Source organism: Pygocentrus nattereri, chromosome 24 (assembly GCF_015220715.1).
Source record: "Pygocentrus nattereri isolate fPygNat1 chromosome 24, fPygNat1.pri, whole genome shotgun sequence".
Taxonomy (NCBI): domain Eukaryota; kingdom Metazoa; phylum Chordata; class Actinopteri; order Characiformes; family Serrasalmidae; genus Pygocentrus; species Pygocentrus nattereri.
The window spans coordinates 24,350,872-24,494,553 of NC_051234.1; the positions used below are offsets into that span (position 1 = coordinate 24,350,872).

Here is a 143,682-nt window from a genome sequence, read left to right on the forward strand (position 1 = left end):
GTTGAAGGCATAATAAATGATGAGGTGGTCTCTGACTTTTGTGGGTACTGTACAACAACTGCCTTCACCAGTAGAATTCAAGAATTCATGACGAACAACTTTTTAAAGAGCGTACGAGCTCGGGACTGAACGGTATGTTAGTACATTGGTTGAAATATCGGGGCTCCCTTTTATATGAGGCTGATTGTGTGTCTTCAGCTGATGGTTTGTCACGCTGTGGATGACTGAGCATCTGCTCCATACACTAATTACTCATTACATTAGTTCTAGTATGAATCTTCGTCACCAGCTGATGTCAGCCCAAAGAGTGCAGCACTGCCTGCTGGGACAGAAGGAGCACGGAGGGAGTTGCTGACCTCTCTGAGCTGTGGGGGGGGGAGAGTGAATCAAGATTGCAGTCTCGTATATTGAGTCTCAAAAGGGTCATAAAGAGGCAGCCTATTTAAATAACTGCTTTTTTCCATTTATTTTTACTACACTTTCCTTTTTTCCTATTTTCTGGCTACTTTTATGGTTCTTCCCAGAATGTCCTTCAAGAAAAAAGGAGGAGGCTTTTGCTTACATATCACTGACAGATCAAAACCTCATAAATCATAACCACCTATATATGGTGATACAGAGACATTTTTATTTAAAGTGAAATTTCTACATAAGTAAATCATTAAGATGTGAACAAAGCCATTCAGAGAGGTTTTGAAACTTACCAAGTCAGAATTGTCATTGGGTGACTGTCTGTGTCTGTCTGTCTGCTCTGCGATGGACTGGCGACCTGTCCAGGGTGTATCCTGCCTTTCGCCCGAAGACTGCTGGGATAGGCTCCAGCACCCCCCCACGACACTGACGGAGAAGCGGCTTAGAAAATGGATGGATGGATGGATGGATGGATGAAATGTTTATAAACCAATGCCTCAAACCTGACATTTTCTCAAAGTTTTAAGAAATGTATTTGGAATAAAAATATTTTTATTCATAGTGGTGAGAGACAGGGAGGGAGTTAGGTAGTACCAATACTGGATTAACAGATATAATCAATATTAAACTTAAAACTATATTTGCACTCTAGACATGACAATTCCTTGTTTCTATTATTACTATGGTAAAAACAAATGTGAGTCTCTTTACAGTACAGTGATTGAACATCTCAAGGATTGAATTAGCTGCCTTTACATTGCGTGACTATTTCTTGATGAATAGGCCAATAAAATTGGTTTAAATGAGAATAAAAAATTGTTAACACTGTGTTAACACATTTGGTAAATTTAAAGCAGCACTATGTAAGATTTGGGGATTTGGAGACCTCTCTGGCAGAAATGCATAATTGCACACAACATGCAGAAGAACATTCTGTAACATGGGCTGTGCTATCGCCCCCTATCGCAAGTGGGTGAATCTGATGTTTGTGAGTGCATTGAAAGAGAACTCAAAGATAACTCAGTTTAAACTTGCTGAAGAGCGTTTTTTCCAAGCATGTGAGTGAATGTCCGCTAGTGTCATCATATCTTCACTAGTACAACATTGATTCTGCATTTGAGACCGAAACATTGAGACAGACCTTACCTTTGAATCTGTGTGTGTCATGGTAATAACATGGTCTGTGAAATTCAAGCCAGCAATGTCTTTTTTTCTCTTAACTCATTAATGTTGCTTCTTTCAATATTAACAAAACAAACTTACATAGTGCAGCTTTTATAATGTTACTGTTTACCACTACATATACATACTTTTGCTCCAAGTCACCTTTTATCATTTATCACTATAATGTCACTAACTGAACAAAACCTTTGATCAAGATTTTTGTTGTTGTTTTTTAACATAATGTGAAAATACCAGTTGTACTTTGTGTAAAACGTTAATGATGAATGGACCAGAAGAAGTGGTCCAGAATTACTTTCATTAAAACTCTTATTGCATTAACTTACATTAAAAGTTAAGAACATTTTTCCTTCTCTTGTTCAGTTACTATTTTGTAGATACTCTGACCAGTCCAATACTGATCTCATGCTTTAACTTTACAGAGCCAATCCACTTAGACCAACTATTCCAGTCAATCAATTGTATTTACATCTATTGCCCCACTCAGCCATCTACTTTTTCCCTTGGAGACAGGCACTAACTGGCTTCTACAGTCGCATGGACGACTGATCTGTCTAAAGCATTGCGTGTGAAATATTCACTATGGGGTGCTAATCTTTCAGGAATGCAATATGAACCCATACTTAATATCCCAGAGGTGAATTATGTGAAAAGATGATATGGGTCTATTATCAACTGGGCCTTTGAATGATGGAACCAAGAAAGACATTTGGACTTAACATGGCTCATAGATCTGAATGCAGGAGTTCTTTAATGGATGCCTGTTACCTCCTCTTAAGGTTCTCTTAATCTCACCTCGCTTCAACGTACACTTTAATCCAATCAGAAAAGAGGCAGTGCTCGTTTACCCAGAAGGCTTCAGGGGCCTCTCATCCATCCTGCGTGGGGTCAGTCTTGGTCAGTTCGTCTCTCTCCCTGTATGTCTCGCAGTGTCGTTTTTCACAGCCTGATAATGATTCCCCTATGTCTCCTCAGAGACCCGTATCCAAGAGAATGGAAAGAGAAAGGTGGTGAAACACAGCGGGACAATATGTCATTGGAATTTTCTCTCTGTCAATACTCATAGATCAATAACTTTGATTGTTACATTGGTGACGTTTCAACAGCGCAAGGGCTTCATTTCATGGCTTCTGGAAGCCGATAGTGTTCACAACTACTTTTCTCTTTTTTATTTTTGCCTTTTGTCCTGCATATTGAATAAAAAATGTTAGTACATTGTGGAACAGACTTCAGAACATGCAGTCAAACAGGAGTAGCGAATGTGTTTCTCAAGTCAAAGGTCAGGGGTCAAGGGTCAAAGTGGTTCCTGGTCAAGAGGCACCGCTGCAGTCCTTCCTTTCACCTGCCTCTTTAATTTGCTCTCTTTAATTCCCCAGATGCTCACAGCTTTCTAATGATATTTGAACATTTATCACTGTCAGTGTCAGAGTAATAAATGTGTCCCAAAACAATGTAAATGCCTGTAAACTCAAAGAGCCCATTGTGTACAATATTACTTTTCTTAAATATTTTTGTTCCTTTTATAACGCTTGTGCATTATTATACGCCAAAAGCATGAATTCAAAAATCATCATTTATTTTTACATGATCATTTTCCAACCTTTTTTTATGCCTGAGAATTAAATAGACTGTTTTGTTACACTGCTTTTAAGACTGATATGTAAATGACCTCTGTTTTGACTGGCTGCCCTGTAAAGCATGTCAGGCTGCAACACTCCTTATAACTTCACTGTGAATGGCAGTAATACTTTACAAATTTCAGCAGCATCTGAGGGTGGGAAGTGCATTAGAATTAGAAGTATTAGAATTTCCCATTACACCTTAAATGATGTAGCTGTTACATACATGCATTTGTACAAATGCCAGAATGTAACTGCTGCTCTATTTAAGGTGGAACCTAAAATTTGAACAAAAAGCTGGTGGAAGCCAACTACTGCCTAAATGAAATTTAAGTCAAGTCAAAGTATACTTATATAACACTTTTTACAACAGGCGTTCGTGCAAAGCAACTTTACAGAAACATATAATGGCAGCAGTGTCAAGGAAAAACTCCCTAAGAGCAAGAAAAATCTCCAGAAGAGGAAGAAACCTTGAGAAGAGCCAAGACTCAAAAGGAAAACCCAACCACCCCTGGTCAACATCGGATAGCAAAAGGTTTTAAATTCAGACATGAAATAACATTTAGCACTGTTTAGAAAGCAATAGAGAATATAGATTTATCTATATATTGTACAGTTTTGATTTGCACAATAAATGTAGGTTTAGCTTTGGTTGTTATTTTCTTGTCCATGAATAATAAGCCAAAGTACAAAAAGCATCTAAAATAAGTCTAAAATTAATGTACTTAAAGTAATTCAAATTCATTATATATACATACCATTATATGTACTAAAACTGCCAGAGACGCTAATCAAACCATGATATAAATTTTAGGCCACACCACTCGCTGCTATGAAGGCGGTTCCCTTCCAGTTTTAAAAATCATACAGAAAATTTCTACAAAGACTATTGAAACATAGTTCAACTGAGGGACCTCCAAAACATGATTCTTCCATCACATCACTCCAACGATCCCCTTTTTGGCCCACTTATGATGATCCTACGTATGCCAACATGAGAATGATGATGAACATGAAACATGATTATAGACAAAAGGAGCTTGATGATGAATGTACAGACTGGACCCCACTGTCCTGGCCTGCAGCATCAGCATGCCCCTTTCCCTTGGCCCAGTTAAGGCCCGCTTTCTGCAAGCTGGCCTGTTCCTGGCCACCGGCAGCGTCCTCGACTGCTGCTTTTTTCTGATTACCCAACATTTCTTTTCTTTTTTCTGCTGCCAGTGCTTCCTGCCAGATCGCTTTAATATCCCTCCTGATGACTGTTCCTATAATAATGCAGTTGCCTTTTTTATCGATAATGTGTCACAGAATCCCTCTTTGTCGTTATTGAACAGCGCACGGAACAGAATGACATTTACCGTGGGGAAATAAGGGATCGATAGCCAACAGCAAATTAAGTAATAGCATTTTTGTGTCGATGCATAATACAGGTTGGTTAACAGCGCCCGGATCAGCATGGCTTCACATCATAGCGTGAGCAGATCAATCCAAACACAAAGGCGGCGTCTCTCTTGGACTACATAATTGGCTGGCTTACAAAAGGAAGTGTGAATGGACAATATCAAAGACCTCCACAGACATTCAGTTCATGTTGTGGCAGTCTAGGAGCAGGATCTTTAGGAAAGAACTGGAAATTGCTGGATCACCTATGTCATAATATGCTGTAAGAACGATAACATGTGCACAAACATGTCTTTTTCTCTCAGATATTACACTTGTGAGAAAACTTAGTTCATACATATAAAAATAGCAACACAGTTAATTATTACATTTCATTCTCAGAAAATGTTACTCGTTGAAATGTGCACGAGTTAAAAAGAATGAGGTTAAAATAAAAACCTGCTGAAACCCATGATTTCATTTCCTGCATGAACCTAGTTCAGTAGATCTAGTATATCAAATGTAGCATAGTATAGTACTGCATAGATATCTGCTCATCCTGTGTTTCTTCTGACATCAAGGGTATGAGGATGCTACCCATTTACTAAAATCCTGTGGTTGAGATGTAAACAAAGTCATTTAGAGTGTTTAGTTACAAAAAAGGTCATTGGATAAAACCTTACTGATGCAATGTTTACAATACAATTATAGGCATTTTATTTATTATTTATTATCCAACATGACTGGTGAACCTATACATGTCATCTAAGTTTCTATATGTAATGCTGGTCATGGTAAAACTGAAAAATCTGAAAAAGAAAAAACACATTTACAACACCCCACATGAAGCTTATCTTAAAACTACTGTAATACAGTACATCAGGCCTCAGGCAGTGTATTCATAACCATCATAATTATTGAATAACACTTTGGATGCCTGGTTCCTATCACCACCACTGTGAACAATTCTGACTCTCAGTTCTGTTTTTCTCTAGAACAGAGCATCATGTCACACCACTCAGAATGGCCTTCTTTATGTCTTAACAAATGAATTAGCTAGAAATTATGAAAAACTGGTAGTTCCTGTTTAATAGGGTGCTTACCCCCCTTTTCTGCAGAAACAGCCTCTACACTTCTGAGAAGGTTTTCTACTAGATGTTGGAACATTGCTGGAAGGATTAGTCAGGAGCGTTAGTCACGTACTGCTATTGTAAGACTAATACTTTAATCACAATCACCACTCCAACTCATCCCAAACTCGATTCCTAAAGAAAAGACACAGTTCCACTGCTTCACATCCCAATCCTGGGGGGCTTTATACCCCTCTGTTTACTTATAGCTTTGGGAGCATAAAAAACACCAGAATGTTTACTGAATTTGATATTTGAACCAAAGGTAGGCCTGAGCCAGAAAAAGATTCCAGCTTGATAGTTTTGCATAAAACAAAAACAAACAACAACAACAACAAAAAAAAAAACGCTAAAACAAAAGTTCACAAATTGCTTTACTAAGGGCAAAAAATTGACCAACTAAAAATGTATTCATGTCAAGGCGCCACACATTTTGTGCCTACGCTTCATTTATTAGCCTGCAAATCCCTCTCAAATGTGTTTGTGGGCGGTCGAGTCATGCGCCTGATTATCGGGCTTCAGTTAAACACATAGATGAGTGTTAAGCTCAATAAAACAGGCCGTGCTGCAAGCCATGTCTTCCACTATTATCAGGGATCGTGTCTCTGCGAGGCTCCTGGGTAGATGTATGTTTAGAGTCCCCACAAACTCTAACAACAGCACATAATAAACAAACAAGCACCCAAACAAGACCTGAAACATGAGATCAAATAATAGTTTATACTCATGTTTATGTGAACTTGGAGGAAAAAAGATCTGTTTCTTGTTTGTTTTGTAAAAAGGCCTTATTCATGTGCAAAGTTTATAATTTCTCCTTTTTCTTTAATATACTATAAATAAAACAGTTTGATGTAGTATGTAAATATGGCCAAAGTTATCAAACTTGCTAGTCACTACCCAGTCCTTCCAGTCCTGTTGCACAGCCTGTTCCAAAACCATGGATATTATTATGGTACTGACCCCCCTAAGAGCCTTCACTTTTCCAGGAAGGCATTCCACAAGATTTTGGAGTGAGTCTGTAAGAAATTCCAGCATTCTGTCAAAAGAGTATTTGTGAGGTCAGGCACTTATTTTGGAAAAGTCATTCTAGTTCATCCCAAACAGTGGGGTTGAGGTCAGGGCTCTGTGCAGGCTGCTGGAGTTTCTCCTCACCGAACTTGACAAACCATGCCTTTATGAACTACTTTGAGCACAGGGGCACAGTCATGGTGGAGCAGAAAAGAGCCTTCCCCAAACTGTTGCCACAAAGTTGGAAGTGTACAATTGTCTAAAATGTCTTTGTACTGCAGCTTTAACATGACCTTCAATGGAACTAAGAGCCCAAACCTTGACAAACAGGTTTAGAGCATTATTTCCTCTCCACCAAACTTTACTGTTGACAAAATGTACAGTGGGGAAAAAAAGTATTTAGTCAGTCACCAATTGTGCAAGTTCTCCCACTTAAAAAGATGAGAGAGGCCTGTAACTGACATTATAGTTAGACCTCAACTATGAGAGACAAAATGAGGAAAAAAAATTCAGAAAATCACATTGTCTGATTTTTAAAGAATTTATTTGTAAATAATGGTGGAAAATAAGTATTTGGTCACCTACAAACAAGCAAGATTTCTGGCTGTCACTGACCTGTAACTTGTTCTTTAAGAGGCTTCTTTGTCCTCCACTCATTACCTGTATTAATGGCACCTGTTTGACCTCATTATCTGTATAAAAGACACCTGCCCACAACCTCAAACAGTCACACTCCAAACTCTACTATGGTGGAGACCAAGGAGCTGTCGAAGGACACCAGAAACAAGATTGTAGACCTGCACCAGGCTGGGAAGACTGAATCTGCAATAGGCAAGCTGCTTGGTGTGAAGAAATCTACTGTGGGAGCAATAATCAGAAAATGGAAGACCTACAAGACCACTGCTAATCTCCCTCGATCAGGGGCTCCATGCAAGATCTCAACCCGTTGGGTCAAAATGATCATAAGAGCGGTGAGCAGAAATCCCAGAACCACACGGGGGGACCTAGTGAATGACCTGCAGAAAGCTGGGACGTTACAAAGGCTACTGTCAGTAACACACTATGCCACCAGGGACTCAGATCTTGCAGTGCCAGATGGGCGCTTCAAACTTCAGACGAGCGCGTCTAAAGTTTGCAAGAGAGCATTTGGATGTTCCGGAAGAGTATTGGGAGAATGTCATATGGTCAGATGAAACCAAAGTATAACTGTTTGGTACAAACACAACTCGTCGTATTTGGAGAAGAGTGAATGCTGAGTTGCATCCAAAGAACACCATACCAACTGTGAAGCATGGGGGTGGCAACATCATGCTTTGGGGCTGTTTCTCTGCAAAGGGACCAGGACGACTGGTCTGTGTACATGAAAGAATGAATGGGGCCATGAATTGTGAGATTTTGAGTGCAAACCTTCTTCCATCTGCAAGGGCATTGAAGATGAAACGTGGCTGAGTCTTTCAGCATGACAATGATCCCAAGCACACTATCAGGGCAACAAAAGAGTGGCTTCGTAAGAAGCATTTCAAGGTCCTGGAGTGGCCTAGCCAGTCGCCAGATCTCAACCCAATAAAAAACCTTTGGAGGGAGTTGAAAGTCCGTGTTGCCCGCCGACAGCCCCAAAACATCACTGCTCTGCATGGAGGAATAGGCCAACATACCAGCAGCGGTGTGTGCCAACCTTGTAAGGACTTACAGAAAACATTTGACCTCTGTCATTGCTAACAAAGAGTATATAACAAAGTATTGAGATGAACTTTTTGTTATTGACCAAATACTCATTTTCCACCATTATTTGTAAATACATTCTTTAAAAATCAGACAATGTGATTTTCTAAATTTTTTTCCTCATTTTGTCTCTCATAGTTGAGGTCTACCTATGATGTCAATTACAGGCCTCTCATCTTTTTAAGTGGGAGAACTTGCATAATTGGTGATTGACTAAATACTTTTTTTCCCCACTGTATACTGGTAGATAGTGTTTTCCTGGTATTTGCCAAACACAGATGAAGCTCCTGATACATGGTTCTTGTGTTTATGTTGCTTCCAGAGGCGGTTGGGAAGTCTGTAGTAGATGACATAACAGAGGAAAGGTTATTTTTATGTGCTACATGCTTCAGCCCCACTCAGTGTCTTTTGCTTCGAGATTGAGCTGTTATTGCTCCTAGCTGCTTCCATTTCACAATAATAGCACTGACGGTTGGCTAGGGCAGATCTAACAAAGCAGAAATTTCACAAACTGGCATTTGGTAAAAGTGCCATTCTGTGACAATACAACATTTAAAGTCACTGAGCACTTCAGTACAACTCATCCCACTGCCAGTGTTTGTCTATTGGGATTGCATGCTTGAGTCTATCCACCTGTTAGGAATAAGTCACTGCTGTCAGAACAAAACCTTGAATCTCCAAAATGGTAACTTCACAGGAGAAGGAATAAATATACTTCACTTTTAACGTAAGTCAGTGAAACCAGACGTTTTTCCAAGTCATTTGGTTTATTTCTTTTGGTCAATTCTTCATGAAATTTACACACAATGTAAAGGATAACAGGTATTTCCAAATTGTGTCAAAAAGTGAAAAATGTAAAAAATGGACAAGGTTTTCTTCCGACAGCAGTGAAGTGTGACAGAAACACCTGAACTCAATCATTAGGAGGGGTGGTCACATAACGTACCTGCCTCTTTGGCCTATCACAGTTTACATTAATTCACACAGAATATACGAGAAGTGTTTCAGCCTGGATCGCTTTTTGAACAATGCTCAATACAAGGCAGAAATTTACATAAATCAGAAATAATCACAGTAACAACAACAACAATAATAATAATAATAATAATAATAATTATTATTATTATTATTAATATTATTATTATTATTATACATTATACTTATATAGCACTTTTCAAGAACTCAAAGATGCTTACAGGTTTTCAAAATACAGAACAGTAAAGACAAACATGAGAACACGAAGCACAGTCATTACATTACAAACAAAAACATAGCAGGACTTGGCAAAAGGGCTGGTTTAAGACTGAGAACAGTTTTGAGCAATAGAAAAAGATAGGTTTTAAGTTTAGATTTAAAAGTAGAGACAGAGTTAGCCTGTTGAATATTTAAGGGAAGAGAGTTCCAGATTTGGGGAGCCAGAGAAGATGTTGAAGGATGGGTGTAATACACTGATGTGCACGGGTGAGAGTGAGGAGGCGAGCTGCAAAGTTCTGTACCATCTGGAGTTTGCATAAATGGGAGGAGTTAATACCAGCAAGTAGAGAGTTACAATAGTCCAGGCAACTGGAAATGAATGCATAATGAATAAGGGTTTCTGCAGCAGACTAACAGAGTGACGATCAAATTTTTGCAATGTTACGGAGATGGAAAAAAGAGGTTTTAACTACAGACTTGATGTGTGCACTGAATGAAAGAGTTAAGAAGGGGACAGAGTAACAAAAGCAGCTGGTTTGTAAGTGATAAAGAGAGGCTAGGTTAATAAAAGGTCTTAAATTCATAAATTATGAATGTTTTTGGCACATAAAGGCATGAGAATGTTATTATCAGACCTCAGGGGCCAAAATAAAATATATGAAGGTCTAGGATGTTGCCCCTTTAAGTAGTCTTGTGGATTTATCACAATTACAAAATAAGAAATTTTAGACATATTGCCTAGATTTTAGTGAAATTTGCCAAGGTATCATTTGTTGGAGTTTAGACAGTTGCATCATTAGGAAGCTCAGAAAAATGTGGGTCCAGAGTTCCAGAAACATTACCTGCCTCTGTTTGTACACATTTAATTGCTTCTTTTATAATCTTTATATATGCAATGGAGTGTGCTGAGTATTTGAGCCCCCTTGTGTCTTACATCTAGGTGGCACGGTGGCACAGTGGGTGGCCTCACAATGAGAATGATCTGGGTTTGATTCCCTGGCTGGGAATTTCTGTGTGGAGTGTCTGTGTGGGTTTCCTCTGGGTGCCAATTAGAGATACTTAATTGGCCCTAGGTGTGAATGTATGTGTCTGCCTTGTGATGGACTGGTGGCGTGTCCAGGGTGTTTCCTGCCTTGCACCCAGTGACTGCTGGGATAGGGTTAGGGTTAGGGTTCACCCCATGTCTGCGTGGGTTTCCTCCGGGTTCTCTGGTTTCCTCCCAGTCCAAACACAATTGGACTTGCTAAATTGCCCCTGTGAGTGACTGTCTGCCTGCGACCTGTCCAGGGTGTATCCTGCTGGGCTCCAGCACCGCGACCCTGAGGGAGAAGCGGCTTAGAAAAATGAATGAATGAAATGAACCGTTTCGTTAATCTGAGTGAAACCCAGCATCGCTAGTTATCTGAGGAAACGTCTCGAGGGCAAAAACTGCTAGAACACGACCTCGCGACGCCACTTCCCGCGCTTTTTAGTTAACGCTCCCTTTGACGACGCGTCTTCAGTTTGGACTCGCGTCACTGAGGGCTGTCATTACCGCACACGACCCCCTCCAGCCTCAGCGGATCAGGAGAGGAGGGGAGAGGTGGGGAAGGGGGGGAAACCGTGCCAACCGCAGAAACCGACAGCGCAAGAGCGCGCCAGTACACGGGTGAGCGGCAGGAAGCGGTTGGCGCGCTTTTCCTCAGAACGTTCACTGTGGGGAAAACGCAGCGAGGCGCGAGGATGCGCGCGGACTGCCCGGCGCTCGAGCTCCTGTGTGTTTTCGCCGTGCTGGTCTCAGGCAGCCGCGGCGCGCGAGTCGTGAGCGGTGAGTTTTGATCCTTTAAAGATGATCATTTTTAATAACGGGTTGTAGCGGCAACGTAAGAAATAAGCGGTACATTAAAGCGCCCGGCTGAACTCCAGCTGCGTGATGTGTTAGCTGACTAATTGCTCCACTTCAGTATCAGAGTTTATGATTTTTTAATTCACAAACAGCGTCGTCTGTGTACGCGGTGTAAAATACAGAGACAGAGCAGAGAACAAAGATCACCAAGATGCGGAAAACACACAGCACTCTGCACGATACAGCCTTTTAACCCGTTATAGTCCATTTTTTACTTTTTTGACATTGCCGGAGCACAAAACTGAACATCTTTTTTTTTTTCAAATTACTCAAATCTTTCGACTAGAAATTGAGTTTTTATATTCATTTCAGTCTGTTGGTCAGCTCTATTGATTTTTAGCTAAACAATAGATCATACAAATCTGAGTGTTCATAAAAGTAGAAAAAATTACATGCAATTAAAAATATTCAAATGGATAATATTAAACAACATCTAACCTATAATTATCTTTAGACCAATCAGGAGAACTGTGTTGTTTTTCCTTATTATGTGTAAGTGTATTAAATCTATCTTTTTTCCATGATTGCTCTTAATACTTTCAGTGTCTATTCTGAGTCCTTAATTTTGTGATAGATAGATAGATAGAAGTGAGAGCCATCTATCTATCTATCTATCTATCTATCTATCTATCTATCTATCTATCTATCTATCTATCTATCTATCTATCTATCTATCTATCTATCAAGCCCCAGCCGTCTGGTGAAGAGCACTAGTCCGGTCTTTCTGGTGGACTACACGAAGCTGAATTTGCTTGAATGGTCTGAGGGGGACAGAGTGAGGGTGCCAGACTGCACATCTGAGATAAAAAAAAAAAACAAAAAGAGGATGAAGGAGAACAATAGAGGAGAAGGGTTTGGGAAGAAGAACGGAGGAGAAATGTTGCCTTTTCAGCAGGACTGGGTTGGGGAGAGAGTTTGAAGGTCTTAATCTGGGATGGAGGAGGAAGCAGGATCACTGTCTCTAGATTCATGGAGGAAGAAGAGGAAGTTGTTTGGAAAATCGCTGAGTCCGGATCTCCCCCGGTTAGCCCCCAGCCCATTACTGTCCTTAAAGTGATGATAGTGCAGATCTAGACCAGGCAATTATTTAAAGTACCTCCTGGGCAGTGAGCTAATGTTATTATTAGACTTTTAACAGACTGTGTATTAATCACAGATATCGTCCTCAGCACTGAGCACTGCCATATCCACAGTGTTTTACAAGACTGATCCCCTCGGTTTACGATTCCACCCCAAATTCAGCCTCTCAGTTTTACTTTCCACGGCTTTTGCTCAGCAGCCTAAACATTTTTGAGTGCATGCTTTGGACTTGGATGTATACCCATTAACTAGTATAGAGCCTTTACATTATATATATATATATATATATACATATGTATGTATGTATATTACTATATATTGTTATATACATCCTATAACCCCTTTTGGATCATTATTCTTAAGCTAAAAAGTAGTGCTTCTCTCTGTATACGCTCATGTTAACAAGACTTCATGAAGGGAGGAAAAAGGTATCTTTTGGAAAATGTCAGGGGTTAAAGTAGCTGGTCAGATGAGTCCTAGTTGAGTAGTAGATTTTTTGTGTGATATATTTGAGGCATGCGCTTGATTATAATACATTTGATGTGTTCTTGTCTTTAATAAACATGATGGTTGGTGGATGAAAGCCAAAATTGAAGGGTAATAAATCTAGTGTTGGGTGCATAATGCAGTGCATTTGCTATATTGCTGGGGGTGTCTACAATAACCCATACAATGTCAACAATGCACTTGGTACCCGTTATTGTGTATTGTAATAGCATGTAAAAGGCAGACCACTAAAATTCCAAAATACACATTATTTGTTGTTGTTCTGTTATTATTTCCATAAGAGACACCAACTGTACCACGGTGACAGAGCTGTGTTATTCCTTCAACATTTGTTAAGACATTGTTCAGTATTTTTGAGTCTAATGTTTGCTACACCACTTCCACAGACATTTATTTCTATATTTAGTAAAGAACAGAAAACTCAGGAATAAAGCTTTTGTCTCTCTTTTGTGAGTAAAGCAGAGAACTGGTCTGGACTCTCTGTAGGTCAGACGGTGTGTGAGGGTGGCCCTGAGCAGCCATGCTATAAGATTGCCTACTTCAGAGACATGGCGAGCCGCGTGGCCTTTGGGGAGGCTCTGCGGGCGTGCGAGGTGGACGGCGGCTCATTGTTGAGTGTGGAGAGTGCAGCGGAGCAGAAGCACATTGAGAGTCTGCTGCAGAAGCTCAGTGGTTCCTCCACAGGCAGTGTTCCAGGCACAGGACCCTCCATCGCTGATGGAGATTTCTGGATCGGCCTCACCCGCACTGACAGCGACAGCCCCCAGGAGCATGGGAGCTTCACCTCCTGCCCTGACCTCTACAGATGGACAGATGGCAGCGTCTCACAGTTCAGGTATGTTTATGAATCATTGAATATAAATTAAAAAAAAATATTATATATATATATATATATATATATATATATATATATATATATATATATATGTATAATATTTTTAAATAATGGCAGATGGCCTAATAGCTGTAAATAATTAAGACATAAATTAACATACAACACCAAAAAAACATCATACTAACACCCTGATCAGTGTATTTACATGCCTATAACATTACACAAGGCTATTATAAAAAATAATATTTTAAAGTCTTGGTATTCATAAAAAATGAATGGTAAATTTCAGGCTTTCTCAGTAAACTATGAATATAAGCTTAAATCAAGACTGGAGCAACTCAATTGAAGACATTAATGACCAGGGCCAAAGTAATGGCAGAACAAGTGAGTGATATGGGAGGGTGCTAGCTTTAAAAATGATCCAATAAGGGCACTATAAACTACTTGAACTGTTCTGTGGCTGTATTGATAGCATGACTGTAGCGATTTTCAGTGATGCCATATGAAAGGAAAGCCCTGAATTATTCAGAGAGCGCAGGGCCTGGGAAAATGGCTGGAAATGGTGGGCGTCTGGTGTGCGTTTATCTCAAAAGGCTTGAGATTCTAGTCTTACCCCTTTCACCATTTCATTGCTGTAAGCTTCAACCCTCTGTTGGTCTCATAGGAACTGGTATTATGATGAGCCATCATGTGGAGGAGAGGCTTGTGTAGTCATGTACCATCAGCCCACTGCTCTCCACGGCCTGGGAGGAGCATACCTTTATCAGTGGAACGATGACAGGTGCAACATGAAGCACAATTTCATCTGCAAGTATGAGCCAGGTACAGTAACACAGGTTGTGCAATATATTCTCAAAAATTCATACTGAACCGGCACAAACTGGAGCAAACAGCATATTTATATTGTCCAAAAAAACATGCATCTCCAAAATAGTAACTTTACAGCAGAAGGCAAAAAACATGCTTCACTTTTTTTTGTAAATAAAGGTAAAGAGGTTTTATACCAAGTAATTTTGTAGCATTTCTATTGGTCCATTCATCATGGAATTTTCACACAATGTAAAGAACAATAACACACACTGGTGCAATACATACAGTGCATCCGGAAAGTATTCACAGCGCTTCACTTTTTCCACATTTTGTTTTGTTACAGCCTTATTCCAAATTGAATTAAATTAATCTTTTTCCTCTAAATTCTACACAAAATACCCCATTGTGACCATGTGAAAAATGTTTTCTCGAGAGTTTTGAAAATTTATTAAAATTAAAAAACAAAGAAATCATATTTACATAAGTATTCACAGCCTTTGCTTAATACTTTGTAGAACCACCTTTGGCAGCAACTACAGCCTCAAGTCTTTTTGAATATGATGCCACAAGCTTGGCACACCTATCTTTAGGCAGTTTTGCCCATTCTTCTTTGCAGTACCTCTGAAGCTCCATCAGGTTGGATGGGAGACGTCTGTGCACAGCCATTTTCAGATCTCTCCAGAGATGTTCAATCGGATTCAAGTCTGGGCTCTGGCTGGGCCACTCCAGGACATTCACAGAGTGGTCCTGAAGCCACTGCTTTGAGATCTTGGCTGTGTGCTTCGGATCGTTGTCCTGCTGAAAAATGAACCGTCGCCCCAGTCTGAGGTCAAGAGCGCTCTGGAGCAGGTTTTTATCCAGGATGTCTCTGTACATTGCGGCATTCATCTTTCCCTCTATCCTGACTAGTCTGCCAGTTCCTGCTGCTGAGAAACATCCCCATAGCATGATGCTGCCACCACCATGCTTGACTGTAGGGATGGTATTGGCCTCGTGATGAGCAGTGCCTGGTTTCCTCCAAACATGACGCCTGGCATTCACACCAAAGAGTTCAATCTTTGTCTCATCAGACCAGAGAATTTTGTTTCTCATGGTCTGAGAGTCCTTCAGGTGCCTTTTTGCAAATTCCAGACGGGCTGCCTTGTGCCTTTTACTAAGGAGTGGCTTTCGCCTGGCCACTCTGCCATACAGGCCTGATTGGTGGATTGCTGCAGAGATGGTTGTCCTTCTGCAAGGTTCTCCTCTCTCCACGGAGGAACGCTGGAGCTCTGACAGAGTGATCATTGGGTTCTTGGTCACCTCCCTGACCAAGGCCCTTCTCCCCCGATCGCTCAATTTAGACGGCCGGCCAGCTCTAGGAAGAGTCCTGGTGGTTCCGAACTTCTTCCATTTACGAATGATGGAGGCCACTGTGCTCATTGGGACCTTCAACGCAGCAGTAATTTTTCTGTATCCTTCCCCAGATTTGTGCCTCGAGACAATTTTGTCTCGGAGGTCTACAGACAATTCCTTTGACTTCATGCTTGGTGTTTGCGCTCTGACATGCAGTCAACTGTGGGACCTTATATAGACAGGTGTGTGCCTTTCCAAATCATGTCCAATCAACCACAGGTGGACTCCATTTAAGCTGTAGAAACATCTCAAGGATGATCAGTGGAAACAGGATGCACCTGAGCTCAATTTTGAGCTTCATGGCAAAGGCTGTGAATACTTATGTAAATATGATTTCTTTGTTTTTTAATTTTAATACATTTTCAAAACTCTCGAGAAAACTTTTTTCACATGGTCACAATGGGGTATTTTGTGTAGAATTTTGAGGAAAAAGATTAATATAATTAAATTTGGAATAAGGCTGTAACAAAACAAAATGTGGAAAAAGTGAAGCGCTGTGAATACTTTCCGGATGCACTGTACTGCACAAAAACACACGTGAAAAACAGTCCAGCGGGGCTGGGAAGGCTACTCTAAAAAAGCATTCTTTTACTGACTGATTACCTATTAAAATGCATTTGTAACCTAATATGAAGGATTACAATATTAAAGTAATGTAATCTGACTACTTTCTGTTCCATTTGAATTACTTTCTATTTAAGCTGAATAATTAAATAAACAATTTCAACAAGAGTTTAACACAAGGCAAACACAAAAACTGCCCTGTTCTATGAAACAATAATAGATTATAGGTGACTTAAGTATTGTGCCTCACAATAACGGTCATATTTATCGAAATGGCCAAATCTAAGTGGAGCAATGTATGCAAGTAGTTAAAACAAAAAGCTGACAAATCGTATAGTATAATTTATTTGGGTTTAGACACTAAAAAGGTGCTTCAGAAATCAGGAATCAAACATGAGTATAACAGGAACAAAAATTAAAAATTGTAGTACACTAACACTAAAACTCAAGGAAACAAGTAATCACTGTAGAATGACTCGGTTCAAATGTAATATAGTTAAAAACTATATTGCTCTTCTGGGATTTTGCCTTATTTATTTTCAATCTGGTAGAATTCTTCTTTTGAGACCTTCATCAGCAACAAATACTGGCTCCTAAGGTTTCATACTGGTGTGCTGTGCTGGGTTGATCGTAATTTGTAGAAGCTCCTTCAGCTTTCAGTGGATTCAGCAGCCCAAAGAAATGAATGTGATTTCCCATGAAAGCTAAGTGGGAGCTGACCATCTTTGTTGTAAATAGTGATTATTTACACAAATTAACATTTTGCACCATCATTCAAAACCTACTGGAGAAAGAAAGCATACATGCGAAAATGAAAATAACTTTGCTGTTCATGAGTCTTTGCTTTCTACTCATGTTTTAAAACTTGTTAATTAATGTTAGCTTCAGCTAATATGAGAAGTTAATGTTCCCAATTTTTTAATTTAAATCTAGTTCAATTTTAGGATTTTATGTAGCAACAAATGAGAATAAAAGAGTTTACGCTCTGTTTACTGTAAAATCTGGATACTGAAAATAAGGGTAAACAATTGATTTAAATATCTTTGTTAAACACTGCAGATCTTAGTTCTCCCTATCAAAATAAAACACTGGCTGAATGAAACACCATGAACTGCTGCTGGGAAGGGGGATTATTTAGAAATCTCTCCTGGCAGCAGGACCCTCCTCTCTTGCTTCTTCCCCAAATTAAAAACTCTTAAAATCTCCATGATTCATGTGACATGTTTATTCTTAAAAACATTACCATTTCTATAATGCACCTGTAATCTGATTACTTTCTTTCTTTACTGTAACAGAATACAGTTAGGGGTTATTTTGTATCATGATTACATAATGTTACTACATGTGTTACTTCTCAACCCTGTACAAAAAAAACAACACCACATACTGTAACAACACATACAGGAAAATACACTGAAAATATAATAGAACAATGCATACTGTAATAACACAAACAACATGTCCAAGAAAAACACATTCTGCAAATGTATATTAGGCCCACGCATAATGGAATAACGTACTGAAACAACATATGCTACAACACATTGTGAAACAAAACACTCTGAATACATTGCACTGAAATTGCGCAACTTACTTGAATGCGCACTCATGTTCATGCTGGTATGTCGGTGTTAAATGTTATCATCATCCGTAATGCAGAGAGCCATCTGGTGAAAGCACATGGAGACAGGCCTGGAGGTCGTGATGCAGGTGAAGCAGATGGCAAATCTCTTATTATCTGATTTATGTCTGATGTGTAAACATGCATATTTACACCAATTTTCATGCTGCTCTGCTGGCAGGCCTACCAGATCTTTCAACAGAACATGAAGAAGAGAACAAAACACCTGCTGTTAATGAGGATGAACGCTTTCATGTCATGGTGGCAGGACCCTCAAGTAATACCAATGCTAACTTGTCTAAAATATAAGATTTTTATTCAGATATGTGATTCCACTGTATGAATACATATTTTTTATGTTGTAGGTATGCTGCTGATTTATGTTATCATACCTACCATTCCTCTACTGCTGTTGATCCTTGTGGCCTCAGGGACCTGCTGCTTCCAGATGCTGAGCAAGAGGTGATAGCATGCGTACAACAACCACAGTTATTCATTTAGCGCATGTTCTAGTCCAGGGCCAATCACAACACAGTTGATGCTAAACTAGTACAAAATAATCAGGGAATCTGCAAAGTTTAATGAATCATATATGCAACAGCCATAGCATAGGTTAATTTAGTTAAATAAATATTATTGTAGACCATGAGTACAAAAATATGTACATACAGTTTTTTTAAATGAGCAAATGTTAAGCCTGGAAGATTGCAGTGCTTAAAGAACTGAGAGCACACTTGTGGTTAGGGTTAGGATTAAGGTCTGAAGTTTTCATTTAAAGCAACAGAGACTGATGACAAAGCTAATTTTGCTAAAAATGTATGAAAGAGCCCAGACAGCAAGAAGACAGCAGGCCACTGTTGGCCCACTGATAGGAAGGCTGGTGGCCCAAGGGCTTTTTGCTCAGTGTTCACTTGGAGGCTCACTGATGCTTAAGTAAAGTATTAGACAAAAGCCCAATTTTTATTGCTCATTTTCACAGTCCAATTTCCTTCTTTTCCTTCTATTCTTTCATAATAATATCAATATCATGAATAAAGACGGTTATACAGTTGTAACCAATCTAGCACACCATAACCAACATTTTCAACAATATCATTTTATATTAGGCCAAGTCATTCATTTTTTTCTCTCATTTGTATATGATATTTGTCTTTTCCAAAATACAAGGCTAAAACTGAGGAGATTATAAACTATTTAGACCTTGTATGCAGGACAGTAATCTGGGTGGTCCAATGATGGACCAGCAGTGGCATACAGTCAGCAAGGTTCGGACAGATATTCTTACCATCTGGGAGCACAGCCGCCAGTTAACATTATGCAAATAGAGTAAAGCTAACTGTTTGCCTCTACCTTCCATTTAATGTTAGCTAGCGTGTTTGGTCAGCTGAGTCTTTTAAGGGTCACTTTTCTTTCCAAGCATGCTTATAAGTGACCAAACATGCTAACATGGCTAACAATATATGGAAGCTTTTAGTTACCATTTGGCCTGACTCCATTAGCATTTTGGGTCAAGCCAATCTTTTGAGGGACAGTTTCATTCAATCACTGAGGGGCACAAATACTAAAGCACTGAGATTTTATCTTATATGCATAGTTAGATCTTGCAGAAGGACATGCTAAACAACTGGAGGTAAAAAGTACCTGAAAACTCCACGTCATCCTACAGCAACTGTACTCATCTCAACAGTAATCACAAACTCGATATGAATACTGCTGCACATTAGACCATTAGCATAAGGCTAAAGTGCTAACAACACTGCCCTAGGCAGGCACTAATGGCATCTATGCTATTTCCTGACCAATCAGTGGTAGTGGAGTGTGACAGGAACTTCCCTTCGTTCCCTTTATTCCAGACTAAAGCTTTTTTTAATTTAATGGAATTTGTTTGTTTGGTACACTGCTTACTCAGTAATAATCACAGAGCTTATGAAAGCATTATTAGAGGATACGTTTAGCTTAGCGGTGGCGGTTTCTGTCTACTGTTGTTTGTCACTGTAAGGGCTTGGCCTGCTGCTGCCTTACATTGCACTGGCAATACACACAGAGAATTTAACTCATGCTTCACTTCTCATCAGTGTCCTGACCAGCAGACATCAGGCAAATGCTGAAGCAAGCACTGTCCCTCTCACCAGTGTATGAAACTACACAGCCTGGTCCAGCCCCCCTTAGCGCCAAGACTTCTGCTTGGCAGGGCAATACGAAGTGCTTTATTTATGTAATTCATTATGTTTATTAGGCCCCCACTCCCTCAGAGTGATGGCTTTTTAACATATTTTCAATCACTCAGCCAGACTGGGCATCCTTAGACAATGCATTTAATCACTGCCACTAACTGGCTTCACTCTGGGCAGTAAAAGGCTTCCTGGAGCATGTTCAAGTCCTCAGGGTAAACACCCTTTGCTCTAAGCAGCTGTAATGCTTCTGTTTTACAATGTCTGCCATTATCAAGACTCAACATAATCTGAGAGAATTAAAGTGACAAGTAGATTTGAATCCGCAGTTCAGCGAAGTGTCATTTTGTGTACAGACAAAAGCGCAGGCAAAAGGCTTTAATGATGCGACATCTGATTTCATTGAATTTGTCTGTACAACACTTTATAACGCTGCTATTCCTACAAATCAGTCATATGCAAAAGTTTGAACACACTCTGTCAAATCACACCTTAACACACCTTCTGCAGGGAACCTACTTAAATATGATACTTTATTTTTTGCAAATTTTAGTGCATAGTCCCTATTTTGCTGAGATACATTATAAAGCAAATACAAAACATAAAAGGAGACCACATTTTTTTCCCTGTTCAGACATGAACACTAACATTACTGTTATACCAATAATATTTTTTATGCCTCTCCGCGTTATACTCGCCCAAATTTAAATAGCTATGAATAAGAGCATCAGCTAATAATGTAAGTGTAATGTTTACATATTTGGTGAAAGCCTGAACATTATTAAAAGTAGTACTAACAAGTACTAACAACTTGCACCAGCACTGGATGGCTAAATGGTTAAAAAAGAACTGTCTGTGAACAGGAGATAATATGTGACGTTATCTATAAATAAAAGACTGATGCCATTACCTACGTTTGCTAATGTTAGCTAGATTACCTGGTGGGAACAATCTCTTGGACTTTCGGTAGGATTCTGTATGGTTATTGTGTTGACCAGTATGATTTGACAGCTTTTGCACACTAAATGTTATCGTTATTGATAATACAGCTCAACACACTTAAGTAATTAGCCTCTTTCTGCAGGCTCTCTAGTGGCCATTCCACTGGTAGAACAGAAATCCATAAATTTTCTCCATATCTCTATGACCAGATTATATAATGTAATGTTGTCACTCTCCGTTGAGCTGCTAGCGAGCAACGAGGGGTGAAACAGTCATGCCAGCTACAACAGGAATACAGTGAAACTTGTGTTTGCTATCTGATGGCTGTTGTCACATCGAACTGTGCAGCACGCAGAATCTATTTTGATTCTCCTCCTCATGAAAATGACAGCAGAGTCATACAGTGACATCACATTAGGAAGATGAATGGAAACTGCCATATAGTGCCAGAAAAAAAACTTAAGCAAATTAAATTTAGAAGGCAAATGCAGTTTGAGGCAAGTGTGATGATGCGGGCATGCAGATTGCACAATGCTAATTGCTGGGGTATAAGCTTCCATTACTTGTTAGCTACATTAGCTTCGTAGCTGCAGTGCAAAACTAAAGCAGCAGAATTCAAGCACCAAATATGTCATAGCAGATGCGCTACATTTGGAACAATATTGTGGCGTCGGCATAGATTAAAATGCGGGAAACATTGCGTATTAAAGGCACATGCGTTTCTACTCCATGGCAGATGGTAACTTAAATTACCCCACAGTCCAGCACAGAACAGCACATGCATCACATAGACACACCTTAGACTAACAGCTTATTTACACTTTAACGTCTCTCCTTACCGCAGGCGCAGCACTCCCGAGAGCCTGTGCTCATGACCGCTCTGCATGGCCGTGCCTCCCGTGCTTCCACAGCAGCATGGCCTAGTAGTGGGAACCTACAATATTATTAATGCAATAATAAAAACCATACAGAAATTAGGCCACAGATAAAAAAAAATAATAAAAAATAATAATGTTACATATTTTGATCTCTCTTACCTTTTTGTGTACAGAAAACCACGGACCAAAACGAGTGTGAATCAATCAACACTCTGGATCTCAAAGACGCCAAAGTCAGACAGCGCGATGGAGGTCTAAAAAAGAGAAAACTCACATCTTCCCATATTGAAAGGGAGCCCTGCTGTGGCCCACCCAGACGGTCTATACGGTCTACATTCTTGTTTGTCCAGTTGTAAGTTGTATGTGGTCTTCTAACGCAAGGTGATATGCATCTCAGTGTAAACACTTTGGTACACTTCACTCTTCTGCAATCTTTTTCCAAGAAAGCCCTTGCTCTTTTGGGCCAAAATGAACCTTTGTTGATTATTTAAATGATTTCAGTTTCTTTTTTTTCACCCCAAAACATCTTAATAGAACTTGCATTCCTTCAGTCTCCTCCTCTCACTCTCCTCTCCATCAGAGAGAGTGATCAGTGCAGTCAGTTGCAGAGGGGAGGCCACCAGTAATTGGCTCCAAAACACAGAGCGATTAAGTTACTGTAATTAAGACAAGTGCGAATGGGACTCACATAAAAAGAGGACTGCAGAGTCCCAGCTGACACTAAATTGAGTAAAAATGATTGAAGACTGCAACAAAATGAATTAAGCAGTGACAAAATGGCAAAAAGAAAATCCCCAGAGAACAAAACAAAGTCTTTAATCGGAAAAAAATAAGTTGACATTTTAGAAAATAGAGCAGAGTTAGATCAATCGCTCTAGAACTGGGTTCCAGACCTCTTTCCACACAAGCTCCATCACCTTTAAAAAAACACAGCTATTCTCATTGATGCAGGACTGTTTCATTACCTTCAAGTAAACAGAACCACTATTAGAATGGACTTGTGCCATTACATTAGTTCTGCCTAAGTGAACATGTGGATATTTTTATATGATCTGTTTCATGTGCTGCCAAACCCACATTTCATATCACTATTATATATGCAGTTTTAGCATGTAATGCCATTTTTATTATGACATAGTTAGTAATATTTATCACAGTACTCATGACCATTAAAAACTGCATATATAAAACCGACAAATCCCTGTGATTTGAAAAGTATGTCATATAAAATGGGATAAACTGCATCGTATTAATGTGTTGATTCAAATTTGTGCTAGTAATCTGCTTGTAAATGAAGGTAAACACGGTTCATAAGAGTGGATGTATTGTATGTGTGTGTTTGAACTGGAGAAGTTGTACAGGTTTGTTTCTTTTTTAAAATATTTTTGGGACAGTTGCAAAAATGAAATAAAGGGATAATTGTGAAGAGTGTGGCTCTAAAATGGTATTATATATGGCAGTATTGCATCTGTCAGTGAGAGTGTACAATACAGTGAAAAAATCAGTGTTGAATAATGACAAATCTATTAGCGTTCAATTTGTCCACACTTCACTTTTGTGCACATACTGCAACTTTAACTCCTCCATCCTTTGAAGCTTAAAAGCAACCAGTTACAGCTGAGTCATCCCAACAAAATTGTTCCCAAAGGAGTCACTGACATTCTGTTCCCCTTCAAAGAGACACTAACATTCAGCCAAACAACTACCCAAACTCACCTCAGCTGCCTTTACATTTCTTTCTCCTGTACATGTAATATGGCAAAAGGAGATATTTCTGATGAGATTAGATATAAAGTAATCAAACAGCCTAAAATCAAAGGAAAATAAAAAGAAAAAATTAAGTGGGAAAATAAATGATGTAGAGAATGATGCTGTATGTCTCCTTCAGATAAAGGCATCTTTTAGTCGTGAGAAGATAACTAGGAGTCTGAAAGGATGGCTAGCTGGCAAGAAGTGGTTGCTGAGAAAAGGAAATAGTCAAGAAAGAAGAAAACTTGTCTTAGAACACCAAAACCAAGTAAGGTTTTCTCGACTGATGCCCAAATTTGTCACTGGGATTATTTGGATTGAAATTAAGACTAAAATTTGGAGGTGTGGAAAAGTATCCCTGCAGATTTTTTTTGAAAAACTGAAACCAAGTTTCCTCAAAAAAGAAGGGAAGCTGTAATAAAGGCAAAGAGTGGGCATAATATCTTACTTATTTGTAGTTGTTAAGGCTTGTGTGTAATTTTCTGTAAAATATCTGTTCTGCTTTTTTTTCTCAATTGTATTTCCAATCAAAATAACCAGGTGGGGGTGGGAGTTTGGGGAAGATTAAATAAACAAAGAATGGTCTCTGACTTTTGCACAGTCATGTATATTAATGGGAAAAGTATTGATTTTAGTAACCATTTGTAACAATAGATCATTCCTCCCCAACTGATGTTCAGTTTCATAGGAAAATGGAGAGGTAAAAGGAAGCCATATGTCTGTCCGACTAAATTTGACTATAATAAGTGTATGTACTACAAATGACACATTACAGCCTTCATATTTTACATTTATTTTTTGTCAATTTGCCACTAGTGTATATTCTCATTTTTTCATGCTTTGCCAGATTGTAGTGTCTGCAGAGACAGAGACACATCTCAGCCTGATTAATGAAAATGTCTACAGATACATAAACATAGAGACCACTTGGACCAAATGTTTTCTGGTAGTGCAGATGATGAGCACATGCAGAAGCTAAGAGAAAGATGAGTGTAGCCATGGACGCATTAAAAAAATGTCTTGGATTGGAATGTGCCTCAGCCTGGCCTCCAATTAGTAACAGCACACACTCTAAAATACACTGCATTCCAGAGTCTATGAAACTAATCAGTTCACTGCTCCTGTCACGTCACAGTCCTAATTACTGACAGAACTGCAATCACAACTGCAAGGCTCAGGGTGGCATTAATTACAGAAACAAATCTTTCCCCTGTTTGGAGAGAGAAGCCGATTAAAAACATGAAACAAACAGCTCTCAGGCACGGCTCACCCAGCTCTGTATGAATACAAGAATCTCGGAAGGTGCAGTTCACACCAGTTCTCTCTGCAGTTCTAAAAGAATATGGACTAAATTTTTGCTTTGCTCTACCAGTATGTCTGTTTGACATGATGGGGACTGTGAATGACTACGCTGCAGATGATATGCACCTACATAATACTTTATATGGCCAAAAGTATGTGGACATCTGTCCATCACACCTAGTGAATTCCAACTATCCATTCATTAAAACCTATTTCATGAAGTCCCTGATGCACAGTTCTTAAGCCTGCTTCCAGTGGGAGTTTGGAACTCTGTAGTAATTGATGCAACATAGGAGAGGCAGTTATGTGCTTTGTACTTCAGCCCATGGCAACCTCTCTCTGTGAGTTTGTGTGGTCTACTGCTTAATGACTGAGCTGTTGTTGCACCCTGACACTTCCATTTTATAATAACAGCACTTACAGTTGACAAAGGCAGATCTAGCATGGTAAAATGTCTTGAACTGACTTGAGTCATCCTATGACGATGCCATATTTAAAGTCACTGAGCTCTTCGCTCTTCAGTACAATCCATTCTACTGCCACTGCTATTGAGATTGGAGGGCTATGTGCTTGATTTTATACAGCTGTTAGCAATGAGTGTGGCTAATACATCTGAATTGATGAAGGGTGTCCACATATTTTTGGTTACAAAGTAGTGTATTTAAAGATTTGAAGACCCCAAGTGAGAAGTCTGTGTACATTATGTAGGCTTCCACATTATGGAATAATGGCTAATTCTCATTATGAGCTTGCTGAAATAACATTACAAGAAAATTTCATTTCCAAGAGCAAGAACAATTTTTTTGTGATTTTCTTTGGTGAAAATTATGTTATGTAATATTGCAGCATACTTAAAATGCATGGTTACAATTACAGACTTTCAAAGCAGTGAAAAAGCTTTATTAAAACTTCACACAAAAAGGTGGAAGGTTACTTCATAATAATCAATACATTTTATTTTTAATTGCAGCAGTTAATCTTTAAAAATCAGTTAAGAATTAAGATGTCATGATTTTTTCCACAGGCTGAACACTTTAGCAAATCACAACTTCTAATCGCAATCTTCCGTCCAGCGTTTCATCTTCGTGCCATCGCAGTACTTATCCCAGGTTTCCCTGTAGGCACACATCTCAACATTAATGCATATTCTTCTCAAAATTGCATCACATTTTTTTTATATCGTGTTCAGTTATGTAGTATATACATATAATATGTATTTGTATATACAAATAAATTTGTAATTACACTAGTGTTTAAAAGGTTGGAAACTTTTCATAATAAAGGATTATTTTATATTTTTTATATTTTAACATGGATTTAAATACTGAAAGATGTTTTCATCTGTATTCTTTTGCATGCAAAAGTTCATTTGGCAAATTATATTTATTGATAGGAGTTTTCGTCAAATCATCTGCCTTGAGATGTGACGCTCACTTTGAAATTTAATGCACTGTAGATTGTTTTAGAATAATCAGCTCTGTTCATCATTCTGAATATGCCTTACACAACTTTTAAACATATTTATTTTACAGCCTTCCAGCAATTATTTATAATCATATAAACCTCTGAAGCTGAACAGGAACAGTATATACATTTATCTGCCACCACACTGCCATAAGACAATGATTCCAAACTTTGAACATGAGTGTAAATGCATACATAACTTTCAAAAATATTTTACATATTTAAATAGAAATCAGCTGTCATATCTAGTGAGCACTTACCATGATTTCAGTCCCTCCTGCTTGACAATTTTTTTTGCACACTCAATAGAGGCCTTCAGGTCTTCATTAAGCAGATCTAACAGCCGAAAAACGTATTCATTCTTATACACACCAATAGAAAGCTGATGCATGCTTTTATTGCATAAACTCTGGTTAGCATGATCCATCTTTTTCTACACACTGTATTCATTAGCAGTGAAGTGTATAACAAGAAGACTTAAGATTGCTTTGACAGCAAAGTGAAAACTTCATTACCTCCGCAGAAGACCTTGCACAGGTTCTTTCCACCTACGGTGCCATCATTACACCACTTGTAACTGTTGATTTGGAAGATACCATAGTCCTTTCCTATGTTATCACTGTCCCGCACTTTATGGGTCTTCCATTTGGTCTCCCAGTATGCCATGCACACGTCTACAGTAGGAAGACAGGGTGAAGTTAGAAGAGTGATAAAAACTAACTAGAGTATATGGAAACATATTTATATAACCTTTTACAAAACCTAGCTCTAACCTACTACAAACTTTAGCTCAAGTAAATAGAACCCAAGCAATAACAAACACAAGACTTAATCTTTTACAAACCGTAGCTTCACATTTTACAATTCTATTGCAATCCTAGCACTAACATATTACAAATCACAGAAGTGTTTTTCCAAAGTAAAGAAAAAAGCAAAGGAAATCCACACATTGTTTTAAAAAATATATTTTTTAATATTGGCAAGTTCTTCCACCATTGCCGTTATTTAACAACCTGGGCTTTTCAACCAACAGTTAAAAAGATCTCTTTCTAAAATTTGATTAGCTGAGCCACATTTACACATATCAGTTGGATTCTATATCAGTGCAGTATTAACAGTAGGTTTTATCATTCTACATTTTGACATTGTTTTTTGTTCCTCTATAACTGTACAAAAATCACTGTAACGCATGCTTGTGAATAGGTTGAAGCAAACTTCTCTTGTTAAAGGAACTGAATGGTTCACTGAAACATCAATTTCACACTTTTTTCTCTTCACCTCAGATGTAGCTGATCAGCCAAGGCATGTTTGGTGTCCAAGGTTTTCTTCTTTAGATACGTCTAAAAATGTAACATGTTATTGCACCTTGTAGCTCCAGTGCAAAACTAAAGAAACAAACTTCAAACACAAAGCCTGTCTTGGCTGATCACCTGCCTTTGGGTTAAGGAGAAAATAGTGTAAATGAAAATTTTCAAACATTCCTTTAACACAAGTTGAAGCCATCACCTAAAGAGCACAGAGCTGAGCAAAGAGTAACATCAGAGGTAAAAGCAGACCTATACTCACAGTTTCCAAGTGAAAATCCCTCAAAGCCATCCAGTCCCTGGGCCTTGAACAGGCGGACGACCTCACAGCGGCTCAGTTTACGAGACTCGCACACCGCCAGAAACAGCATGCAAAACACAATCACCAGCCTCATGGTGAAGAATTTACTGCTGCTGGTCAAAGAGACTTCACCCCAGGATCTACTGGAGATCACTATGAGTTGACCACCCTACGGTGGAGCCATTTATAGAAGGATCTCAGGATTTGTGTTGAAATTCCATTTTACGCCAATGTTTTCAGTTTTAATTTCTCAACCGTGATTGCTGTGAAAGCTAGTCAGTTTGGTGTGCAAGGAGAGGATTTCCACACTATTGGACAACAGTAGCAGAAATTGAGAAACCTATGCGAGGCGCAGGAAGAAAATCACAATGCATCTTCTGTAAATGTGTTTTTATTTAAGGGGTTATTATTCAATGGCTATATAAAAACAAATCAGCTGAACACAGTTAATCAAACTTTACTAAACCACCTTCATCATAGGGGCTATTGAAATGCTTTTTACATCCAATAGTGACACTAACTGGCTTGTGTGTCGGTTACATTGGGGCACCTTGTTGTGAAAACCAAACTGTTCATAATGCAACTGAAACTGTCAGTGAAGGAAAAAAAACCTGTCAATTAAGAAATGGACCCAACGGCTAAAAAGGGGAAGCAATGAGCTCAACAAGTATTACTGTGACTGCTTGATGTTTATACACCACTTTAGGTAGCACAAGATTCAGGGAGGTTTGAAATGCTGTACTATGAGGACGGCTCCCTAATCTCTTAGACTCTGATAATATTACATGCTGTAAAAAGACACAATATGTAGTTTCACAAAACAAAACCATGAAAACAGAATGAACTGTCAAGTTACACTGAAAAAACATGTTCAGCATGAAACATGAATAATGTATTAAATGTAATAGTTTAAACACTTCATGAATCTTCCATTTTTGTGGGATACAACTTCTTAACAAATGAGACAAAAAACTTTAAACATGTTACTACAAAAATGGTGACAAAACAAGGTGATCAAATCAAGAATTGTGGTTGAAAATTGTTCAGCTATGAATGGCTCTATTTAAACAGCAGAGAATAACAAAACATTGTTGTGCTTGATTTATATTCATACACAGGGTACAAAGTCTGTGCCGACCAGTGAAATGCTTCTATTTTGCATTCTATTTATGGACTACTTTCTATAGTCAATCAAAAGAATAGAATTGATTCCATTCTAATTTAACAGTAGAATCTTTTTAATTTTAACATGAATTCTAGAATTTCTTAGGATTTGGTATGTCCCTTTTGCTTTCATAACAGTGTGTGTTCAAGCTGACATGAACTCAACACAAATGCCACAAATTGTTTCAGTTTGACCTGTAAACAGTAAACTTTATTACATTTTTCCTGTTTTCTTTGTTTCAATTTTGCATGAAGAAAATGTAAAAAAATACTTAAAATGAAAAAAAATCACAGATTTTCATCGTGGTCTCAGACTTTTGGACCCAACTATATATAATTAATACAATATATAACTTGTGTACATATTGTGGTAAGCAAAAGTTTGAGTAACCCTGTCCAAATGAAAATAGGTTAACATATCCTCTACAGAGAACAAGTATTTTTCTGCATGTTCTACAAAGTTAAATTCAGCAAATATACAGCAATTGTGCATTAAAATGTGCAGAAGTGTAAGGGATGTGTGCTTATTTTCTCAATAATTTATATAATTGCACACAACTATGTACCAAGATACAAGCAAGCAAGCATATACACTTAAATATATATGCAAACTGCCTGTCAAACACTTCAGTATATTATGGTTTTCCTTGTTAGACGTTGCCTCTCTGTGACTCCTGCAGTAGCTGTCTGAACAGCGTCCCCTGCTGGATGAGAATGGAAGGAGAGTCAAATTCCACAGCATGACCAGCGTCCAGCACCAGCACTCTATGGACATAAGAGGAAAGTAATATATAAAGGGTTTAATATCTGACATTTTTTTAACGTTCTTAGTGGAGTTTCTTAGTCTTCAGCAATACTCACCTGTCTGTGTGCATGACACTGTTTGGATTCTGACTCAGCCACAGAACAGTGCATTCTGGGAGTAGTGTAAGGACTAGCTGCTGAAGGAGATGTTCTGATTCTGAATCACCTGAAAGAGGAGCCTCCTCCACTAGCAGCAATCTGGCCTTCCCCAACAGAGCCCTGACCAGACACAGGAGCCTCTTTTGTCCACTGCTAAAAAAGCTAAAAGCAGAGATCAGACAACTTTATTTCAAATTACAATCTTCATTTACTGCTTATACTGGCAGAGCCAAAGCTCAAGTAAATTTTCATAAGATTAAAATTACTTTAAAATAGCTTTTAATTAAAACAGTAGGATGAATTTGTGTTTCTTAATTGTTCTTTGATTTTGATGTTGGTGCATATATATTTCATTCTTGAATCTTAATTCTTATGCATATTTTTACTCTTTTTGATTGTTCTCATATTATTTTGTCTATTTATTTACATCATTATTCACCGCTGTATATGTAAAGCAATATTTTAAGGGACAAAAAGAGCTACATCAGTAGAGTTTTGAGTTCTCACATCAATCACTTATTTAAGGCCAGTTTTAACTTGGTATTGCAACAGACATTTATCTTCACATCTAGGTATCTCATACATTCTCCAGAACGACTAAAGCACCTGTTGGTGCCAGTATCTACCTGTGAGCGGTGGAGCTGGGCTGTATGGGGTGCAGCAGCTGGCCCTGCAGCTGCTGTGCCTTTTCCTTTAGCTGGCAAAGCTCCAAAACCTGCCACACCTCGGCGTCAGAGCACCATGCAAAAGGGTCCATATTAGCCCTCAGAGATCCAGAGAACAGCACAGGCACCTAGGACACAATTACCACCTAATAAGGGGGATGCCCATCACTGGCATTGCCCTGTTTAAGTTAAAAGCAGAGCTGCACACAACATGCAAACATTCTTTCCACCACACCCCTGGGAAGTCATTCTGTTGCCTGTCAACACACCTTCGCCTGCAGTCTTGTATCAGAACATGCTGGATCTGCCAAACAGTGAACACACCTTTTCTGTGTGATCTGTGCACATTTGCATGGCATGGCCGTCACAAGAAATGCACAACAGCTTGTTAATCGTTATTGTGATACTAGCTTTGGAATATCACAAAAGGTTGCAAAATACAAAAAATAATAATAATAAACAAATTGTAGGCTACATTTATTCCAGGACTAGATCAGATTCAAGCATTTTCTGCTAACATCAGCCCTAAACCAATACCTGGTATCGGATAGGTGCCATCTCTAGTTTTTAGTATACTGTAATGTGTAGCAATATGCAGTAATTTAATAACCATGCTGGTATTCCATCCATATCGTGCAGGCCTAGTTGACTGACCTGAGGGATTAGGTGCAGGTGACTGCGCAGGGTGTGGAGTCCCACGCTGGCTATATTGACTCCATCAATAAGAACAGCTCCACAACTGGCCTCCACTGCTCTGAACAGACAGCTTATCAAACTGTCAGTCTCAGGCTTTTCTCTGCTTACAACGCCTACCTACCAAACAAATATTACATATATGACATATATGTAACATATACAGAAAGTGCAAAAGACATACTGCATGCATATATATATATATATATATATATATATATATATATATATATATATATATATATATATATACACACACACACACACACACATTTCTGTCATTTTTTTTAGTTTTTCACCTAGTGGGAAGGAAATCGGTTTTAATTAGCTGAGCTAAAGCTTAAAGCAGAGCAAAGTAAGTCTGCGCTCTCATTGATATTTTAGCCTATACTAGGACATCAGCACACACTGAGACATACTGGACATTAAATGTCTCCCAAGGTGGTTTGACTTTGTTGACAGGATAAAATATCTCTTCTTAACATTTGGGTTGGGACTCCTGACCTGACCTGGCAGAGGGAGCCAGTTGGATTTCTCGCTCATCCAGTTTTTGTTATATGCCACCAGAGTCTGTCCAGGCATTGCACCTTCCCACTTCCAAATTCTACCTTTTATGTTCCGTCAACATTTACGTTATAAATTAAAATTTAGAAAAATCATTCACGTCTGCATTGCGATGCATCTAAAAATCAAGTGTATGTATGTATGTATGTATGTACGTACGTACGTACGTACGTACGTACGTACGTACGTACGTACGTATGTATGTATGTATATACACACACACACGGTTGGACCCCTTTTGCCTTCAGAACTGCCTTAATTCTTATGGCATACTTTCAACAAGGTGTTGGAAACGTTCCTCAGATATTTTGGTTGGTTATTTGAGTTACTGTTGCCTTTCTATCATCTCGAACCAGTCTGCCCATTCTCCTCTGACCTCTCACATCAACAAGGCATTTTTGTCCACACAACTGCTGCTCACTGGATATTTTCTCTTTTTCGGACCGTTCTCTGTAAACACTAGAGATGGTTGAGCATGAAAATCCCAGTAGATCAGCAGTTTCTGAAATACTCAGACCAGCCCGACTGGCACCAACAACCACGCCACGTTCAAAGTCACTTAAATCACCTTTCTTCCCCGTTCTGTTGCTCGGTCTGCACTTCAGCAAGTTGTCTTGACCATCTCTACATGACTAAATGCATTGAGTTGCAGCCATGTGATTGGCTGATTAGCTATTTGCATTAACAAGCAACTGAACCTAATAAAGTGGCCAGTGTGTGTGTGTACATATATATATATACACACACACACACACACACACACACACACACACACACACACACACACACAATCATCTCTACACTTACAGATACTCTCTTGTACATACAGACACACATACCCCCCTTTACCTTCTCTCCTTTACAAATACTGAAGCTAAGTCCTCTGAATGCTGGTGAGATGGCACCTTCTTCCGTTCCGTAATGTATAAACTCAAGCTCTCCTTTTTGGGGCCAGCCAGGTGGGGCTCTGCAGCCTCCGGTCCATTCAGCCTGACAGGAAATGACATATTACATAACGCCAGTGATCCAGACTTCAATTCCTCATAACTATTGCTTACACAGTAGTTTCATACTGCTTTAATGAACAGTGTATAGTAGGGTTAAAAATTTTACAATAAACCTGCAGTTTAAGAGGTTTTCTATTTAGAATCATTCATTCAAACCTTTTGGCTGACATTTCTATATGAGACTGTCATTGGATGGAGACAAATGAAAATCAGAATCACTTTTTTTTGCCAAAATATGTTATACATACAAGGGATTTGTCTTGGTGAGTGCACACATGCATGACATGTAACACATCCTACAGACAAGCACACAGATTACCAACAAGTATTGAATATCTACACATATGCAGGTCTGAGATGACATAAGAATAACTGTAATATGTTTAATATGAAAATATGGACAATTGTTCATTTAAATGATGCCAGTTATGTCTAAGGATGATTACTTTAGGGTAAAGGAGCCATTACTATTCTAGTTTCATTTGACAGGTCTTCTGAGAAAATGCACATCTAGTGTTAAATCCATTACCTCTTTCTCCAATTTGGAGTAAACACAGATTCTCTGTACCATCTGCACATTCTTTGCAGTTTCTGCAGAAGTTTCAGTAAACCGGTGCATCGCTTCTCTCACCTGTAAGAATAATCTTATTACGATCATCAGCAAAAATCCATCCATCTGATTCACAACAAAATCATGTTGTTATATCATATTGAGTCCATCAAGACGTGTGGATTTTAATATTTTGAAACTTTTTAATTCATATCATATCTTCTTCTCTTCTTTTACTAAAGTACTAAACCCCAAAAGTTAGTAATGTAGACTCAAATGTATGATACAGAATGCAAATATAATTATATAAAGTCATTATATATCTATCTATACATTATTATCGTTATTAAGTATGTTTTTAAATACATATGTAATTACACTTAAACAGCATAACAAAATGATAATACTTCTAGGCTTTTAAGTGTTATATAACAGTGTCATAGGCCTGGACAGAAAGACTTTAAGCAGAGTTTATTCAAACAAGAGTTGAACTCACATTAAAACCATAAGCCAGAGCCAAAGCTATGATGCCAGCGTCCAGGGAATCCGTACTATCCAGCAAGGCCAGACTGATGAGGAATAAACTAATTGTATAAACAATGTCCAGTCTCAGCAAAGCCCACCTGCACAGTTCACAGGCCAGATGGAAGATAAGAAGTTAGCAGGATGGATTCCAAAGTAACCCTCTAGTGGACAATTATGGTCACAGCAAAAATCTGAGAATTATGTGTCTTTAACTGTGTGTGTGGAACTTGCACTACATGTGGAAAATCCCACATACTGACCTTTCCAGATCAATGCTTTTGTGTTGTACTTGTAGGTTTTGTCTGTCTTGAAGCAAGTGGTTTAGGCAGAGTTCTTCACGCATGTGGGGTGAGACTGAACGTCTGCTGTGCTGTTTCACACACACCGGAGAGAGAGATGAGTGTTATATTACAGAAGAGCATGTGAAAGTGGGAGCAGATTAGCTCAATGTCTAATAATATTAATCTTATTATTCTCAGACAAAGCATTTTATTGGAAAAGAACCATTTAGATTATAGAATTTGTTTGACATGGAGGACGCTTAAGCTTACCAGGACAGTGAGAAAAAGGAAAGTCAGAGGACATAGCGTCAAGCTGAAGACAGGAATGATATAGGTAATCAGCAGTATGCTGGCCATTATCTGCAGAAGACAACTTCCCCAGGTGTGTAGCTGTTCAGGTAGATGCTCTTCAATCACATACATGTTCTGAACCAACACAGTCATAAAGTAAACTTTAATGCACTTCTATTGTATCTAAACATCTCTGTCCCATGCTTACAACAAATATGCCCTTTTTTCTTGAAAAAAATGTTAAAATTCTATAGAGTGAGATTGAGTTAAATATTAATATTGTCAAATACTTTTGTAACTGAATGTAACTGAATAAGTTGATCTATAACCTTATATTTATATAAAAATATACATATAAACTGTAATGTGGATGGATGTGGTTGTTTTAAATTGAAACTAGTTTATTTTCTCTTTTATAGTTTTGGTCCCACATCACTAGAAAAGGCTGCATTCAGCCACCCCAAAGAATTAAAGAGAGGTATCGCAAAAACTTGAAATGCCTGCTATGATACGCAGTAATATGCAAGTCATGCATGGCGATTTTAGAGGTTAAGTAACAGCTCGGTCATTACTTAAAAACTCTGACAGCCTTCAAGACAGCACTGGAGAACTTCCCATTTTTAAATATATCTATATAATGTTATGTTTGTGTGTTTTGGAAGGTTCAACTTTCAAGAAGATGATTTCTGATGATTTGTAGAAATTTCTGTGAAAAACTGATAGAAGGACTGTGTTCTTCAGTATAATTTCTCTGGACCTCCATGCTGTCTCTCACCTGAGTGAAAGTGCGTAGTAAGTGTGGTGGGTCAATTGTCAGGTGCACACTTAAAGGCAGGTGAAGGACACTGGAGAGCAGCTCACATTGCAAAGACTGAGAGGCCCTGAGAGAGCCACAGTTCAGACAATACGCTGCCCAGCACACCAGCAAGGCTGAAAAACACATATAAACACACACACACAATGAGTCCATGTTTACCACAAAGACTTCTTAACCTGAATGGCCTTTCATAGTTTACATTTCTCTGCATAAACACAGCATATTCAAGCAAAGAGATGATAATGAAGTCCTTCGATAGTGGAGCAGATCTCTGAAAAAATGTTCTTCTTCTTCTTCTTATTATTATTAAGAAATGTGTTGTTTTTTTACAGACACAATACAAGAGACAATACAGCACACATTTTTTTAAAAGGACACAATATAGGACATCCACACAGAAGAGGTTATTTACATATATCTGTCTTAAAAGGACAGTAATAAAATATGGTTTAATTCTAAGGGACAAAAAGAGGTAGGAAAATGTTCATGTAAAAATAAATTATGACTGGTTTTGGTACATAAAATCACTTCAAACACTATAAGTGGACCTCAAGGAAAAAGATAAAATACAGGAAAATGTAGAATATAGGCCCTTTATGTACATTTAGTACAGTATTGGCCACATACATATTATTACAACTGATTAGAATTATTTATAACATTCAAAAATTGATGCAGTTAAATTGGGACATTTAGATTCGTTTTACATTCCTAAATATTATAGTTATTATGTTCATTAACAAACCCTGCAAAAGTCCAAGCAGAGTGCAGACAGATAGCCGTGAATTTCGGAGCTCCTTCCACTCCTCCAGCCCCTGCACCTCCTTCGCCTCTGCCGTCCACACAAACAGCAGTCCATCCTGAGCCACACATACAATGCACACACCCAGCTGTGCCAGCATGGTCAGAATTACCCAGTGAAAACCAAAAGCCCTCAGATACTGCCCGAGTGCTCCTGCAATGCCCTGTGGGACAGCATTAATGCAAGAATTACCCTGGGCTTCAGTCAGCTTGATGAAAAACATAATCTTATAAACAGTTATCATTTATACTCACTTTATAGGCTGGCAATTGCTCCAGTTCCCTTTCAGTTTCATGATGATTCTTGTTATTACATCTGTGAAATTACATGTGTTTAATTATTGAATATATCTGTCAACTTAACATGGTAGCATTTTTTAAAACAATGTGTGTCAAAACTGTGTACAGTACTCAGAGGCAGACTCAGAGAAAATTAAAAGCCCAAAGCATGTCTAATGCTCTTAAATTCAGTAATATTGCATTTTGGATTAAAACTATTGTAATTCTGCATTGCTGACTGCCTACAGCATGCCAAGACGCTAACCCTCAAAGCATATAAACGGTATAACCCTGGCCTCTCTCTAATCAAAATCACACACACACACACACACACACACACACACACGCACACACACGCACACACACGCACACACACGCACACACACGCACACGCACAACCACACACGCACACGCACAACCACACACACAAACACAAATATACACTCTTCTGAAAAAATGCCAGAGATTATGCTGCCTGGGATCCCCATGACATCTCAGGAGGCTGCAGGTTAGTGATAGCAGGCAGGAAGGCCATGCTATCCCAGTATTTAAGTTATGAGAATACTTAAATGAATCACAGTGGTTTTAGCTACTGAACCAAAAGACTACATTCTCTTGAAAGCGTGCACACATACCCAAACCCTAATACTTACATTATTTTCAAAGATCTTTTTGTTTTCTTTAAAAAGTAAAATACTACTTTTAATCACTACTTAAAATACTTCGTATAGCCACACCCCTGCATTTTAGAGCAGGCTGTGAGACTGTGGCGATGTCCTTCATGGTCATATGGTGAGCAATTTGATTCCATTACTTTGAAGTAAATTTGCCCAAAAGTCCAAAAATCAGTGTAACATTAAGAACTGTCACTACTGAAATGCACGTTTTCTACAATTAATTTAACGTTTCTGTGTTTTAATGAAAAATGTGATCATTTTATGCATCTACATTTTTCAAACTCTACACTTTTCAAAGCTCTGTTTGCTAGTTATGTCTTTGGTAGAGTTTCTGAGTTAAGGTAAAAATTTTAATTGTCACTAGTGCAACAGTTTTGGTAGTCTTACGATTGTTTTATTAGTGACAAAATGAAATGTTTAATTGTTTATTTTATTAAGATTATTGAACTCTGAGTTTGAAGCAATTCAGTAGAACGATCCACGTATGTAAATAAGCTAATAACAGCATAACCCAAATGTCTGCATCTACAGAAAAAAATTATTTTCAATTTGATATTTAATCCAATATTATCTCAAATATTCTATATACTATGAGAAAATAATTCTTGGAGACTTCTATATTATTACATAAGAAAAGCTCAAGACATGTTTCTTTTCAATAATCAGACCGAAATATATTTTTTTGTATTATTACCACTGTTATTAGTGTTATCATATTATTATCATCACTTTTATTTATAATTTTGGATGGATGGAAGGTAATGAAAGGATCTTTTGGCCCACTCATCTTTGCAGAATTGTTGTAATTTAGCCACATTGGAGGGTTTCCGAGCATGAACCGCCTTTTTAAGGTCATGCCACAGCTTCTCAAACGAAGGTCAGGTCAGGACTTTTACTAGGCCACTCCAAAGTCTTAATTTTGTTTTTCTTAAGCCATTTAGAGTTGGACTTGCTGGTGTGTTTTGGATCATTGTCCTGCTGCAGAACCCAAGTGTGCTTCAGCTTGAGGTCAAGAACAGATGGCCAGACATTCTCCTTCAGGTTTTTTTTGGTAGACAACAGAATTCATGGTTCCATTTACCACAGCAAGTCTTCCAGGTTCTGAAGCAGCAAAACAGCCCCAGACCAACACACTACCACCACCATATTTTACTGTTGGTATGATGTTCCTTTTCTGAAATGCTGTGCTACTTCTACGCCAGATGGAATGGGACATAAACCTTCCAAAAAGTTAAACTTTTGTGTCGAGAGAAAGAGTATTCTCCCAAAAATCTGGGGGATCATCAAGATGTTTTCTGGCAAAACTGAGAAGAGCCTTTATGTTCTTTTTGCTCAGCAGTGGTTTTCGTCTTGGCACTCTGCCATGCAGGCCAATTTTTCCCAGCCTCTTTCTTATGGTGGAGTCATGAACACTTTACCTTAACTGAGGCAAGTGAGGCCTGCAGTTCTTTGGATGTTGTTATGGGGTCTTTTGTGACCTCCTGGATGGGTCGTTGCAGTGCTCTTGGGGTAATTTTGGTTGGCCAGCCACTCCTGGGAAGGTTCACCACTGTCCCATGTTTTCAGCATTTGTGGATAATGGCTCTCACTGTGGTTCGCTGGAGTCCCAAAGCTTTAGAAATGGCTTTATAACCTTTTCCAGATTGATAGATCTCAATTACTTTGTTTCTCATTTGTTCCTGAATTTCTTTGGATCGTAGCATGATGTCTAGCTTTGCAGGATCTTTTGGTCTACTTCACTTTGTCAGGCAGATCCTATTTAAGTGATTTCTTGATTGAGAACAGGTGTGGCTGTAATCAGGCCTGGGTGTGGCTAGGGAAATTGAACTCTTGAGCTTTCCAAAGATGTGATAAACCACAATAAATTTATGTTTAACGTTTTAATTAATGTTTTCTTTTGTCCTTAATAATAAAGACCTTCATTTATAAACTGCATTTAGTGTTTACTTGTGTTATCTTTGTCTAATATTTAAATTTGTCTGATGATCTGAAACATTTAAGTGTGACAAACATGCAAATGAATAAAATAAGAAATCAGAAAGGGAGCAAATACTTTTGCACCACTGTATGTTATTATTAACCAATATTACAGCTTAAAATAAGAACTTTCAAATACAGTCTTAACAGCTTGTTTCTTCTGACTATTGCAGAGAGATGAATTTCACTGACATGCAAAAACGCTAACCACAAACTGCTGTTTGTTGCAGGTAGGTTCCCTTCATACTTCATACCTGCCACAATGCTGCGGGAACCTGCTGGGTGAATCTGCATAATATCAGAAAAGAGAAACTTAACTGTATTTATTCTGATACTGTTGCAGACACTATCAAATGTATTTTATCAATAATATTTTAATCACTGTCTGTATATTTGTCTGTATATATACACCTTGTGAAGGGTGTGGGTGACAATTTTTAATGTCCAGATTCTCAGCGATCAAGAATTCTTCCAGACGACAGAAAGACTGCTTTGTCTGGGCAAGTAAAATGTAAAGCAAGCATTAGAGCAATTAAACCTGAATGAATCATTTAGTGGGCATATATTGGAATTGAATTCAGGAGAAGATTTTAGGAGATTTAAGTATACTGTCTTAAACTGAGTGTGTTACCTGTTTTAACAGAGTGGAGAATGTGTGGAGTTTCAGAAACAGAGGCAGCAGTAGTCTAAAGAGACAGAGGCACATGAACACCTGCAAGGGCGTCAGTACATTCCCATCATCCATCAGAACAAAGGCACCCAAGCTACACAGACACACCTGCATAGAGAGAAGATTGCATCTTAGCATGTCTACATTACATCTCTATGTAAATAATTATAATAGACTAGAGCCATACAATTATTTCATTTCTTTAAAACATAGTGAAAAATGGCAATGAGCTACATAAAGAGGACATCTGAGACAGACTCAAATTTGATGTGACTTTCCAAAAGGCTGCTACTATTTATTATACATCACAATGGATTATAATACCATTCAAAAAAAATTCAAATGAAAAAAGTTCAGTTTGCATTTTTTTTCTATTGTCTATATATTGTCCACTACTATGAATGAGTGAGTGGCAGAGTAAGTTACTGAGTGAGTATATATGTGAGTGAGTTGGGGTCCATGGGGTGCTTTGCATCATCATTCTAAACAGTACCAAAATAATCATTCTAAACTGAACCGAATTAGTCAAATCGAACTATAGTGCAAGTAAAGATTTCAGTATGCACTGCACTGCACCATTTCCTAAAGATTCATAACCGAATCAAATTGTATCATGTCAGAGATTCACTCCCCTTGTAAACCCCGTACCCTTAAACATTATCACTTTTGTCTATTTAGCATTTTTGGCATATTTTGCATAAATTCCAATCATTTAGTTTGTTTTTTGCATTTATGCTGTGTAGGGATACAACATTCACAAGGTGTGTGAACCTCTGATTTGACAGAGTTCGCTTCACTTAAATTATCCTTAAGTGCTGGATAATTCAGACAGATTATTTCAGTAGCTGCAGCTGCCAGTTCCTTACCAGATATGGTATGCAAATGCGGCTTAGCATAGAAAAGGACGTAAGATATCCCAGAACTTGAAGTGTCTCCAGTTCCCGCTCCCACGCCTCTGCCACCCTGTACTGGAAGAAAACCTCCCATGCCAGCAGCTTCAGTGCCTACACACACACAGAATACACATACTAAAAACAGCTAACATACAGACATACGGACATCTACATTAAAGCAGTAGATATATCTGACAAAATATTCATTTTAGTTGTGTGATGTGAGTGATCTCAAGATTGAAAAAAGAATTAATAACACCTTAAAAGTAGAAGCCATAATGGGAATTTACCAGTAGGAATCATAAATGTATTACCAGCCCATCACCTTTATCTCATGCAGCATCTCTTTAATGAGGTTTTCACTTGCCTTTCGATTGGTCATCTGATTGCACTGTAATTGAAAAAAGAAAGGGATGATAATCTAGATTAAAGGCAACACAGATTGTGAGATGCAAGGCCTAATTCAACTTCTTAAAAGAGCTACAAGATTAAGTACAGTAGTCTTACTTTATTTGGAAAAACCATCAATTAAAATTTATCCTAATGTTCTCTCTTAAAGTAAGAAACTAAGCCTGATAGACAGATAAAACCTTGCATCTACTCTTTTGGCTTTTTAAAATGTTTTTAAATCATTTGAAAATGGCATCTGCATTATGATTCAAGAATATTTCATGATAAATGAAATGACAGAAATGGCTCAAATTACTTGGAATAAAATCTTTTTACATTAATTTAGATTAAAAGTAAAAAATGTTCATTCCTGTTCCTGTAAAACTGCCATTTCAGAGATACAAGGTTTTGTTCTAACAGCAACAATGTGCATTTTTTGCCAAATTTTCCCCTGTGCGTCTTTCCACTAAAGCAATCTGGGATCTTTTAAGGGTAATCCATAGTTGACTACAGTTTACTTTAAGCCTATTTTTATTGTTTGGCCTTTTAAACCTCTTAAATGGAATTTTATTACACACTTCTTTAACTTAAGGATAACTTGCATGGTAGTTGCTTCAATGAAGTCTTACGATGTAATAAGGCTAAGATTTAATATTTATACCCTAGGCTTATTTCATACCAAGGCTTACTATTCAGTAACTACAGGGACTTCAATGAAAACTGACTGAGTCATTCTCAGGATATTGGGCACACTGCTAAGTGGTTAACAAATGATGACTTGATTAAACATTAAACTAATTGCTGAACAACTTTTTACTACTATTATTGGCAGTGACATTCCTAAAATGAAGTAGTTCTTTTCTCAACTGTTAAAAAAGTGCACATACATTATACAAGTCCACTGCTATGGCTGACCTGTAGCAGTTTGATGCGGCGCTCCAATGAGGAATGAACAGGAGTGAGAAACAGCAGCAGTGCTGGACCAACCAGCATAGCTGGGCCCAGCTCTATCCACAGGATCCCCACACAAAGAACCACTCTCACTGGAAAGGAGATGAGCCATGGAAAATTCACCACCAGCTTTGCTATCTGGTCAACTTCAACCAACATCTGGGACAGCAGTGCAGCGGAGTGTGTCTGATGTGGGGGGCTGTTGGACAGAGACAATGCCTTTCAAGTGTATTGGAAAGGGGGAATGGAGGGAGTTACCAGAAAGATCACAGGTTTGGCATGAGGATGGAAGAAAAGGAGATGAGTAAGAAGAGGAAAGCAAAGAATATTAACATAGGAACATGGGATAGAATACTTTCAGAACAAAGCATTAGAAACTAAAAATAGTGTCCATAACCTTAATACATCAAGCATGTCAAACCAGCGAAGTGTCAAAGTGCTGCCAAAATAATCCTTCTCAGAGCGCAGTTTTTTCAATTACTAAAATCCTGCCCAGACTTGGAGCACATCACAAAAGACTTTGTGCAACAGAGCAGACAATGCCAGAAGTGAACAGGCAGGGGTGGGAAAAATAGAGAGAAAATATACTCAAGCAAAACATGCACCCTGTGTTGAAATTTTACTCAATTACGAGTGGAAGAACATGGTTTAAAACAAAATTAAATGAGTGAGGGCATGTTATTTTTTTAAATATTAATGTAACTTTAAAGCTGAGCATGGGGTGATCACAGCCTACGAAAGACAGCAAATCAGTTTTACCCCTTTTCAACAAGCTCTGTCTGTGCTGTGGTGACTAATGGGTGACGGTTACACAAGCTACAGGCAGTTTCAAGAATGATATGAAATTCCGGAAAAATATAAAATGTGCAGGAACTCAACTGGCAATAGAGTAACGTATATATTAAGAAAAACAAATTTTCTTTGCTTTTTCAAAATAAAAGGGTTTGATGTAGAAAGTAACCCCCCGCGACCCTGAGGGAGAAGCAGCTTAGAAAATGTGTGTGTGTGTGTGTGTGTGTAGAAAGTAGACATTAAAATTTCAAAACACATCATTTGCTCCTAGTTATTTTAATCTATATAAGGAAACTAAGCTGTAAATGAATTATGAAAGCTGCATTGAATTCATTGTTTTTGTGATGCCATGATACCAAAAATATGAGTAAAAAGTAAAAAATGTAAGGAGTATGTTTTCCCCTTGACAACATAATTGAGTCGAAGCACATGTATTCCGTTTCAAAAATACTAAACTCCAGTACAAATCTTTTGAAAATAATACCAAAATATATTAACAAAGTATAATCAATCAAGGATTTTCCAACACTGTGAATAGAGTCTTTAATAATCCACATTCTTCAAATTATTTTAATCAGAGAGACATTACATTTATTTGTATCTAGGTTTAATAATTTCATCCAAATACGGATAACAAACTAATATCTGGAGCATGTCTGCTATATCAACTTGTTAAGTTATTATCAAGCACTTCATGAGGAGTATTAGAGCAGAACAATGCACAGAACAGGATAAGCAAGGACCAATATATGCATTTAAATTACTCAGGAATAAAACAAACAAGCTCACACTACCTGTCTGTACAGGGCGCCAGATAAGGCTGCATGAGCGCTGGCCGCAGTTTTCCTACTCAATCTCTCAAGCAGGTGTTGTGAGACAGTGTAGCAGGAGGCTGACCCCAGAATGACCAGAGCATAGACGTACCCCGGCCACTCAAACACAGGCTGCTTCTCACAGAACAATACTGCCCACCTAAGACCAAAGAACATATAATTAGACTGGTCAGATGCTGATTGTGCATTGCACTTAAATTATTTACAACCAGGGTCATTACATACATTTACATTTATTCATTACGCCACAAGTGTAAACCTATGACATGAACTAAGCACAGACACACATGGTGCAATACCTAAGAGTGAAAAGGCCAAATATGCTGAGAAGGTCAGCTGACAGCCGCAACAGAATGACCTTGAGTAATAATGGACGAAACGTCATCCACAACGTATACAGGAGGGAGAGGCCAGGACTGGATGGAGGAGAGAGGAGTAGGCCTTCTGTCTCGGAGCCTACAGTCTTCTGCAAGGGTCAATTTTACCAAGGCATAAAAAATAGGTCATGAAATAAATATAAAGATTCAGAAAATGTTTCAAGTAATCTCAGACCATTTTTTTCCAAAAAATCTGCAACATGAACAACATCCAGCCATGACATCCGCACATACTACTATCACCTCATAGTTTCTCTGCTGCTTTTTCCATTTTTGCTCAAAGTCCAGATGGTGGATTGAGTGGTCATCACCCCACAGGTCAGTTAGGTGTTGCAGCAGCGTCCTGCGGTCCATGGCTAGCCAAAGGAAATCACTGAAGAACCTCCAAAAGCTTATGGGTAAAGAGCACCTTCAGCACTACATCGAAACAGGGGCACATGTTTAAATTTACTCATACCAACTGAACAACCAGACACAGAGGAAATGTATTACATGGTCTGATTTCTAGTCAATTTAAGGCCACTGGCACTGACAACTTTTAACCTTCTTGGCTATTTAAAATGCTCTTCTTATCTAAATGTGTTAAACAGCGATTTTGCACATGAAAGAGTACAAATGCACAAAGTAGCTTTACAGATTTAGGGAAAATAAATATTGAACATGGTTAAATTAGTTAATGTTAGTCAAAATGTGCATCACAGGAAAAAATTGGGTACAAATGAGCCACTGACAATATCTATGGAAGGCAATTTTTGGCTAAACACACTGAAAAAGGTTCACCCACTTTAGTGCATTACTGTAACTTCAGCCAGAGGAGCCTGAAGACCTCACAATCATTTTCACAGCCTCGTATCCCTCTTTACATTTACTACAGAAGACACATGGCAGTAACTGCAGTTTTACCTCACACCATCGCCTAAATGTAAATGCCTATGGTTTATTCATTTAGAAATAAAGAAAGACTAGATTTGGCTAAACTTGCAGGGGATAAAAGTTTCTTATCTCTTACCTCCTCTCCATCAGACTTGCTCCTTAGAGAGACGCATGTAAGGGGATTTCGTATCCTGGGTGTTTGACAGTCCGGCAGACCAAACAAAAGATCCTGCACAGCTTTCGTGCTACACGGAGTCACATGAGCACATTTAGTGTTTGCTTTCAAACCCTCACGTTTCCAGCTCGTATCCTACATCATATTCAGAGCATCGCTGCTTTTGGACAAAGGAATGAATGACATTTTGGAAAGTAAACCACATTCATATCCAATCAAATGAGGCGTGTGCGGCTCTTGGGCGTCTCAGTGCTGTCATTCAAAGTGGCAGAGCGCCCCTAGTGGAGAGGGCGAAAACAACGGCATATTTAGTCTCTTAACGCTAAAACGCTGTTGTCTTAAAATTGTAAAAGGTTACGATCTAGTTAAATAACTTAAAAGACATATATCACGTCACACAATCAGAAAATAACTTTAAAGAAAATAACAATAAAAAATACTTCTAATAAAAAACATCCAATACACAGCACACTCAATTTATTTTTATATTATTTATTTATTGGAAAACTCCTTACTTTATTAGAACTGTGAGTTCAATGGATTCTGGAGATTTTGCTATGTATCATTTGCTCACCACTTGTTATTATACAATATAGTCTGAATCATCAAGTTAATTCTCAGTTAATTCTCAGTTAGTTCCAAGACTAAAGCTTTCTGACAGAGAACAAAACTGACTAAATGGCCGATGAGTAGCAATCAATTGAGTGATGCCAATTAACACCACATCTGATGCCTTTTTATTCATACAGACAGGAAAAAATGTGATATGTGATTTGCACATGTCAAAAAGATCTTACCACAACCTGCAAAAGTATATATATATGTAGACACATAATTAATACTGTCAAATTCCATAATAAACATACTCAGCACTGCACTACACATTTAAAAGAGAAGGATCTTTAGTAAAGGAAGTTCTGTTTAGAGCCATGAGTTCTATTTCATGTTTAAATGGTTGTTTGCATGATGAAATGGAGAATCTATTTGTTCTAAATAGAATCATCGCCTTAACTAAAAAAAAAAACCTCTGAAGAAACATTTTTTAAATGTGTACTCTTAGACCACAAAAGATTAATTGCCAGAAAAAAAGGAGTTTTAGCAAAACCAGCAAAACCACAAATCAGAAGTATCAACAGCACCTAGCATAAAATCACATGGTACAGCAGGCCTTATCAGCGTGGAGCCTACACCCCTCTGATAGCATTCTGTGGTGAAGTAGTAGGAAACATTGTTGTTGCAGTTCAAATGTTAAAAGCCCACACACACAGACACACACACAGACACACACACACACACACTGAGACAGGTGTTTTTGCAAATTTGTTATGCTAGAGGGTATAGAGTAGTGCATATAATAATAAACAAAAGCATATTTACTTATTGTATAAATTTAAAGCATTATTAACTGAAGACCATTCTATGTACATTTGATTATTAAACGGCGCTTCCGCTGATTTTTCAAAATTTCTGGATATGTCAAAAAAGCCATTCAGATTGTTTTGATGCAAAATGCTCCATTCTAGAGACATTTACTGAATCTGAATTGTTCACAGTGGTGGTGATAAAAATCAGATGTCTGAAGAGTTTAGTGCCTCTAAAAGCTTCCTCACAAAAAATTATAACATGAATCAGTTATGAATACATACACTATCTAATGCCTCAGAGATTATTTCATGGTAGCTTTTAAGTTTCAGCCTAAAATATATTTTCTTTAAAAGAATGGGTGGAGAGGTACACACACAGCGCTGTAGGGACAAATAGTACTCAAAGAAAAACTAGTTTTCGGATTTGCCTCTATTTTACCATAGTCAATATTCATATAAAGAGACCGAGCGATGTCATCATCTCTGCATCATCAACTCATGTTAACTATATACCTTCAGCTCTCTGAAACCTACTATCTCTAGGACCAGGGACATCCAGGGACAGGGATATTTTTTAGAAATGTAATAGATATTATTAATATTGTTAATAGTATAATAAGACAATACAGACACCATCAAATACATACATGAACTCATTAATAACTGTGTTTTTGACTTTTGTCATCCTTGGAGTGGAAGATACATTTTTTATGTCAGTCAAACTAAATTAAATCTGCCAGTCTACTTAAAGAACCTAGACTAGAGATAATAGATTTAGATTTATCCAGTGCTTATATTCATTAAGGCCATGTAGTTACACTATCACCACCACTGTAAAGAAATCTGAGTTGGTAAGTTTCTCTAGATTGCATCATTCTGCATCTATTTTAATGACTTTGTTTTCATCTCAGCAACTAAATTATACATCAGTTAAAAAGGTGGAATATATTTTATGTATTAATAGATCATGACAAGAGACTCCACAGAGAAAAAAATCTTTCTCAAGAATGTCTCAGAGAAATAAAGCAGATCTCAGTATTACATTAATGATCACTGGTTTCTGAATTGTTTCTTCTAAACCACCCTGATTTCAAACTGGACTTAACAGTGTCTAGGAGAAGTATCTGAGATCAAGAAAAAATCTCATTTAGAATATTTCTTTCCTCTGGGTCATTCCACATCTCTAAGACTGATGAGAGATTAAATGACATTCACCTCCAGGCTTTCTTTAAAGTCATCTTGCCAACCTAAGTCAATAAAGAACTGCACAAATAAGAATGATAAGTAGGATTTTACACAAGAGTTCATTTTACATGTTTGCACTCGTTGTATCCTTTTTAACTGTGCATAGGGACTGTGGAAAAACAAACGTATATAGTTCAAAACCCTTAAAAACAACTTGGTAATAATCTTTCCACTCTCGCTAAGAAAAACATGTAATGATGAAGGGCTCAGGTGTAGATGTGCTTTTTTCCAGACACTTCTAACACAGCAGGGTGAGAGTGTGAATCATATGAAGCAGGGGCATCACCTTTTATTAATTATCTTTGTGCACCTTGACTTTTTCTAGATGCGTAGAGACAAAATAAAAGAGAGATTATATAATGTGACATTAAAAGGCCACATGAAGTGCCACGTGACTTAAGTAAACAACCAAATGACTTTCAAATACAACACAATTATTTGACCAGACTGTTGCTCAGATAAACGACATGCTAAATCCCCTGCCGTGCTCTGTGTGAAAAAAGGGTGGTACTTGAAATGTACAGCCAATTTTAACACAGCTTAAAATGCGCAACATAACATAACAAGCTGAGGCTTATTGTTCAACATGACTGAGAGGGTTCGGAACAAAGACAGGGCAGACCGAGATTTTTGTGAGGATGTGAATGAAGACTTTCAATCAGGTAATTCATTTATTTTCCTCAAGGTTTGGCTTTTGAACACTATGAAACCATTGTCATGTATTTGTCTCACCAGGAGAGGGTCAGCCAAAGAGTTCTGGCTTCTGTGGGCTTCTTCTCACGGCTCTCTCTTTTCTTCTCATTCTTGCCACATTCCCAGTCTCTATATGGAGCTGTATGAAGGTAAGAACACTGCAACTATTTGGAGAAAATCTACAGTACTGTATGAAAGACAGAGACCACAATTTCCTTGGTTTCATTTCAAAATCAAAACTGCCTTCAAGTTCTTCATTCTTCAGTATCAGGAAAAAAGCAGAACATACATTTAAAAGAAAGTCTCAACAACTAGTATTTTTCAGTATTTAGTGCATCCACATTTTTGTTTTATTATAGCTTCTATTCTTTTCAGGAGACTCACTTAGAAAGTTCAGTCATAGAAGTTAGTTGCATTTTCTGCATCTCACAATTCAATTCTAGTCCATTTTTTCTTCTTTTCTGTCCATTTTTCTCAGTGAGGGCTTCTTGACAGCCACACACCTATTTAGATCCATAGCGTTGAGTTGTCTTCTCACAGTGGACGGATGGACAGAAACACCTGTGGATTTTTATCTGAAGTACGAGTGAAGCTTGATTTTCTCCTGTCTCTCAAAGATGACATGGGGACATCTGATGTTTATCTGATGGGGACAGTCCCATTTTCTCATTAGCTTTTATATCATTTCATTGAACTCCAGATTTATGCAAGAGGATTTTCTTATATATAATCTTCTCTGAAAAATATTATCATTGCTGTTGAATGTTTTAGTGTAATTTTCTGTTAATTCGATTCTAGCTTTTTTGCCTGGTGCTAAAAATGAATAATTAGAACTTAATTAATAAATGAATGGCCTCTGATTTGTGCAAAGTACTGTATATGCAAAAAAATATGTATTAAATAAAATATATATATTACAGAAGCCAGACTTCAAGACCAAAAATCTGCTGCCTTCAATAAAAATCCATTTTGTTTTTTGGTTTTATGGATTAATTTTGTATTCAAGTGTAACAGTGGATCCTCACATTTCAGTCCACATAACTGTAGAGATATCTGACAGTATTTTGATTGACAGTCATGAGCACATGAACGTACTAATCATCATTTATTCCGCAAATTCTATTTGACTGAAAGATTGTCAAGGAATATGAGAGAGCAGTTATTTTCCGTTTAGGGAGACTCCTGGGTGGAGCCAAGGGGCCTGGTGAGTTACTGTTTCATTAGAAATAAGATCATTTCATCATTCTTGATACATGAATATTTTTAAACTAAATGTTTATAAATTGATACTTTTTAAAGGCATATTCTGGATTCTTCCATGTGTGGACACCTTTCGGAAAGTCGATCTGAGGACGGTATCTTTCAACATTCCCCCACAGGAGTTGAGTTTCTACAGATAAAATAACTTTTTTAAACTTTGCCATCCAGAAATATGGTTCCTGCTCAACTGCCTACTGCTTGTTTTAATAAAAAATAATAAAAAGGTTATGGAGTGCCATCTAGTGGTGAAGATATGTATATTACACTTGGATATTAAACATTACAGTCAATACAAATTAAGTAGAAATAAGAAAATCTGCGTTGGTACTGAAGATCTGATTCTTTGTGTGTAAGTTTTAGATATTCATATATTTCATTACTTGAAATTTTAAATATGGTCCTTGCTCATGCTTCTCTCTACAGGTGCTGACAAAAGACTCGGTAACCATCATGGTAGATGGGGTGGTTTATTATCGAGTTTTTAACCCTACAGTGTCTATAACCAAAGTGGAGGATGCCAATCTGGCAACACAGATGCTGGCACAGACCACCCTCAGAAACATGCTGGGTACCAAGAGCTTGGCGGATATCTTGCGAGACCGTGAGGAGATGGCAGAACAAATGGAGGTGGGGTATGCCACAGAGCTCTTGCAAAACTTTTCCTCAATTACCATATCAGAAACAGTTGTCAGTTAAGATGGATTTCAATGTTCTTGTATCTTTTTGTAAAGCCTGTTTTGGTTTATATCTATATACAGTTAATCCTGTGAACAAATTAACATTTTTAACTTTCTTTTAACTGTTAGGACAATTTTCTTTCAGCAATCATATTATGCACTAAAAAAATTTATGTATCATTTCCACATGAATGAAGTATATTACATCAACACAGTTATTGCCAAATGTAACTGAAAGACAAAAAAGTGTTAATGTAACAAATTTGTATGTAAAAGTCTGGGTGGCAAGTTACGTTTTTGTTGATTTTTTAAGTGAAAATAAGTTAATACATTCTCTACAGAAAACACACTTCTGTACATTGTAATTCCCAACTTACTGTTAATTAGCTAAATTTATCATATTGTAATTTAACATATTACACTTAGTAAATAAATAGAATCTGTAAAGTAAAATTCGCAGAAAATATCCTATTAGGTTGTATCAAGTAGAAAATCTGTAAACTTATTTTCACTTATAAAATCAACAAAACATTTATCAAAGCAACACCTGGGTATGTAAACACTACTGTACCGCACTACATACATTGCAATTCAAAGGTTTAATGTCACATATCACATTAATAACTGCTGTTATTTTATTCAGTTTAAATGTATACAGTCTAGACTGAAACACCACAAAGTATTTTAAGATGCTTTTCAATACAAATATATTTAAAAAAATTTGTGGGGAACCCCAACAAATTATTAAACGATAAATAATACAACATAGCTATTTATCTGTAGCCATTTTTGATTGGCTATCTGGACTGAGATTTGATTACCACTATTTAAACGCAAGGCATTCTAGGCAAAAATTTTAGTCTAACTTGATTCTCACTGTCAAAAAATTCTCAATCACAAAGGAATCATGTCCAGTTCTGTTGATCATTCTGGACACATCTAAAATGCCCATTTTTTGCAGCGTCTTACATTTTAATTGAAACCAATGCACTTGTAGAGTATTAATATTATATAGAATAATTTAATACACATATCTTCAACAAAAACTGTTTTAATATCACTAAAAACTGTTTCTAAATCTTTGAATATATCAATAATATATTTTGTTAAGTCATGTGGAAATTATGTGCAGAATTGAATTAAGCAAACACAATGCATCATTTGACAAATGCACACAGATATCAATACATTTAATAAGAAGAACCTAAACTATAAACATTTTATTTCCTCCATTCATGAATCTAATTTTGTCCGACAGGAAGTCATTTACTCTGCATCTAAGAACTGGGGCATTAAAGTGGAACGGGTAGAGCTAAAGGACGTTAAACTCCCTCACACGTTGCAGAGGGCAATGGCTGCTGAGGCTGAGGCCACCAGAGAGGCTCGGGCCAAGGTGAGTTTTCATGTGTTCTCAGCAAAACGCCCCAATGCACAAACTCTGACAGCACTACTGCAAAGCCTGACAAGTTCAGCCTGATCAGCTTTGCAGCTTTGCGTTGTGTCTAGAGGGCTAGTGAGCTCTCTGATTGGCCAATGACTCGGCACTGCCCCCTGTATGCAGGTGGGTGAGGTGTAAAACCCCCTGAGGCCACCTGCTCATGAGGGTTACACCTGATTTGTACAGGATCACACTGGCTTTACTGTTCCAGACATCCACATACCTGGCAAACAGATGAGCTCATGTGTGTTTACACACCATGCACTGATGACACTTCTTACAGCCATCTGTCAGACATTTACAGTGGGTCATGTAACATATACATACTGTAAGTAATTATATGTATAAAATATAAAGGAAAACAATGCATGACTTACAAAGGCAGCTGAGACCACTACATGAAGCCTCTGAAAGATCATTGTCCTGTATATTATTGGTTCTGTAAGATGAATTCAGTCCATTTAGTGAGCTACACTGTCCAAAACTTTGAAATTACTTTTCATACTAAAGATTTTTGATATTTCATACAAAATGATCATTTATATAATGTTAATTTAAATATTATCTACTAGAATACTTTATTTTACTACTACACAATATATTTTACTACTATATTTTAAGCATTTTATAGACTTTGTTATTAAATGCTAAATAACACACTGTGATTATCAATTTACAATTATTTTTATGTCAAGTTCCCACATTTTAAAGGTATTCTTGATACTACATATCTCTTGCTGTCAGCTCCATTTATCATTCTGGACATTTTGTGTCTTATTTCTTTTTTTCCCCTCTTAATTACTTGAAAGTTGCAGAGAAATTGAATATCATAATCCTTTAACAGGCTAATCTGCAACCACTTGGTTTTAAATAAAAAAAACTGAACCTAAACCTTTGAACAGTAACTCACATGTGTTTGTCTCATACAGGTGATTGCAGCTGAGGGAGAGATGAAAGCATCCTGTGCTCTGAAGGAAGCAGCTAATGTGATGTCCGAGTCTCCAGCTGCTCTGCAGCTGCGGTACCTGCAGACCCTGGGTGAAATCGCCACAGAGAGGAACTCCACTGTGGTTTTCCCCATCCCCATGGACCTCATCAGCACCTTCATGAAGAAGTGAATGAAAAAAAAAATATTTAACTAGACTAGAACACATTGTACATCTAAATAATTTATCACTACAAATAAAGTACCATAAGCATGTATAAATATATAAAAGTGCTTCAGGAAATTTTGATTTCAATATTTTTAATACTGCTATCAGCTGAGGGCTTTTTTGACAGAATATTGCCAAGACTAAATCAATTGAAGTGCATGCTTAGTATCAGTTCAGTCAAGAGAATGCTTAGTATCAGTATATATTGTCTTGTACATATTGTTTGTTCTTTTCTTTTTTCTTTTTAATCAAATATCAAGATAGATCATAGAATGTTTCTTATATGGTATTGTTTGAGATCTTTATTTAATTACTGTACCAGAATGGTTTCAATATTCTGAAATCCACTTCACCAAGATGAAAACAGAATTGTACATAAATTAATAAAAACGTATGTATTTAGCGCATACATAATTCCATTTGTAAAAGGGGGATTTCTGCCTCCTATTATAGATGATTAAGAGTGTGCTTGGACTGTACTGAACTGAGGAGTTCTGCATGGTCAGTTATTAACCTGCTGACCTGTAAGGAGAAATATGGGCTCAATGAGCTGTGTCTCATGGGCCTGATTAATTGGATCTCCTCCATTTGATGTGGTTATTGGAGGACAGTAGAGAAGAGTTACTGTAATCAGTCTGTGATCTCTGCTTAGTAATGCCATTAGGTGTATACTGTGTAAGCATGCAAAAGCAATAATGCCCTCCAAATTTTTAAACTTCATTAGGTTCTTTTTATGAATCATAATATTCACATTTTAGACAGTTCAGACATTTTATTTTACAAAATGAAATACATAATTATATCAGCTGACGTATAAATCTGTAAGCAATATATTAGGGCCAGTTTTTATGCAGGAAGCTTACACTGCACTGATGAGAATGTAGCCACAGTGCCCTACAGTCCTTTTGAATGGTGACAAAACACTGCAGTGCATTTGTATTTTTAAGCTATCTAAGCATATCGCTGGCTGGTTTACAGAAAGGAAGCAAATAATCACTAAGAAAAGGGGGGCACTAATCCAGTGATTATCAATAACTTACATTTCACAACACCACTCTTGTCATTTCATGCCTGCATAGCGGTCTCATGTAATGTGTGACCAGCCATCCTTGTTAAAATGAGCTTACAGAACAAATGATGCTTAAGGGCAATCAGAGGAAGCATGCTATTGTGCTAAGCATCTCTTGCAGATTCTAAAACTTGATTATTCGGTTATGGCCAGTTGCCTCAGTCTTGTAGTATTTTTGTCTCCATGAAACGAAGACTTATGCATACCTAAAATGACACATGCTGAAGGCAGGGTATACTTTAAAAACCCACAGTTCATGCTGTTTAGTTCATGCATGCTATGTATATCCCATCTAAAGCAGCTCTCCCACAAGCTATGCAGACAGAACCCCTCCTAGTCAAAGACTTGGCTTAGATGTGGGAGTGAGAAAGGAGAACAGTAAACTATAGGGTTGCAGGACAGGGAGAGTGTAGCTAGAGATCTACTGTAGAAAACCTGTATAATTAAAGGTACAGTGACAGTAGCCTGAGAGTACATATTCATTTACACTAATTTATTGCAGTACCATAATTTCATTATATTTTTCTTCTAATTTACACAATTGTTTAAGAATTTGGAATCACTGTTCAAAAATTTGGAATCAATGTTTTCAATAATATAAAACCAATCTGGCTGTGGATATCTGCAACAGAAAATTATTATAATATGTAATTAGTAGGAGAGCAAGGTGCAAGAAAAAATTGACAATTGTTAGATTTGCCAAGAATGATAAACAGACCTGTAAAGAGTTCTAGGACGGCTGGTAAAGTTGCAATAAAATTAATATGTAGGATTCAATAGTGCAGATCTAATTTCAAGGCAGATAACTTAATAAAAATCTATCTAAATAGATCATATTATATTTTTATCATTCAATAATGTCTTCTTCACAGAATTCTTGAAATATTGAATAAAATACACACAAATACATGCTGGCAAATAGTCCGTATTATTTAATTCACATTGAATAAATCATTGTATTGTAAATTAACAAAACTTAATACAGCAAATGATTCCACATTTTTTCAATAGTAATTCATCTAGTGTAGGTTTTTAGTGTATTTTTCTAGAAAAAGCCGTCAGCTGGCCTACTGACTAGCCACATTATGCACTGCCCTCAGACTAAGCATGCTCTGATCTCTGAAAACTAGTTTCTTCCCTCCCACAGTCTCCACCCACTTGTCTGCTTTCCTACAAGCGCTCCTCCGGTTGTCACTTGGATGTCTTTGACTCCTTCAGGTGTGCTTTCCTTCTGCTCTTTCTTCCTCCAAGAAGAATGGGTCTCTGGAAGTTCCTGGGGCTTGTGGGTTTCTTCACCCTTTGCAGAGGTAAGAGACAAAATTGGATTCTATTCTGCATCTGAATTAGACATTGCCTTTAGTCCACCATCTAATTATCTTCTGTGGAAACTTTGGGATTCAAAAATAGCAACTTTCTATTTCAATCACTCTTTAAAGACAACAATGTTATGAAACAAGACAAAATGTTCTATTTATACAGCACTTCTCACCAAACTTAAGGTTTCTTTAATAATAGCATTAGCAAAGAAAAAACTGATCTGCAGAACACATTAACCCTATTTGTGATACATGAATGTGAGTCCTGATTTTCAGCGGTGTATCTGTGGCCAGGATCATAAGTACTGCTAACAAAAAGCAGGGCTAATGGAGCAAGTCTAGAGAGGTCAGGGGTCAGGCTTGGGCAGAATGAACATGCTAGGGGAGGGTGATTGGTGTCAATCATATTGCACACTCCTCATCACACCTTACACACTCAACTGAACCCCTGTAATCACCCTAGGCATCTCTGCAGAGTATGGGGTCAGATGGAAGGGGCAAGGAAAGACCATCAAAGGAACATGTGAAGCAGTGGGATGAGCAGCTTTTTTATAGCACCATGATCCAATTGTGCCTCATACGTGCATGCTAATTACAGAGCACAGATCACCTCTAAAGCCTGCAGTTTGCAGCACACTACCCGAGAGCCCGGCATAGCTTACTGTCTGCAAAACAATGTTGAAGCAAGTGACAGGATTTGAGTCCAACCAGACATGATGCAAGCATATGTTTTCTACAGTGGGACGGTGTGAGGCCAAAACAGGTGATCTCTGTTGGGCAGCAGTGACAAAGGTATTAGATAAGCAGAAACTGGGTCGCTAAAGCCAAGGCTTACTTCATTGTGGATCAGTTACTAAACTGGGAAAACAGCGAGATGGAAAGAGAAGTAGCGAGAAGGAAAAACAGAGCCGCTTTGTTGAACTGCTTAGCTCAATGCAATTAAACAATTATGATGCTAACTTTGTGGATTAAAAGGGATCAGAAATGAAACTGTTATTCATTGCATGTTATTCTTGCTTTATTTTATTTTTTATTACTATGATGCTTAAAGACATAACCAGGCACAAAGACTTGGAATGTCTATAATACTAGAAAAAAAGGAAACCACTTTAAATGATTTTTGAATAAAATAGAATGAAAACCAGAGGTTAAGCCATGAAGCATAATTTCTCAGTAAACTGACCAATTTAAGCTACAAATGAAGACTCTCCCACAGGAATATTCCTCCTTTCCCATTGGAACGGTTTGACTTTTGACTTAAAAGGCAATTTCACAGATTTTTCAAAACTTTGCATATTTAAATAATTGAAATACAAACAAAATCATTCAGAGTGATTTGATTTAAAATGCTCCATTCTAGAGAAACTTCCAGAGTCAGAATTGTTCACAGAGGTGGTGATGGGAACCAAGACGTCTGAAGCATTTAATGCCTAGAAAAGCTCCCTCACAGAAAGTTATTTCATTATATGGTTAAGGGTATTCTGCCTGACATCTGAGACATTGACTCACAGTGACACAGGTACCTGTTTTAGGTTGGGGGTGCTGAGATTTTAAACAGCATATGTGTAAAGTGACATGTTTTTTGTGAATTTACATCAAACAGAAAAATAATGAGGCAAGAAGGGACAATATGAACTGACAAACAGGACAGTATGTATCTTATAACCAGTGATGGACAGTAACTAAGTAAATGTAATTTGTTACTGTACTTAAGAAGTTTTTTTTGGTGTATCTGTACTGTGAAGTTTATGCATTTTGGGTGACATTTAACTTTCATTCCACCACATTTCAAAGTCAAATATCTTACTTTTTACTCCACTACATTATGCAAAATCAGTCATTCCTTTTGGCTTATGTGTGCATAAAATGTCAAACTTACTTACAACAAACAAACATACTCATGTCTAATTGTTTCAATGGAAAATGCTTCAATGTAGCAACTGCCAAATAAACATAAATGTACAAAAAAGTTTCTCTCTCACATTTATAAATATACAAACACAAACAGAAAAATGAGCAAATATTCACTGTTAGCAGGTCAAGACAACAAGTGCGACAACTTCTCTGACCTGAACTTTCATGAGACGTTCATCGGAACCAACCTTTATGTGCGTCTGCTCCTCTACACCCGCGCCAACCTGGATTGTGGTCAAGAGCTGCCCCATCATAATTTTACCAAGGAACTCCTGTTCGACGTGAAAAAACCCACCACTTTCGTCATACATGGCTACAGGCCCACTGGTGCCCCACCTATCTGGATTAACCACATTGTACACCTGCTGGCAGCTCAGGTGGACATGAACATCTTGGTAGTAGACTGGAACCGAGGCGCTGCCAACCTCAACTACTTCATCGCAGTGACCAACACACGCCGCACTGCTATCAACATTACAGGCTTCATTGAGAGGATGAGGGTGAGTAATCTGCAAATATATGTTTAAAAAAACTACATACACACACACACACACACATATATATGTGTTGTACATGGTTATATATAGCACCCTTTTGAAAAGGGTTCTGCTATTGTTACAAGCTTGACATCATAACAACAGAAGAACCGTTTTTGGTCCTTTTCAAAAAGATTACACATAGCACCATCTTCAGCACATTCTCCATCAATCTGAAGAACCCTTTCACGATGCAAAAAGAACTCTTTAATCATGCAAAGGGTTCTTTGAGTGTTCATTGTTCTATAGAGAACCATTTTCTTTACGAAAGAACCTTTGAAGAACCATCCTTTTTCAAAAGTGTAAAACACTCAGGAACATGGGTTATTACAAATTACACTACATGAGTGATGATCCACGGCTCAAGCAATTACGTGACAGCACTTTATTGCTTATAATAATTAATGTCTGTCATTTGACAAGGGCTTGGGGGAGATATCTGAGCTGTGAATGAAAAGCCCATACTATGTTGTTCCAGGATGAGGGTGCATCTCTCGAATCAATCCACCTGATAGGGGTCAGCCTGGGGGCACACGTGGCTGGGTTTATAGGAGCAATGCTAGGAGGCAAAATAGGAAGAATCACAGGTGAGAGATCCTAACTAAAATCTGAGCTTCGGAAGTATTTTTACCCCTTAAACTTGTAATGTCAGCATGTCCAGAATTCCCAACTTAGCCTTCCTCAGTCTTATAATTACATATTTTACACATTACTTAATATTCATAGTGGCTGGTGAATAGCATATAGTAAATATTGGATAACACACCTTTAAGACATTTTTATCCTTTAAAATGGACAATATGGACTGCTACTCTTGTCATTTTGTGAATGTGTTGTACTTTTGTTCAGGGTTACACAGTTGCAGAAAGCAGATAAACAAGCAAATCTGAGATTTTTTAACAACTTCATACAATTTGAGGCAAATGTGTGATGGTTTATGAATGCAGTTTGCATAATGCTAATTGACCGGGTGTATGCTCTGATTATTTGATAGCTACATTTGCCTTGCAGTCCTTGTGCTGACCTAAAGTAACCTTTTACACCAAACATGTCTTGGATGATGGGCTACATTTGAGTAACAGGACAGTAAATCATTTTTGCCAAACTACAGCTTTAATAACTAGATGATAATTCTAGAAAAGAATAGGCTGAACCAGTTAAAGGTGCTGAATAGAAATTCTCCATTGAACATCCTTAGGTCTGGACCCAGCAGGCCCAATGTTCGCAGGCGTCCCTCCAGACGAGCGACTTGATCCAACGGATGCCCAATTTGTAGATGTCCTACACACGGACATGAACTGTAAGCACCTAAAACCTAACACAACAAGATAATCTGGGCTCAGTTTCTTCTAAGCATTGTACCATAATTGGTCATTGTCACTGAAGTGCAAATTATCTGTCAACTTTCTCTATCTGATGACAGTCTTTATGTTGCAATGCCTTTGAGAAGCACAATCCCATTGCAAACAGCAACCACTGTCACACAAGATAAATCCATGTTATGTTCCTGATGTATTTGTTTTAACAGCCTTTGGACTCAAAGGGACTCATGGACATATTGATTTCTATGCCAATGGTGGACTAGACCAACCTGGCTGCCCCAAGACTATCTTCTCAGGTTAGTCCTAAAAGATGTTACAAATGCGATAGTTGGAGTAGCACACCCAGCAAAGGCACTGATTAGCTGTGCAGATGCCCTCCTGGTGGGACCCACCATTTCGGTGTCTACATGTTCATATAGTACATACAGTTTGCTCAATGTACAAATTGTTTGACAAATGTTTAGATGCCAGTTGTGCCTTGTTAAATTTATAAAAAAATGAAAAGTTTCTCATGCTATAAAATATAAAAAAATCTAAAATAAAAGCTCATTACTGCTCTACTTTTCCACAGGAAAATCCTACTTTGTTTGTGACCACCAGCGTGCTATTTTCCTCTACCTGTGTGCTCTAAACCACACCTGTAACATCACTGCTTACCCATGCTCCTCCTACAGTGACTTTCTCAATGGCCAGTGTTTGCAATGTGAAGCCTTTAAGCCAGCCTCCTGTCCTGTCCTGGGTAATGGAAACACCCAGCATTACACAAATAAGTAACAATTAGAATGCCACACAGAGCACACTTCATGCAGCTCAAGATATTGACATCATCTTAATCTGTCTTCAGGATATGACATGACTCCATGGAAGAACACACTCTTGAAACTGGGACAGACAAGAGTCTATTTCTCCACCTCAGCAGATCCACCATACAGGAGTAAGTTAATAGCACTATAATACTTGCTTAGAATAATTGTCCATATTTTCCATGAATGTTAAAACATTTTAATTCTAATTGTAACAGAGACAAGCTACAGAGTTGATATCGTAACCTGGAATCAGTACTTGCGATGGGGGGTGGTTACTCTCCGCCTGCACAGTGGAAAAAACGTGACAGAGACCAGGATTGACCAGTACGTAGTCCAACTTGACAACACATTTAAACAATATGTTCTATAAAGGTCTTGTGCATACAGTCCTCATGTACTATGCTACCTGTCTGTTGTTGCTTAGTAAGCTGCTGCGGTTTGAACAGTACACTGCCACACGAATGCTGGCCCAATTTGATGAGGACTTGTATCCAGTTCAGAAGATATCCTTGCGGATCATCACTGGGAATGTGATAGGACCCCGTTACAAGCTTCGTCTCATCCGCATTCGAATAACCCCACTTGACCAGCCAGACAGGTAAGCGTGGGCAGATGTTTTTTCTAAGTGCATTCCTCAAGCACTCCTTAAACCTTAAAGACAGATTAACAATGAAACAGGGAATGACATAATTAACATTAATGAGATTGATGTCAAAGACAACACTGAACAGTGTTGAAAAGTTCCAAGCATTTAATACTGTGAAAGCACCCTTAGTACCCCTTTCCTGTCTTCCCCAGGCCACTGATGTGCCGATATGACTTAATTATGGAGGAAAATGCTGAGATCACCTTCAAGCCATTGCCGTGTGATGAATCTCGTCTATAAGCACTCACCATGCCGAACTTCAGTGTTCCTCGTTACAAACTGCCAAGTCAAGGAACATAACCATGAACTAGTTACTATGAATCATCTCTGGGCAAGCAAGAAACCTTTGGTACTTTAGTTGGTGTACCTTTCTCAGACTACAAAATGGATTGAGACACTTTGACTGCTATTTTTGTGCCTTTACTTGAAGACATTCTACATGATTCGGAGATCAGCTGGAGATTTTATTTGCTTCAGACACTCTGACGTGAGATATCAATTATAGTGCACTTCAAAACTGACAGGCCACTCTTGGACTTGGAGCCTGATTTTCTACTTATTTTTCTATTATTTTTCATGACGGAATTGCACTGGAACTGTCTGGTATGACACCTCAGGTCAGTATTTAGCAGAGCACTATTCTACCATCAAACTCTGTCATGTTATTTTATTTATTTATTTTTTTGGCTGTCTCTCTTGTTCATAGAATTAAGAAACCTATAGAAAATGCCTCATAATACTGCTCAAGGATGCATGTTTCTAGCCAAAAAAAGGGTATGAGACCTCCTTATTACAAACACTGCTGACTCTTGACATAAAGACATTTCAACTGCCTGTACATTACCATGTATAAACAGTTGCAAAAGTGCTGGGGACAAACACAGGTGAAAAAGAAATCATGAAATGTTATCCGGTCAGTGAGAAAAAGGTTTACAAGGACAACATACTATTCACCAACATACACTGTTAAACAAACAGTACAAACACAATTTTGATTAAACAAAACACAGATCCAGTCCTTTCTTATTGATGTTTGTAAAATATGATGAACTGACACACTAAGTAAATTGTAGCTTTAGTCAGAGAACTACTTATTGAGATGATGAACTGCAAGCGTTGAACGTTTTCTGCAATGTATTTAACTCAGTAACCTAGAATTATTAGAACTAAAGTTACTTGCCAGGAGATACAGAGGTGGACCAGCTGCTTGACTGACATTAGACACACGCTGAATCTAATGAGAACATGACTGTAGATGTCTTTGTGGGGCAGGAGAACTGACAAGCCAAAAAAACTACAGTTACAGATTCCCCCACCAAACACAGGCATGGCACACCATCCAAATGTTTCTGTTTGGCTCGTGAGGCTTAAAACAGCATTACAGGGATTTGGAGACATTTCTGGTGGAAATGCATAACTGCATGGAAAAACATTTTGTAACGTCAGCCCCACAAAAGGAAGATTAAGTGACCTTTATTAGTCCCACAATGGGGAAATTTCACCTCCGCATTTAACCCATCTGTGAAGCAAAACACCACACACTAGAGAGCACACTTGCCCAGAGCGGTAGGCAACCCTATCCGCAGCTCCCGGGGAGCAGTTGGGGGTTAGGTGTCTTGCTCAAGGACACCTGTCACATACTGTTGGTTCTGGGGATCGAACCAGCAACCTTCCGGTCACAGGGCTGGTTCCCTAAACTCCAGCCCATGACTGCCCCATAAGGAGATGCACCGTTCCTGGAGGTACTGCAATACCAGGTTGATGCGTGGAGCCCCTCTTCCATATCCCTGTCCTAAAAATCTATTTAATATGTAGTCCTCATATAGAGGACGTATCAGATACTAAACTGATAAGAACAGATACTACGCTTGATCTTAGCCAAAAGACCGAGAAGTGGTCTTCCGAGAAGCGAAAGAGCATGCTAAGAGAACTCAGTCAAAACTTGGTGTAGGGCGTTTCTTCTGACAATGCGAGTAAATTAGCTAGGTTATCTACTATGGACAGCAGAGTCGTGCTTGTGATGAACTAATGGGTAACCTAACTTATATGACGTGGTTTTAAATAAACCTCCTGCAAAATCTTACCCGACTCCTCTGACTTTACAATTACACGTTCAGTGCAAGTTTAGCACGCTAACTACCAAGGAGCCATCCTTATATTGTCAAGAGTCTGTTTAAGCTGGCTAACTTACCTTACTGAAATGAACTACTGAACTTCATGTTCCCATGTTCTCGCATCAAAACGCTAGCTAATTATCTTTGTGTGGTCTCTGGTTACATATAACGTTATACACACACTCCTCATAGTCCTTTGTGTGCTTTCTGGTGACCCTAGGCTCCTAAGCATGGAATCCTGTCTTAAATCTCGTTAATGTATCACATTGTTGCGTTTTGTTTTACACAGAAAAATGCCCTGGAAACAATATACTCTAGGAACGTAGCTAGCTAGCTAGCTAACTTGGCATAAACAAGTAAACAACCAACTCATACCATCTTCCGTTTTAACGTTAGCAACGTTAGATAGCTAGCTATTTAACCAAGCTAGCTAACCTAGGTTACCTCAAACGGACCAAAAACGGCCGGTCCTTTCAGTATGGAACATTGTTAGGGTACCTTTGGCTTGCCACAATAAATTCTGTCAATTTATCAAATTTATAATGGTATCATTATAACCCTGTTAACAGTGAAAATACAAACCAAAAGAAAGTAACTCATTTCCCTCAGCTGTAAGGCTGGCGTTTCCAGGGACGGTTGGTTTTTGAATTTAAACGGAGTGCAGCTGTGCGCGCGGGCTGCTGCAGCGCTGTAGCGTTAACTTATCAGCGCGCTGCATTAGGAACCCCTTTAGCCCCACGAACCCACATCAACCATCATCAACATACTGCCCGCATTATAGTCTCGGCTGCATGACAGCCTGTTCCCACCACTGGAGTAATGTATACAGCCATTTAGCAAGTCATAATGATGAGGTTTTTTTCTATAATTATGACTTAGGATCTCATTAATATGACAAATTCTCATTAATTATGACTTGCTATCTCATAAAAATGAGTTTTTCAAGTATGACTTAATAAACCACAATTACTGTCATAAGACATTTCTCAACTACGAAAACGTAATAATTATGAAAATGAAGTCATAATGATCAAACAGTAAGTCATAATTATGGCATTGAAACTCACTACAAGATACTATATCAATTATGAGACAGCAAGTCGTAATTATGAGACTGCAATAACTGACAGTGTCTTAACGAGATTCTAAGTCTTCACTTTGAGTCATAATTATGAGATGCAAAATCATAAATCACACCAAGTCATAATGAGAGGCCCTCATTATTATGAGACAGTAAGTCAAAGTTATGATACTCTTTATTCTGAGATAACCATAATTATGAGATTTTATGTCATAGTTATGCGATATTAAGCCATAATTATGGAAGCCCTAAATCATTTGTTAAAAAAAATAAAGCTGATGACCATTCAGAGTGATAAAATGTGAAATGCTCCATTCTAGAGAAACCAGTACCAGAATTGTTCACATTGGCAGTGATAGGAACCAGACTAACTCTGACAATTACTACATGATTACTAATATGCTGCCTGGTGCCTAAGAGACTGTTTAAAAACAAGGTTTTGGACCAAAACATTTAAAAAAGCAAAAGAAAAGAAACCCAGAATAGCAGGCAGGTCAACTTTAGTTCTAATAATGGTTTCCCTTGGATTAAGGCTGAACAGATTTAAAAGGCTCCAGGCTTATTCAACAATACCCTACTTACTTGATCTATAAATGTCACACTCGGGGCACAACTAATGGAAGAATAAAATGCCTGAAGCACATAAGCTACATTACATGCTTTAATCCCCAACAGGTATTCTGCAATCACGCTATCTGAGAATAAGTAATGGAGAACATAACCCAGAGGATATACAATTGTGATCAACATGAAACATGCTCAGAACAAACAGTCTCATTCATATCGTATGACGTTTTCGTATGTATATTTATTTAATACAAAACTGTGTGAGAGTATGAGATGGTCCGCAAATAAACAGTTTATTTTAACTAATCTGATTAAAGAAAAATTTACAGAGACAAAATGATGAGTGAAACAAAAGTCACAGACCGTAATTAATCCGACTGAAAATGGAACGGCTGTAAAATATAAAACTGTTGCATAATGCAAATGAAATATGCTCTGTAAATATATCATTTGTGATGATATTTGATTGAAAAGAACACCAAACATGATTAAGCACTTAAAATCCACTGTGATGAAGATAGTAATGTAAGTGAAACAAGAACAGAAAGAACAGCTGTTGTGCACCAGCTCATCTGACATACTCCCATGTAAGCAGGCACCGAGTTTGAACCCAGAAAACTACTCCTTTAACCCATGCCTCACCAGCTGGCATCTGTAAAAAATGGTGAAAAGATTGCACACTAAAACACATTATACCATTATTTTATAATTTTACATTTTATTCATTTTTGTAACAACTTATTTTTCTGTGTGTTTCTTCTTGGACAGTTTATTTACAAACAGATGTGGAAACAAAGAATGTAAAGTGTACTAACTAGAAAGTAAGTATAATATATAAATAATATATAAATATATATAAATATTATATACCATTATTTGGATTCCTTGTCACGCGTGTACCACGTCGTTTGCCAAAGCGACTGAAATTTTGCCTAGCATCAAAATTCGAGACAGGACCAAGAGGACCATCCTGTAGCATCAGAGACATCATAAAGAGTTATCACTCTCACATAGAACACATTATGAACATCACAACACAGCATACCCAGGATCAAGATCAAATAAGTATGTGCACTCACCCACTGTTCTGTTTGCTGAGGCATCTGCTCAGACCAGTCAAAGTCAACTCCTGCATCATGCACATCTTCCTCATCTATATAGGTAGGCTCATTTTCCTGACTAAGGGCAAAACATGCTGCAATCAGTTGTAAAGCTGTAATCAGTTTTCCTATTAAAAAAAAATCTGAGCAAGTGCATGAGCTCATTCAGGTTTTGGATCAGTGAGCATTTAGTATTCATTTGTTTAATCAGAGTCAAAGCATGACTAATGTATGACTTACATTCCTATTCATGTGTTTTCATGTTCAAAAAACAGTAGTGTGTGTTACAAACTGAATAAAAATTTGTGAATTTTCAGCTTTGATAGATCACTTTTTTCTCAGCACAAATGCAACTGCAGCATTCAGAAATTGTGTTATTAATGGAAAAAAGTAGAGAAAATAGCAGTCACTGATTAAAGAGTCTGTACCTCTGAGGTGCCACCTGAGAAAAGCCCCCACCAGCAATGGTGATTTTCACTCCCTCCAGTCTTTGTTGTCTCTTCCTCTCCAAGTCATGCCTTAAATCACCAGGAGCAGGGACCTGCCTTCTCTGTGGCTGATAAAAGAGTTTGTTTGTAAAGCAGCACTTGACTCCTGACACTTAAAGCTGTATCATGCAGATCAGAATAAGTGGTTACACATTATTTATAGGTTGCCTACACAGGGACTTCATAATACAAGCATAAGCATTGACAGACATTTATAAAACATTAAAATTTATATCAGCAATCTGCAATACATAACTTAAGCTGTTTACAAACAGTCAATATCTGCTTTAAATGTTATTTAATGATTATGCATGTTATAAACTCTCTGTGAAGGCAGCCTTCAAATAAAGTGCTACCAAATAAGTAATGCTGATGGATTTACCTGCCAAGAACCAATGTTGCAGAAAATCTGTGTGTGTGATGAGTCACCAAGGGGCCTGAAAAAGGAGACATAATGAAAACACTTCACTTAACTCTTCACCATTCAATTACTTAGGTAAAGAGGGATTTTATCCATCTAAAACAATGTAATTTAGATTGAAATGTAGATTTACTGTAGGTTTGATGACTAGTTTGATTAAAAAAGACTGCACAATAGCTGTATTTATAGCACACAAGACAGCTGTACCTATTGATGACTGGCTTAATTTCCTCCAGCTCTTGCTCGTCTTCTGCAAACTCATCCTCATCCTCAAGGGTATAATGCTGCTCACTAGAGAAGCGTTCATTGAGAGTAATGCCTTGACCCTGGAAATAATTTTCTAATGTAGATCAAACAAAAGAATTAACACAAATTTGGTCTGTGTGGGAGATATCCGATACATATAAAAAGTACGAGAGACCTTGCTAGCACTATACAAAAGCTCCACTTCACAACTCTTAAATATTACACGTAAAAATGTTCCATTAAAATTTCAGAAATTCTGGTGCCACCGCAACTCTGCACTCAGAGCTGTTTCTGCCCTTTCTAGACTGTTATGGAGGTATACTTGAAGGATTTTGGATGACTTAAGGTCTTGGACACACCAGCTGAATCCTTCAGTTTCTCAGAAACGAAGGAGGCATTTTACCAGCAATACAGCCTCCTTCTGCTTTGAGACACAGCTATCATATGCTTGTTGACTAATTTAACAATGTCTGACCTTTGACATGATGTACCAGAGTGATGATCTCTTGGGCAAATGTCCCAGAATGCATAGCTGACTCCCTGTATGTCCCAGAATGTTCCAGCATGGGCAGAAAGTCAAGACGCTGTCGGCCCACATTGACCAAGTCAAGCGACAACTGCCTTTCTGAAGAATAACCTAAGTGTCTGCACAAAGTGAAGAAGGCATGAAGAAAGCCATTACGACAATCAAACAAAAAGCAGGTTCAGGGGAACTATGCACTATTTAACAGACCCAAAAAGAAATACCAACCTTTATCAGCTTTACCAAAGATCAATTTTAAACCTTTCCTTCTCAGCAGGCTACTCTGGAAAGGTCTTTCCAGACAAAAAAAAAAATAGACCAAGTTCTGTACTAAGTTCGAGTACAGTGAAAGTTTTCCCATTGCAAATTTGTCTAGTACTACAGGAATCTGTATGAAAAATAGGGTTGGGCGATATAAAAGGTAATAAATGTGCAGTGGCATTTGAAAATGATGCTGAAATTTCAAAATGATGCATCAAGAGTCTCTTCCACATGTAAATGGCCAAATAAACACAATCAATCATTTATATTTTAAAAGGGCTAGCTAGTAACTAAGAATAATAGCATCTCAGCAACACCTAAGAGCCTCACACACACCACAGGCTTTCTGTGAACGGTTGAAGAGATGGTTTAACAACTACTGAATGATAGCTTGAAAATCGCGCACACATTCATTTATTTGGTGACCAAGTAAAAAAAATAAAATAAACATCTTATTTTCGTTTTTGAAATGTTATTTATGGCACTTTTATGCAACGCCTCCCAACACCTCCTTTCCCCACCCCTGGTTCTACCGTACATTGCGGCAATACTTAGAGAATGTCTGAAGGTATGAACAAGTGACTACTGCCCAACTCTATGAAAAATCACAGATAACCCCCTCATTGGGAATCAGTAAAGTGTTTGAATGTGCTGCAAGAGTCAGCCACATAACTAATTCCCAGTATTTACAGAGAAACCTTAACCATTCTCATGGGCAATTAAAGGTGTTATTGTCTAAAACAATTGCAAGTGGGTATATCTAAAAAGCAGAAGCAGGGAGCATGGAGGTATTATTAGTTTATAGGTCTGTAGAGTTAGTGTACACTCAATTACACTTATTATTGTTACCTGAATATTTTCAGATTCTGAATTATTCCACATTTCTAATCAATTTAAAACCTGACATAGCGTCAAACAACCCTTTAGGCTAATCTCCTTTAATCATCTGCTGCTTTTTAAGTATACCACTGAATCATAAATGGGTGGTGAACGTTCATGCCTCTTTTCCATTCTCCATTTCAGTCCTTTGTTTAAGTAACTTTGACAATCTTCTTTTTAGCTCAGGATCTTCTTACCCAGAAACATGGAGGCAGGTGTAGAATGTCTTTGGAAAATATTCAGTAAGTGTTCATTCAGTGATCAGAGGAAACTTCTTCAGAAAAACCTCAGTCTTGGTTATTACTGACCAGCTTGTTCCAGTATCTTTGTCCTGTTCTGGCAAACTTCATAAAGAACACTCACAAGGTCACAGGGTCTTCTTGCAAAATGAGACAGGACAAAAACGCATGTGGACTCAAATATATGAGACCCTTATTTCATTGAAAAACAAGAGTGGAGAGGATCCTTTGAATGAGAAGGTATTAAGCAAATTTTGAGAAGTATCTGATCAGATACATGATGAATTATCCACCAGATTTACATTCATGATATCCAACTTTGCCCAGAAGACTTCACAGAACATGAGGATCAGTTAGGCTTGCTTCTCTGACCTCTTCAGTCCAACTTTCAAAATTTGGTTTATTCTGTCTTGTATGCAGCGGGTAGTGCTGTCACCTCACAGCAAGAAGGACCTGTGTTCAATTCCCTCCTCTGCGATTAGGGTCTTTTCTGTGTGAAGTTTGCATGTTCTTTACGTGCCTGTGTGGGTTCTCACACAGTCCGAAGACCTGGAGCCAGGCAAACTGGTGAATTAACAACTACCCCAACGTGCAAACGTGTGTGTCTGCGCAGTGATGGACTGGCAGCCTGTCCAGGGATGATTCCTGCTTTCTGCTCAATGACTGCTGGGATAGACTCCAACAGCGCCGTAACCCAGGAGGACGGTGCAATATCATTTTTCATGTTTAGTTAGCATTTCTAGTCCTGTTCAGTTTTTCCCAGTAGATATCATGGATCACGATAAACTGGTCTCATCATCAACTTCATGAATTATGGGTATGTGGGCCCAAATCTTGATGTGGAAAATACATCTTGTGCTACATGCAGTCTTCCAATAAATGAATCCAGAATATTATTGAGGAAATGTGAAACATTCCTAAATCTCACCGCCATCCAGATGCAGATATCCCCAGCAGATATGCAATGATCGAAAATCTCCCAAAACCTCCATTGTGTTGATTCATTCAATTTGCTATTTTTAGAAAGTCCTCAGGGAGTAAGGTGAGCACCAGGTCGCAGGTTTAGAGGCTTTTTATTTTTTTGTATAGTATCATCAGCAAATACATCCTATACAATTCCACCAAATTCTATGGACATCAAGGTATTTGGGTCCAGTCCATTCCCAAATACACACATCATATCAATACCGTTGCGTTTTTTTCACAGAATCCAGGATTGTTCACTTACCTTCAAGCAGTAGTGATTATAAAAAGATTTTTCTATTTCAAATGTTAAACGAAGTACTGGTATTTTGGTGGACGCAACATCTTCAGTTTCCTCTACAGGAAAGGTCATCAGTTGATCTGTGAACCCAAGTCATCAAACATGCTCTTCAAATCCATCTTAGTGGTCAAAATCAACCCGCTCCAGTGTCGCACAGACTTACTGTCAGTCTTCCACTAGTGTATCTTCCAGCATTATTTGTAAGGAACAGTCTGGCTTTAGGTGAAGCCTGATATTTCAGAATTTTCCATTTGATAGATTTTTTCTCACATTGCTAAGTGAACACATGCCACCCATAAACACGCCTTCTCATCCAGGAATATCTCCCCAACATCCACACAGTGTTCCAGCCTTGACATCATTTCTCACCTTCATGGAGTATGAATTTCATCACTTCATCATCTCTTCAACGTAGTTGGGATAAAACGTACAATGTATAAATTTTGGTCAAAGCTCCTGGACCAAATCCACCAGCACAGGTTTAGAACCTCAAAATCTGTTTGAAGTTAAAGGCCTGGTTTAATGACTTTAAACTCTTCACACAGTCACTTAATATTCTTAATGTGGTGCAGTAAGGATCCCCTGAAGTTTCTTCATCGAAGGAATGAATCAGTGATGCAATCACTTCTCAACTCTCTTCTCAGCTTTGCAGAGGTACACTCAATTCAGGTTTGGGTGCCAGTTCTGTGGTCCTTGGTCCATTACCAGGATTCTGTCTTCTTACTTTGAACAGCACTTTCCCTCTCAGCCAAAGTAATGTTTCATCCTCTCAAATGTGCAGGTTCAATGTTATCCAGCACCAGATTTATTTCCAGTGGAAATTGTGAGCATGGTCCTTTCCCTCAGCAGAGAGGTGGCACTGATGTATAACACAGGGAACTGCCTGTATCTAAATTGGAGAATCAAACAGAAACATAAAACCTTCTGAAAAAGCTTGACTGACGAAGTCCGATGAGACTTGAATCCATGACTTGATATACTGCATACTCCTATGGACTTCAAAACAGACCTATCCACAATGCTCCCAACAAAGCAAAATAAACCGTAAGATGACATGCTGTATCATGTTCATGCTTTTCATCAAACCAAGACAGTCCAAATATAGAAAATGTTGATGTCCAACCTCCTTGAAAGACTATGATGCAACTGTTCCTGCGGTCTTCATGCTGTAGACTCAGACATCTGAAAAAGAGGCATGAACTTTCAACCACACCCAAGAGCACTGCTGTGGCGATACTATACCTGCTATGGCCGACAGGACGACTCATATCCACTTTGATCCTTAAAGTTTCATGCTCAGTAAAATCCATTCGAGGCGCAGGAGCAGCATTAATGTTTAACTTTCTGTGATGAGGAATTCCTTTTGAAAACTTTCCTGTTTGCAGAACACCACCATCATTTCCTCCTGGTTTTGTGCCCTTCTCCCATGTGTGTCCAGAAGATCTCGATCTGTTACTCTTGTCATTTCTCAAATCCACATCACCAGTCAGATCCATTGTCCTTTGTCCATGTCGTTGTCTTGCATGCGTATCCATTCTAGATTGCTCCCAATGCTGTGATCTACCTCGCATGGGACTTCTTCTCTCAATAGGAGGGTGATGCAATCGCGTTTCTTCTTCACTATGATAGACAGCTGAACTGCCACGCCTATCATGTGTGATTCCTGCATGATTGTCATGCTCCCTCCTATGTTTGAGTGATTCCATGCTTCTTGGTGGTTCACTTGTCTTAAGGGGATCTCTGCCCCTTGGTAGGTCATTGCCTCTTGGAGGATCCCTGCTCCGTGGCAAGTCATTGATTCTCTGAAGATCTCTACTCCTTGGACGCTCTCGGTTCCTAAGTGGATCATGGCACCTTGGAGGATCCCTGTTCCTTGCATCATGGTTTGGAATTCCGTGATCATGCTCCACTATAACAGGAGCATTATGTGGACTATAGCCCCTTTGTGTGACACTATATTCCTCGTGTGGATCCAAACCTCTAAATCTTTTAGGATGTGGGTGATCCTCCCTATAATTTGACTTCAAAGACCTGTGTTGAAAAAGCAAGTACAATTTGTTCAACAATGAAATAATCCAACAGTCTTCTAGTCAAGCTTCAAGACATTCCAAGTCTTCCTAACCAAGTGCCTTTTCTAAAAACAACCAATAACTAACTTGTTTTAAATTGTTCAAATGACAAATTAATTAATTCTCATTTCTAAAACTTTTAATATATAGAATGCACTCTAATAAATAATCCTTTGGTATATTTTCAGCATTTCTACAGATAATCTTAAGGTATCATAATTCAATCTTCATTTCTTTCCTTCACTTCAGTTGAGTCAGACAGAGTACACAGCTTCATTAGATGTGGTTTTGTACCTCACAGAAAAGGAGCCTCTTTCATGATATCTATCTTCATTATGATGTCCATGTTCCATCCGGTCATGTCTCTTTTCTTGTGAATGCCTAGGACTGAAACTTCTTGAATCCCAGTGGGCCCTATTTGAAAGGTGCCTGTCAAAATGAGTGCCATCGTGCTCATTCCTCCTCCGGCCTGGCGACGGAATCCTCTGATGCGTTTCAGACACATAATGCGACGCTTCAGGAGAAGACAACCTCTCCCTTGGCAGTCTTCTTGGAGAGTGAGATGGTTTCTCTTCAAACCTCTGAGCATCATCCTGTGTTTGGTATCTTAAATTGGGTGAAGGCCTCCGTCTTCTAGCGTGACCTATAGCCTCAATAAATTTGGCCCAGTGGTCAACCTCTTCCTCTCCTTGAGAGGGACCATTATCCCAGTGTGAATTACCTTGCACTTTGTTGACATTTTCTGGATTTCTCCACGGATCTGAACGCACAGATGAATGGTACTGCTCTCCATAGAACCCATCTTCTCGCTTCCCAGGCAATGCAGAATTTCTGAAAAATTGAAAGTTCAACAAGCTATTAATGAGTATATCATTAGAATACTAAATATTACCACATTTTACTATATAATTACACCAATGCCAGACATTTTACTATATAAAACATTAAATACAATGAGCCAAAACCAAATACCTTGAATATAAAGGCGATCTTGAATGTGGCCGTGACATTGTGACCTTAAAAACAGAATAAGAGTTACAATATAGGTGATGTGCAAGAAAGAGGGTTAATTATAGATTCTAGACATTTAAAATCAACACAAGAGGAAATATATGTAACAGCTACTGCCAATTCAGTCTATTCTACTTTCTCTTGACCATGACAGCCTGTAAACTACTAATATTTTGCATAAAGTCTGCATAAAAATGTTTATGGTCCACTGTGTATACATTAATATACTGAACTTTAATCAAAATACAATACAGTGGCCATAGATTAAAATGAACAATACGAATATTTGTCATTTATTTGTCATACATGTAGTCACAGACTATATGACACTAGTGATAGACTACATTCTACAGTGTAAATGCTCTTAAAAAAAACTAACCATTTGTAAATAAAACCAATGAGAAGAATGGGGGAATTGAACTGAATGAAAGTTTGTTTGATCAATGCTGATGAAAAGCCCAAGGTCACAGAAAAATGGTTTTTCCTCACTTTTTGAAACGGTTGCATGTAAAGGTTATTAAAGTACTGTTTACTCCACAACCCATAATCTCCATATAAAAGTCCACATCTAAACAGGAAAAAAATGTTTTGATGTTTTCGTGATGTCACCAACATCTTTACATATCGGCCCATTATTTAGCTCCTAACTAATTTACGACGGAGCTACAGGGAGTGTTTCAGTCTGGACTGTTTCAATGAGGCACAATACAAGGCAGCCAATCACAGCAGAGGCTATTTACATATATTAGCTTTAAAGACAGCTTGTTTAATTCTATGGAATAAAGACGGGCTGGAAAATGTATGTCATGTCAATCCCATATTAAATGAATTACTGATTGATCTTGAATTACTACTGATCTTGAAATATACAACAACACAAGCGCCGTCGGGGGGAAAATAAAATAAACCCGCAGCTTTCTGCTGTTCTTCTGTTCCATATTTATCTTCCACAAGAAAGCTCAAAACCCAATATCTCGTTAGATTCCAGCAGTTAAGGAATGTGTATTTGTTATATGTAATATTAAAACGTTAATCATATAAGGGCGCCCTGAATTTGAGGAACACAGACAACGTAACTTAATCGTTACTCTTTTCTATTGAGTTAGCGAACCCAGCGTAAACTAGCCTTAGCTAAGCTAGGCTAAGACTCTTGCTCGACAGTTATTTGACTAGCTTATAACCGTTTACTAACAAAACAAAGGAGTCGAATTATTATTTGAAATATACACATTGTATATAATGTACACCTGCTACTTTTTGCGGCTGCTCTCCGATACAGATAAAACAAGCAGGCTTGTAACCTAATGAGCAGTTGGCTAGCTTTAGCTAAGCTAGAGTTAGCAGGCCTTTTACCTCCTGCGCCGCTCGCGCACCAGAAAATACAAGAAGACGATGCGTCCACCAAAATACCAGCTTCTAGCACATAAACCGTCGATATGTCATGGACTTAACATGGCAACATATTACTGATGGGATACGAAAACAGTGCTGTCGTAGTTTACGGCCTGTTCACTCCCATTCGCGATGAAACTTGCGCCATCCAAAACACGCTCCATGGATAAACCTTAACCCGGATGCATGTCGAGTCTTCCTCTGGGGCGAGTCTGAAACGGAGGGAAGCTCCCTGCTCCCTTGCTTTGTAGTGCACTTTAAAATATCAGCGGGGGCTTCTCGTGTCTTTGGGACCTCTTTTGGGAGCGTTTTCGCTCATTTTCAGAGCAATTTGTATTGATATGCATAACAGCGTATAGTATAGCGTATAACAGTAACCGTAACCACCCAACAGAATGTGGTGGACATTGGAACTAACTTCAGTTTGCTGTAGAGTTCAGGGTGCCATAGACTTTGAGCAGTACATTGATGATGAGGACTTTGAAGATTGATGACAAGGTTTTTGAAGTTGTTGTTGATGTAGTAGCTGATGCAGTACAGGAAACAAGAAATATGACAAACAGACACCATATTTCTAAAAGTATTCATCTGGTTTCACACGCATATGAAATTGAGAGACATCCATCCATCCATCCATCCATTTTCTAAGCCACTTCTTAATCCATAGGGTTTTATATGATGTCGGCCCACCTTTGCAGCTATAACAGCTTCAACTCTTCTGGGAAGGCTTCACACAAGGGTTAGGAGTGTTTATAGGAATTTTTGACCATTCTTCCAGAAGCATATTTGTGAGGTCAGACATTGATGTTGGACAAGAAGGCCTGGCTCGCAGTCTCCACTCTAATTCATCCCAAAGGAGTTTTTTTTGGGTTGAGGTCAGGACTCAGTCAAGGCCAGTCAAGTTCTTCCACACCAAACTTGCTCATCCATGTCTTTATGGAACTTGCTTTGTGCACTGGTGCACAGTCATGTTGGAACAGGAAGGGGTCAGCCCCAAAATGTTCCCGAAAAGTTGAGAGCATGAAATTGTCCAAAATCGCTTGGTCTGCTGAAGCATTAAGAGTTCCTTTCACTGTAAATAAGAGGCCCAAACGCAACTCCTGAAAAACAACCCCACACTATAATTCCCCCCTCCACCAAACTTTGCAGGCACAACACAGCCCGTTCTCCTGGCACTTGCCAAACCCAGACTCATCCATTGGATTGCCAGATGGAGAAGTGTGATTCGTCACTCAAGAGAGCACGTCTCCATTGCTCCAGAGTCCAGTGGTGCCACTTTACACCACTGCATTCAAAGCTTTGCATTACGCTTGGTGATGTAAGGCTTGGATGCAGCTGCTCAGCCATGGAAACCCATTCCATGAAGCTCTCTAAATTCTTGAGCTAATCTGAAGGCCACATGAAGTTTGAAGGTCTGTTGCGATTGACTCTGCAGAAGATTCACTGAGCTCATGAGAGCGACCCATTCTTTCACTAATGTTTGTAGAAGCAGTCTGCAGACCTAGGTGCTTGGTTTATACACCTGTGGCCATAGAAGTGATTGGAACACCTGAATTAAATTATTTGGATGGGTGAGTGAATACCTTTGGCAATATAGTGTAATTACTATGCAACATCCTGTTGTCCACTATAAAGGCCATTACATAAAAAAATAACAATGACAATTTTTTTCTGACAATAGACTTATTTTATCTTAAAATGTCTAAAATTCTCAAACTTTGATTTTTCTGGGTCTCACTGGCCAATTTCCATTAGGATGGTTCTAATCAGAGGTAAACAACTTCCAGCGCACCTGAAAAAAAAGAGTTTGGAGAGATAATAGTGGCATGCTGCCGTCTGCAGGGCGGAGTGGGTAATGCGCTTAAGTTTTCCCTATACATGTCTCGAGATAATGAAATCAGGGTAATGATCTTAAGATATTTCTCTCACAAAATTGAGAAAAAATGCGTCATTTCACAGGCAGGAGGGTTTTCTTAACCCATTAGAAAAATCCATGTCATTTTTTCTTCCATGAGCTTCAGGGAGGTCCATACCTGTGGACCCATGCTCTTATGCAGTAAACTGAATGTCCTTTCAAAAAGAGCTCTAGTAACACTACGTAGAGCTCTGATAATAACAATATCTTTATTTAAATAGCACATACATGCAAACTTAGCTGCCAAAAGACCCTGTTTTGCATTCACTGTTTTTGTGATGTTAAACAAACCAACTCATTAACATCCACCTATTCAGCCTACTTAAGTTTAACACTACAAGCAGTGTGGATAGATAACTTTATTGTTATTGTAATATCCCAGGTTTCTGTAGCTCCAAAGCATTTTGTCCATGCACCATTTATCACCATGAATCAACTGGCTTATTTGAGAATGACAAAGAATTTTATTTCCACTGAAGTTTTAAGGACTCTTTCAGGACAGCCAGTCAGAACAGGGCTCATTTGCATATATTAGTTTTAAAGGCACAGTAACAAAAACAGCCTGTTAACTTCTAAGGGATAAAGAGACAGTCAATCGCTACAGACCTCCAAACTTCATGTGGACTTTAGATTAGCTCAAGAACAGCATAGAGAGTTTTATGGAATGGGTTTCCATGCCCAAGCAGCTGCATCTACATCACCAAGCGCAATGCAAAGCTTTGAATGCAGTGGGGTAAAGTGGCACCACTGGACTCTAGAGCAGTGCACATGTGTTCTCTGGAGTGACTAAGTAACTAAAGAGGTACAAAGCGAGAACACCAATCACGGCGCTTTGTTTTGAGCTTCTTTTGACCTGTAACACAATATAGAAATATGTACACGTATGCAGTCTGACGCGTCTTTTTTCTGAATTTATACAAACACGATTTCATTTTATAGTAAATTAGTTTGGGCTAGTTTATGTTTATGAACAGAGACCTACAGATGGAGTAAAAGAAACTCATTTGTGAACCTGAGTTTAAAGAACCAAAGTTTTTATTAAACTTAAACTTGTTGTTTATAAATTTGTAAATAAATCTTAAACTGAAACTTTGGGTGTAAAAAGTGATCTCAGAGCCACTCGGCTCTACCTATTAGAAACGGTTTGCCTTCAGTGTTTTGTGCTTATGATAATTTTAATAGACGTCAGCGTCACTAATTAATGACGTTCTATTAAAAGACTGGTTTACCAAGAGAGACACTGGAGGATTTTCACCTAAAATGAGTTCATGAAGCTGTCACATGAGTCCTGTTACAAAAATTATAATAGGACATCAGAGCCAGAATTAATCTTTTAGTACTTTTTTGATACTTCAGTATATTTGAAGGCAAATACTTTTGTACTTTTACTCAAGTGGAGGTGTAAAGGGAGGACCTTCTACTTTTACTGGAGTAATACTTTACTCTGGGTATCTCTACTTTAACTCAAGTACATGATTTGTGTATTTTGTCCACCACTGATTAAACTCTATAGATTAAGAACGGAACATCAGTCAAGTTCATATGCGTGTGAAGGCAGACGAGCGAATACTTTTGGCAATATAGTGTAAATGATAGACAAATAAAAATCAGTTGATCGATCAACAAAACATCCAACTTTAACTGTTACATTTTTTTGTGTTAAATATTTTTTTGGAAGAAGAAACATACTACAAGCAGTGTGGCTAGATAACTTTATTGTTATTGTAATATCCCAGGTTTCTGCAGCTCAAAGCATTTTTTGTTTCGAAAACTTCGTTCTTTACTGTCTTCTTTTTTAATTGCAAAATTATTTATTTCATCCTTCATTTCATTTTTGCTAAGTTTCTCTTTTCTTTGCTGCTTTGCCAAATTCTTCCTTTTTTACCAAGTTATTTCTTCCCTTCTTTTTTTTGCCAATTTCATACTTAATTTTACTTTTGTTTCTTTTTTGTTTTCTTATCTTCCCAATTTTTTTTTTTTTTTTACCAATTTTTACTTCTGTTACCAACTTCGTTTTCTTTGATTCTCTTTCCTTTTTGCCACGTTCTTTCTTTTTCTTTTCTTTCTTTCTTTCTTTCTACCATATCTCTCTTTCTTCTTATTTTTTGACCTTTTCTTTTTTTGCTTCCTTTCTCATTCAGTCAGACTCTTATTTCTTTCTTTCTTTCTCAAATGGCCGCTGTCCCACTGGAAGTTTCATTTCACAATGTGTGTGTAAGAATGTCACGAGAAGGGCATCTTATATTTTTGTAGATAATAGTTTACATCTGCATGAAATTTTGATATCTAGCAGTAGCCTACAATGCTTTGACTGAGTTAAAGTAGTGAAATATTGGTTTCATATGCGTGTGAAGGCAGACGAGCGAATACTTTTGGCAATATAGTGTAAATGATAGACAAATAAAAATCAGTTGATCGATCAACAAAACCTCCAACTTTAACTGTTACATTTTTTTGTGTTAAATATTTTTTTGGAAGAAGAAACATACTACAAGCAGTGTGGCTAGATAACTTTATTGTTATTGTAATATCCCAGGTTTCTGCAGCTCCAAAGCATTTTATCCATGCACCATTTATCACCATGAAGCAACTGGCTTATTTGAGAATGACAATGAATTTGATCCTTAAAGTCTTCTGTAAACTCTGAAATGATATGAAGCCCCTTTGCCCTTAACCTTTTAAACCTGTCCAAAGAATGAGAGAAAGAGAGAGAGACAGCAAGAGAGAGACAGACAGAGAGAGAAAAAGAGAGAGAGAGAGAGCAACCGATCTCACATGGAATGTTGTCCTTATTGGTCCTTAACCATTCAAGTGCATCAGGAGTGTTACGTGACAGCATCATACACATCATTAAGACCACCAAACACAGAACCGCTGAAGAACACCAGGAACCAAAATAACTGAGCTCACATGCAAAGCTCACAAACACCCTGAGTGTACAAGATGGTATGAATGGTCATTTTTACAGGATGAGCATACAGACAATGACTTAACTTATGTAGCATATAGGGAGCTTTCCAGCACACTTACTGTACAGATTTAGCATTGCTTCATCACTGATTCATTAACGTGTTCACTGTATGAAAGTACAGTCACTGGGGTTTGTCTGCTCTGCACAGTTTGCATCTTCAGAGTGAGTTTTAGTGAGTGAACAACCCGGTCAACACAACAATCAGCAAACACTGAGCTGCTTAACACTACCACAATAACAGAAAACGCAACACATTACGTCTTCCTTCCTTTTTGACCATGTTTCTCTCTCTCTTTTTCTGCCAGGCTCTCTCTCGTTTTTTTTTTTTTGCAAAAAAATGTCTACCTTTTTTTAACTATTCTTTCATTTTTTGTTTCGAAAACTTCGTTCTTTACTGTCTTCTTTTTTTATTGCAAAATTATTTATTTCATCCTCTTTTTTTGCCAAGTTTCTCTTTTCTTTGCTGCTTTGCCAAATTCTTCTTTTTACCAAGTTATTTCTTCCCTTCCTTTTTTTTTTGCCAATTTCATACTTAATTTTAGTTTTCGTTCTTTTTTGTTTACTTATCTTCCCAATTTCTTTTTAATTTTTTTTTACCAATTTTTCCTTTTTGCCTCTTTCTTTCTTTCTTTCTACCATTTTTCTTTTTACCATTTCTCTCTTTTTACCATTTCTCTTTCATCTTATTTTGCTTCCTTTCTCATTCAGTCAGACTCATTTCTTTCTTTCTTTCTTTCTCAAATGGCCGCTGTCCCACTGGAAGTTTCATTTCACAATGTGTGTGTAAGAATGTCACGAGAAGGGCATCTTATATTTTTGTAGATAATAGTTTACATCTGCATGAGATTTTGATATCTAGCAGTAGCCTACAATGCTTTGACTGAGTTAAAGTAGTGAAATATTGGTTTTACTGTATGCAAACCCCAGCAATACGACACGTCACACTGAACACACTCTACACACAGGTACACACAGTCGCCGCTGCTGGTCAGTTGTGCTCCCGCCGCAAATACACAAAACTCCATTGAGTTGCTACAAGCCTCGTGTTTTTTGATCCACTCATTAAAACGCTACAGTGTATACAGGAATATAAAGAACTATAAGACTGCAGTATTACAGGTGCCTTCCCTCGCAGTTACTACGATGAAATATTTTGAAATGTAATACGTATGAAGGAAAGGCTAAGCTTTAATCTATGTGTAAAGGAGTGCTTCTGACTTAACAAATCATACAACATTCAGTGCTCGCTCTCCATTGTTCAGGCTCCGGGGTGCAGAGGGGTTCTCATGGAGAAGCTTGAAAAAGCTGGAACTGAGGCACAACAGACTGTCTTTTTGTTCAGGCCAACTCCAAACCATTCCTCACCAGGGCAGCTCATGTGGCACTGTCTCCTAAAACAAAAGTGAGGCCTGAAACGATCACAGACAGACTAAAAGGTGAGAGAGGACACTGGTGTGTCATGGTCACTGGAAATGGGTGTGGTTATGTGAATATATGAATTATCCTAGACCTTTTTAAAAACTTTTTTGATTGAGTGTGAGCTACAGAGAATGTCGAGACAAGCAGCTAAAATTTTATGTGTTGCTTAGATAGAATTCCTCTGATTTCTCAAAATTTCTGCATAATTCAGTCACTGAGATGTAAACAAAGTCATTCAGAGTGGTTTGATGTGAAATGGTTCACTACAGAGAAACTTAAAGACTGATTTCTTTACAGTGGTGATGATAGGAACCAGGGGTCCCAGTGTCCAATTCTGAACAATTCTGAAAGTTTCACATCAAATCGCTCAAAGACTGTGTTCATCTTAAAGATTTAATTGGGCAGAAATTTTGATACATCTATGGAGTTCCCCTTTAGGCAAAATGATGTCCAAATGGAGCCTTATAATAGCATATGCTATTGTGCTATTAAGGAGATGACAAATTTGTACTGTGCAAGTTCAGCTCTGAGTTAGGTTTTCAGAATTAGGTTTACTTTGGCACGTATGCTACACGCAGACCTACAAGGAATTGACCTTAGAGAATGCAACATGTAGAGTCATTTGAACACCCCTGTCAAATAGACTTGTTTTCTTCTAAGTAAGAATAAGTTACCAAACCCTCTTCATGGAATAAACTTATATATGGTGTTTTTTTTGCACATTTTAGTGCACAATTTCAAAGTTTAATCTAACTAACTTTCAAAACTTTCAAAGTTAGTTAAAAACCTAAACCACATAAAATATAAAAGCTTGCACAGGCAACATTTTATGTTTTATTTTGTTTTTCAATATGTTCAATTCAGGAAATCAACAATAATTGTGTATTAAAATGTGCAAAAGTGTGTTTTCTGTATCCGTTATTTTCACTCAGAACAACAAAACATCAAAACCATGTAAATAGACAGATTTTTTAAAATCGACTTTATCAGCCTCTTTTAACCTGCGGCTCACACTGTATGGGCTAAATGAACATATAAAACACACTAGCACATTTACACTGCTTTCAATTGGCCAAAGCTGCAACATATATGATGTTATTTGTTCTTTAATAGACCAAAGTGGCATTTTAAATTCTAATTTGGTAGCATCAATCAAATAAAGTACTACATCAAAAGTAAAAGGTAGCTAACTATTTAACACAGTGACTTATGCATAATTAGATATTGGTGCTGGTGTAGTAGCAGCTTTCTAATCTTGGCTGATTCCGATCACACATGTCTAACAAAAATGGCTAAAATGATCCCTAATGCTCACCTGCTGCACTAGATGCTGAGCTTTTCCATGGTTGGCCCAAGGCTCTGGATGAGTGCTGAGCCTGTAGCAGCGCTGCTGAAGCCCTGGATGAGGTTTTTGTTGCAGTCTCCGAGCGCTGCCCCAGCAGGAGCTTTAGGATAGGGTGGATGTCCGGTGAGATCCAGCAACTGGTCCAGGGCTTGGCTGTTCCTCATTGTGTTCTGGGAGCCCTCGCTGACTGGAGAGTAGATCGGCTCATCTCTGGAGACTGGGCTGATGGAAGAAGGGAAGAGGTATGCCTCAAAAGCTTTTATGATACACATAAACAGAGCCTAATATGGAAACATGGCAAACAAAAAGGGGACACATTCATGATGACAATGTTGATGGCTGACCTGACATCCATGGACTGGACCCCATCAGAAAGATCATCTGTTGCACTGCATTTCGCTTCCAGGGCCTCTAGGTTTATTACAGGCGAGGCAGTGGAGATAAATGAGGGGGATTCATTGTTCTTCACCTCAGCAAAGGTGGAGCTTTCAGTTTGGCCATTAATCAGAGTAGCATCTATAACGAAAAAATGACAGCTTGTTACTTTATGCTGTAAACAGCTGTCCAAGTAGAGAAACCATCATTTCAGTTCCTTTCTGTAAATGTATGCAGAGCTCGGATTGGGGGGGGTGTTCTGGAAGATAGCAGGAGCCTCCATAAGGGAGACAAAATTAAACTCAGGGGTCCCGTGTTACTTTCCTGAATAAAATGTCAATTTTAGGACAAAACGAATGCCCTCAATATGACCAGCTTTTTCATTGTGTTCAACAGGTGATATGTCCATGCATCTATACATATGTGTGTAAATACATATATTTAATGTCCATTCGTATGTATGGTTCTGTTGACCTGTCTACTATTTATTGTCTTGTGTATTTATTGTTCTGCATATTTGGTGTATATTCTGCTGTCAATTCATACTTTTGGTTATCTGCACTCTGTGTAGTCCTGTGTAATGTGCAGCTGTTGTGTGTTGCACAAGTTATATTGATGAATGACAAAGAAAACTTGTCTTGATCTGAGTTTTTTTCCTTCTGGATGACAAATTCCTAATGTAACCATAAAATCTAGTTTAATGGTTAAGTTAAATCACTCTGGAGAACATTAAAGCTTGAGTGCATCTCAAACTGATGACATACTTTAGATACTTTTACATTTACATTTATGGCATTTGGCAGACATTCTCATCCAGAGTGACTTACAATTTGATCAGTTTTTTGCACAGGTAGGCAAAGGTAGTGTTAGGAGTCTTGCCCAAGGACTCTTATTGGCATAGTGTAGGGTGCTGCCCTGGTGGGGGATTGAACCCCAGTCTACAGCGTAGAAGGCAGAGGTGTTAACCACTACACTATCCAACCACTATTCAACCACTTGACCATGCTCAACATTGAGAACATGCAAGGGGTCAATTTAACACTTGACTATCACATGATGTCATAATGTTATTTTGCACAAAAAACAATACATGACTGAAATTTTGCCTGAATCATACTTCTTATGGGACCCACCAAACCATTTTTTTTTAGAAGTTAATAGATATAATTAACTGTGAAACAACAGGTTATTAGACCTAATTACTGATTTGTCTTCATTTCAGATTCTAAGTCATAAAGTGTTCAATGTAGGCTTTTTTTACATTAGCTTAAATTGAGAAACCAGATAGTAATAAAATAAAAACAAATAAAAAAATTCTTTAAAAAGAAAAAAAAAACGAGTCATCTATAAAAACGCTGTAAGTGTAAAAAATTTATATTTATACAGATATGAAGTTAAAAGACTAATGCCTAGTGCCAACTGGAGTACACTACAAAAATGTACTGTGAAAATTGTATTAAAATGTACAGGTCACCAGGAGACCCCCTGAAACCTCTGCTGAAATTTAGACTACGATGATTTGCATACTCTAAATATTTCTACATCTTTTACATAACGATACCAAGAATCAAAGAAGAGAAGTGTTTGGATGCTGAAAATCAACCTGAAATCAGCCTCCCCCTCCCACTAATCATCAAGCTAAAATACTTAGCTATCTCAGAGATCCTCCTTAATACCCTCAGGAATACACACAGCACATAGTATGGAAAAAAAAAATCATGAAATGCTTTATGATTTCTGATTCACACTGACTGTAAATGTAATGCCAAGGCTGGTGTCACAAAGATTTGTCTCACCTCCAGGTTCCAAAACGGACGGGGTCATGGGGGAGCTGGACTCAATGTGCACCTCGTCTTTCTGTTCAAACACAAAGCATGCAGTATTTTAGCTACAGGCACTACTTATCTGACTGATGTCATTTATGATGAGCAAGTTTTTGTCTTAGGAACATGCGCACGGATCTTACCTTTGGTTCTGCATCAGTTTTTCTCGTCCTTTTCATGATCTCTTCAATACGCTGTAAGAATAACAGAAGTTTAACCATAGCATAATCAGCTACTAAAGATATTAGTCCTTAGATGTTGCTGTGGTTACCACTTGTGATAACAACTGTATTTGAAAAAAGTATTTCTAGACTTCCAAACATTTGTGTTTCTAAGTAAGTTCGAGTTTAATTTAATGTAAAATTATGATTTGCATTTTGACGAAGCACAGACATGTTAATAAAGCCTGCAAATGAAATGTAAATATAATTAATGATGTAACTATTATTAAATGCCATCAAGTCAATTTCAACTCCTGGCAACAATATAGGCAGTATATAATATAAGCAATAGTATTTAGCCAAGTTATTAATTACGTTTTTAAACTTAAATAGTACAGCAAAATAACATTAACTCTAGACTTTTAGGCATAAAGAATGTCAGAACAGATAATTTAGTTAATGTGACAGTCATCAAAAAATACAGATGTGTCTTACAACCACCTTTGAACAAGAAACATAAGATAAAACGTCAAGACCGGGCCAAGAAATATCTTAAGACTGATTTTTCTAAGGTTTTATGGACTGATGAAATGAGAGTGACTCTTGATGGGCCAGATGGATGGGCCCGAGGCTGGATCAGTAAAGGGCAGAGAGCTCCACTCAGACGCCAGCAAGGTGGAGGTGGGGTACTGGTATGGGCTGGTATGGGCAAGTTCATCAAAGATGAACTTGTGGGACCTTTTCGGGTTGAGGATGGAGTGAAGCTCAACTCCCAGACCTACTGCCAGTTTCTGGAAGACACTTTCTTCAAGCAGTGGTACAGGAAGAAGTTGGTATCTTTCAAAATCAACAGTACAAAAACAGTACACCTCTCTGAAGAGTGTCTGGGAGGCTGTGGTGGCTGCTGCACGCAATGTTGATCGTAAACAGATCAAGCACCTGACAGAATCTATGGATGGAAGGCTTTTGAGTGTCATCGTAAAGAAAGGTGGCTATATTGGTCACTGATTTGTTTTTGGTTTTGTTTTTGAATGTCAGAAATGTTTATTTCTAAAATTTGTGTTGTTTATTTTCACCAGGTAAACCAATATAACAAGTGAGATGGGTATATATTTGGTTTTTATTAAGTTGCCTAATAATTCTGCACAGTAATAGTTACCTGCACAAACAGATATCCTCCTAAGATAGCCAAATTTAAAAAAACCCACTCCAACTTCCAATAATATTAAGCTTTGATATTTATGAGTCTTTTGGGTTGATTGAGAACATAGTTGTTGTTCAATAATAAACAGAATCCTCTCAAATACAACATCCCTAATTATTCTGCACACACTGTAAAGGGAAAAAAGTGAAAAAATACGATTTTATTTAAATAAGTTAAATTTTAACATTGGTGATTTCTTTTAACAAAAAATAGTTCTAACAGAGTAAAGCCACTGAACCCAGGGTCAGCAGAATGATACAGGTATGGTGAAAAAAACATGCTATTTTCAGTTATAACAACACAGGTAGAACACTTTTAACCAGACTGCATGGTCGGAGATACTGTTGACAATGATGGAGTGTTTGATGAAGTGGTGAAGTGGAGAAATATAAACCTTCTTCCTCTGCAGTCTCTCTTGTTCTTCCTGCAGTTTGAGCTGCTCTCTCTCCCTCTGCTTTCGCTCCGCCTCTCTCTGCACTCTTTGGAAGGCCTCCTCTCTCTGTCATACACCAAATCACACAATGACATCACCATCACTTTCACACACATGTCACTGTAAAATCCGCAATTATAGAGGATGAGGCATCAGAAGTATGAGTGAGAGCGGCTGACTGGCTCTGCCTGCTGACCTCTCTGTCCAGCTGATCCTGGAGCTCTTTCAAACGCCTTTCCTTCTGTCTCCTGTCGTCCACCTCTTTCTGTCTTCGCTCCTCGTCCTGCCTTTGTCTCTCCTCCTCAGCCTGGCGGGCCGCCTGCTCCTGCTGCACGCGTTCCTCCTCCTGCTTCCTCTGGAGCTCCTCCATCCTCAGCCTGAACAGTGTGGGAATATTGGACATGTATACAAACATACACATACCCTCATAAAATGGACACTAGATACTGACAGATTGCTGTTTAAGGGGCTAATATCAAAAACAATCTTAATGGTGATTTCAAACCTTTGAATGATAGTGTATGTACAAACACACTCAACCATTCTAAATCCATATACAACTTGTCTTCACCTCTCCTCCTCCATTCGCTGTTTTTCCTCCTGCTCCTTCTGTACTCTGGCTAGACGGCGTCTCTCCGCCAGTAGCCTGGAGGCTTCCTCAGCATCGGTGGTGCCAGCTTTACCAGTGGGCGTCACCGGGGACTCTGATACAGACACAAAAGGCAGACACAAATAATCTCATTTGACATTTGCCATCAGAACATCACTGCATCTGCATTATCCTCACCAGGAACAGTGTTCAATCAGACTTTACCTGCATTATGTCCAAGTTCTTTGCTTGCAGATTTGGGTATCTTCTCTGTCCTGGAGGTTTTCCTGTCCAGAGTGCTGTAGCCTTTACTGTCGGCTACCTTCTCCTCTCCATCCCACCTTTTAATGCTGTCTGCGCTTGGGGTGGTGGCTCTGTGCCTCATGGGTGAGGTGGGGTATTGCCCAGGAGAACAGGGAGACTGAATACGGCTTCTACACGACTTGGACCTTTAATATCAAGCAGAATCAGAAGAAATGGCCAGGTAACCAGACCACAATCTATACTGAAGACACATAGCCCATCAAAAGTTTGAGGATACCTCAAATGTTTTTAATACAAATGATCATGTCTGGTTGCAATCACAACATATTCAAGACCAAGCAGGATTATTTTGAGACGCGACTATTTGTGTCAGTGCTATCTTGAGAATAAAGCCAAAGCACACACATTTTATTCCTTTGTTGTGATGTCAACAATCATCAGCACTCAACCTTTGGATGTTTAAACTGCTGTTTTGGACAGAAGATATAAATATGTGCTTGTAATTAGGCTAGAGAGAAGAGATTTGGGGATTTTTATAACCAGTATTGCAAGTGCAATATCAGCATTTAAGCATTAAATATATACTGTAATTACTGACAATAGCTCCTCTGTTGCTGCACAATATAAGTCACCCTCTTCCCTGACCATCACTGAAAAAGGACCATCATAAGGTCTCTGCTGACAAGACATTATTTGCTACAGTCAGCAACTGTGAACCTACAAAGTGCACCTATATGGTAGGTCTTTCTGATAAAATGGCCAATGAGAGTAAGGACAATACACTGGCAGCTCAGTTTATATGAGGAGACAGAAGAGAGCAAAGTGGAGGAGACCTTTTAGGTGTGCTGGGATTCTTCCAGATTGAGTTCCTGGTGGGAGTCGTGGGAGATTCGAGTCGTTTCACTGAGGAGTCCATCAGGGCGTTATTGAAGCCTCTCTCTCCTCCTGGTTTTTCTGTCTGCACTCCAAAACAGAACAAATCCAAACATATTAGCTCAAACACAAATGTGAAATCTGAATATTTGCCTGTGCATGTGCAGCAGCCATCAAAGCTGCGAAATACAAGATTTGAAGCTGGACACAGAGATCACAGCAATGCTGTTGCTAGGAGACCAGCTGATTGTGGCTCATGTCCTATAGTGCTGGTCATCAAATATAACTACATGAGCTGCCTTTATAAAACAATATTTGCGTTGGTGTGATTGACTGCACGTCCACAGTGGAGACTGACCGACCTGGGGGGTTTTGGGGGTTGTGGCGCCGTTCTGAGATTCATCCAAAGGCCCGCCAGACACTCCATTGGTTTTCTTGCGGTCAGCCCTGCTGGGCGAGGCCTTGTGCAAGGACCTGTGGGGGCTGGGAGAGGCTAACCGAGAACAAAGACAAGACACTGGAGGTTCAAGCCACATAAGGAGAAGGGCAAGGAGGTGAGATGGAAGAAAAACACAGATGAATAATAAAGCACTCCAAAACAGCAATGTGTAACTTGCCTTTCTCTGTTTGGGCTAGAGCAGTGGAGGAGGAGGAAAGGCTTTTGATCAGGTTTGGATCAGGAGACTCAGGAGGAATCATAAAGTCTGGTAACACAGAGGAAGGCATCATAGGACGTTTTAAGAAAGGGAAGAAGAAGAAAGAGAAACGCAATGAGATCTGAAATCATTTAAAGTATGAGATTAAGAATACTGATCTGGGCATTTAATTGACCTATTCAAATGTGACAATGTACACATTTGAATCAAGAATATTTAATGCACCATGTTTTTTCAGCATGCCTTTTATATACTGTAGAACTGAAAAAAAAATCTTTAATAATAATAACCAGATCTTAAATCAATGCTCTTACTCTGGGATAAATACAGGTTCACACAAGACCAAAGCTGAACTGAAAATGCATTCGCCCACAGACTAACAGATACAAGTTGATTTTGAGGAAAAACGCCAGATGAGTCTTTTCTCTAATTAGCTGTTTACTGGTAATCTGAAATGTATGAAGATGAAAGGCTTACTGCCACATAGAAGACACCAATTTTGTATGAACATACATAAAATAACTCTGATGATGGCCTAAGGGTTTATGTTCACTGCTGTCATAAGAAAACCTTGTCACACTGAATGACAGACCAATAGAAATCCTGAAAAGCTAACCATTCACACACTGAAAAAAGTGCTTGATTAAATTTGATCAAAATAAGTGCTATAGATGGCATATGAGTATTGATGGGTACAGCACTACATCAGTATCAGTAGAACATGCTGGATGGGATATTGGAAGGACAAAAAAACAAAAAACAAAACAGTGAATGTGATTCAATTCTGTAACAAATCTGTCCTGAAACAGCCCACCCTCACACTGTTTTGTGTGATGTTATTAGGTGTATAGTTCTTCCTGTGGGGTACTAGAAGGATTGAGTAGTTTTAGTATGAGACCTGATTATTAAGCCCATTTAAGGCAGTCATGGGCTGGAGGTTAGGGAACCAGCCTCATGACCGGAAGGTCGCCCATTCAATCCACAGAGCCGACAGCACATGACTGAGGTGTCCTTGAGCAAGACACCTAACCCCCAACTGCTCCCCGGGCGCTGTGGATTGGGCTGCCCACCGCTCCAGGCAAGTGTGCTCACTGCCCTCTAGTGTGTGTGTGCTCACTAGTGTATGTGGTGTTTCACTTCACGGAAGGGTTAAATGCGGAGGTGAAATTTCCCCATTGTGGGACTAATAAAGGTCTCTTAATCTTTAAGAAGTTTTCACACTTGGCAGGTTTGCTGTGGTTATCTCAAGAGTATGTATTCAGTACCTTTACTGTAACATAATCTATAGCAATTATATTTTTAAGTCGTACTGGCCCCACCCACTTTGTCTTGTTTGCAGGGTTTTTATTTTTTTGTTCTGTTTTAAAGATTAGGCTATGAAAATGGACAAATATGGACCTTTTCCCTCCTAAAAAATAGGGACATGGCTGAACCACTGCTGTACTTTTAAAGGTACATTTACATTGTTTGTACTTTGATGAATGAAAACAGTATCTTTGTTTCTGACAGTGCAGTGTGGACTAAATAAGCAGACTGAGACCACCTAAAGGAAGTCAGTCTCAGTCTGCTGCCAAACTCTGGCGCAGGTCATTTTGAAGTACAGAATACATACATTGTTTGAACACTCTGTGTGAATACATTGTTTACTTGCTCTGTACCCTCTTTGGATCCTGCAACACAAATTCCTGTTGCTGTTTTGTCACACATATGCATTTATCATCTGTTCATCAGCTCAGAATTTGGAAAGATGGCTTTGGTTTTTAAACCAAGGCTGAGGCATGATATGGAACACTCGATTTGACCTCACACGTTAATCATTCAGTGGTATACAAATATCTCTGGTCGTTACACGTTTTGCTGATTTTCTAATTGAACATAAGTTAACACATCCTCCAGAGCAGAGATTCCTAACCAACAGAATTTTCTAATTCAGGGACACTCAACTGACCACAAAAGCCACAACCCACAGGATTTTACTGACAAGATCATTTACAGCATAAACAAATATAATACAGTAATCAATGTAGCTTGTGGAGTTTGCTTGATTTTATAATATAAAAACACAATAAACACTAAAAAATGATCAAACGTTTTCTAACTCATCTAATAGGGTAGCTAATGTTTGGCAGGTGCCAAATGCTAGATGACATGGTGAAGAAATAAAAGTTGCAAAAAGAGGTCTGGCTCTGTTCAAAAAAGATTTGGGTGCATATTCGTTTAGCCTACAGCAGTATTTTTGAATGACAGTCAATTCATTGGATCATGTATATCCTGCACTCCAAACGCAGCATTATTTCATTCACATTCTGTTTTATATATTGTACTTTCATTTGTAACAGGATTCATTTGTCCTTGGTTTCTCATGAATAATGAATGGTGCATCTCCAAAAGCAGCTCAAATGGAGCTCAAGTTGAGTTCCAAACACTGAAGCTGTATCCAAACGCTCTATTAAACTCCAGGAGGCAGTGAAACTCTCCCTGTACCTCTTACTTTTCCAAAATGGAAATAATCTCACTCAATGTCATTGTTTGCTGGTTTTGCAAGGAATAAAGAAGATCTGTCACTTGAAACCATTCTCTAACCCTAACCCTTTTGTTTGTTTCTGGTGTGGTGCCATAAAGCCCAGTACTCACTGTTGTATTTTCTTTGTTTAAGTTAATGCATGTTTTTTTTTTGTCCAAGAGACGTGGTCTAACCTCTAGATCTTTCTTTTTTGAAAGACTCTGTTTGTAACCATTAATCCATCCATTCATCCAGCCTAAGCAAAGAGGCCCAGGCCTCCCTCTCCTCCGCCACTTCCTCCAGCTCTTCCGGAGGGATTCCGAGGCGTTCCCAAGACAGTCGAGAGATATAATCCCTCCAACGTGTCCTGAGTCTTCCCCAGGGTCTCCTCCCCGTCAGACATGTCTGGAACACCTCCCTAGGGAGGCGTCCAGAGGCCCGAACCACCTCAACTGGCTTCTCTCAACGTGGAGGAGCAGCGGCTCTACTCCGAACCATTCCCGAATCGCCGAACTTCTCACCCTATCTCTAAGGGAGAGCCCGGCGACCCTGCGGAGAAAGCTCATTTCAGCCGCTTGTATCCGCGATCTCGTTCTTTCGGTCACTACCCAAAGCTCGTGACCATAGGTGAGAGTCGGAACGTAGATTGACCAGTAAATTGACAGCTTCGCTTTCTGGCTCAGCTCTCTCTTCACCATGACAGACCGGTTTAGGGTCCACATTACTGCAGATGCCGCACCAACCCGCCTGTCAACCTCTCGCTCCACCCTTCCTTCACTTGTGAACAAAATCCCAAGATATTTAAACTCCTCCACTTGGGGCAAGAATTCACTCCGTACCTGGACAAAGCATTCCACCCTTTTCCGACTGAGGACCATGGTCTCAGATTTAGAGGTGCTGATTTTCATCCCAGCCGCTTCACACTCGGCTGCAAACTGGTCCAGAGAGAGTTGGAGGGCCCGGCCTGATGGCGTCAACAGAACCACATCATCTGCGAAAAGCAGATGTGAAATCCTGAGGCCACCATACTGGACGCCCTCTGCCACTTGGCTGTTCCGAGAAATTCTGTACATAAAAGTTGTGAACAGAATCGGTGACAACGGACAGCCCTGGCGGAGTCCAACCCTGACTGGAAACCAGTCTGACTTACTGCCGGCTATACGAACCAATCTCTGTTTGTACAGGGACTGAATAGCCCGTAACAACGAGCCCCTCACCCCGTACTCCCCACAGGATCCCCCGTGGGACGCGGTTGAATGCCTTCTCCAAATCCACAAAACACTTTTAGACTGGTTGGGCTCCCACGCACCCTCCAGGACCCTGGTGAGGGTAAAAAACTGCTCCAGTGTTCCACGACCTGGGCAAAACCCGCATTGTTCCTCTTGTATCAGAGATTCAACTATCGGTCTGACTCTCTTCTCCAGTACCCCTGCATAGACCTTACCAGGTAGGCTGAGAAGTGTGATCCCCGATAGTTGGAACACACCCTCCGGGTGGTCCTTAAAAAGCGGGACCACCACCCCAGTCTGGCATTGCAGGGGGACCGCCCCAGATGTCCACGTGATGTTGCAGAGGCGTGTCAGCCAGGACAGCCCTACAACATCCAGAGCCCTCAGGAATTCCGGGCGCATCTCATCCACCTCAGCCCGACTGATGGATGGACCCTCGATCTGATCTCCAAGCTCTGCCTCCTCTAGGGAAGGATGGTTGGTGGGAGTGAGAAGATCCGTGAAGTATTCCTTCCACCGTCCAACGACATCCCCAGTTGAAGTCAGCAGCCCCCCAGCCCCACTGTAGTGAACCGCTTTCCTCTCCTGAGGTGCCTGATGGTTTGGCAGAACCTTTCGGTGCCTGTCGATAATCTTTCTCCATGGCCTCACCAAACTCCTCCCACACCCGAGTTTTTGCCTCAGCCACCACCGAAGCCGCGATCCACTTGGCCCTTCGGTACCCATCTTTTGCCTCCAGAGTCCCATAAGCCAACCAGGCCCGAGGTGTCCACCAACGGGTTCAGGGATTGCCACCACGACAGGCACCTACAACTTTGCGGCCACAGCTCTGATCGGCTGCATCGACATTGGAGGCACGAAACAGGGTCCATTTGGACTCAATGTCACCGGCCTCCTCAGTATGCGGTCGAAGCTTTGTCGGATGTGGGAGTTGAAGATCTTTCTAGTGGGTTCCTCTGCTAGACGTTCCCAACAAACCCTCACAACTCATTTGGGTCTGCCAGGTCTGTCTGTTTTCCCCTGCCATCTGATCCAACTCACCACTAGGTGGTGATCGGTTGACAGCTCCGCTCCTCTCTTCACCCAGGTGTCCAAAACACACGGTCTAAGGTGTCCTGATGCCATGTGCTCTTATGCACACCTTTGTGTTCGAACATGGTGTTTGTTATGGACAGACTGTGGCGAGCACAGAAATCCAATAACAAAACACCACTCGGGTTCAGATTGGGGAGGCCTTTCCTCCCAATCACGCCCTTCCAGGTCTCACTGTCATTGCCCACATGAGCGTTGAAGTCACCCAGCAAGACAATGGAGTCCCCGCAGGGGGCACTTTCCAGTACCCCCTCCAGGGTCTCCAAGAAGCCCGGATACTCTGAACTGCCATTCGGTGCATAAGCACAGACAACAGTCAGAGCCCGTTCCCCGACCCGAAGATGCAGGGAAATAACCCTCTCATCCACCGTAGAAAACCCCAACGTACAGGCGCTGAGCCAGGGAGCTATGAGTAAGCCCACTCCTGCCCGATGCCTCTCACCCTGGACAACCCCAGAATGGAATAAGGTCCAACCCCTCTCGAGAGAGTCTGTTCCAGAGCCCCTACCATGTGTTGAGGTGAGCCCAACTATATCTAGTTAGTATCTCTCAGCCTCATACACTCTTCTCCTGCCAAAGAGGTAACGTTCCATGTTCCAAGAACCAATTTCAGTAGCCAAGGATCGGAACGCCAGGGCCCCCGATCCACATTGCCCCAGACCCCTATAAGCGCCTCTCCCATGGGTGGTGGGTCCGTGGGAGAGTGGTCCCATGTAGCTCTTTCGGGCTGAGCCCGGCCGGGACCCTTGGGTAAAGGCCCGGCCACCTGGTGCTCACCGAGGAGCCCCTCCCCAGGCCTGGCTCCAGGGAGAGGCCCCGGTAAGCCTAATCCAGGCGATGGAAGCTGGGTCCTGTTTTACTGTTCATATGGGGTTTTTGGATCACCCTTTGTCTGGCCCATCACCTAGGACCTGTTTGCCTTGGGAGACCCTTCCAGGAGCTTTCGCCCCTGACAACATAACTCCTAGGATCATGTAGGCACGCAAACCTCTCCACCACGGTAAGGTGGTGATCCAAGGAAAGGCATTAATCCATGATGGATGAATTTCATATGAATAAAAAGATTTGCACAGAAAATGTAAACATGGTTTAGTCAGAAAAAACTGTTTTTAAAAATACACCCGCAGTCGCCTAGCAGTACCACCGTGGCCCACTTGTTAAAAACCACAGCTCTAGAGAGAAAACACTTAAATAAGAGCCTTTTTTTCTGCAAATTGAAGGGTGTGATTTGTATTTATTTGAGTTTAACATATTGGAAAAAGACATAAAATCTAAAATGTGCCATAACCTTTGCACGGGTCAGCTTTTTTGTTCTGTGAATAAACAGTACAGAAGTGTGTTCTCTGTATAGGATGTGTTAACACATTTTCACTTAGATTTCAGGCAAAATCAGCAAAACGTAATTTGAGCAGAGGTGCCAAAACTTTTGCATACAACTGTATTTCATATATTAATGTACCAGGTTTTGCACTAAGTTTTATATACACTATATTTCCAAAAGTATTCGCTCATCTGCCTTCACACGCATATGAAATTGAGAGACATCCCATTCTTAATCCATAGGGTTTAATATGATGTTGGCCCACCATTTGCAGCTATAACAGCTTCAACTCTTCTGGGAAGGCTTTCCACAAGGTTTAGGAGTGTGTTTTGGAGTGTGAATTGTTGACCATTCTTCCAGAAGCGCATTTGTGAGATCAGACACAAGGTTGGACGAGAAGGCCTGGCTCGCAGTCTCCACCCTAATTCATCCCAAAGGTGTTCTATCAAGTTGAGGTCAGGACTCTGTGCAGGTCAATCAAGTTCTTCCACACCAAACTTGCTCATCCATGTCTTTATGGACCTTGCTTTGTGCACTGGTACACAGTCATGTTGGAACAGGAAGGGGCTGTCCCCAAACTGTTCCCACAAAGTTGGGAGCATGAAATTGTCCAACATCTCTTGGTGCTGAAGCATTAAGAGTTCCTTTCACTGGAACTAAGGGGCCGAGCCCAACTCCTGAAAAACAACACCACACCATAATCCCCCCTCCACCAAACTTTACACTTGGCACAATGCAGTCAGACAAGTACCGTTCTCCTGGCAGCTGCCAAACCCAGACTCGTCCATCGGATTGTCAGATAGAGAAGTTAGTTAGAGTAAGTTAGAGCTAATCTGAAGGTCGCATGAAGTTTGGAGGTCTGTAGTGACTGACTCTGCAGAAAGTTGGCGACCTCTGCCTACTATGCGTCTCTGCATCTGCTGACCCTGTCATTTTACTTGGCCTACCACTTTGTGACTAAGTTGCTGTCGTTCCCAATCGCTTCCACTTTGTTAGAATAACACTGACAGTTGACTGTGGAATATTTAGTAGTGAGGAAATTTCATGACTGGACTTTGCACAGGTGGCGTCCTATCATGGTACCATGCTGGAATTCTCTCAGCGTCATACTCAGTGTGAACACTAAATGAGCCAGAACTAAAATCCATCAATGTATCATTGTCTGGACCAAAAGACCAGATCTACAAATATTAACGCACCCTAAGATTCTAATCCTAAGTCAATTAGATATAGCTCAGTTTAAAGCCAAAGACTTTTTAAAGACAAAGTTTCAAATCAGTATGGGCCAATACTAAGATTTCAATCTCAGCATCAGTATCAGAGAAGAAAAAGGGGCAAAATACTTCAGCAATATAACATTTATCCGTCTGTTTAATTTTGGCAACAGTTGCATTAAAAGAATGAACTGAATTTTCCCTGCTTGTTTAATAGAAATAGTTTAACGCATTCTGTAAAAACTGATAAAGTTTCATAACATATTCACACCCCAGTCTAAACAGTCCATATATGAAAACTAAGCTGCAATAACAGTTTAAAATGTCATGATGTCGTGATGTCATTAAAAGGTAATGTATTTGCATTGTTTTGCCCATTCAGCCTATATCAGTTAGTGCTACCCTCTAACTAAAGTTACAATGAATGTTTCAGGTTGGACTGAATTTTTTTTAAATTAGACACAATACAGAACAGAGAGCTCATTTACATACATCAGTCTTAAAAGGCACAGAAACAAAGATTTATCAAAAATTAGAGATAAAAACAGATTGGAAAATGGTCATGTAAAAATTTATATAATATAAATTAAATATTTTGGTCCATAAAACAACACAAATGTTACAAAAGTGGACCTCAGGTAAAATTAAGAATGTTAAATAATAAAACAATGTTATGCTTCAACATTAAGAACCTTAAAAGTTAAGAATGTTTTTTTCCTTCTCCTATAAATTAATTACTATTTAGGTGACAAAATGTATTCTTACAACAGCACCAGTATCCTTCTTCAAGAGCTTTCGCTGTTATGCGTTATTGCCTCTGTTGTTTAGAGGAGAGATGGCGATGGTGGGACATGGACTTGCATATACAATAAGCTAGCAAATGAGGACCCCCTCCAACACCTAAACCCCATGCTGTTTCAGCATTGAAGGGCACTGCAACTCTAGGCCGATCCCAATTACAGATCATCCTGCACATCTGCCCTTCTCTCTGCACAGGGAAGAAGATACAGAAGATACACTGTCTGGTAGAACAGCAGGGCTGTGGTGTTTTATACAGGTGAAAATGATTAGATGTGCTTTTGCATATGTTGCAGTTAGGCTTCCTTGATAAAAGTTTTTCTAAAGAGTTTGACATAGTATGCAGACTTGGTTAAAGCTTCTAAATGCACCACTTGCTACTTCTCAGTCCATGCAACTAATATTGCTGCAAAAACAGCTTATTTTTGTGGTGTCATGAAAATCAGCGCATTTTTTCTGATTTAGCCTACAGCAATTTAGCCTAAAGCCCTGCCCATTCACATTAATTAACATACTTCAGTCTGATGCTAATGCTAAGGGATTAAAAAAAAGGCTCACGCAAAAATTAATTACTGGTTCAGCAAATCACACAAATATATTATATTATAAAATATATATATTATAAAAGGACCTTAAATACAAAAAGCAAGAAAACAGGTAGAATATGGGGCCTTTAATAAAGATAGGTAAGTAAATACATTTAAAAAATGCTTTAATACATAGATATAAAAAGTCTATAATTTACTACTGGCATACTGTTCAGGTCTATAAGCTTTATGGAAGAGATGTAAAGGGAAACATAAAAAAATGATAGATATGACCTATGCAAATCTCTGACCTCACAACGATTTGGAATGATCAGAAATGATTCAGTGCATCACAATCTCAGATTTAATTTTTAATATTTTGCTTTTATTACTTTGTAAAATACAGAGAGTACCTAAGTGTGTCTGGAGGACCTACTTACAAAAAGAATATTTACAAACAAAACTTGATGCACTGAAGCATTTTGGCACCACTAATACGGTCCATGCCAAAAACAGACGAGCATATTGCACACCACACCCTTAACAGAGGAAAAGAACATCATACAAAGACCACGTGATCAGTATCCACGCATGACACACACATGCATAACGATCACTGTGACTGCAAGAATGAAAAATATATAAATGAACGGATGACACATAAAGCAGCAGGAGCTCAGTACCGGTCCTGGATTGGCTGGCAGGAGGGAGAGCAGCAGGATCATTGGTTAAGGAGGCAGAAGCAGCAGGAGTGGGCAGGACTATCTTAGGAACACCTGTGCAGCAGGTGATGCAGAGCAGAGAAAGGACAGGTTTATGAGCTTCAGCAGAACAAATGTGTGATCTCATTCTCTCTCTCTCTCTCTCTCTCTCTCTCTCTCTCTCTCTCTCTCTCTCTCTCTCTCTCTCTCTATTTTTTATACCTGGTCAGGACAAAAATCAATCATATGCCCCATATGTATTTCATATGATATATACATATGTTGTTACATATATGTAATAATAGTATGAACCATATGTATATACAGTACTGTGCAAAAGTCAGCAACCACCCTTAATTTATTTAATTTCCAATGAAAATGACCATTACGTATGAGATTAACACTGACCATTTACACTGTGCCCATTAGTTAAACAGCACTCAATGCATTCATTTTTGAGAGAAAGACTTCTAAGACTGAACTTTGGGGGTGTGGAAAAATATTCCTGACATTCCTGCAGATTTCTTTGAACTACTGAACGTGAGTCTGTTGAAAAGAATGGAAGCTGTAGTAAACACAAAGGGTGGACACAATAAATGCTAAAAAATATTATTCTCAGCTGGTGAGGCTTCTGTGCAATTTTCTACTTTTTATCTGACACTGAAAAATGAATAACGTGTGCTTAATGGCCATTTTGATTTTAAATTAAATAATTCCATCAAATTACTTCATTGTTATCTAAGAGTAACGTTATTCATGAACGCACATTTATATATGTACACATCCCTTTCATCAGTATATATGTTTTAATAAAATACTCATTACAAAGTAGATTTCCAAGACATTTTTATCCTGAAAATGTGCAAAAACACACAAAAGCATACACACAGCCAGTCACACACTCCTGCAGTCTCACCAACTGACACTGATGACTGTCAGTCACTTTGAAAACACTGTATCCACTGCATACTGCTTGCAAAATTATACCCAGCTTGATGAAACAATGATATACACCGTCATCAAAAGCATAGCGCACTTTCTGATGGACTGCCACTACATTTGAGGCAGAGCATCTGAATGCATTTTATGCATCAAGCAAAGCTGGATGGTAATATGACCAGTCTCAGAAAAAAATAGCCCAAAGCATAGCATGCCTGTAATTCTGGTGATCAGATCACGTTTATCCAAGAGGAGCTCAAAGCAGCTTTCCTAGAAGCAACCATAAACTGATCCCAGATTGGTCTTTGCATGAATTTATACAGCTTACTGATGCGTCATTTAGCAATGGCAGCTAATTTACTAGCACATCTGTTGCCGAACCAGGCTTTGGTAGGACCTTCCTTCTCTCGGCCAGCGTAAATAATTAATGCCATTATGAATGCACCACAGCATTTGGGTGGTGCTCCTGCGTCTCTCCCTGTCGGCTGCCTCATGGTGGAAAAACACGGGTCGATTTATCGGAGTCTCCCATCTGATGGCGAGGAGACGCTATTGCAAGCAAATGGCTCGAAATAGAAAATTCTATTAACTCGGTGCTTTAAGAGTAGGGGAGATATCAGGCAGGCGCTGAGATGGTGACAGAGCAAAATGTGTTCACCTACGCAGTAAATAATGTGTGGGGGGAGAAAGAGTGACATGGGAGTTTATGGTGTTTATTCTACAGCTGAAACTGCCTGGATTGCCCCAGAGGAGCCAAAGCTGATGACTGGAGATGTGTGTTTACTGGCCTGTGTTACTAATCAGAGGCTGTTATCTCCAACCTTGAGCCTGGATTGATGTGGCATGTGGTTGTGATGGTGGTGGGGAGTTATCCCACACCTGCTACGCAGACAGCATGAATATAGGCAACAGACTGACACCACCCTACTTCTAGCAAAACTGTAGCTGTCCATGGTGCTGTCTGCAGCATATCCTGTCTCACAGAGCTGTCTCTGGCTAACAGCATCCTATCGTATCATCTAAGAGAAGTTAATAGCATCATATAGTAATAAATAATATTGTCTTATGGCACTGTCTATAGCTAATAGTGTGCTATAGAGTGCTATACTAATAGCTAATACTATTTGGAGGTACTGTCTCCATCTAGCAGTGTCCTATGGAAATGCCTGTACCTATACTGGCCAATGGTGCTGTCTATGGCTAATACTATCCTATCATGTAATCTGTAGCTAATACATACTATGGTACTGTCTGTAGCTGATAGTGTCTTATAGTACTGTTCATCATCTAACCTATGGTTGCGTCAGTAGCTCAAACAATGTCCTGTTGTTCTGTCTGTAGTGAATACTGTCCTTTGGTGCTATCTGAAGCTAATATATTTTATGGTACTGCCTGCCAACAGTTATACTGTTCTATGGTACTGTCTGTAGCTAATACTGTCCTATGGTGCTGTCTGTAAGTAATATTGTCCTATGACGCTGTTTGTAGCTAATACTGCCATGTGACACTGTATACAGTTACTAACATCCTGCTGGTGTTCTTGTATTGAATACTATCCTATGGCACTATCTGTAGCTAATTTATTGTATGGCATTGTCTGCAAATAATACTGTCTTGTGGTGCTGTCTGTAGCTAATAGTGTCTTATAGTACTGTTCATCATCTAACCTATGGTTGCGTCAGTAGCTCAAACAATGTCCTGTTGTTCTGTCTGTAGTGAATACTGTCCTTTGGTGCTATCTGAAGCTAATATATTTTATGGTACTGCCTGCCAACAGTTATACTGTTCTATGGTACTGTCTGTAGCTAATACTGTCCTATGGTGCTGTCTGTAAGTAATATTGTCCTATGACGCTGTTTGTAGCTAATACTGCCATGTGACACTGTATACAGTTACTAACATCCTGCTGGTGTTCTTGTATTGAATACTATCCTATGGCACTATCTGTAGCTAATTTATTGTATGGCATTGTCTGCAAATAATACTGTCTTGTGGTGCTGTCTGTAGCTAATAGTGTCTTATAGTACTGTTCATCATCTAACCTATGGTTGCGTCAGTAGCTCAAACAATGTCCTGTTGTTCTGTCTGTAGTGAATACTGTCCTTTGGTGCTATCTGAAGCTAATATATTTTATGGTACTGCCTGCAAGTTATACTGTTCTATGGTACTGTCTGTAGCTAATACTGTCCTATGGTGCTGTCTGTAAGTAATATTGTCCTATGACGCTGTTTGTAGCTAATACTGCCATGTGACACTGTATACAGTTACTAACATCCTGCTGGTGTTCTTGTATTGAATACTATCCTATGGCACTATCTGTAGCTAATTTATTGTATGGCATTGTCTGCAAATAATACTGTCTTGTGGTGCTGTCTGTAGCTACTACTGTCCTGCAGTGCTGTCTGCAAGCAATACTGTCATATGGCGCTATTTGTAGATAATATGTTCTATGGCACTGTATGCTAGTAATACTGTCATATGGTGCTATATGTAGATATATCCTATGGTACGGTCTGCTAGTAATACTGTCTTATGGCGTTGTCCATAGCTAATACTGTTCTAATACTGTCCGTAGCTAGTACTGTCCTGTTTCTGGCTAATACTTTTACTATCTCTAGCTAATACTATCCCATGGTGTCATCTGAAAATAACAGTTAGTGTTGTCTATAGCTAGTACATGATTTCTGCAAATAATACTATCTAGTGTTATTGTCTACAGTTACTACTATCATACAGTGCTGTCTGCTGCTAACATTTCCTATGGTACTGCCTACAAGTAATGCTGTCTACAGCTAATACTGTCCTGTGATGCTGTCTGCAGATAACACTGTTCTATTGTGCTGTCTGTAGTTGATACATCATATGGTGCTGTCTGCAGCTAATACTGTCCTATGGTGCTGTCTATAGCTAATTCTGTGCAGTGGTGCTGTCAACAGTTAATATCTTATATTGCTGTATGCAACCTCATAGCCTCATCCCAAATTTCCCCTTTGGGATCAATAAAGTACATTTATCTATCTAGTGTCCCATGGTGCTATCAGATGCCAATACGGTCCTAAACTGCTGCTGTTACACTGAAGTCTGCAGTTGTTCCTGTACCTCCCACACCATTTAGCCCAGCCCTGCCTCTACCCACTCACAGATCGAAAGAAAGATATACACTTGTACATGTACATGTTGAGCAAAAGCTATAAAAGAAATTAAAAACATTTTACTGAATCCACAAGATGCTTGAACAGCTACAGACTTTGCTGTTTGCTTGCAAGTCAATCTTTTACATCTCTAAAACAAAAGTGCTCCCTCTGCAATGCAGCCTCCACACCCTGTTCTCTTCTCTCGTCTCTCATCCTCCCCCCCTCTCCCCAGGCTCTCAGAACCAATTTCTGGATCCCCACAACCCAGCAGACAGACTCACCCTCACAGGATCCGGGCGGGCCGCCCCAGGTCCAGCGTTTGGGCCTCTGCTCCGGCTGCAGGCCGCGGTCTGTCGAGCGTCGCATCAGGGCCTCTAGACGCTCCTGCTCGTTGCGTTCCAAAACAGGGAAGAAGAGATTCTCTCTCACCGAGCTGTCGCTACGGCGCCGGGAGGAGGACGGAGACAAGGCCGGATGCTCCATGCCAACCGCCTCTCCTCTCAGCTCACGGCACTGACAGCGTCGCTGCCTGCTGACAAATAACAAGGGCCTTGCCCTCTGCTTTCTCTCTCTCTCTGCTCGTCTCTCACGCTTCTCTGCTCTCAGCCACTCTCTCTCTCTCTCTCTCCCCCTCCCCTCACTCTCTCCCCTCACAGGTGACGGAGAGTGTCTAAGAGACCAAGCAGCCAGACAGAGATCAGCAGCACATAAACCCCGCCCTCCCCACCCTCCCCCCACTGCAACACACACAGGGTAGCTATGGAAATGACCCATCAGTGTTATTAGGAAATCTCTGTATCTCTCCTCTTCTCTTTCTCCTCCCTCTCTCTTTCCTGTTTGCTCTTTACATCTCCCCTCCTCCAGTCAATACAGCTGTTTCCCCTCTTCATGAGCTCAGTAACTGCATTTCCTTGCTGGGATTAACTCTTAGAGAGATAGTCCAGCCAAACTGAACCAACAGTACATCTGGTGTAAGCATGCTCACTTGCATTGTTGCAGTCATTTCCAGAGTGACATGACTAGAAAAGCCCATATCTGATGATGCATCTTGAAGGTCGTGTTTTTGAAAAACTACACTTAGGGAAGGGCAATGTGGTGATATTTTACTTAACAACAGCTTGTTTTATTACAAGAATATAATTACAGTGTGTGAAACACTGAATGAAAATCATTGCAGTCAAATGTGTGACAGCTGGGGCTTTTTGTCAATTACAATTTATTTAACTGGTGAACACAGAAGTAAGGCTAATTGCTAGTGTTACTGCTAGGAAGCCAAATTTCTTATTGCTGCTGTATGGCTGCAACACCTTTAAATTATTGTTACAATAGACAGAATAGATCAAAGATTCTGTCAAAATGACAGAAATGACTGGTCAAATGAAGAGGATAACTAGTTAAAATTAAAACAAATTAAAGCAAGCAAGATACCAGACCATCTAGATATCTTACATGAGTTTGGCTTCTTTCCTCTAGCGTGAATGTGCTCAATAAGGATAGAATTGATGCTTGTTAAGACTTTGTTTGACAACAGAGGTAAGAGTAAGACTAATGCTTGCTTGGTTGTATTTATTAGCCTGTAGACTAGACCTGTATACTGGCTATGCTAGCAGTCAGGATTAGTTGACATTACAGGGATTCTCATGAAAACAATATAAAACAGTGAACTGGGTCAATTTAATAAGGCTAAGAGATACAATGTCACACTACAGAATACAACATAACATGACCGATAACACATTAAATAAACACATCAAAGGTAGAATGCCTCTTTAAGAGTCTCCAGGTACAAAAGATCCTAACAAGGCAATGACAATCTGTGTATATTTAATAGGAATAGCTTGACTAAACATACTAACTTGGTTCACACTGAACAGAATGAGCATGATCTCATATGTCTGAAATATCCCTTTAATGTACACATGTTCTCTGTCTCTGAGCTCAGGGCTTTCTTTTAACTAAATGTCACTCATCGCACCAACGTATGTGGATCAAAGCAGAGCATTCAGATTTATACTGGTGCGACTGCAGAGGAAGAAAATCAATTTAGAGCAGCACCCTGGCCAAGAACAGAGTCATCTAAGGTAAGGTTAGACTCTACCGACGCAGCACTAAAACTCCAAGGACATTTTCCCAGAGCAACCCAATAGCATGAAATACTGCACCACTGGACGCACCACAATGACAGTCTAGAAACCTAAAGTGTCATCCTTTGGCTATAGACTATAGCAAACAGACAGTGCAGAACAGCCCTCTCTGTAGCAGAGCCTTTCCAAACACTCTGATGAATACCCTGTGTGCTTATTTATACACTGTGTGTCATGAAGGAAAGCTGTATTTGTCAGTGGTAATCATGAATAATAGACACGTCAGCAAACAACAGTTACCCGGAATGGTGAGGTCATTCTGTCACACTAGAGAGTGGGCAATCATTAGTATGGGGGATGGTCATCCCATGACATGTTTTCAATCAATAAACACAATGAAATGCACTCCAACCCCACCCATAAAACCTTCCTGACATACATGTGAAAACACAATTATGAAAATTACGAAAACACTAAAAAGAGACTGCAAGCAGAAAGTAGGTGAGCTGTAACCCACTGATAGCAAACACACAAGATGTAATGCATTTAAAAAATATGCACAATTTTCCCTTTATGCATTTATTCAGCAATGTTTGGTGTCTGAAGTTAATTTTTTTAGCTTTGCAGTGGATGTCCAAGACTAATGTAGCTAAAAAGTAATGAAAGCTAGTGTAAACAGCGTAAGCTGCACACAGGAATTATCACATATTTTGTGTTGTGAGTTAATCTCACTTGTTTAAGTGATTTCTGAACAGAGCTGTGAAGAGGCACTCTAGTACTCGGTTAAACGCTTAAGGTGTCAGTATTCGAATAGTGAAATCACTATTTGGGTACCTGTTATTTCATTTATTCATATTTAATGCTACTTGCTACTTTTATATTTTACTGTAAAATGTTATGGTTTTGCTTGTACTTGTGAGCAAGTATGTATGTATCTGCCCTGCGCTCATTCCTGTGGCCCCGATGACAGTCGTGAGAGCTGATGGGAAGGGGTAGCCTGAACATGGGTGAGGGATGCGAGTGACTGTGAGAGGAGGACATCAGACCTATTGATACTACTGGTACAATTAGGCAATGTACTTTGACCCATGTTTATAGATATCAGCATCATACATTGTCACAAACAAAATATGCATGTAAATTTGAAATTACTTGACAGCTCCACTTGGTTTGAGGAAAGTGTGTGATGCTTTAGGCATGTATGATGCCAGATCTTAATTTTCAAGAACAAGCCATAGTCCAGACTGGGTCTATTTTATTGGACTCAGCATTGATATTTACTTGTACATATTACATACATTCACACAATGGTCTGCAGAGATTTATCTGAAAAAAAGCGTAATAATACCTTCTACAAGCAATTCAATATACATATAACATAAAATACAGAAAAGTAATAACTAATATGCTGTGTCACTTTGCACCATGGCCCACACGCAGTTTCACTTTCAACTCTTGTATGGGGATGTTCGATGACAAACATTAATAAAAGCAACACTGTCACTCGCAAATGTGCTCACTACTGCTATGACAGTTAATTCCTCAAAACAGCTTAATAACCCTGAACTAAACCATGGGCCTGTGACACTGATTTATCTACTCATGCATTAGAAACTATTTGTTTTGGCAATCCAAAAATAAAGGAGCTTCATTAACCCACTCGTTAGTTGTAAGATCCAGCATTAATGGGAAAGATCAATGAATTTCAATGAACCCATCCCCCGCACTGCCTCCAAAGACATCTTTCCAGTTCATCGACTTTACAGATCTATCACCACTTGTCATTTACAAATTACACCCTGCATGATGATTAGGCCTTATAGCTCAAATGCAAAAGTAAGGCAAACTTCAATCATCAAACATGTTTTGGCTGACTGACTATATGGAATAAAGGGAAAATTATGTTTGTTTGATTGTTTTTTGACCAAACTACGCTTAAAAAAATTATGATAAACAAATGAACATAAAGGTGCGTGGTGGAGAACACAGCACTGATAAGAAGACACTATGTGGTACATAAACTTTCAGCTTTGCTCACTGACCTTGTCCTCCTCTCCACGCTGCTTTCTCTTCTCCTGAACCGCTGCTCGGCGGATCTCCTCCCGCTGCCGCTGCACCTCCAGGCGCCTTCCTCGCTCCTCCAGTGAGCGCTCATACTGCTGCTTCGCACGGTACTCTTTCTCCCAGAGCTCCTGCTCTCGAACCGCTGCACACAAAGCTAGGGGTCAAAATAGCAAAAGGGCAAATACGATGACTGAAAGTACTACACCACACAGTGGCCCAACCGCTAAACCTGCCACTAGGCCTTCCACCTGACCTGCCACCTGATATGTGACTCGACCTGCAAAAAGACCTGCCACCTGTTCTGCCACTTCATCTGATCTGCTGCTGCGACCGAACCAATAGAATAACCAATAGATTGGCCAATAGAACTGCCACTACTGTTGGACCTAAACCTGACAATAAACCTGCCACTGCCACAGTACCTTCAAATAGACCAGCCACTGCCAATGGACCTGCTGACAGACCTGCCACTACAACTGTACCTGCCAACAGATTGGCACTGTACCTGCCACTACTGCTGGACCTGAACCTGTCGATAGACCTGCCAATGCCACAGTACCTACCAATTTACCTTCCACTGCCAATGGACCTGCTTTTGGAGCCCCCCACTTGACCTGCCACACCTCATGCCATGGTTACAGTAAGCAGTCAAATGACCCATGACTACCTAAAGGGACCTGCCAGAGCTAAAGGGAGCTATCAGTCGATTAAGATTTTAGTTTTAGTTTAGTTTAGTTTATTGTTTCCTAGGGTCCTATGTTCCAGTGAACATAATAGCAGAGAACTCTAACAGACAGCTCACAGTAACAGACAGCATGAACAAATAAGGTTACAGTCACAACAGACCAATGCAGGAACCTAATAGCTGGCACGGTAGCATCACCAAAAGATGGCAAAGCAAGCCGTGATTAACAAAATAATGATGTAAATTTACATGGAATATAATTATTTAGAATGGAACAAAAAAACTGCTGAATCAGCTTTATACAAACTGGAAAAAAGTTAAATACAGATTAAGTAGATTGTTATGCGTCAGTGCCTGTGCACGTGTATATTTGTTTTTTTCTCCCTGCTCTGTTGCTCTCCAGCTTTTTTGGCTGTCTCTTTTCCTCATAGGTTGCCTAGGGATGTCAATCAGTATCACTACCTGGACATCATTCAGCCTGCAGATTTGAGCCCAAGGAGGTGGAGCTTGAACTTTAAAAGCAGTGTGCCAGAGTTTGTCATCAACCCTGAGCATCATGTGACCTGTATCTCAACTCTTGGCTCATTTGTTTGATTTCTGGCTTGCTGTTGTCTTGGCTCTCTTAGCCGTTTTCCACCTGCAGCTTTGTTAGCTTTTGTTGTTTGTCGGAGTGTCCTGGCTTTGAAGTCTCTCAAACTGGTGCTTTTCTCCCAAGAGGAAGGGCAGGTTAGACTGTGCGCACATCTACATTTACATCAGTAGGTATACGATCGTCCAAATACACTAGATTAGAAGCAAGTACCACTCCCTGTATGTTTGGTAGCTTAGCATAGGGTGGTAGCTAGACTCCCCAGCTTGCCGGTACCACTATAACAACTTTAATAACAGTACCCGGTTATTTGTAATATAGTTTGTTTGTTTGTGTTTTTTATAATTAAACTGTTAAAACCTTAGCTGCTTTATAATGGTCTCTGTACCTCTTCATTGTGCTTCTCCATCCTTTAATTACTGTCCCACCCTCCTCCTAGACCTGAGCCTATGGTTGAGATGTAACAGAGATATTCAGGGTTGTATGCAATGAAGTGAGCTATGTGGGTGGGGGACATGGTATGGAGATGAAGTGCATTGGGTGTGGAAAGGCCTATAAGCTTAGTGTTGTGTATGCTATCTTAAGGTGTTTTTTTTTGTGAATACCAACATATTGAGGAAGCTGATGGAGCCACAGAGGAGGACAGCTTTGACTGTAATGATTTTGTTTCCTGTTCGTCAGCCAGCTTGAGGACTAAGAGACAGTTTTATCACTTTTACTGTTCAAAATTAGTGTTTAATGTTAATTCAGTAGCTTTATTTCTAGCATAAAAATGTCACATACAATGGCTGTAAAGGCCACATATGTATCATTGTGCATTCTGAAACAGGAATACACAGATGCTAGTGGGTAAACAACATATACCTGCTTATCACATACCCGGTTTACACCTGATGTTTTATGTGACGTGTACATGGACTGTAACCTGATGAGATTTTAACTACATGCATTTACATATAGTTTTCAAATGTGTCTCTATGTGTAATAATGTGCATTATGTAGTAATATGTAAATCAGCTCAGAATATGACAGCAAATTGTCTGTGTTGTTGCTCATTTTTCTTGTTCTATTCAGAACATGCCATGCATTTTTGCAAACTGACAATTATTGTTTACAAGAAGACAGTTAAGATGAATTCAATTCCAGTACTAGACATTGTGGTTAATGGTCCACAGGTTATAACATAATGTATTGTAGTAAGATGAATAACGACAAGATGAAGTAAAGATGAACCAGTCTGGTGCTTTACTTCAGCTAAATATAGTAAAGGCAGGCTGTTTAAGTACGTTCTGAACTCAGAAGTGAAACATCAGTAATTGAACTGTGAGCAGCTCTGCCTCTGTTAAAAGGTGAGGACGTGGTCCCCTCTCCATATGCAGAACTGCAGGAGGAGATGTCTCCATCGTATTAGGAGTTGTTTTGGCGTTGAGGCGTGACTTGGAGAGATGGATGTATTGTTGCATAAGATCTGGTCAAAGTGCATCTGCGGCCACCACCTGAAGTGCTTTTAAAACAGATTTAAATCTGATCGCTTAATGCATCTTGCATTTACAACTTGCATTTTGATGTGGATAATTCCTATCATTCCTTGTATATTTTTTATACACAATTTCTTTTGACTACTGTGGAGATCTTACGTGGTTAATTCCCTGATACCTAGGGCTTCCAAGTGCCACTAGACCTGCCACTTTCACTGGGAACTGCTAACAGACCTGCCACTGTTATTATACCTACCAACAGACCTGCCACTGAAACAGCTTCTAGACAATACTCGGCTTCCAAGTGGTACAACATTCTAAGGGTTGGACCTGTCTTTAGCAGATCAGGCTCTATGGGTGGGTAGAATGGCTCTCCCTTTATTCCATAAATGCCAATGTGGGTGTCTGTTAGCTGACACAACAGAATTAGCAGTTAGCATTAGCATGTTCAGTTGCTCAGTGACATTGTGTTAGCGACGGTTAAAGAGATATGGTGGCACTTCATGTGACCTGCAAGCCTTCCAGCATGGTAGCAACATCTGACTGAAGGAGACTTAGCTAGCAAGTGAGAACTGCTCGTGACTAAATCTGAAGAGGAAAAACTGGATAAAAATCCAAATCCAAAGCTAGTCCATGCTCTACCACCAATCCCTCCCTCTAGATTAAACGAGTCACCAGCACGAAACAGATTCATGCAGCCAGTGATCATTTTGTCTTTGTCTAATATTTATTTTCATTTCAGTTATTAAACCTCAAAGAATGTCTCTGTGCTTATGTTCCAGCATGTGATCTTAGATCTGCAGACAGCGACCTTCTGCAAATACTTTGTGTGGAGGACTCCTTCTGTTATCATGCTTCTAAATTTTAGAACTCAATGCCACCTTTTATTAGACAGTCAGACTCAGAGCACACTTTAAGAAACATTTGGGGAAGAAAAAAAAAAACGATATATGTCATTGCCTTCTATGATTTTCTTTATACACACTTCCTTTTATTTACTGTGGAGATTTATCATCTGCTTGTAAAGCACTTTGAACTGCCACTGGCATTAGAAATACTTCCTAAAAATAGGTTTTATTCATTTATTTCTTATTATTACTGGATAGTACTGTCACCTCACAGCAAACCAACCAGGGTCCTTTCTGAGTGGATTTAGCATGTTCCACCCGTGTCTGCATGGATTTAAACTGGGGGCTCCAGTTTTCTCCCATTGCAAGGCATGTAGTCAGGTGAATTGGAGATGCTGAATTGGCTCTAGGTGTGAGTGTGTGTGTGACTGTATACATCTATGTGTCTGCCCTGCAATGGATTGGCGACCTGTCCAGGGTGTTTCCTGTCTTCCACCCAATGAGCACTGGTATTGGCTCCACCACCCTCCCGTGACCTGGGAGGATAAGCGACTTAAAAATGTGTGTGTGTGTGTGTGTGTGTGTGTGACGAATAATGACGATTATTATTATTATTATTATTATTATTATTATAATGAATGCTTACTTCCGAGGCCCCAGATTGCTTCAATTGCTGTCCATTGTGAAAGCTGCACAGCGCAGGACTGCCCCACCAAAGTTTTTCTTTTCTATTCATTTCTTCATCTTGTGTAACTAGCTCTGGCTTATGCCATATTCACCTGATTCAAATCGCCGTTAAAGATACTGGAATAAATCCCCAGCCCAAAGTTTATATGCGTCTGCTTTGCTCTGAGCAAACCCATTTCCATCTTTTGTTGCCCAAGGCCGCTCACATAAACACACAAACCCACACGCACACACCCCCACACAAAATAAAACCCAAAAACAAACAAACAAACAAAAAAAAACACACACACACAAAACAGTTAACATGAAATGACCAGGTGTAAACAGAATACAGAATTTTAGACTATCGTCACCCCAACCTCCAGCTTATCCATGGTGACAGGGAAATGTCAGACTTTCTTATAGATGCATACATTTCATTGCTGTCACGCAGCACTTAAAAAGAAAAACATTGCCAGATTCAACTTACCATGAATCTTCTCTCTCTCTTGTCTCCTCTCTTTCACTAATCTTGCTCTGTCCTTTTTTGGAGCTCCACCTTCACAGGAGAGAGGAAGATGCGTTAAATTACACATGCATGAACAGAAGATCATGTGCATGTTCTCTAAAGCCTCACCACTGCAATAAATGCCTAATCTTATGCAAATGAATGCAAGGTCAAATATACCCAGGAGGAACAAAAAAATGCTAGAATGTGCTTTTTCTCATTTTCTGACTTGGGTTAATCCTTGCGGAGGCACCGGCTGTCAAATCTCCACGAAATCTGCATTGACAGTTGACAAGAGACAACTGGGGGAAAAAAAAAACTCTGACATATTAGAATGTGATTGCATCCATTTTAAAAGGAGATCTACTACTAGGTTATTGCTTTCTTGATACAGTGATATACACCCAATATGCTTTCAGTAAATTCAGCTCCTTTAGGGTGTTAACATACGAGTTCAACTGCTTCCAAGCAGTTCCAATAGAACAGGATTCTGCAATGGAATGGTGTGGAGCAGCACAGGGGAAATCCCTAATAGTCTTGATTTCAGAAGAAATGTTGGTATCTACAAACTCTCGGACACAGGGCCAGTTTTCCAGACCCAGATTAGGACTAAACCTGGATTAAAACTAATTTCTAATGCGATTCACCATTGGCAATGCAGTTCCGTTGATGACTAAGCTAAAACTGAGTCAAAGAAGAAAGCCTACAATGCATATCTCAAAATCATTCGACCATCAACTCGTTATCAACGGTGATACATGAGTGAAGAACAATGATATGTGTCAATGCAATTTCAAAGATGCTATGAAAGGATTAACTGGGTCTATAAATTATACCGCCATCAACCTGCTTCACTTTCACACCTACTGCTACACACCACCCTCCTGTTTGAAGAGACTGAAAGACTAATGGATCATGTTTCTTATGGAAATGCTGTATCGATGGCATGCTGCACATGGGCACACATTTGCCACATTTTTTTTTGACAATTCTTCAAAATGAAGCCTATCATGCACTTGAATCGGGACCTTAAATAGCTATTTTTGGCCATTTGCCAGTATAAAATGATAAAAACACCTACATGCCACAGTGTATTTTCATTGTGCTGAGAAGGTAATGAAAACTGAAATGAGATCGAGCAAAGATGAAGAAACAACGTAAAAACAAAAAAATCAGCACCAAGATGAGACATTTCTAGCTTTCCATTACAGTGCTGCTGCCTTTTTTACAGCTTCGTGTAATTCACCATAGCAGGTGATTTCACACTGAAGGAGCAGTCAGCACTATCGCAGCCCCACTCGCTGTGAACAGCACCAGCTGAGCACTACAGCACTCTGAGAGAAAGAAATGCAAGAGTAGCTTACTTGGGCTCTCCACGACCGTGGCCATGTCCACTACTTCCTCTTCCAGGAGTTTATAAATGCGTCCGAAAGAAATGAATTACTGCCCTGATGGCATTGCGACCCCTCAAGACCGTGCAGGAAACGACCCCGATTCAAAAGTACGTCAATACTGCTATACACACACACAGGGCGGCAAATGCTTACTTCTCTGTGTGATCAGATTATCGAGGAGTTTGTGGCGCAGATCAATCAATGTGCAGAGCGCTCGAGCTCTGGCTGCTACTGGCAATGCACTACGGTACGCGCCCCCTCCTCTCCTCCTCCTCCTCCTCTTCATCATATTGAGTGTATTGCAAGCAATGCACCCACGAGCGCTGCATTACGTCACGCTGTACACAGTTCTATATATGGTAACAATGGCAGCTGATTTTCTCTGCGGTTCCCTGGAGACGCTGGAGCAGACACGACGTTCAGTCTAACACTGACTTAGAAAATAATAAAGCGAGAAATTATGCTTCGCGTTGCACATTTATTGGCAGCGCTGTGCAGGAATGCTGGTCAGTGGGTCAGTGCGCAAAGAAATTCATATCAAATTCAAAGTAAAAAACGTGAAAGGCAACGCACGCAGATGCGTTTCCACAGTTAAACGCAGAAAACGTGCCAAAATGGAAAACAAACCCTTTTTTTCATAGTGTTTTCACGTCGCTTGACTCCTTTCTGTACTCCAGATGTGTCTGCCTCATTGAAATGCAACCAAAACAGTGACACACATGACAAGATTGCGTTTAAACACAGCAACACGCGGGAAACGTGACAAAATGAAGTCATCAGAGCCTGAGTGACATCACGTGCAGGGGTCACGGGGTGACTCATGTGATATACATTCAGATGCCGGTTCATGAGGAGCCAGACTCGGTTTATGAGGAGCCTGGTCTCTTCCTATTGCCTCCATTATATCAGAAACAGGGCTGCGAAACGCTAGAGGGCGCGCGCCAGCTAGCCCGCAACGAATGGGGGTGAAGGGAGCTAAACGGCTAAAAAACGAAAAGTTAAAGTAGTTTCTAACCACTTGCCCAGAGCTTTCCTTTCAATTTAGAAATTAGAAGGATGCATTTCAATGAAAAAAAAGAAATCTCATCTGTATGTTTCCATTTTTCTACAGCAAACGACGGGTTTTGGGCAGCAGGATGCTAGCATTACTGCTACCGAGTGCTGACTGGTTGGCGAGCGGAGCAGCTCATTGGCTGCTTGCGCTCAATGACGTCATAAACATACATAAAGCGCTGTTTAAAACTTCCATAACTCGAGTTTAAAAGCATCTCGCCGGCAGGCAATGAAACTTGGGATGTGCTGGCTAGCAAAAGATCCACCCGTTGGATCCCTCGTTGCCATGGAAAAGGACACATATCTTAGATGCATATGAAGGAGGCTTCCAAATAGACCACTGTGGTTGTGTCAGCGTTTTGTAGCGTTTTCTTATGCCCATATTAGGAACTCCGGGGTCTAAAATCCATTTCTTTATGGCCAGAATGAAATTTTTTTTAAGTCGCCTCTGTCGCACCCTGTGTTAAATAAAGATGTTCATAACCTGATACATTTTGTCCTGTGAACATTCTTCTCTCTAATACCACTGCGCATCAATTTAATGTTATTCATCATTAATCATTTTTGCTACATACACCCACACATATGCTATGAGTAGACCTCAAATAAAGAAAAATGTAGGATATGGGTCCTTAAAGTTGGAGTGCTGACATTTTAATCAGCATAAATGTGATGTACATAGTGATGTAATGCTAAATGCCACGGCATTTGAATTGTTTTGATAATTTATAATATAACATGTAATAGCATGCTATAATGAAATAAATACACTTCTACACATATAACTGACACCACAAACGCTGATCACGCTCTACTCTCTCCTTTTGTGGAAGCACTTTATGCAAATGAGCTGAGCTACAGCCAGTCATACTGTGGATATGCAGGGACAGACTGGCCATCAAGAGGACTGGTGTAATGAAAAGCTGATGCAAGATTCTTGGAGCATCAACTATTTTTTATTCTAAGAGTGCATCAACATCTCACATATAAAACTGCAAAAAAAAAAAACATGTAAAACTGCAAATGGTAAAAGCTGTCACTGAAAAAAGTTCACACCATACAAACATTTATTCCACGATGCTACACGATGCCACTGCTTAGTTTAACAACAGGATATTTTATGTCATTGTTTACTGTGTGTTCAGTAGCTCAAATGGTCAATGAGAGGTCTGAACATTACCTATTTGCTAATGTTGGTACAAAAACAGCGCCACAGACATGGCTGAGAGCTCAGAAAGAGTGTGGCTAGGCTAATGATGACAGCTGAAGCTAGAAAATATATTTCTCTGTTCTCAATGTTCCAGCATCATCTACTAAACAGAAAATCACTGACCTTGTGTAGAAAACAACTGGCTCTAATCAAACGTGAAGCTAGACCAATATTGCTGGTCACCAGCAAAACCAGCATGTATGTTTTTTAGATGGCGTCAATATAATAACTCATGGCCTCAATATATTGCTTTGTGGCCTTAATATATTCATTTGTGACCTCAATATAGTAATTAGTGGGCATGCCATATTAAAAAATAATCACCAGCCACCTTAGGGGCTCCGTAAGTTCCAATCCCTGATATAAAATGAAATGAAGTCTTAATAAACAAGCACAAGATGTGACAGCTGAAATAATGACTGTGGGGTAACTCCATGATGGATCAGATTCATCTCCGCCCACAGACCAGGGGTGTAGCTAGAATGGGATGACTGGGTAAGACCCTGGGAATTTTATTGGGGTAGGACAATCACATAAATAAAACATTACATTAATACAACTATTGCCAAGAGTAAACTGAAAAACTGTACTGATGTGATGTTTTAGTCATTCATGAAGAAATTACTAATTATATCAGTTAAATGAAATGCATCATTTTTTCAGTGCACAACATATAGACATAAAATATAGGCATAAAAGTTATTAATTTAGGCTGCACTCACTACAGGTTATATGAGTTAAGCTAGCCAGACAGCACTGTCTAAACTAGCCTACAACACATGCTTTATTCAACTGTGAAAAGAAATGAATTTGCATGATACCATCACAGAGCACCCTTCATAACGTAGCTCACAGAGCAGCTCAGCTGTTGGATTCGTCTGAGGGTGCACATGGCTTGTTCCTGATATTTCTATTTTGTCAAAATAGTTCTTAGATTACTCGATTGCTAATATAATGAATGGACAATATTGTATTTAAATTATAGTACTATTAAATAATTAAATATATCACATTATTAAATATATGTTTGCTTTTAGTAATCATACAGTCATACTTGACCCATTATGTTGTGTTATTGTGCTGTCTGAATACGCTCCAGCAAACATTCATGTTGTAGCCTTACATCTAGATAGTGACATTACACAACGTGTTGCTCGTCCTGCTCTGTGTGCAGCAGAATATTTTAAAGCACAAAGCAGTGAGCACGTGCCGTGCATGGTCCATGACCCACTTAATCCATTCCCTATCAGGAATTTACTGTAATCTCCACAGAGGGAAGCTGCTCTGTCTTACTCCATACACACACACACACACACACACACACACACACACACACACACACACACACACACACACACACACACACACAAACACACACTCAGCACCTCTGGCTCTCCACATTTGAAAGCACGTGGGCCTGAGAGGCTGAAACGTGCAGTGAGTCAGATGAATGAAGCTCAGAGGCAAAAATCAAAACTGCACAGCAGACAGCAGTGAAACATACACACACATGTGTACGCGTGCCTCTATTCAGCACATATACTACTCTGAAAACAAAATGATGGAGCCATATGGAAGAATTACGTTGTGTTCTACCAGGCTGTGGCGCAGGAAAGTACTAAGCGATTTTATTCACTGAATTTATTCACTTTATTTCAGTTTCAGTTACATTTGTGTTATTTATTGCATTATCCCATATTTTTATATTCTTGCATTCTATTTATTCTTTCCTGCGTTTTCAGTTGAATTTTACTTATGTGAACATAACTGAAACAGAACACTAAAACTATGTTTTGTGCACCAAAAAAAAGCATAATTTAATTTTTAGGATCATTTTCCAACCTCTCTTTATGCCTTAGAAATTACACCACATTGTTTAAAACTTGTTTATCCAGCCAATAAGTGTATTCTTTTTTGTTGTTTAAAAGTTAAAGACCCAGGGGACCTAAGTCTGTTTTCTTTCTAATTAGGTTAATTGTGTTCTTGCAGGCAAACAGTAAACATGTACTAAGAACACCTTTCAATAATGTTCCAATGGCCAATAAATAACCAATATATTTCTCTCCTCTTGAGGTACACTGGGCAGTCTCAATCGGGTAATACCTCCGTTAGCATTCCCTTTCTAATCACGAGGCTGATGTCCTTTGCCCCACCCACATAAAACAGTTTCAGACTCAGCTATAACTGCCCCAGCATAACCAAAAGCTAACAAGCTAGACCGCCTGTCTGTAGCTGCCTGCAGTCGTTCTTTCGTTTATCCACACACCAACACTGTTTGTTCCTTCATTCACACATTGCTTTGTTCATCTGTCTGTCTGTGACTCTTTTCGTCTAGTTACAGTCATGATTTTAGTTCAGTGTAAGGGGCAGAGCTGGCTAGGAGTGTTGGACAGACAGGTGTCAATCAAGCTGCACATTAGCTGTGCCCACACAGTTCTCAGATAGGTCAGATCAGTGTTTTTAAGCCATGTCTTATTACACTTATATCTTAGATTTTTTATTCAAGCTTTGCTGAATGTTTCAAGTTATACAAACGTGATAAAAATGAGCAGTATCGGGCGAATGGACCAGAACCTGGAAGAAGTTAGGTGTGCACAAGAGGAGGTCTTCTCTCCATCACCTTTAATTACACACCAACAATTACAGCTATTTACATAGTTACGAATGCAGGCGCTTGATACAAACCACAAAATGATAAGTAACAATGTCTACAACCAGAGAGTGCACATCTCTGACTACAGTCATATAGATGATATAAACTTAACACAGCTCAGCCAACCACTTTGAGCTGAAAGAATCTCTCTATACCCACGTAGCTCCTCCCCTGGAATAAACCATTACTAACGTCCAACAGTAATTAAATTGCATCTCCACTCACTGTTCATATTCAGTCATATCGTCATAAGCATTCTACTACAACTACAGTGTACACTTATTACCACAATTTTCTTTAAAAAGTTTTGTTCCTACCTTCCCTTTTACAGAGGATGGACTCATCCGGATAAGTAAAAATCAGAAGTAGGCACTCAGTTCTAAGAGATAAGGATGATTAGTCCAAAGGCAAATATAACTTAGTATATACACAGTGTTTACTTGTGATGTGTAAGGAATACCTCACATCACAAAACATTTTCATACAAACATATTTTACTGTGTTTCCTGGAACTTGATAATAACCTCGAAATATAGTCGCTATACAGATATTGTATTTTTGTGCGAGTTTTAGCAGACAATTACTGTTTAATGAGTTTTTAAAAAAAAGTAACAAAAAAATATTAAATATGTATTACATTTTGCACAGCCCTTATTTTATGTTTGTATATTTTTCCAATATGCTAAATTTAAAGGATCAGTAAACTTACAAATATACAAAATGTATAATTTCACATGTCCCTTACAAAAAATAACTGCAGTTTTTGTGAAAATACTGTATGTTTCCTTGAAGGTAAAAGACAAACAGATTAAACTACAGTAAACTACAGTACAGAATACTACAGTAAAACTACATTTTTATTAAATACAATCAGTGCAGGCTCTATGCCATTTAAGTATAATAATAATGCAATACAACTTTAATATAAAAGCAGTTATTTAATTTGATTATTTAACAATATGAGTATAATTGAAACAATAGTGATATTTGCAGTACTGTAAATACATCTTCAATAACTGCAGTATATACAAAATAACAACTGTAATCCTAAATGTATGAGTCACCTCAAAGAAAGTTAGACACATACCAAAGACAAAATTACATCCAATGAAATTTGTCTGTAACGTGGAGTGATGTTGAGGCGGACGCATGTGCAGAGACAAGCAAGATTTATTATGGGCAAATCCAAAATCAGCCAATCGTGACATTGTCACAGTTCATTTACAGGTTGTGATTTTTTTTTAAAAAGATATACTTTAATTTAAAGTCATCTAAGCATGAATTTGAATCTGAATCCAATTGTTTCAATCAAATGAATTCAATCTAAGAGGATGAAACTGGTGCAAGGCAGTTTGTCTTCATTGTTCAGCTCAGTTTGAATGACTGCCTTGATCTAAGATGCTGAAACATTAAACGTCTGCTGGATGTGGTTCTGTAACAAATAACAAGAAGAGAAAATCTCACATATTACAGTTAACCATTCTTGTTTAAACTGCACTGTAGATATGTAGGTATTACAATTTAGTACAGTTCCATTGATTATTCCCCCACTCCATGACCGCCTGACTCCCATGCTGGCAAGCAGGGCTGTAAGCCACCACATGTCTCCTACAATACATGTGGAGCTACCAAACTCCTTTTCACTGAACAGCAGTGGATTGCTATGGGAAGTAATGTGCCACTCTACACTACCCAAATCCATCTAGTCCAGCTCCCTAACAAGCCAGTAAGCAACCATAAGACTCTGAAAATACAGCTAATTAGAGGTCTAATGGTCTTATGGTCTAGACAGTGGTGTAGCAAATGTTCCACAAAATGAAATTTCACCCGAGTGTCCAGAACATATGGTCCCAAGTCAGATGAAACGACAACAAAGTCGATTATTGACCTCTGACCCAAGGAGCTCTGGTACTATGTACACTTAAGAACATCCTTGTGTTAGAGCTTGGTATTTGTTATGGACAATCCATTGCTGGCACAGAAGTCCAATAGCAATTCACTATTCGGGTTTAGATCGGGCAGGCCGTTCTTCCCAATCACACCTCTCCAGGTCTCCCAGTCATTGCCTACATGAGCACTAAAGTCTCCCAGTAAGACTATGGAGTCTGTAGCCGGGACCCTTTCAAGAACCCTGCCCACTCACTCTAAGAAGGCCAAATACTCCGACCTGTTTGGTGCATAAGTACACACAACAGTCAGAGTTTTCCTCTCTGCAATTTTAATTCGCATTGAGGCGAATCTCTCGTCCACCGGGACAAACTCCAACTGCACGGCTGCCAGGCAGCGACTCGTGAGTATCCCCACTCCCGCCCGGCACCTCTCACCCTGTGCAACCGCTGAGTAGGAGAGGCACCAACCCCTATCCAGAAGTTTGGTTCCAGAGCCAAAACTGTGGGTGGAGGTGAGCCCAACTATAAAGCATACTTGATGTCCATAGAGAGAACCAGCTTGTTTAGCTCAGTTGAGTAACTTGTAACTACCCGTTACTGGCTCATTCGGTACTTTAAATATGCTTTGCGTGCCTCCTTGTTAGCCTTGTTACCATTGACTTGGCTCTCCTCAGTGTCATTAAATACAATACACTGATTTACAACACGGTCGTAAAGTATTTATGCCATTGTAGATTTATGGTATTTTTGAACTTACTTAACCTATTATGTAATTAATGGAAAGGTTTTGTATCTATCAAAGCAGATTTTAATAAAACTATTGCTTTTAGTTGATACTGGACTGAAAAAAACAGTATGATATGTACATATTCATTCTAAACTGCAGTTTTACTAATGATGCAGTTCCACAGGCAGAACTACAGTTCTGAAAGAATTATGCAGTTCTGATCATTCATGCAGTTCCTTGGCAACCAAAGATTGCAGTATTTTCAGTAATATTATTGCATAATAACTGCACTTTGTTCATAATGTACTTCACTGAAACTGTGTTATACTGCAACATACTGCAGTGTAATTGCAGTTAATTTCAAAGTAACTGCAGTTATTTTATGTAAGGGGTGGTTCAACACTGAACGTTTATTTCCAAACTGAAAACAATGTAATACGTTCAATTCGCTCACACAGAAACCACATAAATGAAAGCAGTTCATGATTTTAAATCCACTACTCAATAAACGTCAAAGCTTCAATCTAACACCAATTTGTAAATGTTAAACAGTGCTGCCGGGACTAGAAAAAAGTAACCGGTTAGCATTAGCTTAGCAAGCATGCCTGCTACCACAGAATTGATGATTCTTAATAAAGCTGAAATGAAGAAAGTTTAGATGATAATAACTTAAATCTGAGGAAGCAAAGTCAAGTGAGCAATGTTAGAGGAACAGAAAGCTGAAATTCAACCTGTTCTCTGGCGTCTGAAGCTAGAGTTCCTAGCTAAGCTAATGCTAGCAGGCGCCTCTCTGCTAGCTAACTTAGCTAGCGTAGCTAAAGAGATCCATATAGGTTACCCTAGTGGAGGTTCAACTCAACTAACTGATGCTCTGCTATTACAAGTATAGGTGATAAAAACTAAAACAGCGATAGGAAAGTCGACTGAAAGGCTGTGGTGTGACAGAATCTGAAATCAGCTGAAATTCAACCTGCTCTGTAGTGTTTCACGCTGTAGCATACTAGGCTACTAAGTTAATGCGAGAGTATGGTGCCTCCCACCTCAGTATGGATGATGATTAATAGCACACATTTAGAGGATAAAGATTCATATCTGAAAGCAGAAATTCAAGTGACTGGAGTTGAAGTGACAGAAAAATGAATAATATAATGGGGCCGTGGAAAAATAAAGTTAATGACATTGCGTTCCCTTGCAACCGTTTATGATGCAAACGGTTTGCATTTGCAAAAGCTGTGATTTGCTTAAGCTCAGACACGGAGCTGCTCACTGAATTTTAAGCTGATATTGGTTTGACATAGTGACACAGTGTCGCTTCTCGAAATCAAACATGATTATGCCGTTAGTGACTCAAACTGAAACGGAGATCGAGTGTGCTCGTACAGTAAAATCTACATTTACAGAGACCGCAGAGAACAATTACTGAATAAAATCAGTTGAGACTGGTGAAACTGAGAAAAATGCTTTTTACGTTAGCTATGCTAAAAACAAAGCTCTACTGTGGGCAGTGTTGTGGGGCGCCTCAGGTCCTATGTTTGCTTGCTGTCTGACAAGCATTTTTTATGAGGAATGTAAACCATTTCCAAAAAACACAATGTCATTAGCTTTTTTTAAAAACCACAGCCGCTTAGGAGCTCCGGACGAGTTGGAGTGAAAGACGGAATGAAATGTGTTTTATGATGGGTGGTGTGTACGTACTTGTGAGCTTGTTAGCAGTCAGACACTTGTTTGTGTAGTGCTCTCAGTATTTCTTGGTTCTGAATGGAACAACCCGGTACAGCCCTTAGCACCATTTGGCTTGAGAGTGAAAAAGACAACTATTACTTGATGTTTTTGTAAAGCATTTTTTTACATGGTTTACATGGTTTGTGGTTGTTTTATTTTAATTGCTTTGGTCTGTAAAGCTGGAGAGGATGTGAAAAATGACATGTGTGTGTGGAGGAGTGTGGAAGAGAGAGAAAGAGAGAATGGGGACAGCACATGTGTGAGATGGTAATTTGATGTCAAAATCAAAGCAGGACAGAGCGATGGTAAAGGCTTGCAGCGCACACATGGGAAAGCTGTAGTCCAGTGCAAACCTATCCGTATCTTGTCGACCAAACAGCATCACAGTCTTGTTTGCTGTGGAAACACAAGCAGGTAAAAAAGTCTCAACAGGAGAAAAAGAGACTACAAATACAGAAAGACAGCTAAAGAGCAACGGCAGTGTAAGACAAAAAGAGATGGAGGAGGAAGATAAAGACAAAGTCAGAGGAAAATATCCATTCAAAGACATGCTGAGAGTAAATGCTGGGGAACTTATGGCTATTAGGACAGATGAGCTGAAAGTTCTTCAAGGAGGTCTTTGTGACCCTTCTATGGAAGTCAAGCTCATGTACCCCCGTGTCCTTGTTCAACGTCGGAGCTTTGGTCTTCAATTCAATCAAGTTCCCCGACTTATTACTGTGGAGCCTATTTAATAAAGACCTCTGATGAAAATAAATACAAACACAGGCATTAGAAACAATATTTGAGATAAATTTACTCTGAATTGTAGAACCCAATCATGTGAAATGTTTTGCACTGAAAAACCTTCCTAAGAATGCAATACAATGTCTTGACTGACCATGTCATAATATATTTTGTAATATTATTTTCCATGGATATTGTATTTTCAAAATGGATAGTCTAATAACTGTGTCTGATAATGAAACAGAGTATTGTAGCCCTTTGTAACAGTTGTAAACTTGCTGTAATACTACTTATAGTTGATTGTTCATATATATTATGAATAAAGTCATTCAGTCGTCTGTACTGGGTTGTAAAAAATAATGAAAGCACCACATGAAAAACTCCTACATACTGTTCATTTCATCAGAAACACCTAACATATAGGTGCACTTTGTAGGTTTATAGTTACAGACTGTAGTACATTTCTTGCAGCACAATTTTTCAGCCCCCCCCTCGACCCTGTCCATCAATGGAAAGGGACCACCAAAGGTAAAAGATTGGTGGACAAACTTTAAGCTCAACCTAACACCAGCCATTGATAACATAATTTGAATTTAAATAAATTCCTGGTAAAACACTAAAGTATTAAATATAATTAGACTGAAAATGTAACACCCTCTCCCTGGATCACCACCTTATCGTGGTGGAGGGGGTTGCATGCTTGAATGATCCTAGGAGCTATGTTGTCTGGAGCAAAAGCTCCTGGTAGGGTCTCCAATGGCAAACTGGTCCTAGGTGACAGGTCAGACAAAGTGTGATCCATAATAACCCCTATGAAAAGACGAAAACAGGACTTGTGTACCCTGCCCCGAACAGGGTTACTGGGGCCCCACCCTGGAGCCAGGCCTGGGGGAGGGGCTCGCCAGCGAGCGTCTGGTGGCCGGGCATTTACTCATGGTGCCCGGCCGGGCCCAGCCCAAAGGAGTTACATGAGTCCCCCCCTCCCATCGACCCACCACCAATGGGAGGGGCAGTAGCAGGGGTTCGGTGCTTTGTGGATCGGGCAGTGTCTGAAGGCGTGGGCCTTGGCGTTCTGATCCTCGGTTGCTGAAACTGGCGTTTGGAACTTGGAATGTTACCTCACTGGTGGGGAATAAGCCTGAGTTGGTGTGCGAGATTGAGAGATCCCGGCTAGATATAGTCGGGCTCACCTCAACACACAGCTTGGGCTCTGGGTCCAATCTCCTTGAGAGGGGCTGGACTTTATTCTTTTCTGGAGTTGCCCATGGTGAGAGGCTGCGGGCAGGTGTGGGCTTTCTCATAGCCCCTCGACTCGGTGCCTGTATGTTGGGGTTTTCTCCGGTGGACGAGAGGGTAGCTTCCCTACGCCTTCAGGTTGGGGAACGGGTCCTGACTGCTGTCTGTGCTTATGCTTCCTTGGGAAGGGTGCTCGAAAGTGCTCCTCCTGGAGACTCTATTGTCCTACTGGGGGAATTTAATGCTCACGTGGGCAATGACAGTGAGACCTGGAGGGGTGTGATTGGGAGGAATGGCCTCTCTGATCTGAACCCAAGTGGTGTTCAGTTTTTGGACTTCTGTGCAAACCACAGGTTGTCCATCACGAACACCATGATTGAACACAAGGATGCCCATAAGTGCACATGACATCAGGACACCCTAAGCCGCAGTTCAATGATTGACTTTGTAGTCGTGTAATCGGACTTGTGGCCATGTGGTCATGTTTTAGACACTTGGGTAAAGAGAGGAGCTGAGCTGTCAACTGATCACCACCTAGTGGTGAGTTGGATCAGATGGTGGGGGAAGATGCCGGTCAGACCAGGCAAACCCAAACGTATAGTGAGGGTTTTCTGGGAACATCTGACAGAAGAACCTGTCAGATTGATCTTCAACTCACACCTCTGTCAGAACTTTGACCAGATATTGGGGGAGGTGAGGGACATTGACTCAGAATGGGCCATGTTCCGCTCCTCCATTGTTGAAGCGGCTGACTGTAGCTGTGGCTGAAAGGTAGTTGGTGCCTGTCAGGGCGGTAATCCTCGAACCCGGTGGTGGACACCCCAGGTGAGAGACGCCGTCAAGCTGAAGAAGGAGTCCTACCGGGCATGGTTGGCCTGTGGGACACCAGAAAGTGACTTTAAGTCGGCTCCGAAAAGATTCTGGCAAACCGTCAGGCGACTCAGAAGGGGAAAGCAGTGTGCCACTAGCACTGTATATAGTGTAGATGGTGTGCTCTTGACTTCAACTGAAGACGTCATTGGGCGTGGAAGGAATACTTTGAGGACTTTCTAAATCCCACCGACACGTTCTCCAGTGAGGAGGCAGAGTCTGGAATAGGCTTGTCCATTACTGAGGCAGAAGTTGCAAGGTAGTTAAAAAGCTCCTTGGTGGCAAGGCTCCAGGGGTTTATGAGATCCATCCAGAGTTCCTCAAAGCTCTGGATGTTGTGGGGCTGTCTTGGCTGACACACCTTTTCAACATTGCATGGACATCGGGGGCAGTGCCACTGGATTGGCAGACTGAGGTGGTGGTGCCTCTTTTTAAAAAGGGGGACCGGAGGATGTGTTCCAACTACAGGGGAATCACACTCCTCAGCCTCCCTGTTAAGGTCTATGCAGGGGTACTGGAGAAGAGCGTACGGCTTATAGTCGAACCTCAGATTCAGGAGGAGCAGTGTGGGTCCCGCACTGGTCATGGAACACTGGACCAACTCTTCACCCTCTCCAGGATTCTGGACAGTTCATGGGAGTTTGCCCAACTAGCCCACATGTGCTTTGTGGATTTGCAGAAGGCGTTCGACTGTGTTTCCCGGGGTATTCTGTGGGAGGTGCTTCGGGAGTACAAGGTACATGGCTCTTTGTTACGAGCCATTCAGACCCTGTACAAACAAAGCAGGAGTTTGGTTCGCATGGCTGACAGTAAGTCAGACTCGTTCCCAGTGAGTGTTGGACTCCATCAGGGCTGCCCTTTGTCACAGATTCTATTCATAATTTTCATGGATAGAATTTCTAGGCGCAGTCAGGGGATGGAGGGTGTCTGGTTCGGTGACCTCAAGGTCACATCACTGCTGTTTGCAGATGATGTGGCCCTATTGGGGACATCAGGCCATGAACTTTAGCTTTCGCTAGACCAGTTTGCAGCTGAGTGTGAAGCAGCCAGGATGAGAATCAGTACCTCCAAATACGAGGCCATGGTTTTCAGGCGGAAAAGGGTGGAGAGCCCTCTCTGGGTCGGGGATAAGCTCTTGCCTCAAGTGGAGGAGTTTAAGTATCTCGGGGTCTTGTTCACCAGTGATGGTAAAAGGGAGCGGGAGATTGACAGGCGGATTGGTGCTGGGCCAGCAGTGATGCGAGCTCTTTACTGCTCTGTTGTGGCAAAGAAAGAGCTGAGCCATAAGGCAAGGCTCTCAATTTACCAGTCAATCTACATTCCCACCCTCACCTATGATCATGAGCTTCGGGTAATGACCGCGAAGAGATCGCGAATACAAGCGGCCGAAATGAGTTTCCCCCGCAGGGTGTCTGGACTCTCCCTTAGAGATAGGGTGAGAAGTTCGGTCATCCGGGAGGGACTCAGAGTAGAGCCGCTGCTTCTCCACATCAAGAGAAGCCAGCTGAGGTGGTTCGGGCATCTGGTTAGGATGCCTCCTGGATGCCTCCCTCGGGAGGTGTAACAGGCAAGTCCACCTGGGAGGAGACCCCGGGGAAGAACCAGGACATGCTGGCGTGACTACATTGCCCAGCTGGCCTGGGAGCGCCTCGGAAGCCCCCACCGGGGAGCTAGTGGAAGTGGCTGGGGAAAGGGAGGTCTGGACCTCATTGCTTAGGATGCTGCCCCCACGACCCGAACCCTGGAGAAGCATAAGATAATGGATGGATGGATATATATATATATATATATATATATATATATAATTTTTCTATCAAAACGTAGGGAGTTTAAAGTTTGCCACTGTTGCCAACTATGAACTGCCGAAGGAGAACCAGAATATTGTTCAGTTACATCAGTTACAGTCATTACATTTTTGTCACATTATAAAGAACAATTCATGATATAACAGTGTCTCAATGTGATTTTCTGTGTTGTGTTAGGTTACGATGCTAACGGTGCTAGGATGCTAACGGTGACATGCATCATTGCAAAGTTTTCAAGGCAGATTTAACAGAAAACATGAACATCTAAAACTGACATTTAAGTAACATGTTCTCTGCTTCATAAGATATTTTGCAGTGAATCCTCCTTTGCCTTAAAACGTAACAGTGAATATTAATAGAGCAGTGGTTTAGCCTGTTAGCCTGCTATCTTTTAGTCTGGTTATTAAGAAAATAAGTCAGTATCACTAATGTTTTGTTTTCTTATATATAAGTACGTCATGTTGATACCTATTTTGTTTTAAACCGAATATAGAAGAAAACATAAACATTACTGACAGCTTTAGCCCATATGACGTCAGGTCACGTTCGAAACCTGGATTAGGAGTTTCAAATCAGATCAGAGCGAATGATTCATGTTGTTCGAACAGCTGGAATGACTCGCTCTGAATTTCACTACAAACAGCTGCTGATTGCTTTCTTCTAATTAACAGTGCAAATCCCACCATCACTCACCTTCAGTGTGTTCCCTCCGCTGGACGGACCGCTGAATGATGCTTTGCTAGAAATTCCTGCTGTTATACTTGAAACTATCTGAATCTATATGTTGTATGTCACCATGGAAATGTCTCTCTCTTCCTCTATGACGTCACAGACTCATCACCAGCATCATCGTATCTGACGGCCCGCCCACATCGATTCTTCATGTGTTTATTATTATTATTATTAAAACCATTTATTTATTTGAATCACAGATGTGGGGTACTTCAAAACATAGATAAACATTAAGATATGCAACAAAGTTATGGAAATGGACAAAAAAATCCGAACAAAAAGGGGAAGTTTTTTTTTTATAATTTAAAAAATTACAAACTAATTTCATGATATACAAAAAACATACACCAGAGGGTGCTGTAACATTACAAACTGAGCATGTGGTACATCTGGGTCATTGTCAGAAAACATTGTCAGAAAAAATCATTGTATAGAATGTATGTTATAAGCATCAGATAAACAATAGTAATATCATTTCACTATTGTTTATAATTTCAGTAGATCTACTGGAGCCCTGTTTTCTACAGCAATTGTTCTATTTTATAGTTTTTTGGGTAATTTATTTTACACTAATTCTCATTTCCGCAATGCGTCCACATTTTTTATTTATAAAACATTTTTTAATTATAAAAAAACTTACTTTCAACTGTTTCCATAGGCTATATTACAGTGTTACAAGTATTCATACCTCTTGAACTTTTCCATGGTTTTTCACATTACACCCACATACTTCAATGTATTTCATTGAGATTTTATGTGATAGATCAACACAAAGCAGCAAGTGATTGTGAAGTGGAAAGAAAATTATACATGGTTTTCAAATTTTTTTACAAATAAAAAACTGGAAAGTGTGGCATCTACATTTGTATTCAGCCCCCCCTATGTCAATACTTTGTAGGACCACCTTCTCTGCAATTACAGCTGTAAGTCTTTTGGGGTATGTCTTTACCAGCTTAGCACATCTAGAGGCTTAAATGTTTGCCCATTCTTCATTGCAAAATAGCTCAAGCTCAGTCAGATTGGATGGAGAGCATCTGTGAGCAGAAATTTTCAAGTCTTGCCACAGATTCTCAGTGGGATTTAGGTCTGGACTTTGACTAGGGCTTTTCTAACCATTCCATTGTAGCTCTCGCTGCATGTTTAGGGTCGTTGTCCTGCTGGAAGGTGAACCTCCATCCCAGTCTCAGGTCTTTTGCAGCCTCTGACAGGTTTTCCTCCAGGGTTACCTGCATTTAGCTCCATCTTCCCATTAACTCTGACCAGCTTCCCTGTCCCTGCTGAAGAGAAGCATCCCCACAGCATGATGCAACCACCACCATGTTTCACGGTGGGGATGGTGTGTTCAGGGTGATGTGCAGTGTTAGTTTTCTGCCATGCATAGTGTTTTGCATTTAGGCAGAAAAGTTCAACTTTGGTCTCATCTGACCAGAACACCTTCTTCCACATGTTTGCTGTGATACATGGCTTGTGGCAAACTGCAAATGAGACTTCTAATGGCTTTCTAATGGCATTCAAAAATGTCTTTCCTCTTGCCACTCTTTCATAAAGGCCAGATTTGTGAGTACATGACTAATAGTTTTCCTGTGGACAGATTCTCCCACCTGAGCTGTGGATCTTTGCAGCTTCTCCAGAGTGACCATGGGCCTCTTGGCTGCATCTCTAATTAGTGCTCTCCTAGCCTGGGCTGTCAGTTTATGTGGATAGGCCATGTCTTGAGAGGTTTGCAGTTGTGCCATACTCGTTCCATTTTCGGATGATGGATTGAACAGTGCTCCGTGAGATGTTCATAGCTTGGGATATTTTTTTATAACATAACCTTATTTTACACTTCTCCACAACTTTATCCCTGACCTGTCTGGTGTGTTCCTTGGTTTTAATGATCCTGTTTGATAAGTAATGTTCTCTAACAAACCTCCGAGGCCTTCACAGAACAGTTCTAGCTATACAGAGAATAAATTACACACGTGGAATTTTGAAAACCATGTATAACTTTCTTTTCACTTCACAATTACTTGCTACTTTGTGTTAATATAACACAATAAAATACATTTACGTTTGTGGGTGTAACATGAAAACGTGGAAAAGTTAAAGGGCAATGAATACTTTTTCAAGGCACTGTATATATTTCATGAATTCGTTTTTTTGTAGCTTGACAACAGTATACTGATCGTGAAAAAGAAAAAAGAAACAAACATTGTTTACAGATTAATTCTCAAACCTGTTGCTGCAAAGGGATTTTGGATTATATTGGAAAATTAATCAAATCATTCAGGTTTATTTTTAATTATACAACCAGTTTGTGAGAATAACGCACTTGTTCTGTCTGTTCTTGGTGGTTCAGGGTAGTGAGCTTTAAGACCTCCATAATATTACAAGGGCTATAAAAATTCAAATTCAAATGCTGGCTTGTAACATCCACCATCGTGATGCAGCATATAATCATGTATTTTTCTCTAACTTGTGGCATTATATTTTATTATCAGCTAACATCAACATATTATTGAAAAAGCATTTTGATTCCATTTCTCTTGAACTTACTGGTTCTCACTGTGTATGCTGTTTTAGTCAATGTAACTTGGTTATTGTGTAATTAAATCCAATATTTCATGCTAAGGAAATACAAAAAAATCAGAAAAAGTCTAATGAACCCAACTGACCTTAAAAACAGACAACGAGACAAATACCTGGCATTAGTATGTTCATCTTAGCACACTTGGTCTAAAACAGGGCATCATTTTTATATTGTGAACTTCAGATTACACATCCTTGCTCTAATACACCCTACAAACTGCAGTCCCTTTACTTGGATGGTCCCCTGTAGATGCTTTACAAATACTTATATCATTAGCAGACCTTCTGGTGATATTGATCATCAACAACATTGTGGTTATGTTTAGGTTTTTTAAGGATATATTTAATAAAACCTTTACACTGAACTTACAGTTCAGTTGCGTTCAATAGAAAATGAATCTGAATGTTATTTAAAGACAGACTGAGCATATACAAAGCGTCTATAGTGGACCGTCCACATAACACTTAACTGAAGATCAGTTGCATTTAATGGATAATTAGTTGAATGTTACTTAAAGATGTATACATAGCAATTATGAAGCATCTACAGTGGAACATCCAAATAAAGTGATACCCACACTGCACAATATATTGTTTTACTGAGAATACACCCCCTTTACTACAACATCCTTCAGACAATCCCAGGAATGAACAATTACCATCAAGGCCATATAGTCATTTTATTTTCCAACACCTGTGTGGAATTAATTCATTATGGGCCTTCAGTTTGCAAAACTAGATGATCAAAAGAGTAGACATGTTCGCAAAGGCCACCAAGAACCCAAGGGCAATCTTGAAAGACCTACAGGGTTTATGACCAGTAGAGGAAAACATGTGCATCACACAGTACCAAAGATATTGCACTCATCTGGCCTGCTGGGAAGGTGGCAAGAGGAAATCCAAATGAAGAAAAAAGAAATGGTTGCGGTCAAACTAAACCAAAGTACAACTTTGTCATGACTGCAAAAACCCAGTATAGCTTACCACTAAAACAACACCATCGCAACTGTGAAGCATGGTGGTGGTAGCATAATGTTACCTGGGGAACCTGGGGAACTCAAAATTAAGGAAGGATTGACAGAGCAAACCACAGGGAGATTCTGGAGAGGAAAATGTTGAAATCTGAAAATGAGTTGAAATCTATGGAATGACTTTAAGGTGCTGGCTATCAACAAAAACCCACTAACGTCTCCCAGCTTAGGCAGTTCTGCAAAGAGGCGCAGGAGAGGATCTCCACATCTCAATGTACTATTTAAAACGACCGGTAGCTGTAGTTGCTGCCAGAGACGTACACTAAAGAAATGTTCTTTTTTTCTAAATTTAAATGATTTCACTCCAATCCAGTTCCTACCAACCCAATAAGGGGATTTCCAACAATCAAGATGGATCAGTCAAATCCATGGCACTATTTACCTCAGCTAATTTTGATTTTACTTGCACTTTCAAACTAAGCAGTTAAATTTTATGGATGTTATCTATGAATTAGTGCTGCTTGGAGAGCTAGGACAATTTAAGTTCCCAAGATCCCTCATTCCTTCATTTCTTTCTCCGCCATCATCACCTACATCAGAGTCTCGCAGTCCTGGAGTCTCCCAGCCTGCACAGTTCTCCCTACTCTAACCTACTAATGAACCCATGAAGGGCTTGTAATTAAGTTGTGTCGGGTGTTTTAGGACAGAAGTCTTCAGTCATTCGCCCCCCAGTCATTCATATTACTTAACTTGTGAAATGTCTGTTTTGCTAATTTTCTCCTTTACTGTCGCTGACCTGGCATGGCACTGTTCTATGACATTACAAATAACTCATTATGAGGTGATTGACTGCCATGGTTGGCATGCAAATTCACATTTCAATCATTTATAAGATTAAAGTTTTTTTTTTTAATCCCACTTTTTTTTTTTTACATATGGCCGAAACAGATTTAACATGCTAAGTTAAATTAATAAGTAAATATTTTTTATTTAAAAATTCTGCAGGCCCATTAATGTAAATAATGACATATTTATATGCATTTTACATTTCACCTACCACCCATACCACCTACCACCCCCATCTATCATAAAGAAAACATTCAGCATACTCTGAGACCCTCCCTGGTATCAGGTTTCACTCCCATGTAGAAAAAAAGTGCCGATTTCTGATTCACATCAATAATAACTCTTGTTACACAGTGTTCATTTTAGCATTGATTATACAGTTATTATATAATAATGTGATTGTGGAGTTGGGGGAGGCTGAGGATAATGTTTAGAGCCTCCAAATGAGTATCAGTGCAGCACTCCTGCAGATCTACTACAACCTTTATTTCAGCCCTAATATAACACAGCCTTTTTGAGTTCATGAGATGGTCCAATACTTAGTTTTGCATTTGTGCACCTCTGGTTTACAATTCTTATGGTGCTTGGGCTGCAGTGCTCACATTCAGATCAGCACATGCATATAATCTATATTCTGATTGGCTGCCCTATATTGTAAAAAAAACAGATCAGATAAATCAAACCAGATTCCAAAACCAGCTTGGGCTGAAACGCTCCTTATAACTTCAGTATGAATGGGCAGGGCTGAACTGCTGTAGGCTGGTATAGCTGGATGGTTGAAATTGTGCTGTAATAGAATCAAAAACTTAATTCTGTTTTTGTACCTTCATTTTAAACATCTGCAAAATACTGAGTGGGGAGTGAACGGCGAACTGCTGAAATTCTGATAATACTTGCATACTACATTAAAACACAATTCACCATAAATTTGAATAAGATATGGTTTTCCATGATTTAAAATAAGGAAAAAAGCTTATTATTATTATTATTATAGCCGTTGTAGGTTTCCAAAACAAAAACATCTTGTAAGAATTATTGATCATTTAAAAAAAGTACAGAATGTCATAGTTTATGTTTACTGTTGACTTTTATTCAAAATCAAAATTTCTTTCGATCAAAAGCAGCAAAGGAGAAAAAAAATGACAATGACTCAAGCATCAAATCCACCAATTAATCCTGCAATCGTTTCGCTCTTGCAAAGGACATTTTGTGAAAAACATTACACTGATCTGGATTTGACTGACTTTTTGAATACAAAAATATTCTGTTCTTTTTTATTTTAGCTTCAAGATTGTTTTGAATTTTTAAGAACAGAAAAAAACATTTTTTTTCTAGCCACCGAGGTCCTTTCGTAACTTCAGTAATTCAACATTTACAGTACTTTAAACAGCCCTGCAGAAGTCTGAACACGTGAGCATGAACTAGACATGCACTGATACAAACACCGACACCCTCGGCATCAGTAACAGACACTACTAACACCGTAATGTGAAGGCAGAGATTTGGGCTATAGTAATATTCACTGCCTTGAAGACTTCATAAGTGAAACTTTTTACTTCTTTACTGCTCCAGTATCACTGCTGACAATGAAAACTGCTACTGATGAAGAGCTTTGTGCTATAATTATCAGTGGAATTTCTAATTTCATCAAAATCCATATTTCAGCAAATGCAACTTTTGAAATGGACTCTATAGGTGGACAAGTATTAGACATGGCATTGAGACATGCCTATCTGCATATGCACAGCTTTTTAGTGACTGGTATTGGAAAGCTGTGATTGGTATCAGCAGACACTTAAGTATTAACAGTGAAGAATCAGTGCATCCCTAGTACAAGGAAGCAAAAAGTTTTATTTAATTTTTATTTAATTTGGTAGCTTCATCATTTAAACTACAAACACAAACATTAACAAAAAAAATTAAGTGACTGAAGAAAACAAAGGGCTGTAGTATCTCTTACTTTGTCAACACACTGAATGCATATTCAAATGCATTGCTATGTATCCAGTAGCCTATTCAATAACAGGTTAGATAAAGACATTCAAAAACATACAAAAACGACAGTGGCATGTTAGAGGCATCAGCTGTTTTCTGTTTCCAAAGAGCATTTCTCTCCCTCAACTCTACAGAGCTTCTGAACATTACAAGAATACAGACTGCAAGACCAAACATAAAATTGTTCATTTTTATTGCGAATCCAGAGATTCTGTACTTGTAACTAAATTCCACTTGATGTGAAATTAATATAAATACATTAAAAGATAACAAAATGTATTGAATATAATGGTGCAGTCATGTAGTTAGTGACAGAACCCTAAATCTGAGCCACCTTAGATGTAAGGAGAGAGGGCATCCAGGGACTCCACTGGGGACATCATGGGCATTCTGTCTCTGCAAGCTGAGAAAAGTCCTCTTTCCCCTCAGCAGCAGCTCCAGATTAGATCTAAAGCAAAGTGGAAGCAATGACGTTTATAACATGATATTGCTACAGACTTAAGTGTCAGTGGTAAGAAGTAATTTCTCTCTGAAAAGTGCTCACATCTCAGTTGTTACTTACATCATCAATGTCCTCATCATCATCACCAATGTCATCGAACTGAATTTCATCATCATCACCACCTCCAAATGTGTCCGTCTCGTTGATTTTGGCTGTGAACCAACAAATGCATAAATCAGCAACCTGTCAGAACAACCAAGCGGTTTACAGTAATGCAGATACACACCGTGCTCTGGAAGTTCTCCGTAGGCTTTCAGGCTGCGGGCCTCATCGGCATTATACTTCAAAATAACATCGGCCTTGTTGTCCTGTGATAGGGGGAAAAAAAAGGAATTACTGATATTGATTTGAAATTCCAACTGTATGTTACTAAAAACTTGTTTTCATGTCTGATACACTTAAGGTCTGACTGTGTGTGTGTGTCTGTATATTCCTGTAGTAGGAATGCATGTTTTATTTTATCTTGTTATATTTTATCTTATTCTTTACATGTGAATGTCTGTCTGATCCTGTGCTCTGTGAGCTCCTGTAACCAAAACCAAATTACTTGTATGCGTAGCATACCTGGCCATTAAAGCTTGATTCTGATTCTACAACCCACAGATTATGTAGTTGTGAAGTAGTCCATATATTGTAATTGCGAAACATGATATATTCATAGGTAGGGGTTTTAGGCGAAAACTTTTGCCTCAAACAACAGGCCAATTATTGTTTTTATTTTGGAATCTGTGATGCAACTTTATGACATAACATAAGGTGGGTAAGTGTGCTTGCACTGTATTTGAATGTTGTTGCTACACCTGTAAAACCCTGTCAAAGTGTAATTATACATGACTCGTTGTGCTAAATAGTCAGTTACCTCTTACATCAGTGGAACATTTTGATTCAGGTTGTTCAAACTGGTAACCAGTTTTAGACCGGTGGATTTAAAATGGCACTTTGGCTCATTAATGACAAAATAATATTATTTATGTTGCAATTTTGCTTGATGGAAAAATACTAGAAATGTGCTTGTGTGTTTCATGTGTTAGCGTGTTTAGCGTGAGCTGATCTGGATGCTAATAAAAAAATTGGCTAAAATATCTACAGTCAGCGAACTTTGCGAGTGCACTGAAGTATAGTTAAAACTCCATACCTGATAATCTCGCAGACCGATGAGTATAATGTCTGACGTGTTTATCCACACCTACAAAGAGAGGATGAAAGCACATAAGATTAAGGGGCCACCACACAGACGCAGAATCTACTTACTTAAAACAAACAAAACTCATTCAAATAAAACAGTTTCCTGACGATGGAACATTCAATAAGATAAAATAACATTCTCCGTTTGTCATTTATATTGTCTGATGTCCTTCCAAACATTAACTGACTTTACTTTTTTACTAAAGTGTTCTTCAGGTTGAAAACAAAAAATAAGGCAAATCAAAATAAAAATGTAATGAGAATTAACCAACTACTGTCAGCTAATCTGCCTCATCATTTGAACTAATTCACATGACTTAGCACAAAAGCCTGAACAATCCAAGCACTGAGTCAGCAGAGTCCTCCAGGCAGAATTTTTCCGGACCTTTTTCCGGAGTTTTCCTCGGATGTGACAAAGCCGTTTGACTCCATCGAAGCACATGGCCTCCAACCTGCCGTTTCCCAACATCTTTAATACCTGTGCGTATTCTGTAACACAGAAGAAGATTTTTTTTTCTTTAGACATTCTTTAAAGACGTACTGGTATAAAAAAAAATGCTAGATACGTTACTTAAGAATCCTGAATATCGCGACTCACCTTGTCCATCTTCTTTAAACACAAGTTCTCTCTTCTCTGATTCATTCTCGTTCTTACCACGTCGCCTGTTCTTTCCTCCTTTACCTGAAGGCAGAGAGACAAGGATTATTCAAGACAATAATTTTGCTTAAAGCACAAACAAACGATTCAAACGATTACACCTATTACCAACAGAATAGCGGTCCTGTTAACTTTATTTTCTGAGATGTTGGTAACACAAAAAAGAAAAATGTGCTTTAACCAAGTATAGATGAGGTGCATTACAAAAAAGTGGACAACTCACTGTGGTCTATATCACAGTTCTATACTGAGTTTAACTTGAGCTTTGATGACAGCCTTGAATGGGGGGCTGAAACATCATATTTTTAACTAAATAAACTGCTTTTATTGCTGAGAGAATGTTTTACCTTTTTCCTAACACAATATTGATTACAAAAGAAAATCAAACAAGTTGTAGCTGCCTTTTTAAGGCCTCTCCATCAGTATTTTCATACTTCAGTAGCATTACATTTTTAAAAATGTCAGTGTTCATAACTGGAGTCCAAAAATGCAGAAACACCAGCGAACTTAAACAGCTAACTTCATTTTTGATACCCGAGATGTAATAATCAGATTTTTTTTTTAATTTCATATTTTAATCTGCCTGAATTATTTTGTGCCCCTGCGGTAAGACTGCAGTAATGTTTTTACAATTCTGATAAGACTATTACATTTATTGTACCCTACAGGCATTAAAATATATACAGCTATAAAATACGTTACAGGAGTTACTTAAAAACACTTAGTTAAAATATTGTAGATTAGTGTTATACAGCACAAGTGTACTTTTTAACAATACTACAATTTGTTTTTAAGGAAAGGCTTTCTGCATGAACAAGAACTGTCTCAAGGGAAACAATATTGGAGAACATAAATGCCAAAATGAGAATGTCTTGATCTCTGTCAGAAAATCTGACACCGATTTTTAAGCAGAGGACAAACATTTTTACAGTTTTGGTAAGTGAGCAAACCGTGTACCCTCTGATACGTTCTGTACTCTCTGTATTGGCATGCCTTAAAATAAGAAAACAGTTTAAAAAGTTCAATTAAGTGAACGTTATGCTATTATTTCATGGTCCTATATCTCATTATTCTAAGATGCTGTCATTACTTTGGGATGCTAAGTCATTTTTGATATTGCATTAATTGGAGATGCCTTCTGATTATTTTGAGACTTCTTCGTTCATCTGAGATGCATTGTCGTTAAGAAATGAAAATATAAACATAAATATAGGTTATATCTAACAAGATTATTTCAAAATAATGACTCAGTATCTTAAAATCATGAAACAGCAATTCACATAGGAATGGGATAAATAACAAGGCGCAGGAGATATTTTAAGTGTCAGGAATGTGCTTCCATAGAATCGTGTAGAAGCTAATTCTGAAATGGGTTTGTTTGAATCGTTACAGCCCCAGAAATGCTCCATCGCGACCAACGGGGGTAACTATAAATTGTAGGCGCTCCGCTATACCGTGGAACTGAATACAGCCATTACAGTTACCCGCATGTCCTCTAGTAAAGCGGACCCAGGCAGCTTTCTCCGATAACCCGAAGATCACTTTAGCGAACCGGTCAGATCATTAATAACGTATCTCTAAGTTATATTACAGAAGATGAACGAGTATCACTGAAACTTGAGACGCCACATCAGTCGAACTACAGCTTCAACTCACATTTAACGTTAGCTTAGATCCCGGACAGCGAAAACTCTTCTGTTTCATTACCTGAGAACTTACAATTAAACTTACAATTAAACCTAGCTGCCTTCTCGTAAAACGGAGAAGGCAGCTAGGTTAGCTAAACCAGGCCGATGTGGATCCATGCTCCAGCTGTCCGGATAGGCTAATGTGGCTAATATCGACATTTATTATAAAAAAATCAATAGTTTGTCACTAAATATACCAACTACAACCCACATACTGCCTGGAACGTAGATACAACCACATATTAATGTAAATGATGGTGTATTTTAAACGGCATACACGAGAAACCACATGAAACGCAGCTTCAGCATTAGCAAACAACGGCTCACTGGCTAACCCTAGCATTCGCGCTACAAATAGTTTTAACCTTCTTATCAAAGTAACCTTTGTCAAAGACCTTACCTTTGTTTTTAGGCATGTTCTGTACACCCGACTGTCCGCCCTCGTGTCACGTCCAGAAGTGTTGCTGCCTTTAAAGGTTAAACGCTTATTTCTCTGTCACACACCGCAGCGCTGACCGCTATACGAATAGCCTCGCTCAGCTTAACCGAACTACGCATGCGCAGAAAATAGAGCTTTACTGTTTTTGAGGCCTTTAAACACGAACACACGGACTTGACTTGGAAGGCTCAGCTATTCTTACACACGTGCGTCTAAATATGACTTATATGAATATTAAATTGTATAGTTTTAAGATTTTTTGACGAAAAAAAAGGCGCAGAAAAGCGTCCTCCTTTCCAGCAGGCGGAGACAACCAACCGGCTTGAGTGAGATCAATGCGCTGCGAGGAAGGTCGAAATCTGCAACATTTTAAAAGTAACCTACATCTTAAAAACATTTAAAAACATAGTTATTTGAGGATTTCGCGCGTCTAAAAGTCAAATTCGCACAATTTGGATAAACCTGTAGATAGCCAGATAGTCATTCTAGTATAAAAATGAAACTTATCCACTATTTTGGTGACAACATTTTCATTTTTTGTTGCTGAAGCTAACAGGCTAACACAGCTAGCAAGTGCACACTGCGTGAATTTCTTAACCACGCGCTAAAATAATTATTAAAATAAATATAAATATTTTAAAAAAGTAACTTAGAAGTCGTTCGACGTTATGGCACATAAATGTGTGGTTGGTGGCTGTCCAAACAGTTCGGACACTATAATTCATTACATTTTACCCGAAGAACCGAGAAGGCGCAGCTTGTGGCTGCAGTTTATTGAACGCAGCAAAGGCAATGGAGAACACATCTCCGTTTCGAGTCGGGTTTGTGGCGACCATTTCTCACAAGACAGCTTCACTCAGCTTGATCTCGGTTTCACCACCCGCTTAATATTAAACGTCGACGCGGTTCCTACGATTTATCCCGTCGACCGTGTCTCAAATGATGAAGATAAACAGGTAAGGATAATAAAATGATGGGAGTACATTACGTTGCATGCTTTAGCATAGTTGCAGCTTTACAGGGGATTTTGGATCAAGCAAAATGTATCTTTTAAAACGATTCCTTCCAACATGATCTATAGTAGAACTATAAGAAAGTTTACATTTAACGTTATCGTAATGGCGTATAACACTTCTATAATAATTTATAACGTTTTCACATAACTTTACTGTCTTATAGTAATATAATACGCTTGTGTGGCACCCTGTTGTCTTCTATAGCAGTCCAAATGCTTAGTTGGATTCTTATGAGTCTTATAGAAATTGTATGGAAATAGAAATGGTATTATACACTGGAATAGAAATGGAATAGAAATGGTATTATACACTGATCAGCCATAACATTAAAACCTTTGTTTCTGCACTCATTGTCCATTTTATCAGCTCCACCTACCATATAGGAACACTCTGTTGTTCTACAATTAGTCTATCTGTTTCTCTGCATACTTTGTTAGCCCACATTTACCCTGTTCATTAATGGTCAGGACCCTCACAGGACCACTGGTGGTGTGTTAGTGTGTGTTGTGCTGGTATGAGTGGATCAGACACAGCAGTGCTGCTGGAGTTTTTAAACATCTCATTGTCTCATTGTCACTGGTGTACTGAAAAAAGTCCAACCAAAAATATCCAGCCAACGGTGTCCTGTGACCACTGATGAAGGACTAGAGGATGACTAGCTCATACTTTGCAGCAACAGATGAGCTACTGTCTAACTTTAGGTCTACAAGGTAGACCAACAACGCAGGTGTGTGTAATACAGTGGACAGTGAGTGGACACAGTGTTTAAAAACTCCAGCAGCGCTGCTATGTCTGATCCACTCGTACCAACGCAACACACAGTAATACACCACCACCTCACCAGTGTCATTGCAGTGCTGAGAATGATCCACCACCCAAATAATACCTGCACTGTGGTGGTCCTGTGGGGGTCCTTACTGTTGAAGAACAGGGTAAAAGGAGGTTAACAAAGTATGCAGAGAAACAGATGGACTACAGTCTGTAATTGTAGAACTACAAAGTGCATTTATATAATATGTGGAACTGATAAAATGGAAAATGAGCGTAGATATAAGGAAAGTAGAAACACTTGTTGTCCAAGGCTTAGAATAGTTTCCCAACCAAAAATATCCAGATCACCTTATATGTCATCTATATAACACCTGCTCAGTAGAGGCCATATGGGGATCTTGACCTTTGATAAGCTAGATACAGTAAGGTTTACAAAAAATGCAGAAAAAACTACAATCTGTTATTGTAGTGGGTGTGAACAATTTTGGGAAACTATCCAATTGTGATTTTTCTTAACAGTATTGCAGTTGCAATTTAAATGGGATTATTTTCTATAAATCAAAGTCCAGGCCTTTTAATTCCAGCGTGAAGTTTGTTTTTTGGACTTTTTTGAAGTTTGACTGCTGAATTTAGTGTACGAGATTGTCACTTCACAAGCTCTGTGTTATTAGGTTAATTTTAAAACTTGCTAAGACAGTGTTGGATATTGTAAGACATTTTTAAAATCTCTCACAATTTGAAAATTGCAGTCTTTCAAATTCCAGCTTCAGTATAAAAATGAAATGTTTAGCACTAAATCGTAGAGCTACAAAGAGGACAAAGAGGGCAGATACCTAATGAAATGGCCATTAATTGTATGTTTCTTTCCATAACCCCTTTTGTCATTTTTTACTTGTGACAGGCAGCAGAGACTGGAAATGAAGTGGAGGGGACCTGCAATCTCACCATCAGTAGCACAGTCTCTTTGGCCTGTGTCAAGGAAGAACCTTTTGAATATGAAGTGAGCCAGTTCACAAAGCCCAGAGAGGACAGTAAATCAGCGTCAGCCAAGCAGGTCAAACAAGAGGAAAATGAGTGCCTGCTTTCTGCTGAAATGTGTGTGGAGGGACGTGAGAAACTCAGGATCATTCGGAGGGCTGAGATCAAAAGTGAAAGAGGCCACAGTCACCTGGAAGAAGAATCCCAAGAAGATAAAGACAAACGTTTCAGCTGCTCGACCTGTGGACAGAAGTTCCGCAATAAAGGTGTTCTGATGCAGCATGAAAGCAATCACACAGAGGAGAGACGGGTCAGAACCTACCGGTGTCACCACTGCGGGAAGGGTTTTGCGCTCCGAGCATTTCTAAAAGCTCATGAGAAGCTCCACGAGGACGCAGAGTCCACTTTAACGCACGGGTGCACCCTCTGTCCCCGCCGTTTCCGCTACAAGGGCTCTCTGGATGCTCATATGAGACACCACACATCCCAGGTGACGTATAAATGCCCTGTCTGTGAGGAAGTTTATGAGGTGAAAGGGGAGCTCTCTCAGCATGTTAAAGCGACTCACACTGGAAGTAAGCTCGTGTGCAGTTATTGTGACAAAAGTTTTGTACGAGTGGATGCTTTTTTTAAACACATCGATAGACATGTAGTGGTAACCCCATATTATTGTAGCACTTGCAAAGTGTACCAGCTCACTGAGCGTGGCTACCTGTGCCATATGCGCATTCATGAGAAGAAGCGCCTTTTGAGGCTAAATGCTCAGAAGGACCCTGAAGTGGACTCTGAAACACACTTGACTCCTGGAGCTGTGAGTGAGCCTGTGGAGGAACCAGTTAGGGTGCAGATAGAGGCTGAAGAAAGCTTGGAGTTGGACCCAGAACTGATGCTTGGTGCGGAGTCAGCAGTTGAGTTTGAGGAAACTGGAACAGATATTTTTCCTGAATCAAACCTCTCGCTGCCCTCGCCACAGGAGCTGTCCTACACGGATACCAGCGAGGACACTGATGATATGGATTGAGACAGCCATCTGGTCTGATCCGAGAGAGCATTCGATGCTGATATTAGTGGTTTCTATTAACCACTAGATCTTACTTTGATCTAAACTACTTTATTTGAGAAGTAGGAGTTTTCATATAGACATGTATATTTTCTATTTTTCTTATTAATGTAGATTTTTGTTTCTCATAAAAATAATGGTCCCATTATTTTGGACATGCTTTGAGGAGCCTTGTACACATACAGGTGTGTGCAAAACCTTGAATAGCCCTGGTTAACCTACATGTCTTGTTGATTGTCTCAGTGAAAATAGGTTAACACATCCTCTACAGAGAACACACTTTAATATATTGGTAAAAGACATACATTTGGAAACACTATTAAAAAGTTAATCTTTTTTTTAACCACAGACAGATGTATGATCCATCATACTGATATTTTTACAGCTTACACACTTAAACATCATGGTTCTTCAAGGGTTCTTTAGTAAAAATGTTTCTATATGGAACCATGAATACTTAAAGGACCCTTAGGGTTGTTTACATGGTGAAAGGGTCCTTCAGAATGATGGAGAATGTGTTGAATATGATTCTAAATAGTACCTTTTTGAAAAGGCTTCTATAAAGCACCAAAAAGGTTATTAATTATTAGTACAAGCTTGACATTGTAACGTAAAACCTTTTTCGAAAAGGTTCTATAGAGAACTGTATTCAACACATTCTCCATCAGTCTAAAGAACCCTTTCACAATTCAAAGAACCCTTTAATCATGCAAAGGGTTCTTGGAGTGTTCATGAACCATTTTTTTTGTACTAAAGAACCCTTGAGGAACCATCTTTTGTTTTGTTACGCTTAGATGTGCATAGTGACCTAGGTAACTGTGTATATTCTACAGGCCAACTTCCAATGCAGGATTACACCTAATCCTAGTGTGAATAGCAGCATCAATTGTAAGTCACCATTGGACTTTTCTTTTAGGCCAGGTTTAGATTGACTGATCTGAGAAACTGGCCTTAAATGTTCTGAAATCAAAGGCACTAATAGTCTCCCTGTTTGCTGCAGTGACAGGCTCTACACTTCTGCGAACGCTTTACACTAGTTGGTTGGAACATTGCTGAGAGGATCTGACTGCATTCAGCTAAAGGAGCATTAGTGAGGTCAGGTACTGATGTTGGATGCTTAGATCTGGATTACTCAGTGCCCCTCCACTCATCAAAATATTGGTTGGAGCTCCATCCTTCAGAGAACACAGTTCCACTGCTCCACAGATCAACGCTAAAGGGCTTTATACCCCTCTAGCCAACGCTTGACCTTAGGTATGGTAACCTTAGTCTAATTTGTGGCTGCTCTCAAGCATCTATTGGTAATGCTTAGTGATTATACAAGCAAAGGGTGCACTTAAGAGTAGCTGTATACACTAATTATAATATACTTTTGGATATATAGTGCACTTAATATACTTAAGTATAATGAATATACCTTGTATTGAGACTCAGCAATACTGTAGAGGCCCATTTTTTTTTTTTTTAATCTAAGAAAAGGTCTTGTCTATGCAGATGTAATTTTTTCCCCCTCATAAAAATGTTAAACTTTTCTATACATAAATGAGAGATCAGTATAGTAGCTTGCCAGACACAGAAAGCAATGACAGTATTTTTTTTTTCCAGCACTCTTCTGTTTTAAAGAGAGGAAAGACTACAAAGCAACAGAGTCCAGAACATAACCCCATTTACAACCTTAAAAAGATAACGCTACAGGCCTGATGGAAAACAGAAATGGGAGATGAAAAAGGTCCTCAGCCACGCTTGCATACCCTTCAAGCAGAGCCACTAGATTACCATGAGCTAAAGAAATGATTCCACGTATTTACAAAAACATGGTAGGAGTAGTCCTTCAAAACCCATAATGAGCCATGTTCCGTCTGAGGAAATTAACACACATCTTT

General features: G+C 39.2%; 9 protein-coding genes and 1 pseudogene across 20 annotated transcripts; 4 read left to right on the forward strand and 6 right to left on the reverse strand.

Annotated features, from left to right (window-relative positions):
• The first annotated feature begins 10,992 nt into the window (after positions 1-10,992).
• Positions 10,993-23,650, forward strand: chodl (chondrolectin). Of its 4 annotated transcripts, none has more exons than XR_005129594.1 (8): positions 10,993-11,453; positions 13,605-13,953; positions 14,618-14,775; positions 18,379-18,429; positions 18,522-18,617; positions 18,706-18,802; positions 22,298-22,379; positions 22,505-23,650. XR_005129594.1 is itself a non-coding variant. In XM_037534152.1 (8 exons), exons 1-7 carry the CDS (start codon positions 11,369-11,371, stop codon positions 22,326-22,328), a joined length of 867 nt encoding a protein of 288 aa, XP_037390049.1. In that variant the 5' UTR covers positions 10,993-11,368; the 3' UTR covers positions 22,329-22,376; positions 22,505-23,650. The 4 variants fall into 4 exon arrangements, 3 of the variants coding, with proteins under 3 accessions (XP_037390049.1, XP_037390048.1, XP_017572516.1); XM_037534152.1 differs by having other exon boundaries at positions 22,298-22,376; XM_017717027.2 differs by lacking the exon at positions 22,298-22,379 and having other exon boundaries at positions 11,005-11,453.
• Positions 23,651-26,267: 2,617 nt separating this feature from the next.
• lyz (lysozyme) lies at positions 26,268-28,616 on the reverse strand. The gene is made up of 4 exons (XM_017717004.2): positions 28,413-28,616; positions 27,362-27,520; positions 27,107-27,182; positions 26,268-26,497 (listed from the first exon to the last, which is right to left on the reverse strand). Exons 1-4 carry the CDS (start codon positions 28,543-28,545, stop codon positions 26,434-26,436), a joined length of 432 nt encoding a protein of 143 aa, XP_017572493.1. The 5' UTR covers positions 28,546-28,616; the 3' UTR covers positions 26,268-26,433.
• Positions 28,617-28,826: 210 nt separating this feature from the next.
• abcc13 (ATP-binding cassette, sub-family C (CFTR/MRP), member 13) lies at positions 28,827-45,836 on the reverse strand. Of its 3 annotated transcripts, XM_037533908.1 has the most exons (23): positions 45,561-45,836; positions 45,336-45,419; positions 44,795-44,968; positions 44,474-44,640; positions 44,136-44,313; positions 42,514-42,768; positions 41,534-41,599; positions 41,182-41,319; positions 40,277-40,423; positions 40,057-40,141; positions 39,900-39,933; positions 36,968-37,028; positions 36,657-36,876; positions 35,870-36,024; positions 35,074-35,229; positions 34,783-34,892; positions 34,494-34,620; positions 33,977-34,078; positions 33,290-33,430; positions 31,838-31,996; positions 31,145-31,311; positions 30,477-30,680; positions 28,827-30,380 (listed from the first exon to the last, which is right to left on the reverse strand). In XM_037533908.1, exons 3-23 carry the CDS (start codon positions 44,903-44,905, stop codon positions 30,266-30,268), a joined length of 2,898 nt encoding a protein of 965 aa, XP_037389805.1. In that variant the 5' UTR covers positions 44,906-44,968; positions 45,336-45,419; positions 45,561-45,836; the 3' UTR covers positions 28,827-30,265. The 3 variants fall into 3 exon arrangements, with proteins under 3 accessions (XP_037389805.1, XP_037389804.1, XP_037389806.1); XM_037533907.1 differs by lacking the exon at positions 45,336-45,419; XM_037533909.1 differs by lacking the exons at positions 44,474-44,640; positions 44,795-44,968; positions 45,336-45,419; positions 45,561-45,836 and having other exon boundaries at positions 42,514-42,748; positions 44,136-44,295.
• Positions 45,837-48,762: 2,926 nt separating this feature from the next.
• Positions 48,763-53,689, forward strand: zgc:112408 (uncharacterized protein LOC550260 homolog). Its single transcript, XM_037533933.1, has 7 exons — positions 48,763-48,870; positions 48,944-49,050; positions 50,036-50,105; positions 50,201-50,283; positions 50,585-50,788; positions 52,097-52,231; positions 53,206-53,689. The coding sequence occupies exons 1-7, from the start codon at positions 48,795-48,797 to the stop codon at positions 53,392-53,394; spliced, it is 864 nt and encodes a 287-aa protein (XP_037389830.1). The 5' UTR covers positions 48,763-48,794; the 3' UTR covers positions 53,395-53,689.
• Positions 53,690-55,671: 1,982 nt separating this feature from the next.
• lipib (lipase, member Ib) lies at positions 55,672-63,201 on the forward strand. Of its 2 annotated transcripts, none has more exons than XM_017716980.2 (10): positions 55,672-55,806; positions 57,850-58,229; positions 58,744-58,852; positions 59,464-59,565; positions 59,794-59,883; positions 60,159-60,326; positions 60,432-60,521; positions 60,609-60,717; positions 60,818-60,991; positions 61,192-63,201. In XM_017716980.2, exons 1-10 carry the CDS (start codon positions 55,755-55,757, stop codon positions 61,277-61,279), a joined length of 1,362 nt encoding a protein of 453 aa, XP_017572469.1. In that variant the 5' UTR covers positions 55,672-55,754; the 3' UTR covers positions 61,280-63,201. The 2 variants fall into 2 exon arrangements, with proteins under 2 accessions (XP_017572469.1, XP_017572479.1); XM_017716990.2 differs by having other exon boundaries at positions 57,853-58,229.
• LOC119262415 lies at positions 62,760-62,937 on the reverse strand (annotated as a pseudogene).
• Positions 63,202-64,882: 1,681 nt separating the features above from the next.
• Positions 64,883-74,888, reverse strand: zgc:112982 (uncharacterized protein LOC503771 homolog). 2 transcript variants are annotated; one of them, XM_037533931.1, is made up of 11 exons: positions 74,656-74,888; positions 73,264-73,307; positions 72,586-73,122; positions 71,465-72,253; positions 67,532-67,701; positions 67,018-67,150; positions 66,772-66,826; positions 66,330-66,451; positions 65,881-65,980; positions 65,672-65,771; positions 64,883-65,453 (listed from the first exon to the last, which is right to left on the reverse strand). In XM_037533931.1, exons 2-11 carry the CDS (start codon positions 73,299-73,301, stop codon positions 65,440-65,442), a joined length of 2,058 nt encoding a protein of 685 aa, XP_037389828.1. In that variant the 5' UTR covers positions 73,302-73,307; positions 74,656-74,888; the 3' UTR covers positions 64,883-65,439. The 2 variants fall into 2 exon arrangements, with proteins under 2 accessions (XP_037389828.1, XP_017572457.1); XM_017716968.2 differs by having other exon boundaries at positions 66,330-66,457; positions 74,656-74,887.
• Positions 74,889-79,107: 4,219 nt separating this feature from the next.
• On the reverse strand, positions 79,108-112,769 carry map7d2b (MAP7 domain containing 2b). Of its 5 annotated transcripts, none has more exons than XM_037534083.1 (17): positions 112,467-112,769; positions 111,085-111,153; positions 106,307-106,482; positions 102,462-102,564; positions 98,090-98,182; positions 88,684-88,770; positions 88,429-88,559; positions 88,027-88,151; positions 87,155-87,378; positions 86,912-87,044; positions 86,537-86,717; positions 86,302-86,406; positions 84,686-84,736; positions 84,516-84,576; positions 82,689-82,860; positions 82,315-82,566; positions 79,108-80,968 (listed from the first exon to the last, which is right to left on the reverse strand). In XM_037534083.1, exons 1-16 carry the CDS (start codon positions 112,489-112,491, stop codon positions 82,323-82,325), a joined length of 1,980 nt encoding a protein of 659 aa, XP_037389980.1. In that variant the 5' UTR covers positions 112,492-112,769; the 3' UTR covers positions 79,108-80,968; positions 82,315-82,322. The 5 variants fall into 5 exon arrangements, with proteins under 5 accessions (XP_037389980.1, XP_017572430.1, XP_017572438.1 ...); XM_017716941.2 differs by having other exon boundaries at positions 79,108-80,971; XM_017716949.2 differs by having other exon boundaries at positions 79,108-80,971; positions 106,307-106,470; positions 112,467-112,768.
• A 19,806-nt stretch (positions 112,770-132,575) lies between these two features.
• Positions 132,576-138,097, reverse strand: eif1axb (eukaryotic translation initiation factor 1A X-linked b). Its single transcript, XM_017716928.2, has 7 exons — positions 137,936-138,097; positions 135,788-135,871; positions 135,575-135,678; positions 135,140-135,190; positions 134,231-134,312; positions 134,065-134,156; positions 132,576-133,950 (listed from the first exon to the last, which is right to left on the reverse strand). Exons 1-7 carry the CDS (start codon positions 137,949-137,951, stop codon positions 133,945-133,947), a joined length of 435 nt encoding a protein of 144 aa, XP_017572417.1. The 5' UTR covers positions 137,952-138,097; the 3' UTR covers positions 132,576-133,944.
• Positions 138,098-138,139: 42 nt separating this feature from the next.
• si:dkey-226l10.6 (histone-lysine N-methyltransferase PRDM9) lies at positions 138,140-142,361 on the forward strand. The gene is made up of 2 exons (XM_017716916.2): positions 138,140-138,930; positions 140,663-142,361. Exons 1-2 carry the CDS (start codon positions 138,643-138,645, stop codon positions 141,758-141,760), a joined length of 1,386 nt encoding a protein of 461 aa, XP_017572405.1. The 5' UTR covers positions 138,140-138,642; the 3' UTR covers positions 141,761-142,361.
• Positions 142,362-143,682: the final 1,321 nt, after the last annotated feature.

Bases quoted from the DNA above. Each gene is read 5' to 3' on its own strand.
- chodl (XM_017717027.2), top strand. From the start codon at position 11,369: ATGCGCGCGGACTGCCCGGCGCTCGAGCTCCTGTGTGTTTTCGCCGTG. The intron at 14,776-18,378 runs GTACAGTAACAC...TCCGTAATGCAG, and splicing joins CATCTGCAAGTATGAGCCAG to AGAGCCATCTGGTGAAAGCA. The intron at 18,618-18,705 runs GTAATACCAATG...TTTATGTTGTAG, and splicing joins CATGGTGGCAGGACCCTCAA to GTATGCTGCTGATTTATGTT.
- lyz (XM_017717004.2), bottom strand. From the start codon at position 28,545: ATGAGGCTGGTGATTGTGTTTTGCATGCTGTTTCTGGCGGTGTGCGAG. The intron at 27,521-28,412 runs GTGAGTATAGGT...TTCCTACTGTAG, and splicing joins GGGATTTTCACTTGGAAACT to ACGTGTGCATGGCATACTGG. The intron at 26,498-27,106 runs GTAAGTGCTCAC...GTGTGCCTACAG, and splicing joins CAGGAGGGACTGAAATCATG to GGAAACCTGGGATAAGTACT.
- abcc13 (XM_037533907.1), bottom strand. From the start codon at position 44,905: ATGGACCGCAGGACGCTGCTGCAACACCTAACTGACCTGTGGGGTGAT. The intron at 40,142-40,276 runs GTAACACACTCA...TTACTTGCCCAG, and splicing joins TCTCCACTCTGTTAAAACAG to ACAAAGCAGTCTTTCTGTCG. The intron at 35,230-35,869 runs GTGAGAGACAGC...GTGTTGGTTCAG, and splicing joins TACTACGCACTTTCACTCAG to AACATGTATGTGATTGAAGA.
- zgc:112408 (XM_037533933.1), top strand. From the start codon at position 48,795: ATGACTGAGAGGGTTCGGAACAAAGACAGGGCAGACCGAGATTTTTGT. The intron at 48,871-48,943 runs GTAATTCATTTA...TTGTCTCACCAG, and splicing joins GAATGAAGACTTTCAATCAG to GAGAGGGTCAGCCAAAGAGT. The intron at 50,789-52,096 runs GTGGGGTATGCC...TTTGTCCGACAG, and splicing joins AGATGGCAGAACAAATGGAG to GAAGTCATTTACTCTGCATC.
- lipib (XM_017716980.2), top strand. From the start codon at position 55,755: ATGGGTCTCTGGAAGTTCCTGGGGCTTGTGGGTTTCTTCACCCTTTGC. The intron at 59,566-59,793 runs GTAAGCACCTAA...TTGTTTTAACAG, and splicing joins CCTACACACGGACATGAACT to CCTTTGGACTCAAAGGGACT. The intron at 60,718-60,817 runs GTACGTAGTCCA...GTTGTTGCTTAG, and splicing joins ACAGAGACCAGGATTGACCA to TAAGCTGCTGCGGTTTGAAC.
- zgc:112982 (XM_017716968.2), bottom strand. From the start codon at position 73,301: ATGTCACGGCCACATTCAAGATCGCCTTTATATTCAAG. The intron at 73,123-73,263 runs GTATTTGGTTTT...TCAATTTTTCAG, and splicing joins AGATCGCCTTTATATTCAAG to AAATTCTGCATTGCCTGGGA. The intron at 72,254-72,585 runs GTACAAAACCAC...TTTTCAACACAG, and splicing joins AGAGGCTCCTTTTCTGTGAG to GTCTTTGAAGTCAAATTATA.
- map7d2b (XM_037534083.1), bottom strand. From the start codon at position 112,491: ATGGCCACGGTCGTGGAGAGCCCAA. The intron at 88,560-88,683 runs GCAAGTTACACA...GTTCTCGGTTAG, and splicing joins TCTAGCCCAAACAGAGAAAG to CCTCTCCCAGCCCCCACAGG. The intron at 86,407-86,536 runs GTCAGCAGGCAG...GGTGTATGACAG, and splicing joins AGGATCAGCTGGACAGAGAG to AGAGAGGAGGCCTTCCAAAG.
- eif1axb (XM_017716928.2), bottom strand. The intron at 135,191-135,574 runs GTCCGGAAAAAT...CTCTCTTTGTAG, and splicing joins GAGGAAAACTCCGGAAAAAG to GTGTGGATAAACACGTCAGA. The intron at 134,157-134,230 runs GTGTGTATCTGC...GTTGGTTCACAG, and splicing joins CGGAGAACTTCCAGAGCACG to CCAAAATCAACGAGACGGAC.
- si:dkey-226l10.6 (XM_017716916.2), top strand. From the start codon at position 138,643: ATGGCACATAAATGTGTGGTTGGTGGCTGTCCAAACAGTTCGGACACT. The intron at 138,931-140,662 runs GTAAGGATAATA...TACTTGTGACAG, and splicing joins CAAATGATGAAGATAAACAG to GCAGCAGAGACTGGAAATGA.